Below are 121,896 nucleotides of genomic sequence, written 5' to 3'. Positions count from 1 at the left end.
CCTCGGTCCAATAAGACTGAATTCTGATTTCTAAACCTTATTCTTCTGTCAAAAGCAGATGCACGCTGACCACAGAGGCCAGTTTGAGTATGTTACTGCTGATAAGGTTTATTCCAGGAACAACTTTGTAGATCAAGAGGGGAGGCAAAAATGATGTAAACAACGATTTAATTTCTAACATGTCCTTCTTGATTAAGACTACTCATTCACTGTACATGACTGATAAGCTTTGGTATGTTACATGAAGGTTATTTAATTAATTAGAAGGATCATCAGCCCTTTATTACTCAGACTAGAAGTCATATTGAGATCGAAATCTCTTTTAGACCTAGCGAGCAGCTTCATACATTTGATTGGACAACCATGTTAAGGCTGCAGTGCGTAACCTATGGTGATTTTATGGATGATGACGTTATTCTGCCAATGTATGGTCTTCATAAACAGACACTACTTATAATAATTATTTGTATGCTGTGTTCTTGATCGGAAAACAGGCTCTGTCAAGCAATACTACCAGAAACAATTCACGGATGCTTCTTTGTGTTTTGGTTTTCGTTGCCTGATTGCAGCCTTATTGCTTTACTAGGGTAATGTTGCTGTTTCATCTGCCTTGACATAAAACCAACCACTTCCTTTGTGTAAGCTTCAAACTCCACTGTACTGAGAAACACAGTGCGTTTACATGCAAGTTAAGCGTCTGATTGTAAGACAATAAGACAATAATTTGCTTTTCTTACTGTCATGTAAACACGTTATTCCAACTAAAATCGAGCTAGTCTTAGTCGGACTAACATACCTGGATAATGTGATTCATATTCCGATTACTCTTACATGTATATGCTTAGTCAGACTGTAGTCGGACTTTGCGTTCTGCGGATGCACCAAAATTTCGTCCCTGGTCTTTGACCTGAAAGTAGAAGGCGATTAGATTTATACAGCACGGTCCATCTCACCGTCCATCTCGCCTTTCACTTTTTGTTATTCTGTGACGTAAAGGTCGACAGGAAACTGATTCAATACACAGTAGCTTATAGAGAGATACAGGACCACCTAAGAAGGTGGAGTCAGACGTACACAGCCAATAAATCCAAGTCCAAGTTGTACAAGTTGTCGAAGTTGTGCACGCGCCTGACTCAGTCAGACTACGGCCTTAGCTTAATTAAACTGTGCATGTGAACGTACTAACAGATAGAGTTGTGTGGAACAGAAAGGGTTAATTGTGTGAACTCATTTGACAAAGAATTGAACAGTCATTTGCTTATATTTAGAAGTTACAGACATTCAGTTTTAACATTGGAAAACAACAAATGCAAATATTACAGACAACAAACAAGCACAAGGCAGCAATAATTAGGCACTCATTTATAAGATCATGAAAGCAGCCACAGCTCTCAGTAATGACCTTCTCAATTTTTCATTTATAATAGATTAAAGGGATGAGAATTTAGAGTTTGGACTGAAGGCTTTCCCAGTATTACACAGCAGTGCAATCCTGGTCCACTCTCTGGTCGCCTCACGCATTGACAGCAACTCTGTCCTCTCCGCTCCACCACACAAGCTTCTCCATAAACTACAACTGGTCCAGAATGCAGCTGCTAGAATCATCACCAGAACCCCATCCATACAACACCCACCCCCGTCCTCCAACAACTGCTCTGGCTCCCTGTCAAACACCACATAAACCATAAGATCCTCCTCCTCCTCTTGACCTTCAAAGCTCTCCATAACCTGGCACCCCCATATGTCTCTGACCTCCTGCCCATTTACACACCTTCCAGTACTCTCAGACCATCATCAGCCATGCTTCTCAAAACTCCTCCACCCCATGGAGGATCAAGAGCCTTCAACCCTGCCCGACACTCCTCCCACAGACCTTTCATAACATTGACTCTTCCCACCTCAAAACTCTTGTTATTGTTTTTTTTTTTGAATTATTTTGTATCTGGAAGGTGTCCTTAAAAAGTCACACATAAATAATTAAATAAAATGCATTATAATTATTATTACTGGGGGCATTGTAAGAAAGGCTTGATTCGCTCAACTGGGGAAACATATTTACAACTTTAGAATAACATTTTGTGATGTGTTGTTTTTTGTTATGGTTTTTATTTATTTTTCGTTCAAGAGTTACTTTATTTGCAATTAAAATGTAAATGTTTCAAGAAATATCTGGTTATGAAAGAATAGGCTAGCAGACCTTCAGGAAACTTTGACAATAACGCAGCAAAACTTTCATGCACATACTTGCATTCAACTTTTCTTTGTAAATAATGTTCAAGCAGTAAAAACAAAGGTTGTTTTCACGCTCCATCTGTACTTTGAAAGAAAGCTTAACGAGTTTCGTCAAGTTAGCGCGAAACATTCGACCACCACCGTAACACGTAATTAGATTTTCAGAATAAAAACAATAAAGCGTGAACGTTAAAAATAACTCAACCAGTCTTATTGGTTAAAAATAATTTGCCCTGCTTTTTTTATTATTTATATTTATTATTATTATTATTATTTTTATTTTATATATTTTTCATGTAGGCAGCAGTGGTATTAGAGCCGTGATTCTCAAATGCATACAATTAAATTGTGATACATGCATTAATATATCGTTATATACATCTTGTCACAATTTCTAATGCAAATTGGTTGCAAAATGGTATGCTATCTTAAAAAATGGGAAACAGTCTCAATAACTGCTTGCTTTTATAGTGAAAGGATAGGCAGGAAGTGGAGTGTTTCCGTGCGTGAGCCTTGTGGGTCTGGATCAAAGGTTGCTTTGGCTCCAGTCTCTCACTGAGCGCAGTCTCCTCTCACGTCACCGACGCTCCTCTGTCTGGATACAACAGCTTGTTTCTTTTTCTTTTTTTTTCATTTTTAATTTCTTCTTTGGATTATAGTCATCTGATGGTTTTTAACTACAACTCGATGCACAGAAATGGGTAAACTGCACTCCAAACATGGTAAGTCTCTTCAACGCTTGCGAGAAAATCAACGCTGTATAGTTCCTGCGCTGCGATACTTTCGAGTAACAGTATTCATTGTCCTGTGTCTCTCTTTCTCTTTTTCTTTTGTCTCAAGCCGCTATTTGTAAACCGAGGGAGAGCCCAGAAGGTAAGAGCACTTATGTCTTTATCCTCCTCTGTTACAATGTAATGCACTTTTCTTATATTCTTTGGTCTTCGAGTTTGTGAGCAGTTTTCGCGGCGGCGCGCAGACTGACCAACTCTTTGAAGGTCTGGCGTTTGTGGAAAACGCACGGGGGCAGCGGGACAACACGTTTATTTGGCAATTATGTGTTTCTTTGTTTTTAGGCGACAGTTTTGTAGTGAACGCCTGTTTGGCGCGGAAGGGCATCGACGACTGGCTCGTGAAACAGAAATACTACTGCGCGAGCTCTCGCCTGGAGCAGCAGCGGGACTGTCACCACAAGAGGAACTGTGGCTTGGCGACACGGGTGAGTACGGCACCGTCAACGGGGGGTTCACGAGGAGCGTGAAAGGAATGCGTGTGAAAAGTGTTTTCTCGTCACACCAGTGATGCTTGCCGGCGCCTCAAGCACTCAGGCTCTAACAAAGAGTCATCTTTTTGTACAGTGGAGATGCAGAGAAGACATTTACTGAGTGTAGATGTGACTTTTGACTTCTCTATAGTTGGGCACATTAGTAAACTTGCACGAGGGCATTTGGAGAGTTGACTTCTCCATGTATTGGCTGCACATTAAAGACTCTAAGTAACTTTTTTGTTAGTTGCAAAAGTTTAATGTAACCCTGCTAAAATGAAAGCACATTTCTGTTGAAATCTTGAGTGTTTTTCAGTGATCTCAGTACATTGCAAAGTCTGGCAGTCTTTAGTTTCGTAGCTTAATGTCAGAGACAGCGATCAATCGTCATCAATCTCTAGTCATGTCCGCTTTCACCTCTCCAAAAATCAAAGCCAGAACCCCAATATTATGGATGCTGTCTCTGTGGATCTTTGTTTCTTACAGACACACATGGACATTAAGCTTTTTCTCTATAATGAGCACCTATGGAGAGGAAAAAGCTTAACGCAGAGAGCGTCCATAAGATTGGGGTTTTCATTAAGATTTTTTAGTTGAAAGTGGACGTGACTAGAGGAAATTTGGCGATGATCGATTTTCGGACATTAAGCTATGTTAACCTTTTTAGAATGTCCCTTGATATACACAACTGTGTTATTGCCCAGATATGTGCTTAACTCCATAGATTATCCAGAGGTGCTGTATGTGTCAGAAATCGTCTGGACATAACCCAGTGTTCAGATTAGAAAACGGTTTCATAAAGTACAGCAGAGGTTCATGTGCCGAGTGGGAATGAAAAAGGCTCCACTGTACCTCTTATAATTCAGTGAACAGACACTGTCCCAAGTGGTTCCAGGTGTATTATTTGGTCACTCTCTTGAAGCCACAGCAGTGGCAGGACGCTGGTGGGGACATTTTTCCTCAGAGTTGGTGGTGTGTCATTGCTGAATAAAAGAACATGATAGATACCAGGCCAGTCATTCTCTTTATTGTTTTTGATACAGCATAAAGCAGTTTATACGGGCCATAAATTAATCTACAAAAACTGCATTTGCCAAGAGAAAAACAAAGTATATTTTATTTTATCACCTTTGTACTGTGCAATCAGTTTAAACATCGTTATAATACGTTGTTGATTTCAGCATTGATGTGTTTTATCACTTCTTGAAAAAAACACAACCTTCTCCTCTTGAATCCATTTTTGTGTCTGTCCCGGTCTGTTTTTTCATGGCGACAAAGTGAAAAGATGGATTGTAACACTCCCTCAGGTTAAGCTCGCATCTGCTCTTGAAGGGAACAACTGTGCCAATATATGCACTTATCAGAGGGAATTTTGCAGGTAACAATAAATCAGGTCTGGGTTGAAAGCATTGCTGTGTGGCAGGCTGGTGACAAGTGTGGATTGTAAAGGCAGGGGAGAGATGTCGGAGGTCATGCTTGTTTTTTTATTTTGGCTTGGGTGTAAACACTGTGCATTTGTTGTCAAGTGGTGAAATCCTTTGGCACCGCTTCAGACGAGCCTTAAGCCTCTTTGGTTAGTGATGCCTTCCTCAAAGGCAAAATGTTTGAGGAATTAGTGCCCATCAAGGAAAAAAAGGAAAATCAGTCCCTCCACCCACAATCCAGTCACTGCGAACAGAAATGCATCTGTCTATTGAATGCAGCCTCACTAGGCTCCGTAAGCTCTTGCATTTTGAACACACCAGAGCACCTTCTTTCTTCATGGTTTTCCTTTTGAAATACAGCACATAACAGTACACATCTCTTTCAGCTGCTTGTCATTTTGAAAAACTACACTCTGCAACTAATGTTTATTTTCATTTATTTTCTCAATTAATTAATTGTTTGGTTCATAAAATATTGGAAAATGTTGATCAGCGTTTTCCAAACCTTGAAATGATGTTCTTATATGTCCACAAACCAAAAATTATTCAGTTTTAATGATTTCTTTGTTATATGGAGCAAAGAAACCAAACAGTATCCAGCTGAAAATTCAGAGAGCTCACATTAATTATATAAAAACCCACTCAGACCAAGTAATCGATCATCAAATTAGTTGGCGACTAATTTAGTAATTGATTAATAATAAATAAATTTATTTAGCAGTGCTGACCTACTTGTTTTAACGTTGTCACTTATTTGCTTAAATAAAGACAGGTTTAATTAAGTTGAAAAACATGCTGTTGAAGTTGAAGCAAACACCAAACATGAAGTCTTAGGCAACTGAAATATCTTGATTCCTGACTGGGTCTGGTATGAAGTCCACCATTGTTTTACCTTTTGCTAGAAGGTGCTCAAGGTTTCTTGATAGCCTTTCTTTACCTGAAGAGCAGCCATGGTGTCGTGTGGTGGGTGATGTGAGAGGCAGTGATGTTTTTTTTAAGAATTTTCTGGTCTGAGGTTGCCATCTTTGAATAGTGGATGCCTTACTAAAGCTTAACATATTGCGCCCAGATGATTTGAAAGTCGTTAATGCTGTTGTGCCCAAAGCTGCAGTAAATTTTATACAGTAACAGGATCCCACTTGCAGCAGATGTCGTCTGCAGGATGTTTTTGCGACTGGCTCAGTGAGGAATACTACAAAATATGTCACTTGCATGTTGTGGTTTCATTTGCTTTGGGCACTTTACATATTTGAAACCACATCATTATGCTGCAGTTACCATACCTTATTACCACAAAAACAAACATCTATTTTTCTATGTAGAACTATTCATGTGATTGTGGTGTGTGAAATTTTGGTCTGGGATGGAGCAGAAATGCTCTAAAATAGTTGGATCGTTTTGAATTAGTAGAGTTGAGTTCGTTGCAAATGGCTGTTACAGCTCCAATGGAAAATGAATAAAAAAACAAAAAGTGTTTCCACCATTAACATTTATTTGGGCAGTTTTTGCTTTTGTTCAATATTTATTTTAAAAGTTCACACCATAGATTTGCCTCTTGCTATATTTGCCATTAGGTGTCAGAGAACATTATTTGGTTTGTATCAGCAATGCTTAAAGGATTTAAAATGCCTTGCGCTCACATGGACATGTGTAATCGAGAGTCTGATTACAGATTGGGACAATTCCATGTTGAGCGTATTCCCACATGGTGTGAGCATTCTGGATACATTAGCCAAGTGCTTGAGTTGTAAAATAAGGATTGATGGTGTCACCTCTTGCTCTGGATTGTGAAACTTTAAGTATTTAAATGTATTTTCTGTTTGGACGTATTGGATATCTGTTCATTCGGGATGAGACTAAACTAACTTTTGCTGTTTTTGTTCAAATTTGAGCAGCTAAATCATCAAAAAGTTTAATTTTTAACTTCTCAATTATGTAATTATGATTAAAAATCACCAATTAAGTAGAGCTGCAACTAAAGATTATTTTGGTAGTTGAATAATTGATTGATCATTTTTTTGTTTAGTCGATTGGTCACAATTATGTCTGTTCATTATTTCTCGTACAATGTGCCAAAGTCTGGTGATTTTGCCAACGTGTAACTGCTGACCAGACATCTCTGCTACAATGGAATCTTTTTTTCCAATATTAAATTAAATATGTGGCGAGTGGGAGACATGTGGGTTGACGACAGGTTGACAGTAAATCCGCTTCACTTAATTTTAATAATCGTTGCTGATTCGTTGCAGCCCTACGTTTAAGAATTATTTTTCAAATTGTTTATCGTATCTCAAACTTAAACTTACAAGTCTTGCCGCTTGTTGAGGAGAAGCTCGACCCCACAGTGTTTTTCAGATAAAGACGGAATCCTCTTTGGTTGGAGAACGCAAGTTAATTCACTTAGCGTTGAAAGCTGTCAAGTTTATTGTATAGGATACCTGGTGAGACAGTTATTTATATCTGCTCTTTTTAAAGCCCCCCTTCTAGCTGAACCGGGCTTCAGGAGAATGTGGGTCGGGTGTCAACAGTAGGGAGCCCACGCCTGGAATTCTTTTGATCCAACCTTTTCCAAACCATATTCCCTGTGGAAACAATGCCAATTTTAACAAAAGTCAATATGTTTTGTAGAGCTGCTTTTTGTCTTCATTAATGGATATGTGTTAAAATTGTGGCTCAGCACACACATGCGCAGCCTTAAATGCCTAACGTCGTTTCCACGCAGACTCTGGTTTCATTCATGGTTTCAGTCGTCAGATGCAGTGTTAGTCCAGCGTGCTCGACAGTGAGTGAGTGAGTGAGTGGTGTGGGCAGGTGGAACTGTGGCGCTTAGCACATGAGCTCCAGGTCATGTGAGCATGGCCACACTTTCTCCCCTGTGTACTGTATCGTGTCTACACCTACCCATTAATTTGATATGTTATATGCACCCTGCAGAATTATGTTGCTGTCACAGATACCGATAGGGCCACAGCTTTTCACAACTTAAGACTTTGTGGTTCAAATTACTGCTAGCAAGTTTTCTCTTGGCACGGGATGGAAAAAGAGGACAAACTATGTTTGCTGCATGTCAAGAGTCTTTTCAGAAATAATCAGATTTGACGTTTTTTCCTCACAAAATTCTTTCTGTTTTTACAGCCCCCTCCCCCTCTAGTGATTCCCCTCTCTCCCCTCCTCTTTCTGTTTGTTGCATTTACTGGGGCAATGCTTAGAGTTGTTATTTGTGACACTGATGGCTCCTCCTCCGCTGTAAAGCGCTGTTTTCAGTAAAGCAAAAGCATCCTCTCCACCTGTACCAAACCACTGCTCTCACAATTCTAAAGCTCTTATTCTTTTTTCTTTTCACAACTTCCATCAACTTATATGGAATGTAGACAAAAAGCATAGGTACATCTGACGACAGAATTCAACTCAAAAGTGAATCACGGTGAAACTTCTGCCCTAACTCCATTGTCTCGCAGTTGGCTGCCAGCTCTTTGATTTTTCTTTTTTTTAAGTAGAAAGGTTTTTTTTTCTGGAAGTAGGCCTAAAGCTTTTAAACACATTCCCTCAGCCTCCAACTCCGATAAAAGACATGGAAGGTTTTGCACCACCTTAGCTTCTTTTTTTTTTTTGCTTCTGCTGTTGTGATTTTTCTCTCCTTGTTGCTTTCAAAAAGCAAGGGCCTTTGCCGAGAATCTGAAAGCATCTTTCAAATGCACACTCCTCTGCCTCTTTCTCTCTGTCTTTCTGCCCATGCGTTTTCTTTCCCACCGGCTGGCCTCTTGTGCGTGCTGTGTGACGTATGCCCCTCTCCCACCGGGCTCTACCCCCTCTGTGCTCCCATGGGACCGAGGGCCTGTTGTTGCTCTTTGAAGAGGCTGGGAGAAAAGTTTGGAGCCACACTCTAGAGAGAAGAAAAGCCTTTGCCTTTTGGGAGGAGGGGTAGCACCTGGCATAGAGGGGCTCTGTGATTTTTTTTTTCCCCCCCTGAGAAGATGTGGTGGAAGTCTGCTGATGTCAGTGTAGCTGGGGGACTGGGAGGTTTGAGGACATGCAGGTGGCTTTAATGTCACATTCGGCATTGTATGACACACAGATTACTAAAAGCAGGAGGTTCACGAGTGTGACGAAGCAGACGGGATAACTCTCAGTCATTGTGAATGGTGACTTATGCAAAGGTTTTCTTTGAAAGAATTGATTGACACAGGGATTTGGGGCTAATACCAAATCTAGGAATTAAAATCTCTCCTATTCATAAACAAGATATATGTTTTATTGTTTCTGTTCCATGGCTCTGGTACTACTAATGGAGATTAACTAATGGTAAATGTGGCTCAGAGCATCTTATCTCTTATGTTAAGATTTATCATTTATATATTTGCACCATTTCGTAATTAGCCCAAGCAAAAAAAATTTGAATTTCACATTTGATACACATTCATGATGTTACACAGTATCTGCGATAAGTGAACATTGCCTGATTTCATTCAGCTGATAAATATATTGGTTGGGTTTAAAGATTAGAGTAAAGGAAATGCCTAGGAGCATGTAGACACTTGATCAGGTTTATTCATCTTTATCTTTAACGTGCTAAAACTTAAGTATTTCCCTGTGGCCACGTTCAGATCTTGTCAATAAATATTGCTTCTGAAAGCACAATTTTTGTATTACATTTTTGTATGTAAGTATGAAAAAAACAAACAATTTTTTTGGAGTAACTTTAACTACAAATAATACTGTGTATTTGGCATTTTGTAGTATGGTGCTCATACATTTGCAAATCTGTTTGTGCAAGTGTGCAGTATGTCTGCAGTCAGCTGTTCCAATGCACTCCTGAGATGAAAGGCTTGTGCGGCAGTGTGCGCTGGATCTCAGGGGATTAGCAGCTGAGATTGTGCTTTGTTTCCCCCAAATATAGGCTCACTTTGGAGTAACGGATAGCTGTTGATCAAAGTGTCTCTCACCACCTTCTTCAATGTCACATGTAGGCTCTGCAGCCTCTTACTGACTACAGAGGTTAATATGTAGATACTGTCAGTTTGTCGTCACTTTGAAACTGGACACAGTTGCCACTAATGATTATCTCTCATAACTTGCAAGTGACCACTGAAATTTGCAAATTAAGATAGAGAAGGCGAAAATGAATTATCTACTATGGTTATTAGACTATTCATTTAAAACCATTAAAAGCTGTGCAGTTGTGGCATCCATACTAACACAGCTGTCATTATCGACTGATAAATCATAGTGTAATCTTCATTGCCGTATAAACAGTGTCTTAAACATAATGGAACTCAAGGTGAGAAACTCTAGGTGACTGGGACTCCTGCGGCTGCGCTGAGATCCTCTGAGATTTCTTGTGGGAGCTCAGTGCCCATTTTAATTATCCACTTAAAAGGAAATTGGTGTTTTAAGTGTTTAAACCTTGTATAATTCTCTCTTGTTTGTTTATCATGTTCCCTCATGGGTTGGCTCATCCCTGTTTGGTATAAGTGCTGAATAATTTGACTGAACACTTAAAGTGGCTCTCAAATATGATGAGACATCTGCATAAAACTGTGATTAAACTCTCGTGAGAATGTGCACATGTGCATGCTTGTCGTCCGTGAAGCACACAGGCTCTCTCAAATATACAGACACACATTACCCATTTGTTGACTCTAATATCTGAATCCATTTATCACTGCTGACAGACGCAAGGCCCCTGTGTGATTCCTTCCACTTGTTTTTCTTGCAAACTATAAGTAGGGACACACCAGTGATGGCCTCCACAGCTTCTATTATCACGGCTGTTGTATTTATCCTCCTTGTGTTTGAGGCCTCTGGTGCCCAGGGCTCGAAAGCTACCTGAGGCAGGGGGAGTAGGGGAAGTGGATTGAGGTAAACAGAGTTGGTAGAGCATTGTGTCTCCTGCAGACAGAGGTTCCAGGGCTCTTCAGCTCTTCCTGTGGCGCCAGGGCTGGAGGAGGTATGGATTGTGTGTTAGAGGATGTTTTTGCTGTAAGGAAAGCTAAGCAGAGGAGTGGTACTGCTGAAGGGAAAGCTGCCCTCCCCTGGTGTGTTTATTCTCCACAGGTGCCACAACTCAAAAAGGACCTCAACTCGTATAGACTTCAAGATGCAGCCCAAACTTGTGTTTCCGAAAGGCCCACTTGGCCTGTCTGTTAAACCCAGACCGTCCTGCCATGCTTGCTTCAATTTAGAAGGAAACAGTGATTACTTTCTTCTCCAGACCTCTGAAAATGATACAGTTTACAGTCATATTTGCTTCCGAACTGGTTATTATCAGTCGTAACTTGACTATTAGCTATGAATGAAAAGCTCTGTTCACACAAACTGTTAGATTCACCCTATCATTGGTCTCGTAAAAATTAATCTTTTCCCGGGTTTTTTAAGCATTGTTGTTTCTCTTAAATCTAAAACTTTATTAATCCCCTTGGGGAAATTATTTCTCTGCATTTGACCCATCCTAGAATTAGGAGCAGTGGGCTGCCACACTGAGTAGAATGACTTCTGTTCTCTACACTTTTAAGAAGTTGGTTACAAGCCATTTTTCGCTCCCTGTATGCTGATGATGTGTCTGCGTCTTTTATTTGTCTACAGTGTACGCTAATCTGTGAATGTTGTTCCAGTTTGCAACTGAATAATGTGAGCCATTGCAAGTTCATTATTGTGAACAGTGACACAAGCCACTAATTCCAGTCAGCTATGAATAGAAATGTGCCTCTGGCACCAGTGTGCTTGTATATAGTAGTTGAAGTGTCTATTTCTGCTGCTATGTTTACTTGCTAAGTTGAAACACTCTCTACAATTATAGAGATTTTAGTTCCACAGTTAAAAGGTCAGATGTGAGGGATGTTTAGAGGTAGTGGCTTGTGGCTGGCAGGATGTCTACTCCAAACATGCTGTGCTTCTGTGTGCAGGAGCGTGTATGAATGTATGTGTGCACATCCACAGAGGATGAATGGCCACCTTGGTGTTGAGGTCAGTCTCATCTGGCCGACGTGCATGCGTCAGAGGTTTCCTTAACTGCCACCTGTCACATGGAGCTGTGCTGTTAATCGCACAGACAAGATTTAGCTGGCTTGTCATTTAGAAGAGTTGTAGAAATGTGAATGTAATGAATAAATACAGTAAATACATTCTCAATCGTTTGTTTCTCGTTCAGTGTCAGCGGTCAGCATTCACGTTTGAGTCTGAATCAACAGATACAATTTGTGTAAACCATCATCTGTTGGTGCCTCAGAGCTTTTAAACTAATGTGTCTTGGCTGTATCAAATAATTAAAAAGCACATTAAAGAGAAGGCACTGATCCTAAACTGATGTAAACCTACTGCCTAAGAAAATTGAATTTAAAAGTGAGCAGCTTTTACATTTTTTGTAATGTACTTCATTGAATAAATTATTTTTTGAGCAACTGGAATTTTTTTTTCAATTACGTAAAAATAATAAATAAGTAACTAAGCATTAATATGTATACCCTTTTAAAACAAGATCCTTAAGCCCTAGCTAGTGACATGACAACTTCCAGGCTTGTTTCCTCTCATTTAGTTGTGGTAAAAGGTTGAAGTGCCTGTCACTTTTATGCTGCCCTCGAGGTAGACTCTACGACTAAAACCTTGTTCCTCTCACACTTTGCAGCACTTGAGATTGGCGTCTGAAGCCACCCAGACAAGTGAAGCGCCGTCTCTCCTCAAAGAGAGCTTTGACTAATTGCTAAGTCCCTCTAGACACAGTGTAGCGCACTCACTGTTAAAACACATCCCTCAGATCCTTGAGCAGGGAAGGAGACTTGCTGTCAACCATGTCTTTTAGATGTATTATCCATCCTGTTTTTGCAGTAGTGACTGATACAAATGCACAGCCTGTAAGCCCCTTCACCTCAGCTGGACTTCTGTGCTGTTTTTGCCAAGGAAGTTAAATATTGAGTGAATTAACTTCCTTTGCGAATGGTGAGGTATTCTGTTGTTGTACAAACCCCACAAGCTTTTGCAGATAATTTGTGTCATTCTGTATATGACTCTCTTTCTCCCATTCTCTGGAAATGAGCTTTGCTCTGAATTCAGAGAGCCATAATGTTGTGATTTGTTACTCTTGGCAGGCGGCGACTACCTGTAAATCAAGGCCAAGCGACAGGCTGTCTCCATTCCCTTCCAGACCATAGCCTTCTCTTGGGAATGTAAGGTCCCAAATTGGAGTGCATTGGCTGGTGGAGAATGTGCTTTGAGGATTCACCTCTGGCTCAGATTCCCCGTTAACCCTCTAAGTCACAAGGAAGCTTTAGGATAAAAGCATGAGTGGCTGTGCTAATGCTGTTACTATAATGCCTTTAAGTGACTGGCTGTTTATGAGGAGTGTCGGCTAAATGTTCAGAAAGTTGAGCTGTTGAGTTTCGCCTGGGATGTTGGTCATGAGTGTGAGGGTAGGATCTCTGATGCATCAGCCCACCTGGATTTGCATGGGCCACAAACAACCATTCACTCACACCTATGGGCAATTTAGAGTGCCCAATTAACCTCTGCATGTTTTTGGACACATGGGAGGAAAGTGTATTTTCTCCATGTGTGCGTGGTCACATAAAGTGTGACCGGGATGCAAACTCACTGTCTCTCACTGTGTCTTCAATTTCCTGTATTCGTCCTTTTAGATTATAAGCATTGTGCAGTGTGGTGTAATTGCATCTTGGTGACATTAGGCAGCCTGTGTATACAGTAGCAGAAACATGGGTATTCAACTCATTAACTTGCAGTAACAGTAGTCCCATTTGTTCTAAGGATTACAGTAGTGTCTGCAGCTACAGTGTCTGCAAACTACACTCGTATCCATTTGGTGAATCAGAGAGGAAGTTGTCTTTATGTTTTAAAACACATGCAAGAGAACGTTAAAAACATTCTTGAATGAGACACTTTCAGAAAATGAAAGCACTCCGAGCTATTGTTTTCTCTCAATTGCTGCAGGGGTTAACATGCAGCTCGACTTTTGATCTCGACACCTTGTATCCTTTCGCTCTCCTCCTTACTGGTGAGATAAGGCTTTGATAAACAGTGTGATAAAAGTTAATTGCTGTGGTTACATATTTTTCAAATGCTAATAAAGGGTATTACTTTGACTAACGGGGAGGGTTCAGTGCCAGAGGGGCTGGCAGAGTTGTAAAAGCCTATCTTTGCAGGTGTAAAACTTTTGTAAATGGGTCAATAAAATATTGGCCAACTTTACACTTAAAACACAGAAAAGGGGTGAGGGTGAGGGGGAGGGAGATTACTTTCAGATCAGCATGTTTCCGAAGCACAGACATGAAGGCTGGAAATCTTTGCTAATATTCCACTGAGCCTTTCAGCAGGCTGCCTTTGATGTGAGTGAGGTAATGTGACCAGCAGTGTTTGCAATGTTAATCTGACACGGAGAAATGATTGGTGTCTGCACTGCCACTCCGCAAATGGGAGGCGTCCAATCACAGCACATGTGGGTCCTGTAAAAACAAAACAAAACAAATCGTTTTTCTCACAAAAACACCAATGTCTTATTTTATGTCTTTCCATGGTCATATGCAGTAATGTCAGACAGTTCTTTACTCTGCGATACTGTGTCATTTTACACAATATGAGGTGCATGAAGGAAAAATGCTCTGCAGGCAGGTTTTCTATCAGCCTCATTAAAGCGTTTCTTGGCTGTTGGTGCATTTGTTTATGTGGAGAATCTCTGCATGACCTGTGTCATGAACTGAAGTTAACACAGTAAGCCCTCTGGCATGTACAGCTTTCTCTACCCCTCCAGTCTTGGTGTTGCTGATGATGCACTTTAATCACAGAGCAGCTAATTCCAACCTGCCTGGTGATGGATCCCAACTCTGTGGCTATAATTTCCTTCCGGGGGGTGCAGGAAGAGAAGTGGGTGTGTCATGAATGAGGGGTGTCAGACATGGGGCCGCAGAGTCTGCACAGAGGGTGTTTGTCTTTGACTCTTTCTCTGAGATGTCATCTTCCATATTAGCCCTGTTGTCCACTGAACTTTAATAGTAGTCTTTTTTTTTAAGGTGGATAAAGGTTGAGGAGCAGCAGAGAAGCTTGGGTGTCATCATTAGTGGTTTCAAAGTTGGATGTCATGTAGGGCTGCAACAATGAATCAATTAGTAAATAACCAATGAATTAGATGCAATATGGATATCCTTCATATTATCTTATATTTAAGTTGTTTAGTTGACCCTTTGCAGTACTGAGTGGTTAAGAAATCACTTTAGAGATGCATGTAGCTTATGGTGTAAATATTCAAAACGATTCTCTTTATAGTTTTTTTTTAGTCTATCTCCTCTTTTTGAGGCCTCTACAGACTATATGCCAAATTGTTGCGTGTATGTATTGCAGTTACCATGATTAACATCTTTGTAACAGAGTGCCATGGGATATTGGGGGTTGCCAGTTTTTGATGATCTCTCTTGATTAGTTTGTTTTTGAGGGTTGGTGCTCTTAGAATAGAATAGAATAGAATAGAATGCCTTTATTGTCATTGCATTAAAAATACAACAAAATTGGAGCGCTGCTCTTCTGAAGCTGATGGTTGGTAAAGCTAAATCTTATTACTATATGAACTATCACTGTGTCCCAATTCCTTCTGACTATTTGTCTTATTGTATTTGCTAAGAGCTGTGTTGTGTCACAAAGTACATCTGATCTGAACATTGTTGTTTTTGTTGTTGTTTTTTTAATAATTGGTCTCGAGTGAAACGTATTGTGTTATTATAAGCTTTTTGTATAGTTTTTGTGTCTATTCTCTTTTTTTCAGCCTCAGTTCTCACAGTGTTACATTTTGAAGTGAATGCAGTGCTGGTTTATTAGCTCCTCTGTAACAGTAAGGAATATTTTTGGTAAACTGTAACCTTTTTTTTTTCCTTTAGCTCTTACAATTGTATTGAGTCGTGCACTTAATGTACTGTAAAGTGCTTCAGATTAAAAGCATCCAACAGGTAGTGCATGCTATGTTAATGTTGCATGTCAGAGGTTCAACATCAAAGGATTTATAATGTGTAACCTCTGGAAAGGCCCTGAATGTCTTATCCAAGGCATTAAACTCACTGCAGATATGACTTCCTTGTGGCGGTGCAGACATCTCATGAGATCAGATTTTTTCATTTGTGGCCTTTGTTGTGAAGCTCTGACATTTTAAACAAGCAAACATCTGTTTTACTGGAGCAAAGTCAAATAAATATGATGCATTATGTGATAATGATGGAGAGCCTGATAGTTGCTGACATCCTACTGTTATGTTGAACAGATGTATGAAATGTAGAAATGCTCATTTGTAATGGCTGACAGTCTGTAGGTGTTGTCTCGAGATTGGCCACATCATCCCTCCCACGTAAATTGGAGCGTCTCGCTTTAGCGTCGCTATGCTATATGATTATCTGAGATCTTTATTTCATGTGTGAAAACCGATCTCCTTTGAAGCTTCACTCAGAAGCAGCGCAGCGCTTCACTACCTCACATCAACACCCTCTATCTTGGCTCCATCTCTGGGCGTCATGTTTTACTGCTTTGAATGAGGCTGTTAAATGTTGCTGGAAGGTGAAAGAACTGCAGAAGACTGGAGCCAGGTTTAAACTGACGTCTGACAATGACTGGTGGTCCACTTCAGCGGCACCACCACACTTAAACCACATATTGCAGAATAAAGGCTTTGCTTCAGATTCCAGGAGTAGTGTTGTTCGGTCCTTTGAAACTGCCTCCGGTGTATCTCAGTTTACCCTTTGGAATGATAGAGGGGGATGGGTATTTCCTCTCTTGAGGTCCTTGCGAGTAATTCTATGCCTTTAAGCTAATTTGCAGCTTAAAAACAAGGAATATTTTTTGTTTTCTTTTTATTTCTCACTTTTCAACATTGAACCTGTGTGTACACAAGAGCTTTAGAAATTCCCCATGCTGAGCAGCTGTTTTCGCCATCAGTCATTCATAAACTTCGAGTAATGGTTGTTTTCCATCGTAGAAAAATTATTTTATTTTATTAAATTTATAAAGTACAAATGCATGTTGACATTATATTTGTATCTTAACATCTTAACAGGCAGAATGCTTTAAACTGTCCCTTTTTGAATGTTATCATAAAGCCAATATCAATGTACATAATATGTACATAAAGTAAGAACAACCACTTAGGTTTCTATTTCACTTTCTCTACTACTGGGTAGCTTTTATATCAGTGTTGGTAACCTCTGTCTCCTTTTCAATTCCAGTTAAAGCAAGAATAATCTTGGTGAAGCCACATCGCCATCCCAGCCTCCTTTTTTTTTGTCTCTTCTGGTCTCACCTTGCTCGTGGCTAAAGGCCCTTTTTGTGTTTTCCTTGCGACTTCATGTCAGCACCACAGCTTTAAACGTTGCAGTCCTGAAGGTGTTTTCTCATGGCGGGTAGAGAGTGAAGCAGGAGGCACCCAGTTGCAGTCTTAATGAGATTTTTCCTGGGTTTTGATGGAGTGCCAGTGGTGCTGCCATTGCTCCAGAGGCCTGCCCCCACTGAGTCCTGGCGCTCGATCAGGGGAAGCTGTCGTCGGTCACATAAATTGTAAGCCTCTGTGGTGGGTCGTAGAGGCAGACAACACAGAGACCAAGAGGCCTTGTGGTACTTTCCCACAATCACATACAAGTACATATTACTTGAACTTAAATGTACTTTTGTGCTTTCAAACCGGCACACAGAATAAAAATGCCCCGGATGGGTCCATGTCTGCAATGCTAGAGTAAGGATTGTGCTGGAGGCAACTTTTCTGTCTTAACGCAAGTGACTTCTTTGCCAGCATGTGCTCACTGTTTTACTCCTTACAGTATGAACTTATATGTATGAAGAAGATTTTAGAATCTGCATCCAGAGTCGGCATTTCAGCTACATCCTGCAAACTGATAAAAATGATCTTAACCTTGGAGATTTCCATAATATGAGTTTATCTAACCTTTCATAACTGATGACTTTGTGGAGTCAAATTCACATTTTCACACATGAATGGAGATCAGTGGTGAAATGAAGTTTAAAATGATGAATGGATGTTGTGTGATCCCCAAGTTCTATTGTCATCATTTTGGTGGCAGTTTAACAACACATTGCACATAAACAGAGCTAGTTTAGCTGCAGTCCTCTGCCCTCTCTCTTTCTCTTCGTCTTTATCAGCAGCACCTGCAGCCTCACAGCGGGAGTCTGCTCCTCTGTCTGTTCTTCTTCTCTACTTCATTTCCTCATCTTTAGGAATTTTAGATGAAGTGTCTGCGCTTTTCTGTGTGTTTTTACATCCAGGTAAGACACATTTGCAGGACAAAGACATCCCTGCTAGCTCGCAAAACAAAGACAGTAGTGTCAGAGCAGGTGCAGTCACTCACAATTGAACAGAAGACCACAGTTAAAGACACGCTGGGAGTTTTTATAACAACACCATGTTTATGGCTGTACTGTGGCTTCTGTGCGTCATGAAGCCATATTTTTAAGACACACCTACAGGGTTTGTAAAGACTACTGGAGAGAAACTATTTTCAGTTTTAACTCCATAACCCTTTACACGTGTCATTTATTTCACACGGTCTCAGCCACTCTTTTCTCTTTGACTGCTTTATGCTCCACATGAGGGTCGCAGGGGGCATTGGTGCCAATCTCAGTTGACATAGGGCGAAAGGCAGGGTACACCCTGGACAGGTCGCAACTCCATCACAGAGACAGACAACCATCCACTCTCACAGTCACGCTTACGGTTAATTCAGAGTGTCCAATTTGTCTTATCCCCAAATCTGCATGTTTTTGGACTGTGGGAGGAAACTAGACAACCGTAAACTCCAGTTTCTATTTACCATACATAGTGTGTGAAGACAATAAAATGCATAATCTTTAAACGTGGCATAAACAAACAAAGCCAGAAAACAGTGTGACATAACGGAAACACAACAGTACATTACAATGTATACAATCACAGAATCAGAATGAATCAAGCCAGGGGAAAGAAAAGAAATAAAGGAACATAAAAGTTATCATATAGCGACCAAACCAAACAATCTCCAAACACAAGAGGAGAATGACGACTAAGATAGCGACAGTCGTCATTCCATGCAAAACAGTTTTAATATTTACATAAATATTTACTTAGATCGCTGTTTGAAGAGTGTTAATTATGATGTTATGTCTGTCTTTGTGTTCATTTCTATTGAAGACAAAAACCACACGTAAGTGGGTGTAGGTGGGTTTTTGACCATGTGTTAAAGGGGCTTTAATAAGCTGTCATTGTGCTTGCATGTTAAATGGATTAGAAACTAATGTTTTTCAATATGGATATCCTTCATATTAACTGATATTTAAGTTGTTTAGTTGACCCTTTGCAGTACTGAGTGGTTAATAAATCACTTTAGAGAAAGATGATCAACATCAAAAACTAATTTTAAGTGAGTTCAAGTCCTTTCTTGTTGCTGACATGTATAAAGCCACATTAACATGCAGCTAACTCTGTTCCTTCCACTGTCAGTAGAACTCTGATATGTGTTCTGTATGTAAAACATGCGTTACATGCATGTTAAGTCTGATTTTAGTCAGACTAAGAGAATCATTTGGTTTTCTTAAAGTCATGTAAACATGTTAGTCCAACTAAAATCTAGCTAATTAATTAAGGTGGTGTTTAGTGTTTATGAGGTTAATTATTAATTACCTCTACCAAGGAAATTTGTCAGAGAGCAGCATAACTCAAAAATTAAGGGTAAGATTTTAATGAAATTTTCGGACTATGTAAATTTTGGCCCAAGGAAGAAATCATCATCATCTATGATAAGTGTGCTGTTAATGTTCTGTCTCGACACAGTTTGTGCACTGACTAAAGACCATTCTTGCTGTAGATTTTGTGCAATCCTGTGTATATGTGTGCATGTACAAGTCTTTGAGACCATGACTGTAATGCAACATGGAAACCTTAGACTGTACCACAGATGCTATACAGATAGAACAGTCAGGGTCAAAAACAAGCCTATAAATGAATTGCTGCAATGATAGCCCTCTTAAATAATCCTACTCCCAGCCCTATTTCTAAGACTTCCCTGCAGGGGTGGCTGTAGTGATTTGCTATTATGTATTTGCACTATAAAAACCTATATGAAAGATATATAATCCTCTTTAGGTCGTAAAACAGTGATAAATATGTGTTCACTCTCTCTTTTTCCTCATTCCAGGACTCCATGGATGAAGCATGTGCAGAGGGAATTGGTGATGAACACTACGGCTTAGAAGGTAGGCACTTTGCTCTTCGTCATCATTATCACTAAAGTCAGAGGCATCCAACTCAATTACAGAGGGGGCTGGAGTTAAAAACTGGCCAAGTCGAGTGTCAGATCAAATAATATAAAATTAATCTACAAACCAAGTTTATGGATTAAATAAAGAAGCAACCCAGAGATCAGATTTGAAATCAAAGACATGACATGTTAAGATGTATTAGTGAAAGCAGAGGATACCTTTTCATTAAATAAAATCCAATCAACTTTGGACACTGTTTGTTACACATCAGCTGGAATACCTCCAAAAGAACATGAATGCATAAGAATGGTAAATATTGTTGAAATGTATAAATAATTTTACATTGAAATCAGCAGTACAATCACCTGATTTCCTCTGCAGTATCCCAATAGTACAGCACATACAAGCCTGTAGTCACATTTATCTCAGTCAGTATTTTGCTGTACACAATAATTATTACTTGTAACATGATGTGTGGTATTAATGTATGTCAGTGGAGGAGCAGGAAAGACATATAGGGTTCCATCTTATACCCGGTGCAAAGTGCCCATCTGGCACAGTTGTCATTTCTACGCCCAGCGCCTGTGATGTGTAGGTAACAAATGCCCTTGCACTCATCAGTGAGCCCGTCAGTGGGTTGACCATTGACCAAAAAAAAACTTGGTCCACACAGGGCGTGTGCTTCAGGTCCTCCTCTTCTTCATCAGTTAAATGCAGGTGGAAGGTCGGTGCAATTCCTTATCCTAATTCCTTATCCACTGGCCAAGGAACACTTACTTATCAGCGCGGGGGTGCTGGCTGCTGGGGCTTCACACAGACACACAGGCGCATCCTGCTATTGTCCTTCTGTCTCTTTCCTCCCCTCATGAGTAAACTGTTATACTGCTGATTCAGCTGAAAATCGAATGCAACCGAGCAAAGTGTCTCACACATTAGTGCTGACACTATGTGTTGTCTTAAATGTAAAACAACAATTATCTGTATTGCAGCAGTGCATCATGTGAGACCGTGCGTCCGTCCCACCACCATCGACTCAAACCTGCCTTTGACACTTTTCTTTAAAAATCCTCAAACCTTTCTTTATAAAGGCTGATTTTCATCTCGTTTTCTTCATTTTGCATTTATTCTGCTCGGGAATCCCAAGCTCTGATTGGTTGAACTGATTACACCCAAAACATACCATGAAAAATTCAGACACTGAATAAAACCCCTTTGCATCTTGAGACTCACTTTAATTACGTGTAGTATAAACAACACATTTGGGGAAATTTGATGAGGTACCCCCTTCACCTCCCCTCTTGCCTCCTCACCTCCTCCATCTCTCATTCACGCCTCCCTTTTACTCCTTCATGTTCTTTCCCTGATGTGATGTGATCCTGGATTAAGAGCCGCAGGAGGAGAAAGTCTCACCCTCCCATTTAAAGATAGGATTGGACGTGACGTGCAGGCTGAAATGAAAAGTCGAGTGAGGCCAGCTCAAGTGTGGCAGACATGTTAAGTTCTGCTTCAGCGGATAATGGACAAATTAGTGAGACAAGAGATAACATGACTGATAAATGGAGTTTTAAATGATGTTTAGTCACTGGGCTGAACTGAGCCAGTCCTCCCTTGAAGAGAGATGCTATAAATTAAATGCAGTTCATTCTCCACGATAAAAAGGGGCACATTTACTGATCCATTTTATAGATTTAATGTTTTTGTTATTCCATGGTTGTTGATCTCTCATTGTTTTGTTTCATACAGACAGACTTTTTTGGTATTCATTGTTGTTACTAGTGTTTGTTTGAGTGTTTGTGTGTTGGAGAAATTGTCAAACGCCAAAAACTCAAGATGGCGCTGCACGAGCAGCTGCTGCTTACAACGGCTCTCCCTTCTTTCTTACTTTTTCTCGTTTTTTCTCCTTTTTTCTGGCGTGTTTCACGCTTTTTCTTTAAAATGGTCAAATCCTGCTGCCACCACGCGCACAATGAGACCACTTTCATTACTTTTGCATTTTGTTTAATGCTCTTCTCGGCACTTTTGGGAACTCCGTCGGCAGACACGCTCAGCGGATCCGTGGTTTACACCAGGGATCAGCTGTTGGTGTTGCGCAACACCGCTCTCTCTCTCAGCGCGGAATGGACGATTCCAACGGTTTTAAAGAGGAAGAGACGGGGCTGCAGAGCGGGTCGGAGGAAACAGGAGAGGAAACGTAGGTTCCGTCCTTTTATCCCATCTATCATCATGGGAAATGTCCGCTCCCTCGTGAACAAAACGGACGAGCTCGCGGCGCTGACCCGGCACCAGAGGGACTTCAGGGAGAGCAGCCTGCTGTGCTTCACGGAGACCTGGCTGACGGAGATGACACCGGACTCGGTCGTTTCCCTGGAGGGGTTTAAGACGGTACGTGCGGACCGGAATGTGGCTGGGAAGAGGAGAGGCGGAGGAGTGGCGGTGTTCGTTAACGAGAGATGGTGCGACCCCGCGCACGTCTCCATCAAAGAACAAGTTTGCACAAAGGACATTGAGTTTGTTGCGGTGGGCATCCGCCCGTATTACATCCCGAGGGAGTTCTCACATGTGATTGTGTATACAGTCTACATCCCTCCCTCAGCCGATGCAGCCGCAGCATGTGAGAGGCTGCACAGCTCAGTGTCAGCACTGCAAACTGAACACCCAAACTCTCTCCTGCTCATAAATGGTGATTTCAACCATGCCTCGCTTTCCCCCTTTTTCCTCACGTTCACACAGTACGTGAAGTGCCACACCCGGGAGAACAAGACGCTGGACCTTTTATATGCAAATATAAAGGGTGCGTACACCTCCGCCCCCCTCCCCCCACTCGGCCGCTCTGATCACAACCTGATACGTCTGCGACCTGAATACACACCCGTGGTGAGGAGGCAGCCCGCACAGAAAAGAACTGTAATGATGTGGAATGAAGAAGCCAAGGAGAGGTTGAGAGACTGCTTCGAGACAACAATCTGGGAGACTTTCTCTGATGGAGATAACATCGACGGCTTCAATGACTGTTTCACACATTATATAAAATTCTGTGAGGAGAACGTCGCACCAACCCGCAGGGTGCGGTGCTTTGCCAACACCAAGCCATGGGTGACCCCTCAACTTCAAGTTCTGCTGAACAAGAAGAAGAGGGTGTTTGCTTCAGGGAGCAGAGAGGAGCTGAAAAAAGTCCAGCGGGAGCTCAAGCAGGCGATCAGGAAGGCCAAGGACGTCTACAAGAGGAAACTGGAGGAGCAGATGGGACAGAGCAAAGCGAGGGATGTGTGGAGAGGCCTGAAGAACATCACAGGTCATGGACAGAGTGGAGCCAGAGTCACAGCAGGGGGGGACCAGCGATGGGCCACTGAACTGAATCAATACTTCAACCGATTCGACCAGGGCCCCCCTCCCCTCTCCACCTCTACCCCCCACTCCTCACACGCCTGCTCTCCAGCGGCTACAGCCACCATCCTCCAACCGTCCTCACCTCCAAAACACCTCACTCCAACACCCCACCCCCCACAGCCCCAGCTGCCCACCCCCCCTCAATCCCCCCCCCCTCTCTGTGACAACTGAGCAGGTGAGGAGAGAACTGAGGCGACTGAAGATCAGGAAAGCTGTGGGACCAGATGGGATCAGCCCCAGACTGCTCAGGGACTGTGCTGACCAACTCTGTGAGGTGGTCGCGCACATCTTCAACCTGAGCCTCAGACTGGAGAAGGTCCCGGTCCTGTGGAAGACCTCCTGTGTGGTTCCAGTTCCTAAGACAGCGCACGCAAAGGAGCCGAGCCACTTCAGACCCGTCGCCCTGACCTCTCATCTGATGAAGACCATGGAGAGGCTGGTCCTCAGACATCTGCGCATGGTGGTGAGCCCCGTGATGGACCCGCTGCAGTTCGCCTACAGGCCGAAGATCGGGGTGGATGACGCCGTCATCTACCTGCAGCACCGGGCACTGACTCACCTGGAGGTCGCCGGGAGCGCTGTGAGAGTCATGTTCTTTGACTTCTCCAGCGCTTTCAACACCATCCAACCGGCGCTGCTGCGGAGGAAGATGGAGGACGTAGGAGTGGGGACACAGCTGGCTGCATGGACCACCGACTACCTCACCAACAGGCCGCAGTATGTGAGGCTGCAGGACTGCAGGTCTGAGGTGGCCATCTGCAGCATCGGGGCTCCCCAGGGGACGGTGCTCTCACCGTTCCTCTTCTCCCTCTACACCTCAGACTACACCTACAACTCCAGCAGCTGTCACCTCCAGAAGTTCTCCGATGACTCAGCCATTGTTGGCTGCGTGTCTGAGGGGGACGAGCTGGAGTACAGGTCGGTCATCAAAAACTTCGTGGACTGGTGTGAGAGCAACTTCTTGTGCTTGAACACCGGAAAGACGAGGGAGATGGTGATCGACTTCCGGAGAAAGACCCCACCACACCCACCGGTGAGCATCCAGGGCTCGGACATCGAGCTGGTGGATAACTTTAAGTACCTGGGTGTTCACCTCAATAACAAACTGAACTGGACCACTCACATCGACGCCCTCTACAAAAAGGGTCAAAGTCGCCTCCACCTCCTGAGGAGACTGAGGTCCTTTGGAGTGTGCAGACCTCTACTCCGCACTTTCTTTGACTCTGTGGTGGCCTCTGCCATCCACTATGCTGTGGTTTGCTGGGGAGCGGGCAGCACGGACCGGGACAGGAAGAAACTGAACAGGCTGGTCAGGAGGGCCGGCTCTGTCCTGGGCTGCTCGCTGGAATCGGTGGAGGAGGTGGGACAGAGGAGGACGTTATCCAGACTGTCCTCCATCATGGAGAACACACTCCACCCACTGCACCTGACTGTGGAGGGGCTTGGCAGCTCCTTCAGCGGCAGGCTCCGGCACCCTCAGTGTAGGACAGAGCGCTACCGAAAGTCCTTCATCCCCACTGCTGTTCGGATATTTAACTCCTCTTAAATGTCCACTCACTTTCCCTGATAATACTCTATATTAGAGTGTAATTTTATCTTTTTTACTTTTTATCTTTTGGTAATTTTTGTCTTACTATTGTATTGTATTGTATTGTATCATATTTTATCTTATTTTTATTTTTATTCTATATTTTTATTCTTATTTTTACCTTTATTCTATTCTCACCTTTCTTAACTGAGCTGTTGTGAATGTGTGTTTCCCCCCTGGGGGAGGAATAAAGTCATTCAATTCAAAAAAAACATGTTGGTAACAAGGTGACAATAATCTAAAAAGTTCTTTATTTTGGTTTTTGGTTTTCATCTTAGTCGTCATTCTCCTCTTGTGTTTGGAGATTGTTTGGTTTGGTCGCTATATGATAACTTTTATGTTCCTTTATTTCTTTTCTTTCCCCTGGCTTGATTCATTCTGATTCTGTGATTGTATACATTGTAATGTATACACATCCGGATACAACTTTAAAACAATGTTTGCACACATGCGCATGCTAAGCGTATTCGTCTCTGCTTTTGGTGTAACAGTGTTACACATACAGGTCTGGCATACGTACTACAGCGTTTATAGTCGTTTTGTGTGGATGTAGACATTTCCTGAAAAGATGTTGTGTTACACATTATTCACATGATAAACACCACAGCTGTCCCCCAAGAAGCTCAATCACTCAGTATGGAGTGTTTTGATTTTATGAATACTTCAGTTTCAGTTTGCTTCTGAAGGAGAGGAAAATCTTTATTTTAGCTCACCGGATCCTCACCATCCCAAAATGACCCTGGTGCCTAGTGCTGTACTGTCTGTGAGGGAGGACAGGCTTGGTTATATTTAATGCAGCTAAGCTGGATGTGATTACTCACAGTATGTTGCAGCTTTCCCAACCTGCCAGAACTTGTGTTTGTGTGCGTGTACGAGTGTGTGCACGCACAACTGTGTAGTAAGACTGCTGGAAAAGGTTTGGCGCGGAGGCTGCCAGCTTCAACTGCCCTTGTCCTGCCCCTCAGATGTTATGTGCAGCCAGTTCCCTTGTGGCAGCTTCTCTCATAAAGAGGGAGCTTATGTCTGTGGTGGTGGGTTGGGGGGTCATGGGGCGAGGGTGATAGCAGATTGCTGTTTCTCCTCCCGGCATTTTATTACCTCCGAGATAAGCATCTCACCACCATATTGAGCCTGCTACGGAACAGATTTGCCCCTGCACACAATGTTTCCTTTAAGCACCTCAGATGATCAAGCAGCGGGACCCAAAGTGTTGCTCCTCTCCAAAAACCTGGTGAAAGCTCCTCAGGATGACGCCTTTCATTTCTGGCATTTTCCAATATCCAGAGATGAGACGGGTCCGCTTTGATCTGCCTTGGATCGGGAGGAAAGAAATTGGGCTGTTGTGTCTGCTCTGTTGGCGAGCAAACAAACAGTGTTTCAGATTTGACTTGGCTTAATTAATTAGCGATTCTGTTTTACAGCTGGTGTGATCCTTTTCCAAAAGGTTTGAGAATGGGACTTCAAAGTGTGGTGGGAGGAGAGAGGAGGAGAGGGGGGTGGGGAGGGGGGTGTCTGTGGGGTTTTGGGTGTGTTCATGGACTTTAAAGGGCTTTGATTGAGGGGAATAGGATGCTTAAGCAAAGGAAATGATCAGAGGGGAAACGACGGCTGTGGTTGAGAACTGACACAAAAACAAACAAGTAAATATTTCTGGATAACTCGCACACTCCCTAATGACTGACATGTACACCGTCCATATCTGAGATAAATGTTCTCTGTGTCTGTAGTCCCATGTTCCAAATACTGGGTTTCGAAGCAAAGCGGTAACATGTAACACTGAAGTATAAGCACTCATCTTGACTGTGACACGTTTGTTATTTTTATCGACCTGGGTGGACCACTGCATCGAATAATGTAACTACCATGGTATGTCAATCGCTTTTAGTGATTCTAATCCAAACACCGCCAAAGTTGGCGCTGCACACACTGGTGCCCTTAATAAGTCACCTGCCAAGTTTGAAGCCCGTTGGACACTTGTGGGATTAACAGACAGACTTGCATGTATAGATAGAATAGTTGCCAGGTAGTTTTTTTGAAACCAGGAGTAACCATATTTGGAAAAGCAAGCCTGATGGAGACCTCATCCATTGCTTGTCTACTTCAGTAAATAAATAAATGAATAAATAATTCTTCTCTGTGGATTTTATGGATTGATATCAGATCATCAAAGTAAAAATCTATTTTTGAACTCAGTCTCAGAATATAGTATAGAGTATTATTACACAGTGAACACTTAGGTGAGCCTTGTTTTGATGAGATTTTGCAGTTTCAATAATTATCAGACAAAATCACAATTACATGTTTTCCCCAAATCTTTTATATCAGTGGTTGCATCCAACTGCAAAGCAGTATTTACTGTTGTTTTATTGACATTTTGGACTCAAGTCACAGTTTTGATGTTTTCATCTTACTGGCCTTATTTGAACTGCAGTTATCAGCAAAAATAAATGGCTCAAGCAAAAGTTCCATGGTGGATGCACTTTAGAATGTTTTATGATCATGTTGTTTTACTGAACCTTGTTCTTACATGACCACAACAAGGCCACAAATCAATCTGCTCTGATTTCTTGGCCATGTTGTTTTGACATGGGATAGTTCAAAAGAAGACTTTTTGACTGTGATCCAAATTGTGCTTTCACCTCAGGTTATGACTGCATGCAACATTTCTATCCTCAGGCTCACCCTTTTATCTTTGTGTGTGTGTGTATGTGTCATTGCAGTGGCTTTACCCCCAGAGAAGATAGACAGCTGCTGTGTGGAGGGGAAGATGCACGAGAGGGTCAGCCATTCTCCCACAAGGCCACAGAAACAACTCCAGTTTGAAGTGAGTGTCAACACTGAACAGGGCATTTATTACTTCCCCTGTGGCAATGGCGGGACATGTACAAATGATCGCTCACATGCACAGCGGATGGTATTGATGGTTTAACGTTGTGCCATTTCAGGAGTTGGAGTGTGCTGTGTCCATGGAGGAGGATAACAGACAGGAGTGGACTTTCACCCTCTACGACTTTGACAACAACGGCAAAGTAACCAGAGAGGTAATATCCACCTGCTGGGTTTTCATCCGGAAAAATCAATAAATAAATACATTTAATTGCATTACTACAAACTAAACACTATCTATGTGACATTTGTATTGCACACATTTCTAGAGACTGCTATAAGACTGGTCAGCAATTGGCTTGTAAAATCCCCATTTCATTTTACTTGTGAATCAGTGAATCAATAACTTCATTGTTAGCTTTCTTCTGGCTTTTGTGGTCCTCTAAAACAATGTGGGGATAGAAGTTATAAACCTTTAACCTAGTCTGAATCCTAAGAACCAAATCCAGCACAGTCTGTGTGTTCCCGCTTCTGTGAGGTACCTCGTGTCTAGTGTCTGCCTGGTACAGATCTGAGAGAACATCCAGAAAGGCCTGCGTTTTTTTGAGAGCAACTTGAAACAGAGAAGAGAGACTTGAGCTGTCCTCTGTGTAGTTGGGTGTGCAGCTTTTTTTGCATTGCCTGTGGCTCCACAGCTCATGAGAGTGCTTTCTTCTCTAACTCTTTTTTTGTATTACCCGATCACACAAATGAAAAAGAGAATGGAACCAAAATGATACAGAAAGATTGTGTTTTTAAAACCAGTATGTGGAACCGGTCCCTGAAGAATTCATAATAGTCCTTTTTTACTGTGAGTCAGAATGGCACAGGCTTGACTCTCAGCAGTTTTGTCAAATGAGCTCTGATGAAGAAGCTTCACAAAGAAAAACACTGACAAGATATTAGAGACTGTAAATCCGATTATTTTACAGGTGAAATGTCTTAAGTTTGCTCTAAAAAGATCTCGCACTATTGCTCACACCCAGGAGGGAGTCATTAGCCAAGAGTGGTGCATAAAAGTGCAAATAATTCTTCTTAACTACCACAAGAGACATTTTTATTTTATGTGCAATTTTAACACTCATGGTTCAAATATGGTTCAGTTACCCCATTCTGGTTTTTGTGTTCAAACACGACCCTACCCCGACTCAGCCGCATCCTCCGTTCAGCCTCCATCAAGTTTTAATTATCCTGAAATGTTACATTTAACTCTGGTATCCATGTTTCTTTGTGCGTGTATTTGAAAACTACACAGATGCTGCTCCATATGCAGATGTGATATCAGAACAGCTTTGCAGAATTGAACAGAGAGAGTGCGGAGCTTACACAGCTGTAACTTTACTGACATCTCAGTCAGCCTCCCCTGCCTCTGTAAAGACATTTCTTTTTATGAATTTATACCTTGCCTCTACACCCAGTCTGATCCCTTCACTTGGAAAGCAGAAGTAAAACAACTGACATCAATGTGTTTCTCTGTTCTCTGTCATCTGAGTCACTTCTTTAAATGCCAAGCAAGCAAGATACATGCTCAAAGCTACAGAATTTGGAACTCTTGATATAAAAGTGATACCTGTCTTCAACTGTATGTTCCTTTTTTTTGTTAAACTTTATGATTAATTGATAAAAGGAAGCTGCATATGAAAAAGTCCAGATGAAACACATTCCATTACGATCTGTCTCTCTCTCTCTTTACAGGATATCACCAGCCTGCTCCACACCATCTACGAGGTCGTGGACGCCTCCGTCAACCATTCTCCTGGCAGCAGCAAGACGCTGCGAGTCAAGCTCTCCGTGGCACCTGATTCTAGCCAGCGGTGGAGGAGTTGTACACAGGGTGCGGCAGGTAAAGCCTGCATTAACACAGTGGGTGGGGGTGGAGAGGAAGAGAAGGTGTTTTAGGGTCCCTCTTGTGTTGCCTGCTGTCAGCTCAGCCAGAGATGTGTTTGTTGTCATGCAGAAAGGCAGCTGCTTCAGGCCTGTCAGAGCTTTGTTCCATGTAGTCTCTGCATCGCTCCATCTCTCCCACTCAATGGGGTTCATTTTTAATGATGGGGGGAGTGACAGAGCCAAGAGTGGGCCCCCTCCCTCAGCGCCTTCAAATACTCTGAAAGAAACCTTAAGAGATGTGCTGAGCTCTTTTGATAACCACAGCCATTTTTCTTTTCTCCAAAGTTCCTTTTTTTTTTTCCTCTCGTCTCCCCCTCTCTCTTCCTGCCCCCCTTCTCGGAGCTGCTGGGAAAATATAGCTACGCTCAACTTAGCTTTTCTCACTGATGACTTGGTAAACAAGTATTCAGTGAAAAAAAATCTCTCAAAAAGTATATATTCCTGTTTGTTTGCATCCTATTGTTTCGGCTATAAATACCCATCAAATGATTTTTACATCGAACGAGTTTTGAAAATATCACCAGTTCCCTTCATGCTAATTTCAAAGGGTAATCAGATCTCACAGCCTTAAGAAACAATTTCTGAAGTCTGCATTCATGCATTTCATTCCATGCCTTATAAGTGGCTGGAAGTTGAAAGTAGAATAAATGAAGCATTGTTGTTTTTGATTTTCTATAGTCCTTCAAAGTACAAATCCAAAACAAAGGTTGCTTTCTTCTGAGGCTTGTGTGACTGTTGTCATGTGTGTTAGTGTGTGTGTGTGTGTGTCTGTGGCTTCTCTGTGTAGCTCTCTTTGATTATAGCCCTCTGTCTTTCACACATACGCAGACTTGTCCCACCACAGAGAGAAAAATGATAAGTCTATAGAAGACCCCAAGACTACAGACAAGAAGACTCGAGCTCTCCTAAGGTAAGCCACCTCCCCTGAATATTTTTGGTTTTTTATAATTAGAAGTTGTGGTGTCAACAAAAAGAATATTATGACGTTTATTATTACCATCCTATATAATTCTGTTTTAACTCTTTGAAAACTAGAAATCATCTCACAAAAAGTTTCAAGTAGCAGTTGCTTTTCACACACTTGGAGTCTGCACTGCTCGTCTAGTCTTAAATTAGTTTTGCCCAAAGTGACATCAACTGTGCTAAGGAGCAGTTGACAGCGGAGGGTAGCGTCAACCCTCTGTATAGACACTTAGAGCTGAGCTTCAAACCTATGATTTCCTAGTTACAGTCTCACTTCTGTAACAATTACACTGCTGCGGCCTGATCATAAGGAACACTTGTGTTACTTTCTCCAAACACTACCATACTGAGCCCAGCTGACCTAAACTGCAATCTAATGAAAGGTGCCGCTTGTGTCCACAGGCGCCACCACAGTGACCACCACACCCAGCCAGGCTGCCAGCGCCACTGTGTGGATGAGAACCTGGAACGCAGGAACCACTACTTGGACCTGGCAGGCATCGAAAACTACACATCCCGCTTTGGAGCTGGTGAGTGGACTGGGGCCAGGGGTAAGGAGGGGGGAAAGGGGAGGAAGAACCACAGACCATGGGCCCTTTGAAGCTGCATCCAGGGGCCCTCATTATTGCGGCACCTGCTTGGAGCCATTAGGTAGCATGACCAGCACGCTGAGCTCGTCGCCAATACAAACATCTGGGCTCAGGCAAGCACAATATGTCAAGTGTTTAAGACTGAAACCCATCAACAGAACAGACTGTTGTGAAGTGAAATATTAGGTAGAAGCCTTGATCTGATGGTAGGTGATGACATGTGATTAGTTTAATATCTGTTTTGTTAGGAGAGTGCTAACAGGAATGTGTCCTGAGTCACAGTGTGACAGAAAGAGGCAGCCTGAAATGAATCCAGGCCAGAATCTTGTCATGGAGCTTTTCAGCACATCTTTATTAGTGAGCAGTAAATTATCATTTTTTATTTTTTTTTATTTTAAGGGAATTGTTTATCTCAGCTTAAATATCACCTATGTGTGTCTCACAGCTCCTATTCCAGAGCTGGCAAAGGCAGAGCCACAGACCCGGTCATCCAACCAGACTCGCTCTCGCTCCCATGAACCGGAAAACGGCCACACCCATTCCCACCACCGCCGCCTGCAGACTATTGTGGACACTGTTGCTTTGGAAAGCCTCCATCCTCCACGGCAACGAGGCCAGGACTCAGGGAAACACGGCCTCCGTTCTCCTAAGGCCTACATCCGCACACCTCCTGCTCAGATCAGTGGGAAAGTGATGAGAAGTCGAGGCGTTCCTCCTCCCCCTGCCCTGCCCAGCCAGACCCCTCCTCACCAGTCCTCAGCCCCCTACCGCAAGCACAAGCAGCGGTCCAAGGAGAGCCACCGTGTTTTAGGCCCTCTGGCAGCTTCAGGACCGGTGATGGAGAAGGAGCAGGTGAGGGACCTGCCGAGTGTGCTACTTTATGAGGGTGCGCTGGCACAAGTCGTGCAGCGGCACGAGCATCACCACCACCATGAACACCATCACCACTACCACCACTTTTATCAGTCCTGAATGTCCACCCTGTCTGGACACTCCTCAGCACTCCTGCAGTCCCCACAAAACCCAGCCAGACCTGAAGACACTGGTGGCAGTGGGCTTCCTCCTCAGGAAGCCCTTGAGTGGCTTTGTTGGTGACACAAGACACGGGGAGGAGGGTGATGGGAGGGGCAGTCCAGTGCTGATGTGTTATAGAAAGGTTGGTCCAACATACATAAGCTAGGGTAAGCAGCAGGACTGAGGTTCACAGCTGGGACCTTGGAGGAGGAGGAGGGATGGAAGGACAGAATCAACAAACCAGCTCAGAAGCTCCTCTCCCCACGACCTTGTATCCCACTACCAGATGAACTCTACGGCTTCAAACCAGCACCACAACCGTTCCAGACCACTAAGCTCAAAGGTTTTCAAGGAAACGGAGGGATGAGCAGGAGGAAGACTGGTGTAAATATGAAAATATATGAAGGAAAATAGGTAATACAAGAGCAGGGCATAGAGCTTGTGTGTGTGTGTGTGTGTGAGTGTGTGAAACGTTGTTTGGATATGTGTGGGTGTAGCAAGAGTGAGTGCATGTGTGTGTGTGTATGTGTGAGTGAGTGTCACGACACTGGTGTCTGTTGAAAACCACTTAAAGTGCACTCACGGGTGCGTGATTATTTAAAGTTGGCTGTCAGGCAGGTTTTTCGAAGATGACGAAGATTCTGAACTAAGCACACAATATCCCCGTAAGCAAGTTCAATGGGAAGGAAAATGCTGAAGTGTTATAAAGTAGAAAAGAACATAGATCCCAAATCTGCTGCTACCTCTAATTTTATTCTAATTGTTGTTATAATGGTGACTTGGACTCGGCATTCAGAGGTAATTTTCTTTTCAAAAAATGTTTTGGAAGAAGAGGAATTGTGTCACAATCTTACTCCTTACTTTACTAACTTTTACTGTACATAAGGTATGTATTGTTATCAATTTTACAAGATTTATTGATAATGTGATATCTTTGTATTCACAATCTGAGGCTCTTGTTTGCTTCCCTACACAACTGCATATGGTAAGACCACTAGGAGGAGCCCCGTTTTGACTAGAAGATGTTATGACTTTATCGCTTAAGTCTCTTAGCTCCTCTCTCTTCATTTCAACATTCTAACCATTGATGAGATACGTGACTGTGACCAAGTAATTACGGCTGAATGACTAAAACCCCAACTCTCAACACAGTGCTGTGCGGTAGCTTATGTAGAACAAAAAGGATTTTCTTTCATTTACGTGGCGATACCTTTGAATACATATCAAAACACGTTACTTGAGTGTTCATGTAGACTGTTAATAGTGTGTAAAGATAAGTTAGCCACACCATCAGCCTTTTTACCCATTTAAAAACATTAACCACAATGCTTTTCAATTCCTGGACCTGGACAGTGTTTTTACCCAAAGGTTTAAATTGCAAGGCTCAGTCCCATGATGCACTTAAAAACAGAATAATAGAGAGCATTTGAGTCAGATAAAAGCTGACGCCTTGTTACACTCAGTCAGTCAGATAAAAGCTGCTTTCAGACGTGCACATAACTCTGGAGATTGTCCAGGCACGATGTGTAAACACAAATGTCTGCAGAAGTTGCTCCAGAGATTCTCCTGCGAGTTCCGGAGTATCTAGGCATGCAGAAGGCACCTTGTCCCACTGCATTTGTCATTTGAAAATAGCACATTTAGGAGTAAATGTCTCTGAACCAAATCTCTGCACATAGAGGGAGTTCATGTCTGAAAATAGCCAGAGTCTGACGTATTTATTTATCAGTATGGAATTTGGCCATTTTATTTATTAAGAGTTCTTTTGTTTATTTTTTTTTGTAAAGAAATGCTTTTGCTGACTATGCTTTTAAATTCACACCCGGGTGTTGTCATGTGCCTGTTTTCGTTCTGGTTTTCTGACATCAGGGCCAGACATTTTCTCCAGTGGCTCTCTTGTGCAGCCCCTGGCCCAGGGTCACATGGGTCCTCCCTGTGTTTCTGTGGCATCCTCCTTTCCTGCAGCTGTCAGCAGGTCTTTCTTTGTGGGCTCTTTCAGCTGTCTCATTCCTCTGGTGCTGGATAACACTCAGCCCGGCCCGCAGTCTCCACTAGACCCATAATTCATCACTGCTGCTTTCCTGCCAACAGGGACTGTCGGCTCATCCTGTCCCACAATGCTCCATGGGTGCTACTATAAACATACAGATGTTGATTCTACTGCAGCACTTTTGGAGCAGTGAGAGTTTAAAGTGCCTTGCTCCAAGGTAGATATTAAGTAGCAGACCTCATACCCGAATTGTTCAGTATTTATGACAGTAATCATTTTGTCCCAAGCACAGCAATGTCCCCTCACAGCTGCAATGCTTCCCTTTAGCACGAGGCACCAGTCAGGCGGGCCATCTCACGGGACCCAGTGGTTTTAACGATGTCATTCCCCAAGGGGATCACAGCTGTGATCCATACTTCAGCTTCCTCGCCCCCACGCTGCTTTTCTTAGGCAACAAGTCCATGCCACTGGACACCTTGTAACACTGTAACTCCTTTATTACACTTTATCCACAAACAGTGCTATGTGTTTGACGCTAAATATAAGCAGTGTGGAAACAGTTGTTTTGGACGGATGGAAAGTAGGTGACTGTCTGTCCAGCAGGGAGGCTTTATTTGACACTGCGAGTGACGGCTACTGCGTGAACAGCTCGGTCAGGTTGAAATAATAATAAAAAAATCATTCAAACAATCAGTTTTATTAAAGACACACCTCTTTTTTTTTTATTATTTGCTGCCTGGTATTTATAAAATGTACCTGACATGTAACTACAAATCACACCTCAACAGCATGTGTTAAGGGTTGGGAATAAGGTTTAATTCCTTAAATGAAATTAAGCCTTGTTTTAATAACGTGCTCTCAAAGCCGGGTTCCATCATGGTCTCTCTAATCCTTCATCCCTCTACTGTTATTGCAGTATTGCTATATTTTTAGAGGGAAACAAAGTTCTCGTGCAAATGTTTTTGTAATTTTTACATTTAAATTTTTTTTTATTTTATCAAATTATTGATTTGAGGACAGGTCTTCACTTTAATCTATCAGGTTGTGAATGCCTCTTCTTGGAAACGATAAAAAGTCATGCCGTACAAATTGGTCTAGATTCACTATCTTCTGTCCTGTTCTGTAGGATACTCAGTATCCAAAGCCATGTCTCTAGTTACTACAGTATCTGTCACACCACTAATATTGGCATATCAACATTATTTTAAAATCTGGTGTATATATTTGACAATAGAAAGGTTTAATCAGCATCATGTAGAAAGAAAGTAAGTCTTATTTACAATGAATTACTGTTAAGCTATCTCACTTGCCTGCTGTCAATTTATATAATCCTACTTTCGTATCCGCCATGCCAATCTGACCCAGCAGAGACGAAGAATTCTCTGACCATGTCATATGCTGCTTCTCTTTCTCTCTCTCTCTCTCTCTCTCTCTCCACGAACAGACTCACTCTTACTTGGTATTTGTTGGAAAAGGAAAATTGTTTAGCACTAGCTGTTCTTTCCCTCCCCCCTCCCTTTTTTATTTCCATGACTTTTAGTTTTTATAGATTGTATTTGATTAATTGCTTTATTTATTTGATAGCAGATCTGTGCCAAGGGAAATACCCTTTTATTAAAGTATGAACCTGTTCCTTATAAAAATGGCTTTTTGACTCATTTTACTTCACCAGTATAGTGCATATATCAGTGTGTTTGGGTCTTCGACAAAACACAAAGGCTACACATTTTTATTCCTGTTGAACATGGCTGCATTCATTTAATTTAATTTTCAAGTATGCCAAAAATGTGTCCGTCCATCCATCTCTGTCCTCACTTGTGCTGTGCAGAGTTGAGGGGCCCTGAATAGGTCCATGAGCTAATATGTTAAATCTGAAACCATAGTCACATTTTATGCCAATTTTTTGTGTCGGATTACAAAAACGAGTGTATCTACCAATACCTAAATAAAAACTGCAACAAATATTGTTCTCTTAAAAGGTGGAAAGAAACAGCCCAAACATGACTCGGCTAAATGCCTTTTGCTGATTTTTATATACATTTTTAACATGCGATATTTTTGGATTGTATCAGAATCTATATTTGTATCTGTCCAATGTCTAATCCAGTGATTTTGACCAATATCGGACCGTTATACCGTTTCCCATCCCTAGTTTTCAGCTAGAAAACTCTGTTTAACAGGTAAATACAATAAAATGTATAGAATTCTTTAGCAGGCATACGTTTGTTAAGCTGTCATTTGTTTTTCCTCATGCCTCCAGTGGCAGCCACGTCTTCCAGTGATGGCAGTTTGCTGACAGCACACATGCTGAAGTCAGCACCGACCGAGTGTCAACCACACATCAAAAAACCTCAACTATTCATTTCAGGTCTGCTATTGTACAAAATCTTCTTTGCATTGTTTTCAGTTGTCACTTAAATAGGATCGCCTGTTTCAAATGACTAAATATAACTGTAGTGTAAATAATCTTTAAGGTAATGAAGGCTATGGGGGAAATGTGTGTTTGCAGGGAAGTAAAGCTCCTCTCCGCTATCACCTTGGTGTCACTGAAGGCTCCCAAATCTGGCTGACCACAGCTGCTCACCACGCCACGCTCTCTACATGCACACACACTTTCATCTGTGGCTTAACGGCTTACCTCGGGTCGTGGCAGCCACAGAGAAGCCGCCTCTCGGCAATGTGATACACTTCCCTCTCACGAACATGTCTATTTGTGTAAGCGAGCCAGTGCAGGGCTTGTATCGTCATTACAATTTATTTCGATCGTAGCACAGCTTACCAGGTTGTTACTATACGGCTTCACACATTTTCAGCTATTAAAAGAGTTTGTTATCACTGGTGTCAAGTAAGTGGTTGCAATCGTAATCACATGGTATTTACACTTCTCCAAGATTATAGTGAAATAATTCATATACCTAATATGAGAACGGTTATTTTAGTTAGGATTTAAACTAATCCCAGGGGTCTGCAAAAATAAATGCATGGGCATTCCAACTATATGTTTTAATACATGTGGCCTTGTACTTACAAGCACTTACTAAAGTTCTAACCGGGAGATTTTCAAAAATATAAAAAGATGCATAGTCTGGAAAACGCTTAGATCCTGCCCACACTCATTTCTTTGTCTTTCAGCTTATTGCTTGTAAACTAAACGTTTTTTTCAGTATTGAATCCCTAGACAGAGTGCATAAGATAGAGTCACTCAAAAAAATATTGTTTCAAAAGAACTTGGCAAACCTTATAGAGCCCATACTCGCTCTGTATAAAACGGTGTTGCTATATTTGCTATAACCACTGAAAGTGGTGTCAGCTCAGTCCAAAAGTGAGAATAAAGTACCCTTCAGAACTGCGTCCGTGTTGCCTAAATATGTGAAAGCGCTAAAATCAACAAATCTCTCAACCATGCAAACAAATTTGACTTTAAACCATGAAAGCATAAACATGTTCTCTTTGTGTGCGTGGGTTTTCTCCGGGTTCTCAGGAGAATGGATAGTTGTTTGTCTCTATATGTGGCCCCGTGATGGACTGGCGATCTGTCCAGGGTGTTCCCCGCCTATCGCCCTAGGTCAGCTGAGATTGGCACAGCACCCCCCGCGACCCTCACGTGGAGGATAAAGTGGTAGAAAATGAATGAATGGATGGATTTTCTCTTTACATCACACTCATTTTGGGGTGAAATGCAGATTATGCACTCAATCCTTTGGGAAGCGAACGTCATCTTTGTTCTTTTGGGCGATCTTTGAACAGGTGATAAAAAGAAAAGCAACTATAAACTTAAACAGCACCTTCATTCCAACCGTCTTCTCCTGCATCATCTTTTCTCTGTAACTTGGCACTTTTTACTTTTACATGTTCTTAATTTTTTTCACTCTGACTTTGATCTGCGCTCCTTCAACTCTTCACATATGTCGGTAATAGCCTTGGTGTTCATGGAAATCTTCTCCTCGACTGCAGGGTAACGGTTTGATTTGCATGCATTCACACTTTTTGAAAGGACAGCACTGGAGACAGTGTCCTTCTTCTCATCTTTAAGCCTTCCTGCTGCTCAGTAGCTTTAGTTCAGGACTGTGAAAAGAACGTAACAGGTGTAGAATGTTTGTTCTAATGTTTTTCAAGCTAAAGTTTGCTGGACGTCTTGAAGTGAGGCAATCTACACTTGCTTCCTACATCCTTATTTGCATCAGTCCTGTACAGCAGAGCTTTATCGCCTTTTAGGTGAACTTTAGGTGAATGTGATTTGAGTGAAACTGTATTTCTTGGGGAAATGTTGCTGTGAAGCTATCAGAAGTGCAGCTGCAAAAAAATCTCTCTATAAAAAATAACTCTATAACCAGAATAAGGAGAGCACTCGTCCTTTAATGTGAAAACAGTTTATTTCATTGAATGAAGAAAAATAAACACATTGCACAAAACGTTTTTGAAACAATTGTCAACTTGTTTTTACATGTTAAATTATTTTATCCATGCGCTTGTGCAGTTTGTGTCATTTTGCAGAAATGACACCAGGGTGTCCAAGTCTAAAAAACTCAATAGCAAATTATGAGTTACAAAAAAAAAAAGTCCATTTATTATTTAACATGCACAAACTAAAACTGTGTCAAAGTTAGACACAAAGTGTAACAGTCGAATATCAATCATTGATATAGGTTTGACAAAAATTGGGAAACTATCTTGTGGGCTGCTCATGTCCCTTTAGGTGCTCCGCAGCAGGCAGTGAGTGAGGAAATTATATATTTTGTGTGTCAATTTTCATTTTATTAACACACTTTTACCAAGCACAAAAACCCAAAACTAAACTGAAGATTTTAACCTGTGAATACTTCTATAATTGTACAATACATTCAAAATGGTTGACTTCTTAAGTGTTGGATTTAGGCCATTTTTAAGATTCACGCTGATCTTATTATATGAACCAGTATCAAAAGTAACAAGAAGAAAGTCAGCCACTTTGAACTTTTTGAACTGTCATACTTATCCTCCAAAATCCTCCTGCTGTGTTGATTGGCATGCCTTTCATATATGTGGTCATATTTCACTATTTCACCCATTAGGGATGAGGTTAGTACTGGCGACCTGTCCAGGGTGTACCCCGCCTTCCATCCCACGTCAGCTGGGATTGGCACCAACGACCCCCAAGACACCTCATGTGGAGAATAAAGTGATAGGAGATGGATGGATGGATGGATGGATGGAGATGAGGTTAGTGTTCCTCTACCCCACACTTCACACATTTATTAATAGTGTGATGGTGCAGACTACTGGAAACAGGAAATGATCACATTTTTATTTTACTGAATGTCACTATTTGGTCTATGCCTGATATACAGTACATCAGACTGATGTTGGTCTGTTTAAAACATGGGATAAATCAAGAATAAATGGCCTTTTACGTTTAGATTTACGTACGCCCTTATTTGGAATTTTAGAGAATAATAACTCTGGCTTTTTCCATATTTAGAGCTATGAAAATTTCTGTGACTGTCATGGAAAAATCCAACATCAGGGAAAACTGTAATTGCGTTGTTTGGAGACACTGGTAACAGCAAATGTTCTTTCGGGTATAAATAATCTGTGTGTAACCACTGGCAAAAAAGCAATGATACTGACTTAAATATGGGGAAATGAGAGGCTGCCATAATGTGTTATGTGTGCTTTGTTTCCAGCAGATAGGCAGGGAGCTTTGAAGTGTGGGCTGGCACAGCAGGGAGCAAGCTTCTGCAAAGGCAGGATTCTAAATGCTAAGGGATGAGAAGGACATCAGGTAGTCTATTACCAATACAGGAGCAAAGGGGGGAGAAAAAAAGGCAAATCCAATGATAATGTACATCTGTTCCAGTGAATTTAGGGGCTTTGAACATTTTTTTCATGTGGGATAAGTAGATCCTTTTTCTTACAGAATCTAGGAACTTCAAAGCAGATTTACTTTGGATAATGCAAATGATCAGAATATGCCGACTCCTGCCTACTCAAGGCCGCGAGTTAAAGCCAATCGGCACGGCAGTCTTTTATGTGTGGAAGGAAGGGCAAACATAAAACTCTTCAATTGACAACCTAAAGTGTTAAAGTTCAGTATGTATGACACATTTTCATTTCAATGTGACTTTTTACTGTCAATATCTCCCTGTGTTATGTCTGACGAAATTATAATTAGGATTAAAAATTCACACACTGACGTGAGGGGGGTGGGGTGATCTCTTTGTTCAGCTCTGATGTCGTTGTAGCTGGGACAGGGAGGTGGAGTCTATATTTGTCTGATGGTCCAGCGAGTTTTAAAAAGCATGAATGAAGAAGTATCAGTAAGTGAGCGCCTCCAAACACCGGTGTCTTTACACTTCTCATGTGTCTTTACCGTACAATATTACTGATATCAACGAGGAAAGACAACTTACAATAACACCGTAGTCATCTGCAGAAAACATTGTTAATTTAAGCGAACAATATTTCAAATGTGACTGCTTTTTTCCACATTTTAGTTTACATGCATATTCAATTCAGTTCAATTCAGTTTTCAATATAGTGCCAAATACATATGAATGTCAGTGCCTGGAACTCCAAAAAAATAAAAAATAAAAAATAAAATAAAAATTTTTTTGTTACTGTTCTCTTTGCTCCTGTTTGTACCTTTTTACCATTTAAATTCCCCCATAAAATGACTTTCAATGAGTTGAAACGCCAGTTCTCAGAGATAGAGGAAATGCCATTTGCACTACCACATTTATAATATTTCAGCCAAGCACCTTTAAACTGGGAATATCAGTATCAATACAAAGTTTTTGTGTTAAAAACCTTTGTTTGATGGTCTTCTGCATATCTTGGATGTAATGTGTGGTTATTTGAGATGCTGTTTTTTTCTGGCCATTTCACTCTGACCTCTGACATTAGAAAGCATCCAGAGTCCAGAGAACTGCTGCTTACTGGATGTTTTCTCTTTTTCTGAACTACGGCTGTGCATGAACATTCCAGTAGTTTCTGAAACACTCACACAAGCCCGTCTCCTAAGTCACCTTTCTTTCCCGTTCTGATGCTCAAATTGCAAGTCTACGTGCAATTACTTTCATTAGTTTTGGCTGATTATTTGAATTAACTTGTAGTTGAACAAGGACAAATTGGTAAAAAGAAACCGAATCTCAATAATAAAGCTTAGCCACAGTTTTGTTTTACTTCATTAGTGCATGATTTAATATGATATCCTGTATGGAGGGCCCTGTTGCTCCATTTCCTTATGGATAGCCTAAAGTGTGATGCTTTAAACCTCAATAATAAAAACTTATTTTTTTTAATGTCACCTCCAACTCCTCTATGTTCAATACCAAAGTTAGTCATACTCTTTTTTTCGCCAGTTGTCCATTCACTCCATTTTTTTTCAAAGAGCACACTTCAATCTTTCCAAATTTCAAATCTCCTCTCTGAACTTCTAGAGACTGACTCCAGACTTTTAGTGATGGAATATGAATAAAACAAGGCTCTGGAAAGTTGCATTGGTTTTTAGTAGATCATTGGAGCTCTTTCTTTTTGGCAACATCAAAAGGAGCCGCAGCTCTTTGATGTGGCAGCATGCTGTTTAAGGTACAGAGTGAATGGAGAGATGTCAAGCTGCAAGGTGCCTCTGTAGTTTACGTTGAGTGCTGCACAGAGCTGCAGATGAAAGGAGCAAACAGAGTTTGATAATGAATGTCCAACAAGTAGGGCCCATCTCAGACAGCGCACACTCAGTGGGGTGCCCATGCTAACCTTGAGCGCAGCACCCCAAACCTCAGGCAGATATCGGAGAACAGACTCCGTCCAACTTTGCCTCTCCTGAAAAAAAAAAAAAAAAAAAAAAGATGGGGGCTCTCAGATGTGTGAGCTTTAATCCACCTGTCAATTAAACCCTGATTGACACACACACCCATGCACGCATGGTCACACCACACACGTCAGTTACCTTTAAAAGAGATCCTCTTCCTCTGCTGAGAGCCTCTTTATCTGACTGTCCAGAGGTTTTTTTTTTTCTTCTTCATCCTCCGATGTTAAGATTAATTTCCGGCGTGAATGGTTCATTGTTACAGGATTGCTGCACATACTGATCTTCCTCTAACGTCTCCATTAATCACATGAACGGATCAACCTTTATTCATCCTCCCGTCTCTTTCAGAGTTACGAGAACAGATTGTTAATGTTTAACAGGTTGTTGTTTTTTTTTGTTTTTTTTACATAACCCCGCTAATGAAGTGAAATTCTTCTTCATATTTTAGAACATCTTAATAAAAAGATCTCAGTGCTTGTGTATAAAGTAATAGGTGAGGCATTTTTTTAAAGTGTGGTTATATGAGGCACTGGCACATAGTCAGCGATGACCGTTGCTGTCAGGAAAAAAAAGGCTCACATGATAAAATCTACAATTGCTTAAGTCATGCTGAAGTATGCTTTACCTCTCCATTCAACAATGTTTACCACTCAGAAACTGAAGTTTATAAACCAATCTCACTCTCCCGCACCAAAGTCAGAATCAGCTTTTTTTGCTTGCTGGTACACATGAGCTGCCGGTCTACTGCTGCCTGGTTTGATAAGTTTGTGTCGCTTATTTAAACCCCAATGAAGGATTTTATATATATATGCCAAAGACAGAAAACAGTACATTTAACCTTACTAATGAACAGGGGATTTCGGTGCAGGAAGTGTGAGGTTTACGAAGTGACACAAACTTTCGTTTCCAGGCAGAAAAGGCAGTCGAGTGGTGTGAGAAGGCAGTGGACATATTCTTGAGACATTTAAGACTTCTGCAGTGACAGATTTTATTAGGTGAGTCTTTTGTTCAGTGGCTACAATCTTATTTTTCCTTCGTGTCCCACTGACAGCCAGGTTTCAGTGACGGCAGAGACTGTGTCTCCGACAGCAGCAGGATAATGGCTGCCATCAGGTCATATTTTAAGAATAACTAAGAAGAACATCATGCTTTTTGGTATGTGAAGGGTACCCCAGTTCACTAACACACTTGGGAAAGGGAGGGGATGAATGAAGACGTCCTGTATTCGTTATGTGTATCTTGCTTATTTCTCTTTGTTTCAGCTTATGAAGTTATCATTCAAGTATGGATCAAACAGTGTTCATGGCTTGTGTCATTTAGTGTAGCATATTGATTGCAGTATGGCATTCTTTTGTCTGCAGATGCAGTGCAGTTAGTCCTCCTTGCAAAGTTGTTATATAAGAATCCACAATATAATGATTATAATGTTTTCTGAATATGAACGATAGTTAAATCATACCTAATTAGGTGTGCTTTAAACTCACTTGCAGATTCACGTCAGAGCACACACAGAAGATGACGTGTGCTCATTTTCTTCTGGGTGTTCTGAGTCTCTGGCAAACCAATCAGTACGTATGTGCACAGAGCACCTGGACTAAAACTGAGCTCATTGCATGTGCTTTTGATTTGCAGAAAGAAGCCACAGTGATGAAATATCTACATATTTGTAATAGAGAAGAAACCAGAACTGACCTGCAATGACATGCAGTACAAACCAGGTTGTTTGGAGTGTTGCGCAGCACTTTAGGTGAGATACTGAACTGACTCCATATGAAAGCCCCATAAAACTGAGGCGTAGATTCCACAAGCTAAGTCTAAGTTAACTTGTGTGAGTGTGTCTCTTGTCACATTTTTCACTTCAAGTGAAGACTCACTACTACCATCAGAGTCCAAATATTTCAGTCAGAGTGAAGGAGGTTATATCGTCAAAATACATGACGTTTGAGCTGTGTTTCTTTCTTTTTTTTCCCCATGCTTTGACAAAGTGTTAGGAATTTAGTTGCAAAGGGAGCAGGAATACTTAGAAGTGTATTTTGGGACTATATCTGTATTTATTCTTAATCAACAATTTCTTGCCTTCTACTTTCTCATCCATCCAAATTTGTCTGGAGCCCCTACTGTGATTTTGGATGACAGATCCTAATGTTGGAGCTTTGTACAGGATGCCTCACAGAGAGTACTTTGTGTTACAGTCCCCTTGGTATGGAGATGTTTCTTAGGCATGGAATGAAGAAAGAAACAAAGAAACTTACTTAAAAGAAGATTTATTCCTATGTGTGTCTTTGATTATGCATGTCATATGTGTTTGAGGCTTTTTACCCCACAAGGCACCGTGAAGAAACTGTCATGGCTCTTACAGGTTAACAGATAAGTAGGACCATGTCTACAAAGGACCCAAACACAGACACACACAGCAAGTGATGATGGTCAGGCTTACAGACCAATAAGATATATATAACATCTAAGAATGCAGGAGTAAGAGATTTATATCTAATACAACGTGCTGCCTGAATCACTATAGAATTATTTTCCATATTAATATGTATACAAATTCTCATTACCTTCTACAAACCCTTTAAGAACCTTTCATGTAAACATGTAAAACAACACACTAATTTGTCATTGTGCATAAATAGAGGTCTTGGGGTTGCGGGCAAGACCATGGAATAAAGAAATCTCCCAAAAAGTTGAGTAATTCTCTCCTCGTTGAACAGACGAGGCTGGTTCATTTAAGTAACAGTTCCATCAAGTGGTTGCATGAGCAAATTACAACCGCTAAGGACCTACTACTGTACCAACATGCATCTTTCTCTCTCAGTGTATTTCTAGAGGTAAAAATGTCTTTGTTGATAGTCCAATAACTTCTGTTATTTAAATTGTATAATTGACGTCACTGTATGCCTAAATATGGTGTCCTTACCTCAAGCAAGAGGATGCACAAAATGGCAGGGAAATATAGTGAACAATAAGCACTGAGGCAAACTACTGTTGATATTTAGCTTTGTATAAGAAGAAGTGACTGGCACAATATTTATCGCTTTCAAAAAAAGAATTGCATGATGATGTCATACAGTGAATAGCAAAATAGTCCAGCTGATCTTGAAATTTGCTGGCAGGATTGTTTCTCCATTTTACAACTGGGGCTGAGTAGCAGAACAAGTTTTGTTTTGAGCTGTAGAATGAGGAAGAGGCGAGTCTGAAGTTACGCAGTGCTGTACCCAAATGACAAATGGAGCGAGGAAAGCTTTTTCCTGTGGCGACTCGAATGTAAGTGATAATTCTTAAATAGCCGTTCTGTAGTTTTTAGGTGTCTGCTGTTTAATTCCTTTCCTAAAACTGGTCAATGCATTGTAACAACAAAAAACCCTATGGGGTATTTTGTACATGCATTTGATGCAAAGGCACAACATGAGGGAAACTGACGCAGGAGGCTTGTATTGACATGATAATATGTGACAGGTGACAATGAAGCAGCAGATAATCACGTTGGATGTCTCTGGAAATGGAAGCAGGCAGTTAGACAGCATGTTTGCCCAGGAGCTTGTACTGAAACAACGGTCAGAGCTACTGCATGCATTATGCAGCAGTGGGTCAGCTGAACATCTGGAAAGAGTTCTGGATATACTGTTGGCCCATGGGGAGCTCATATGGGAGGAGTACCAGAGCATACAAGTCCCAGGTAGGGCACTGTATACCAATGCCCGACAGTTGCTTGACTTGGTTTATACAAAGGGTGTGGATGCCTGTGAGGTCTTTCTCTCTGCTCTCAAACAAGCCCTGCCAGAAGTGCAGGTTGCCGGCATTACGTTTTCAGGATGCTGTGAAAATCCAGAAAAAAGCGTTACTCAGAGCCCATCTACTCAGACTCTCCTGACTCATAGACCAAGCCTTATCAGGAAGCTACAAGGCTGCATCGATGGTGCTCTCGAGGCTCTAACTGTGTCAGGACACTTCACATCAGGGGACTGCGATGAAGTACGGATTCCTATATATACTCCCTCTCAGCAGGTACAGTGAATAGTTCTATAGTTTATGCATATTTTTACATTTTGGCTTGACAACATTTCAACTGTAATTGACCTAGTTATGATGGAAACAGCTTCTGGTTTCATGTCTATGGTGGTTTATCTCAATTTTCAATCTCACAGGGCAACATGCCATTATTCCTCTGGCATGAGTCATAACATAACTGAGATGTCAGCAAACCAAAATGAAGATCCTAAAGATAAACAGCCATCTGTATTTTTCATGTGTGGGTTTATATTGATTATTTCTTGAAAAATCACACTGACAGAGTTTGGACAAATGTCTATGAATCAAACAGAAAAACTTTTCTCTATTTGTTAAACGTAATTGCTTCAAATACATTTAATACTAACTGTATTAGAAATGCATTTGAATCCGAGGTATTTTTAAAGAAAAAGTTTCTGGAATTACATTTCTGGAATGTGCTTTTTACATAATTTTTCCCCCACAAGCTAAGGAAGAGAACATTTATACCACATCGATAGTTATGATGATGAATCATTGAATCATGAATCTTTTGTCATTCACATGTCGCTCAGGCGAGGCGTTTGCTGGATCACGTCAGACCAAAAGGCGAGTCAGCAGCAAACGTGATACTGCATTACGTTCAGCAAAATCAGGAAACTGAGTCGTCACTCACCCAAAAAAAACTGACTCTGTCAAAAGGTAATTTTCTTATCATAGGCTTAAAAATACTTTGTTATAAATAGCAGTGAAGGGGAACTTTGTGAAAGCTCAATGGCAGCTGCTCTTCACTGTGGACTTGCTGTCTAAAATGAAGATTTGTTAGGAAAATACTGGAAGTGAAGAATTGTGAACTGTATTCATTTCCATTCATTTTATTGACATTTATCAAGTGTGTGGGCTTTCTACTACAGAGTTCTTAAAGTATCAGAAGAAGCTGAGCAGCTCTCTCTCTGCTCAGTCCCACTTTCTCAGTACTTATGGAGGGACAAGCCACATGCCATTGGATGATATTTACACTGAAGTCCAGCTGGAACTAGGTCATGATTGTGCTGAGGCCCATGCACCTTTGGGCCTGGAGGACATAGTTGGCACAGCGGGTACTGTGAACGAGGAGGCTGACACAGTGCTTGTCTCTGGGGAGGCAGGTAGTGGGAAGAGCACCTTACTCCAGAGGCTGCACCTTCTTTGGGCTCGAGGGACAGCTCTCCAGGACTTTCTGTTTCTGTTCCCTTTCAGTTGTCGCAAGCTGAACTCAGAACACAGGGAACTGTCTGTTCAAGAGTTGCTCTTTCAACATTGCTGCTGGCCAGACAGGGAGCAGGAAGAGATTTTTCAGTTCATGCTGGACCACCCACATCTCATCCTTTTTACTTTTGATGGCCTGGATGAGCTCAAGCAGAGCTTTTCGGACGAGCACAGACTCTGCTGCCCAACCCAGCGTGCACCTGCTCACATACTATTATTTAACTTAATTCAAGGTTCCCTAATGAAGGGGGTGTGGAAAGTGGTAACTAGTCGTCCAGAGGCAGTGGGGCCTCTACTGAGGAAACACCTCCGCAAAGAGGTCCTCTTGAAAGGATTTTCCCCAAGTGAGATTGACTGTTTTGTGAAGAAGCATCACAGTGACCCCACCGTGGCCGCTAAGATTTTGGAGACCCTACAAACAAACACAGCTTTACTTGGACTGTGTCATAGTCCAGTCCTCTGCTGGATTGTCTCACAGTGCCATAAGGAGCTTCAGGGCTGTGAAGAGGGTAAACTACAAACAATCACAGACATTTACATGATGATCTTACAGCACTTTTTACAGCACCACTGCCCCCTGAAGAGTTCTGTGGAGATGGGTTGGTTTCAGAAGCACCTTAAAACCGTCTTGCATCTTGGACAGCTCGCCTTTGATGGAATAGGAACCACCTGTTATATCTTCTCATGTACACACCTGGAGACATGTGGTGTAACAGAAAATGATATCTGTATGGGCTTTCTTGTTCAAAGCAAAGACATGTCCTCCTCTCACCATAAACACTATGAATTCCTTCATGTGACTTTGCAGTGTTTTTTTGCTGCTCTGTACGTCGTTTTGTCGGTTGACACTGACCGCTTGACCATACTTAAGCTCTTTGAGCTGCAGGACAGGAGTGAGACAAGTCAGAGTAAAAAATGCTTCGGGGCCTGTTTGCCCAACACTAACCAACAAGCGCACCTTCCGGGGGGTGAAGCTACAGCAGCTGAAAAACCCAATCTGCAAATCACAGCCACCTTTGTGTCTGGACTGCTCTCCCAACACTATCGAAGCATGTGGCTTCAGTGCTGCCCCCGAACTATGATGGAGAAGAAGATCAAGCAGGTTTCAAAGTGCCTGTCCAAAGGCATGCAGAAACACTTTAAATCTATCCCCCAACCTGTAGCGGGAGAGAAGAAGAGCATGCATGCAATGCCAGGCTTTGTTTGGCTAATCAAATGCATCTATGAGATGCAGGACATCAGAATCGCTAAAGGTGCTGTCACTAACCTGGAGGTGGACCACCTGAAACTGACCTACTGTAACATTGGCCCAGTAGAGTGCACTGCACTAGCCTACGTGCTCCAGCATTTAAAGAGCCCTGTAGGCCTCCAGCTGGACAACAACACTGTAGGCGACGTTGGAGTGGAGCAGCTTCTTCCCTGCATGCACATTTGCAATTCCCTGTAGTGAGTATAAACTCTGAATTGTTATTATGTTAATGTTGCATTGTTAAACAGTTAGTTGTATGAAGTATAGTGAACAAGGTCTCTCTAACATCATTTATCACGGGTAATAAGGCAAAACAAAAATCTCTAAATATTATGCTTGTGTCATTTATCTTATTCTCCTATCAGCCTCAGAAATAACAACATTACAGACAGGGGAATCTGCAAATTGATTGTTAAAGTTATCCAGTGTGACAACTTCCAGAAGATTGCGTATGTACTGTTAAGATGATTCATAATAATACGTTACAGTATAATTGATTGTTACAGTACAAATGATTTTTTTTTTTTGTATAGGCTTTTCAACAACAAGCTGACTGATGCTTGCACGCAGCACTTTTGTCATCTTCTAAAGACCAAGCAGAATTTCCTCTCTCTAAGGTCGGCAGCACATTTCAACAGTCATCAGATGTGGTACTTGTATGAAATTACACTAATAACTAATTTTCTCTCAGGCTGGGTAACAATAATATAACTGCAGAAGGAGCAAAGCAGCTTGCAGAGGGGCTGAAATTCAATCATTCGCTGCAGTTTTTAGGGTAAAAAACGTCATACAAAACATCCATGCATCCTCTTGGTGTTGCACTTCAATTTACTAACCTTTGTTTGTATGCTCAGGCTTTGGGGAAATAAGATAGGCGATGCAGGAGCAGAGGCCCTGGCCAGTGCATTAGCAAACAGTAAAACTCTGTCATGGCTCAGGTAATACTTTCTGTAAATATTGTCACCTCAAGTAGATTTAAACAAACGATATATTGTACCACCGCCATTACATAATGACAACAAATGTAAAAATAATGTGTGTTTAAGTTTAAAAATATTTTTCTTCTATTATCAGCCTGGTAGGTAATGGTGTTGGGAGTGCAGGAGCATGTGCCGTTGCTAATATTATCAAGCACTGCACATCACTGGAAGATATTTGGTAAGTGTCTAATGAAACTGTTTCAATAGTTGATCTGTCATTTGAATACTTGCTATACAGTAAACTGCCCCACCTCTTTCATTTCCTGTAAAAGGCTGACAGAAAACTGCATAACAAGAACCGGAGTGGAATGTCTAATTCAAGCCCTAGAACACAATAAGCATGTGAAGTCAGTATGGTATGTGAGTTTTACACTAAAAAATAAAAGTTTGAAACCATTTCTTACGTAGTTAGTACACATTGGTGGTTTTGTAGCCTGTATTTTGGGTAAGTCATATGTAGCTGTGCTTCTAGTTTCAGTGCCAAGAAAAAGCTTGCTTTTTACTCTGTATCCTATGATGGACAAATGTACTTCCTAATTCCAAATTGGCTGTGCATTGTTATTGACTGATGTTCCTTTTACGCTACAGGTTGAGAAACAATGATCTCAGCTCTGAGGAAGTAGAGGAGATGACACAGCGTGAATCAAGACTGGTTTTCTGATTTTGTCCAGGGACCATGTATTGCTTTGTCATATTTTATATTAAATGTGAAATGTAGATGCTGCTTTTTACACTTTATTTGAATACACACATACATACAAGTGTATTTGCCTATGTCACATATCAACCTTTTCACTACTGTTATTACGAGCACTACTTTGACTACTATAATATACTATAATAATAATAATGATAATGACTTGGATTGTCCTTTATTTGTTTATTTGGGCTATATTTACACTACTTTTTAGTAGTTACATGGTAGCTATTGTTAAAAGTTTTACTCAAAGCACATGATCATCTTCAAACATACACTATATGACACATTATTATTATTAAATTTTACACATTGTCAATAAACTATATGCAAACTGATAAATTCTGATTCTGGATCTGGATTGCCACCAAAGTCACACACACAGACAAACAAACAAGCCCAAAACAGTGGCTGACCCTATCCACTATCACACAAAAAACTATTAATATGTTACATGTCAAAGACACAGATCAAAGAGGTCAGTGAAGAGAAAGATAAGTAAAGTAAAATAAATAAACATGAATAAATAAATAAATAAATAAAAAGATATTTGTTATGTCTTTCAAGTGTACTATCATACAACACCATTTTGTCAGTGAAAGTAACTTATTGTGCATGTTAAACCTTTTTATTGTTAATTTTCTGACAAGCTGCTGATAATTGTAATGTATTTTAGCTATGCAACATTTCAACTGTTGATCTGTTATAGAATATATGCCTAATTTATTCATTGTTTTAAAAATAAAAATTATACAGTAAACCCCCAACCAGACTGTTTTTTTCTGCCCTCATCTGCAACCTAACTACACGAGCTGCCATCCGTGGGAAAACCCCAAAGAGCGGGACCTTTGTACAGACACGACAAAAAGCCAATCAGCGCTTGAGAAGGGACCAATCCCTGTCAGCGCGTTCGATGACGTCACGCATTGAGTCTAGTGAGGTCGTCTCCTGTAAATAATACATCTTCCACATAGCTGTAGTGGCACACTGTGTTGTTTCACTGATTTTGCCATGGGGAACAGATGTATGTGACTGTAGTTAGTGTACTGCACAGGGCGGCACTCTACTGCCAACCTGCCCGCTCATAAGCATAAGACTTTAGCGTGATAACTTAGCTGGTTAGCATTAGCTAGCCATTTAGCTAATCAAAGATTAACTGGCATTGCGGGACGAACCCTGCTCGTTTTCTGAAGCCTGTGTCTAACCGAGGGTGACATTTGAAATGACACGCGTCTACAGCCTTTAACCGCGGTGTCAAAGGTAAGACCAATGTGTGGTTCGCTCTGGTGCTGTTTGTAGCATTTTAAGACCACGGTAAGTTAACTACTCCCCTCTCTCCGAAGGGCCTTTGACTGACAGCTCCTGTCCGGCGATGACACACCGCAGCTCTGGTTGTCAGAGTAAATGCTTATTAAAACGAGTCATGGTCGTGTTGTCAGTGACAGTGACAGGCAGATAACATAACAAAACCCTTAATCTGTCTGTGTGTATCATCTCTGACGCCGGGCTAAAATCTGTCCAGTCAGGCAAGCGTTAGCCAGTCAAGTTGACATGACTTACATTTTGATATTTAGCTCGGTTTGGCGTTAGCCACAACAACAGTGCCGGGTGTTTAAATGTCACATCTAAAAACTAAATATCTGACTCAAAACAGTGAACCCACTTCTGTTGTGTGCACATTGTGTGTATTCTTGACTGTCAGGTGGATGATCATCTCATCATCAGGGGAAATCCATTCGTCTGGTGCATGTTCTTTCGTGAGTGTGAGTGACTGAAACGCGTGTCTGGTCATCGTCAGCTTTTAGATCATTGATGTTTAGGCTTGTGATCAATATCCGAATTTCATAATGCGATAACACCTCAGTAACAAGTCCAGGGTGCGATATTTTTTGCGATATTAAAATAAAAAAGACACCACGAGTTAAAATAGAAACATCCCATGTTGTAGGTTCTCATGTCAAGTAAAAAGGAAAACAAATAAGATCAGACCTGCAGCTAACTTCATTATAGGTTGGGCATTAAATGTTAAGCGGGAAATAACATAATCTGTTTAACAGGAACACCCAATGTTTTACAAGTAGTAGTAATAATAATATAATGATAGTAATAATGATATAATAATAATAATAATAATAATAATAGTAATTATAAAGATAATGTAAGCAGTGGGGTTTCTCTGGGTTTCTCCCAAAACCCAAAAACATGCAGATGTTAGTTGGACACTCTAAATTGACTGTAGGTGTGAATGTGAGAGTAAATGGTTGTCTCCATGTGTTGGCCCTGCACCCCACCTTTTGCCCTCTGTCAGCTGGGATTGGCACCAGCAGCCCCTTGACCCTCATGTGTAGGATAAAGCAGTTGATGATGGATGGATAGATGGATAATGAAAGCAAACAGACTTGTAATAATCTACCTCGTAGATTACATATGTCAGATTTGTAAGGCCTTGGAGCATCCACGATCTTTGTCTCCCTCTCTCCTTCATGCTCCCACACCACGGACATCAGCGTCTGCCAGTTTTGCTGTTCTGATTTGTAGAGGCACCAAGAGGAGTGCAAATTATAATGGTTCTCACTTTTCCCTGTAGTTTTGTTCCACTATGGTGAAACAGTAGTACAGTTTTTGCCTGGAAACGTACTGTTTGATACTGTCACAGGTAAATGATCGAAACACTTTTGTTATTGTGACAAAGTGAAATACACAATACTGTTACATCCCTATTGCTATTGCATACAAATAGACTGTATGAACCATGTTTTTTGAAAACCACTGAATGTTATTGTGTTCATTGTACACATTGCATTTGAGTATTTTGTGTGTGGTTGAGCATATTTTATGTTTCTAATGTGAGAATGTGGGAAACCATTTTAATTGACTTTCCTATTTTTAGAGATATTGTAATGTAATTTAACGTTTGGTTTTAATTTTTCCAAACCTATTGAATTTAGCCTCAACTGGGTCAAATACATATTTTTATTTAGAAGTTATGTGTGTTCTTTACCACAGATCGCTGGTCAGACTTACCTTGATGTTGGACCTCTTGTCTAGCATGCAGCCATGAGCTCTGTCTTATGGAGCCAGGAGAAGCCCAGTGGGGGCTTCAGGGAGGACTGGCGCTTTTACATGGTGGTGAAGGAGTGTACAGTGGAGAAGCCTCCCCAGAAGACCCTGAGGATCCCCCGTGGCAGTCTTGGCCAAGCCTGCCAGGAGCGCAATAGCCTGGGACGAACACTGCCCCCCTGCAAAGGCAAGAAGAGTCTTCGCATTCTAGACCAGACCAATGTGGTGCTGAGTCTGGATGAACGGGATGTTCAGGAACTGGATGAGAAGCTGGCTGAGTTACTGTTCCCCATTACCAACTGTGAGGAGAGATATGCCTTGCTCTACAATGAGCCACGGCTAGCACGCTGCTATGAAATTGACTGTGGCTCCAAGGTTCATGTTCAGTTACGCTCTGGGGATGAACCTCTGCCTGGTGTGGTGCGTTTCAAGGGCTCGTTGCTCCCTGACAGGGCCCTCTCTGGAATATGGTTTGGAGTTGAGCTGCTGGTGAGTACTCTTGTTTGTTTTCGCTCTAAAATTTGTCTATGAAATTTCTATCATAGACACTAACTCAATGGTTAGAAAAGTGTTAAGTTTCATGGTAGAAATTATAACCAATTTCTTCTTTAAACATCAGAAAACCTATTTATGTTTTTATTGCACACAAAACAGATTAAACTTCCATTTGAGCCACTGCTTAAAAAGAGGAAACTAAAATAAATTTGCAACCAAACGTGGAAGTCATCAATGAGTTTACACAGATAACGATTGTGTTTATGGTTTGAAAGGCTCTAAGAGGTACTGAGGATACATTTTGCGAACTTATCACATTTCTAATGTCAGATGTGAAGTGGTATAATGGCAGCTGGCCTGTTGTGAATGGATCATTTGCATGTTAATAAGTCTAAAGAGGGTTTCACTTTCTCTCTCTCATTTGTAACAACAAAAGTAGCAGGGACTGTTTCATTAGAGCTTTCTAAAATCAGGTGATTTTGTGTGACCCAAGTAAAAACGTTGCCTTCATTCATGAAATTATCCATAGTAATTGCAATGTTAATTCTACTGTAAGAAATATAGAGAAGTACATGATTTTGCTCTGGTGTGAACAGTTCTATTTTAAGTTCAGTGGACTTTCCCACTTACCCATTGCAAATCTGAATCCTCTGGTTTGCCCATAAAGATCCTAATCACATTGTGCTTATTTGGGCTGAAAGTTTGTACCACAACAACAACTCTGTGCTAAAAAAAAATATTGTTTTGGTGACTATTATTCACAGAAGTTCAATTAAAAATGCAATTTTCTGTTTTTTTCCCCATAAACAAATACATCAAATAAAATTGACCTGTGAAAAAGCAGGATTGAATTCCACATCTGATTGTGTGATTTCATATTTTTGGGTTATAGTCCACAAATGTAACCCTTTGAAATAATTGTTGCCCCACTCAACACCAAATTTGATGTTACACCATTCATTCTGTACCCTACAGCGAGTGACACAGTACAAAGGATTGCTTATTGCAGCACAATGTTGTTTTTATTCTACTGCGTCTTGTAGTCTTCTTGAGTGGGCTGATGGAGCTCAGGCATTCAAACTGTAGCTCAGTATAAAGAGCTCAGAGTTTGCACATATGTGCCAGACACATTTCTAATTTTGTGCCCTGTACCAAATAGAGAGCACTGTGTTCTTTTTGCTAATGTATGCCGGCCCAGCAGGTATAGGGATTTTGGCACAGATCGGAGAAACGAAGCACAATATGTTACAGTAAGGATTATAAGAACATCTTGTGCCGTGCTAGACTGTTTGATGTGTTTATGATCACAGTAAGTCAAGCTGTATTTAGGCTGCAGTGATCGATCACATTCTCTCACAGGTCTACGATGTTGACTTCCCTTCACTCGGAAATGCTGAGCAAGCAGCCTTGCTTACTGCCCTCCTTCTTATGATAATCACTCCGCCATCTCTGTCTCACTCGCTCATCACCCTTCTTCACTTGCTTGCTTCTCCCAGGAGGAGGGCCGGGGCCAGGGCTTCACGGAGGGTTCCTACCAGGGCCGTCAACTTTTTCGCTGCGAGGAGGAATGTGGTGTGTTTGTGGCCCTGGACAAACTTGAACTCTGGGAGGATGATGATGATGACGTAACAGGCGAGCTTGAGGTGGACCATGTCAATCTAGTGGAAGAGGACTTCCCTCCACTAGAGATCAACTCTAGGGTTCTGGTGCAGACCAGGGACGGACCTGAGAGAGGCACTATCATTTTTTGTGACTTGCTGCCAGGAAATGAGAGCCTGGGATTTTATGTTGGCGTTGACATGGTAAGTGTACTTTTAGCACGTGTATGTCCACATAGATGCAGGAACAGGTTTCTGTCTGACCAGTTTGACCATCTGGAAAATTCAATTTTTAATTGTAGTTCTCTGACATGCAAGGTGTATTTAAAAGCAAAAATATAATCAATGTTATACCTTAAAAATTTAGTGCATAACTTTTGAAACAAACAATTGTCCATTAGATTATTACCATTGTCACAACTTCACTGATTAAGCCCCTTATCTCCTCATGACTCTCTGTGTTTCTCAATGTAGAAGATCTTATGTCTCTCGGTGACTATCCTGTACTGCACACAGTAAAGAATTTGTAAAAATAAAGACAGATGGAGGCAACAGCAATTTTGTGAAAGTCAAGTGAGAGGGCTGCAAACTCATTTGGAGTATGACTGAAAACACAACAAGCACCCATGAAAAGCTTCAGGTGAATTCTACTGCCTTTAAAACCCAGCTGTTCAGCAGTTTGACAGGTTAAACGCTTCTTTCCTTCACCAGTCCCTGTGCTGCCAGTTTATACGCACAAAGGCAGCCTCAGTCAGGCCTGATAGTTTTGCTTGATGGAGCCTGTATTCAGATGAAGGGCACAGCATACAAATAATGTTACATTGTTTTTGTTCACAAAGACCAAACAGAGGCAGAATAACAATAAAAATACACTCTACAGCTTTTAAGTTAAAATATCTGGCTTTTTAACATGTGGTAAACATGTGTCATATACATGACCATTTTCTGTGTTTGTAGAAATTGCACTATCCTCCCATGTTCCCTAATTTTTGTTTTAGTTTGAATATCATTCCGCATGTCCTTGTCAATTTGTAGAGCGGCAAAATGTAGAGTTACCGACTTTAATGGAATGAGCAAGTCTATTGGGAGTTGGTTCTGATGGCACTTTTTCTGTCAGGATTTTTGTTTTTGTTGTTATTCTTTGTATGTTGAGGGGACAAGACTTGTTGCCAGGATCACAATAGCTTGTATCTATGACTACCGTTGTCAGGCCAGTATGGTGTTGTAGTAGGAGAGAGTGAAACACATAACTGAGGCATTTGACTGCTGATTGTTAGCAGCAGCAGCAGCAGCAGCAGCAGCCCACTCAGTGCATCTGAGCCACCCACACAAAGGCAAGGCAGTCACGCGGGGAGTGAGGTAAAGACTTAGTGCTGTATGACCCAACAGCATGGCAAGAGGCCAGCAGGCAGCTGAGGAGAGCCCACTGCTCTGCTTCACTCTGCGTCCAGCCTCGCCCTATCTTCTTTAGCAGGTGGCACTGGCCTCATGCTTTTTTTTCAGATTATCCCGCTTGAGCAGAATCCTGGATTCCAAACTTAAGAGGAAAATTGTGTGACTACACTTGCAGAGACCAGCGAGTGTTCGGGTGGTAGGACTGTTGTTTTGGTGGAGGAGATGAGATGTGCAACTGGATCATCCCGGTACAGAGGCTCAAGCCAAAACATTGTGTTTTAGATAGAGCTATAAGCCAAAATACCTGATTAACCACCAAGAAGATACTCAGAGAAGAAGTGTGTGTGGCACCAGGTTCGATTAATTTTACAGAGTTTTTGTTTTTTTTATGACTTCAACTCTTTCAGGACAATCCTATCGGGGACTGGGATGGTGTAATTGACGGGAAGCTGCTGTGTAATTTTGCCAGTTTAGAACACACTCGACTTGTCCCCATCTGTGACGTAATGCCAGGTGAGTCATCAAGTATTTGTCTCAGTTTTTGTACCATGCCCTAGTGTGAACTGAAAATATTCAACTGCTCATCTCTCGGACCAGCGCTAAACTCCCACTGAGCATTCTGAGTTTGTGTTTTGCTCACAGTGGGAACAGAGAGCCTTTTGTGTTGTTGGCTCACTTGTTTTTGAAAATCAAGTGAGATACTCAGGCTCTTTGTTCTCCACATTGGTGTTTTGACATGTTTATGGATGCTACTGGTGCCTCTGCATTGATTATTAATTTTGCAACTTTTTTCATCTCAGAACATCTTTGACAAACCCGTCCTTTTGCACACTTTAGATGGATGACTCCACATGGAGCTGCATTCAAATCTATACTCCAAAATAACTTGCTATTCATTGGTTACCGATTTGTCATGCCGCTGCTGGTATACAGTTAATGTTGTCCTCTGTGAGCCTCAGCCTTTGTGCAAAGTGAGAGAAAAGGAAAATTAAAATTGGTACATGTTTACTGACAACATATTGTATGTCACATTATGACTGTAGTGGCTGTAGCATAGCACATACATGGCACGTTATTTTAGCCAGTGTCATAAAAATAAACACATTTCTTAACCAAGGAAACTAAACAAAAAGTCTTGACACTATTTTTAGTATATGTAGCATGATTATTGTTTTAGATTTTGTTTTTTGACATGGTTACATTCACAAACAAGTTTTGCATTGAGCTGTGGTTACTTCAATTACTTGTGCATCTGATGGGGATGTGTTTCTGGGCTTTACAGAATATTCCATGCAGGACCAAAGGCTTCCGAAGCACAGTTTTGCCCCCAGAGCCACCAACAGTGACAAATTGTCCTCTGGCCAAAGCAAACCAAAGAGCAAAGGTACTGCACTGCATGTATACTGCATACAAACCAAACTGACATACACACAGTATGATATAATTATAAATCTTGAAGTGGCATTCCAATTAATCGTCTGGTTGTAATTCTGAATAATATAAAAGCTGATCAAACTACTTCTCATCCTTGTAGCATAAACTAAAATATAATCCCTTTGTAAAATGAAACGTTTAGGCAAACAAAAAAAACAACACATGAGATACTTTTATAAGAAAGTTAATATTTTAAAGACAACATAACATAACAAAGGGAATGCTTTAATCAGTTTTACACAAAACAAAAGACGAAAAAAAAAGAAACATGTCACTAACCTGATTGTGTATGTGTTTTATTTTGTTTAAAAGATATGTAGGTTCATTTTCTGAACTGATTAATGACATTTTTCCTTTGATCTGCTGTTAAAACTGGAAACGCATGCACACACTTGCAGACATATTTTCCTATGTCTCTTTTTCGTGTACTTGTGTTATTTACAGGAATAGGTCATCAGTGTGGCAGTAGGAGCAAGTCTGAATTTTACTATACTTTAAATGGCAGCTCTGTTGATCCCCCAGCCCAGTCCAAATCCAAAAGCACATGGTACATTGATGAAGGTAAAACATGGGTACTTTTGGGATGCCAGCCATTGCACCAGCAAGCTCCTGTTCACAACAAGCAACCTACTAATTGGTTTTGCTCGGGCACATGTTTGAGTCGCATTACCTCGTATGAAAAAGGGCTATATAAATAAAGATTGATTGATTGGTGCTGTATAGGTTTAATACACTAACACTCTCTGGGGTTTCCTCCCCCATCCCCATTGTAAAAGGCACACACTGTACTTACTGTACGTAAATATGGTTTCTCTAAAAGTAGCATACAGTATAATGTAGTTTTAGTAATTGGTACAGTTGTGCATGGGAAAAACTTTCTCTCACCTTTCAAAAAGACACTGGCATATAATTATTTTTAATGATAAACAATATAGTATATATTGTATATAATATAATATATACAATATAAAATAGCATTTTCTCTCTTTAAAAAAAATAGCTTAAGTATTTTAAGTATTTTTTTGGCACAGAGCTGAAACAGTGGTAGTCTGTACCATACTGGCAAATAGAAGAAATACCACCAACATAAACCAGGTATCTTCTAAAGACTGTAAAAATATACTGTAAAATATAGACAGCAAAATAAATAGAACACATTTGTAGACATTAACTGTATATTTTGTGTTTGATAGATGACTGCAATGCTTCAGAAAACTATCAGTGTATTTTAGTGGGAGAATTGGAGTTCCCTAAAATAAATATACAGTAATTTGGTTACACAAGTACTTGCATGTTTTATCAGATGATTTAAGGTTCTGGTAGGAGTAAGATGTTACATTTCATAAAGTTTTATCTCAAACATAATTTGCAGAGAAAAACCAAATCAGTAGTTTGTTGCAGTAGCTTGCTATAAAACTCTCTCCACTAGTCTTGTCTTTCATCACCTTGTCATATCCAACCTGCATGAAGTAATTGGTGTTGCATAAGGCTTTAAATGATGCTCACTGCTGCAAATCACTCCTTAACTGGCTATTTTTTTTTCTGGCTGAAGATGCATTTAAAAAATATCATAAAAATCTATGTGATACTATTTGTGGGTCAAAGCATTAGTAAAAGCCTTTATGTCTGGTGTTTGGGGACTGACCGGTTCAGTCATCATGCCATTGATGTCGTATTCCCATTGGTGTCAGGGCACAAGTTTCTTATTTTGATTTATATTTTACTGCTCATGTCATTGTACAATATGTTTTCCATGTATGTGTAATGCTAAATGTTCAAGTCTCTTTATTCAGGTCACATTGAGGATGAGCATTGTCATGTATAATTGCACAAATATAATGAATTATCAGCAAAAATCTTATTAGGTTTGGTTTGTGGTTTCTCTCCTACAGTTGGGGAAGACCCAGCCAAGTCACTTACTGACACGCCTCCCGACTTCAATCAATCCTCCCCGCCCTCCAGAGCCCCGCCCTCTGTGTCGCTGTCCAGTGACAACAAGTTCCACTCTCTGCCCTTTAGTCTGAACCGTAAAACCGGGCCCATTGACAATATGAGCCATGGGCCCCTCTCCCTCTCCGTCCAGTCCGTGATGGGAGACCAACATGAGCCCCCATCGCCTGCTGCGCCTCCATCACCACGACCTCCAACGCCTCCTCGTGGGCAGCCAGGCCTGGAGGTGGGCTCTCTGGTGGAGGTGAAGGAGAACCCTCCTCTGTGTGGTGTCATCCGTTGGGTGGGTCTGCCTCCTGGCCTGTCGGAGCCTTTAGCTGGACTGGAGCTGGTGAGATATCATAGCTATATAAAATTACAAGTTTGATTTTAGTGTCACTTAGTGGAGAACAAAAATTACGTGTTTATAATGCTGTTTGTAGTACCGGTGAGACAATGTTACAGACATGCCTCAGGAGACAGTCTGTTACTGAACATTAATAGTACACTAAATGTACTATATTCTTTAAAGCTGGAGTGCTTCTGTTCATATATCAGTTATTTAAGTTTCTAATCCTAAATGCTGACTTAACACACCAGATGTTTTGCAACACAGAACCATCTGGGAATGCTGTGTAGGACATCAAAAAGGGATGATGCCGTGGTTGGCATTTTCAAAAACTGCTCGGCAGGTGATTGAATAAACCATCTGTCCATCACCGTCGCAGTTGCCCAAGCCATTTCAGAAAAGTGCTATACTTTGCTTTTCTATCAATAAAGAAATACTCTGCAGTTCTCACGTAGCTGATACTATTAGAACATCTGTGCAAACCCTTTTAGTTGGCGCCTCAGTTGTTAACAAGATCTGCCTACCAGACCTTCAAAATGCACTAAATAATTGATTCTCCTTATTTTAATCTGTACAAAATTCAAATTCTATTTCGTGGAACAATTACTTTATGGATTCTATGCTGCTGGCCAACTTTGTAGTATCATCATGACTCAGACAAAATTAGTAAACGAAGTTGGTTCCAAAATATCAAGACACCTGATTAGGCAGACCTATTTACAGCTGAATAAATGAAAGCCTATACAAATATTGTTTGTATATATCTGTAGTATGTAGTAATGACCAAAATTTGACCTTCTCTTCCAGGAAGAAGAGTGTCCTGGTTGCACTGATGGCACCTTCAAAGGCACGCGGTACTTCACCTGTCCACCCAAAAAAGCCTTGTTTGTGAAGCTCAAGTGCTGCCGACCTGACTCCCGCTTCCCGTCCTTGCACCACTCCTCCAATCCCATAGAGAGGTGCAACTCCATCGGTGAGTCACTATGAGGGCTACGGACTACTAAAAGAATTAGACTAATACTTTGTGTTTATATTGGTACTGTTTTTGTTTATGCAGCATTTGGGGGTTACCTGAGTGAAGTAGTACATGAGAACACGCCTCCACGCACGGAACATGATGGTTTGGATGTCATGGTGGGAAAAAAGAAAGGCATCCAGGGCCACTACAACTCTTGCTACCTGGATTCTACCCTCTTCTGGTCAGTGCTCTTTTACAGTCAATACTTAATGAGCTACAGTGTTTGTGTAGCTGATAAATATGACACCTTCAGTCACAGTGATTGACTATATGGTGCTTCCTCAGCCAGCCATGTTGCTGTGTTTGCCCAAAGGCAGAAGGTTATCAGTAAATCGTTTTAATGCTGGCTGGTGGGTGTTTTACAGCTGTGAGCTGGCTGAATGATTGTGTCACAATCATCCATTGATATTTTCACTAACGCTCTGGGGGTACTTTTAAATTTGCTATGATTGGAGCTTTTGATTTCTAATTTGAAATTAGGGCTGGGTGATATATAGATATCGATATTATATCTATATTGTGACATGAGAGCCTAAATCTAACCCTCGTCTCTTTTCCTGGCTTTAACAGAACATAAAGAGTACATATTTTATTTTAGTGTATTTACAGTGTATTGTCACTCTCCTTTGAGAAGTGCAAACATCTCAAAGGAAAACTTTTCATGGGCCCAGAGAAAAAAACCTGTGTGCAGCTTTATATCCTAGTATCCTAGTATGCATATATATATATATATATATATATATATATATATATGTATATATGTGTATATATATATATATATATATGTTTATATATATATATATATATATATATATATATATATATGATATTGATTTATTTAAAAAAAATATCGTGATAAGATTTTTTCCAATATTGCCCAGCCCTACTTTAGATCAAGTTTTTAAAGTTATCATTTTTGAATATTTTATTTTAAATGAAATGACAATTAGACAAGTAGTGGCCTTAGTTTCCCATGTGTAAATCCGGAAGTTAGTAATAAAGATGTTATTTTAATCTTTGTACTTGTTTTCTGCTCTGCAGTCTTTTCTCCTTCAGCTCTGTCCTGGACACCGTTCTGCTCAGACCTAGATCAAAGACGGATGTAGAGTATTACAGAGAGACTCAAGAGCTGTTACGCACAGAGATAGTGAACCCCCTTCGCATGTAAGTCACAGAAAACGAAATGTATACGCACTTTATTGCAGGTTTTTTTTTTTCCATGCATACAGTTTCGGTACAGATTTTGACTCCATGTTGCCATCACCTGTTTTAACTATCTGTTATTAGTCGTATTCAGCTATTTAACCTCACTGTCAGCTCATTTAAATCAGGTCTGGGTTAGGGTTAGGGTTTCTTCTCTTTCTTAATCATCTTAGTTATCAATTGATTCTTGTCTTTAAAAGGCAAATCACACTTTCATCTCTTGTGACTATTTTAATGTTGATTTTAATGTAATTGTAATGTTTTGTTGTGATTCATGTAATTTCAATGTCTAGCTTTTATTTTTGATTAATGTCATTTTAATGTCTTGCATTTATTCTGTGATTTTCTTTATGTATTTCTATGCCCTTGTAAAGCACTTTGAGTTGCCCTGTGCATGAGTAGTGCTATACAAATAAACTTGCCTTGCCTTGTTTGCACATATAATGATGGAATGCAAACTGTACCAGCAACTTTTAAATCACTATAGTATATGTGGCTATTTGTCTAGCTTCTAAATTGCTCTGTCTTTGCCCTCCAGACATGGGTACGTGTGTGCCACCAAAGTGATGAAGCTTAGGAGGATACTGGAGAAGGTAGAAGCTGCCTCTGGGTTTACATCTGAAGAAAAAGGTAGGAGAATGATAAGGCCTTTCAGTAGTGTTTCATGGTTTCACACTATCATGAGTTTGGGCATTGATGTTGATGATTATTTCAATTTGTTCAATTTGTTTCTTGAAATGACTTTTTTTTCCTTTCAGAAAGTGAAATTGTGATGTGATTATTATTGAATACCTTGCTATTCTTGTTAAATAAAATAATTCAACTTGATAGAAGGCTAAAGAATATAGTGATGTAAGTTACCAAAAAAAAAGGGGAAATAAAGAATTTTAACTTAATCAGCTTCACAGTATGTGTCATGTATGGCAGCATGTATACAGGAGTGTTATTTAAATAAGCTCATCTTGTACCACAGATCCAGAGGAGTTCCTTAATATTCTTTTCCATCATATACTGAGGGTTGATCCACTACTCAAGCTGAGGTAAGGACCAGTACCTTAAAACAATTAAAAATCAGTTTGGCTACATCTAATCCCTGAGAGCATGAAACAAATTAAACCCAAGCTTGAATTCATGCAGTTATTGAAACAGTTAAATACCTCTACTTCCCAGACTCTGCAAATGCAGCTTTAAACACGTCACTGAAAATTACCGAAATATAACAGGCTGAGTCTAAATCTGTAATAGTTATATTTACACAGTCGCATACAGTTTCACTTCTGCTGCAGTGCTTACTTTGGAGACGGAGTGGTTGAATGTGTGTGCAGGAAGGTGTGTAGGGGATCTTTTGGTCAAACAATGAAAACTCCCTAATTTCTGTCCAATGAGCTACATTTATGTCTCACAAAACTGGTTTTTATCATTCTTATCTACTGCATAATAGGACCAGGGAGCACTATATTCTCAGTAAAACTGTTGTGGGCATACATTTGACTAAACCCTAGTTCACCCTTTCATACTAAAGCCAAGCAGTGACAGACAGGGTATTTTTGCTGTAAGGCAACAGTGCTAGCCACCCCACCACCATGTGACTCTGTGGCTCAACCTTCAAATGGTCTCCAAAGTGGTAGTTCACCCATCGCGTTCATAAATCAAGTGATTTAAATAATGTGCATATAATGAGCAACAGGTTGTTGAAAACTTTGTTGAAAGTTTTTGTTTCTAAAATCTTGAAAAATAAAACATTATTTGTATAAAGTGCTATACCATAGGCTGCTGTACCTGGTCTGAAAACATAGTACATTAGGAATCCTGCTTCAGAATTCACTGGTGTCGTTGACTTGTCAACAAATGTTACCATAACATACAAGCTTCCAGCTGTTCGTCTTCCAAAGAAACCATAAGCTTTATTGATTTTAAAAAGCAACCTGTACGACCTGTAACTGTTGTGATTGTGCTGTGAATGAAACTGTGTAGGTCAGCAGGACAGAAGGTCCAGGACTGTTACTTTTACCAAATTTTCATGGACAAAAAGGACAAGGTTGGAGTTCCTACGATTCAGCAGCTCCTGGAATGGTCCTTCATCAACAGTGACCTAAAGTTTGCTGAGGTAATTTATTCTTCAAAAGTAGATGTTACGATGTTCTGGTTTATTGCTGTAGTTTACTGCTCATAGATTCTCACGGCATCTGATATCTAATCCTTCTTTTTCCTGCTGATGTTACAGTTACATGTTACTTTTGAACTTGGAATATTAATTGCCAATTCAGTCATTTAGTGTGGGCTTTGGGATTCTTAATTTGTGTAATAATACATATTATAGTAATGCTGTTTTAGTGTCTCCTGTCTGTGGTATGGTATTGGCTCCACCTTGTGTCAGTTTTATGTTATTGAAAGAATGGATGTTAAACCAGAAACTACATGTGGTTTTTACTGCATTCTGTTTTCCTTTTTGTTGACTTTCTTATTTTTTTTGTAATGTTTTTTTTGTCTTGTCTTGTTTTTTTTAATGTTTCTCTGAAGCGTTGATTTAACTGTAAGTTTAAAAGGAAATGAAGAAAGAGTGATAAAAAGGGTGATAGGATTAGGTAATTCCTTTCTTCATCCTACTTCCTTTTGCAAAATTGACTGTTATTATTTTGACATTTTACTTTTTTGCATTTACTTGTGTTTTTTTATCATGTTCATATGCAGTAGAAGATTCTAGGGTACAGAAGCATTCATTATTTTTCATTGTTGTAGCTGTTTGAATGCTGTGATTCATAGCTTCAAAGATAAATCATAGAATTTAAGTTGCTAGTTATAAATGGATTGTTAGATTGTTTAGAGTTGTAATGTGATGGATATTAAGTCAATTGTGTAACATTTGCTGAGTTGTTGATGATGTTTTCTCTCTTTTCAACCGACCTCACAGGCTCCCTCCTGCCTTATCATCCAGATGCCCCGTTTTGGCAAGGAATTTAAAATGTTTAACAAGATTTTCCCTTCACTGGAGTTAGACATCACAGACCTTCTTGAAGACAGTGAGTTCTTGCCAGTATTTTTTTTGTTTCCAGTGTACATGTGTGGTGTGTTTTAACCGATCAATGGTGATACAGAGCTGTGTGAAATTTCACTGACGTGTCACTGCAACTTTTCTTTCTCGTTTTCAAACCTCTTAACTGAAGAACCACACTGCACAGTATGTCAGCAGCAATAAAGGTTTGTGTCTTTATCACCCAGCTCCAAGGGAGTGCCGAATCTGTGGAGGCTTGGCTCTCTATGAGTGTCGAGACTGCTACGAGGACGGGGACATCACTGCTGGCAAGATTAAACAGTTCTGTGAAAAGTGCAATACGCAGGTAAGCAACAGAGGGCGCTGTGGCAACACCACATGAACAAAAATGAGATGTTAAATCACTGTCATGATTGTCCATGTGGGGGCGCCAAATCCAAAGGAATCATACTATGTGAATGCAGAAGTTATGTTGCAGAACACTGGCTTCAACAGCAGATTGCAACAAATGGTCCATTTATTTCTTTATTTGCAAATCAGTACGTTTATTGAAATAAAATTTGATTTAAATGTGCATTGCCCACTGGCAGTAAGAATCCTTAAATGTTCTTTCATTTTCTCCCCAGTTCAGTTTTTTCTGTGTTTAATATAAAACACATGTTATGAAACCCTTAAACAGACCATAGTGACAAAGAGCGTGTGTGTGTCCACTTCTACCTATTTAGGTTCACCTCCATCCGAAGAGGAAAACCCATCGGCATGGCAAACTGTCTGTTCCCAAGGAGCTACAGGAAGGTATGGGTCGTCAGGGCAGTTTTCCCCGTCAGAGGATGGAGCTGTTTGCCGTGCTCTGCATTGAAACCAGTCACTACGTGGCCTTCGTCAAGTATGGCAGCGCAGATTCTGCCTGGCTCTTCTTTGACAGCATGGCAGACCGCGATGGTGGGTGTCACGTTTTGGTTTAGGAACTTGTGATTACAAAAAAAGTCATTAATCACTACATATTTATTTGTGTACTCCTGCTTAGGAACCGAGCAGGATATGTGATGTTGTAAAACCCTGCGACACAGTCTATTACTTATTCTTTGACCGCTATCATATCCTTCTTCTTTTTTTTTTTTAAACAGTTATTCATTGTTTGATTAGTGAAATAACGGAACACTCTGAATACAATACAATAAAATAAAATAAATAATTATAAGCTATAGGAACAGAAAGCTGGAACTAGAACTAAATTTAAAAAAATAAATTCAGTCAGGATTTTAGTTTTATTTTAATTACACATAGCAAAAACATTTTAGGTGCAACAGTGTAATGAGTGGTGGAAAGAAAAATGGTTTAAATTAACTTGATGTACACATTTGTTTTACTGTGGTCCAAACACAAAGAATTACTGTAGTTATGTCTATGACATATGACACAACTGAGACTTGCTGCTGCTACAATAAGTCATTTGTACCGACTATTTCTATGACTGCAGGTGGGCAGAATGGATTCAACATCCCCCAGGTGTCCCCCTGTCCGGAGGTTGAGGCCTACCTGAAAATGACCCCGGAGGAGTTACACGCACTAGATCCCAAGAGCATCCAAGGCCAGGCCCGACGGCTGCTGTGTGATGCCTACATGTGCATGTACCAGAGCCCGACCATGAGCCTGTACAAGTAAAAAACCCTCTCCACAAACTCCTGTCTCTTCATTCATGGCCTCCTTCCCCCTGGGAGGAAAGACCAGAACTCTAAAAATGATCTAAGGGAAAAACAAGCTGTCTGCCAGCAGGGGCGCTGTTTGCAGTTAACCTATCTGCACCCCACCTCTGCTCAGTGTTTGCTCATCTCTGGAAGATTGAGAGATGGAAGAAAGGGGAATAAGCCTATTTGCACTGTGCATTAGTTCAAGTGTTGTGTACTTCATGTCGTCCCATGTAGCTTCCCTGTGTCTCACAGCTGAGCATTGGTGGTGGATGATGATGATGAATCGGGCCTCATGTAAATTCCCTCTCTTCTCCGGGAGGAAGGGAAAGAAGATGACGGGCGAGAGAAGGCATGTCGGTGACATTGTGGCTGACTGAGCGCGCAGCACGAACAAGATGAGTTTGTGAGAGAACCTCGGCCACCTCATATACCTTAATAGGAAAATAGGAGTCCTACTATTCTTAATCACTGTAAAAGACTGCAGACGCCATGTTCAGGAAGCACTTCAGCGCACAAACCCTTGTCCAGAGTGTGTACTGTCCTGCAAAACGTGTGTGGATTCTGTTAGTAGCATATGTTTCTCCAGGTAGTAAATTCACCGGTTTCGAACTGTACTCAGACCATTCTGCTCTTTGTGAACCGCTTTGCATATTCCCCCATCACACTGTGTTAATGTCTTTACAGTATCAGTATACACTTTGCAGAACCAGATGTAGCCATTGTAAAAGTCTCACTTTTTTTACTGCATACCAACTCAACCAATGCTGCACTGTTGTTCTACCCCCAAGTGGACTTATTGGAAACATTTAGGCTTTGCTCTTATTTTTCTCTCCCATTGAAAGTCGCAGTGAGTGCGCATTTGTTGGTGTGGAGACATCAGAGTTTTGTGTTGCAGAATACAAATTTGCTTCTCCTCTGTAGCTGTAAAGAATGAGCTGCATTGCTAATGCAGGGTAGTTGCCAGATAAATGCATAAAGGGAGACTTGTACAATGGCTCCTGTTGTAAAGCCGGTAGCCGAAGCACTCCATGCATTCAAAGGGTCAATGAGGTGAAATACAAGAAGTAAGAGTGTGGGTGACATGAAGAAATTCACATGCAGTGTTTTTTTTAGTCTCTGACACACTGTGTTTATGACTAAATCTAAATTATATTTTATGTTTATGAAGCCTTTTTGTAATGGTGTGTGTGTGTGCGTGTGTGTGTGTTTTTTTTTTTCCTGTGGGTAAAGTGGAGAAAATGATGACTCTGGCTGCATTTCATGAAGATGCGACATGCCATGTATCCAGCTTTGCATCAGATAACTTAAGAACTGTGTTCAACTAATATTATTTATTATAATCTTATCATATTACAAACTCGTGTTGTCCTCTTTTTTTTAAGAAAAAAAGACACAGGGTTTGAAGACACTGTATGTTTTGGGTACTCCTCGTCCTCTTTTCACTGTAAATTGAAGTGAGTTTGTGTAGTTTACGCTGTCTCATAGCAACTACTGAATGTTAATAGTGAACAATGGCACAGTGTAGCGTTAATAGAGGATGGGAAATGAAGTGGCACAAGGCTGGTAACCTTGGGGCAAAATGTTTATGTATGTAAAGACAAAATATTGATTAAAAATGAAAAGCTTGATCTTTGAATTCTATTGTATCCCAGTGTTACAGAATACTTTAAGTACGCCAATCATACAGTGGATTGAGATATGAAGTTGTTGGGTGTTTTTTCATGATATCCCACAAAATTGGATACAATCTATCAAATGCAGATGTTGGTAATAATAGCACACAACAATATATTTTTCCTAAATCTCATCTTAATCTTGGATTTAGATGAGTGCTTAAAATAAGTGGGAGAGATTCAATAAAAGACGGTCCAGGTGACAACTTCCATTAAATTCTGTTTGGTTTCCACTCTTCCAGGGATTCTGACAGAGAACCTTCGTTTTGTGCACTGCTGAAGCTCGTCACTGACTGTGAGAGAAGTCTCAGAACAGGAGAACATTGTTTTTTTTTCTTTTTCTGTTGCATCTGTACAGTAAAGACATACAGTATGTAACGGGTGGAACTGTAATGTCAGTGATGTTCCTGTAAATGTTAACAAAATAAAGCCCATTTTAAAGGCTATGTGCGGCGTGTTGCGACTAAATCCATTTCTTTCCTCCTTGCAAAGCCATAGATACTGACAAACACTTAAAATAAAAATCTTATGATGCAAAGATTCATATTTTGTGTGTGGTGTCCTCAGCTCTACACAAATAAAATACATCTACAACTTATTAGTAGTAGTGAGTGATTACAAAATGGAAACTCGTATTACTTCCTATGATGTATTGAACTAAGTACATATTGCTAGTATTACAGGCAGAACTTTCTTGGGATTATGAAGGGAGATTTGGAAAGTTTTCAGTTTTACTTTTTCATACCCTCCCATTAAAAAGTTGCCATACAGTAGCTGCAGCAAGTGTTTTGTTTTTAAAACTACACTCTGTTAGTGAATACAAAGGGATTTACACACTTTATGAATATGGCTAACAACATACTTATAATATTAACACTAATATTAAGAATTATAAATAACAATTGAGTATTTTTCAGTGTGTATGTTGTCCACCTCTGGTTCTGTACTGATAGGGTTACCATGATTAATCTCAATCTAAGCCTCTCAAAGACTGATCATCTGCTGACATTTATATGTATTTACAGAAGGCTGAGAAACATTAATCCTACTGTTTTGACCACTTGGTTGGTTTCAGTGCTCTCTCTGCCTTATATGTTCAGATTAAGTGTCCGTCCAGTGACCTAATTCTGCCGACAGCCTCTGACAAACAGATACCCTGGGATAAATCAGCATGTATTAACATGTATCTCCCCCACAGAAACCCCACTCCACACCTTACCCCTTTTTAGTTTTTAGTCAAACTTGAAACCAGCTTAGCAAGCTGACTTCAGAAGTGCCAGATAAGTATTTGTCAACAGAACAGCTGGCACACAATGCCCTCTTGTAGCTTTATGCCACAGCATATGCCAGCCGCTCGTAGTGCGTGGTAATTTAGCTGGGGCTGGTTCTACAGGAACAGATGGGCTCAAGTATTGTTATTCTCTCTCCAGCTCTGGGCCCCTGGGGGGAATCACTAAATAAAATCAAAGCAGATGGACCTCTCTGGGCTAGGCTGTGTTTATGATAAACAGCCAGTGCAACCATTGTCCATCTAACACCTTAACCCCACCCTCCACGCAAACTAAGTGGTAACAGGATTACAGTAGTTTAACCTCACTTGCTCTGGGCTTCGACTTTCTATTCACCACAACGGCAGCCAAACCCAAACAGACAGACGACAGGAAGTACATTATGACTTACACTATATACGATGTCCCCTTTTTATGCCAGTGACCTTAAACTGGGAAATTCTCTCAAAACAAACTTTTATTTTGGTGCCGATTTAGAAACACCTGACTTCCCTGTTCTTTCTCACTCACGAAAGGGCTATGTTGTTCTTTTTTTTGTAACCTTGTCAAGATTTCATTGCCGTGGTTCTCACATTTATGTCACGGACACAGACCTTGGTGGCAGTATGGTCATAGTAAACACCATCTCACAAAGTAATATGGTGTCTCCTTCCTGTTGTTAATGCTGCATGGGAATGCAGGTCAGCTCTCACTTAGCATTGGACTCCAAATCTACTCTCATTCCCATGGGAAAAGATGGCAATAAACAAAGGATATTGTAGCAGGAAAAGCAGTGATTTCCAGAACTAAAGATGAAAAAGAGTTGAAAAAGAACATTTTTAAGCCAATCACTCTTAACCAAATATACTACTTTAGAGTTGTTTAAACTCCATCACGATAAACCCAGTTTTATTCCGACAAAAGTAGTGAATAAGCCATTACTCAGTCACTACAAACCACATTATTCTTTTATTTGCTTCAGTTTTTTTTCCAGGAGCATCAGGAGATCTGAAATTACTCCATTTATTAAATTACATTAATTTAGCCAATCTACTGTTGTCAGAGTTTTATCCGTTCTCAAACAGCCTTTGAAATTCCAAACTTTTTATCCATTAAATCTCACAAAAAAAAATTCAAAATTGAAAAACACTTTTGTACGCTGCATATAATTAACGTTGAGGCAACCACGAGCGCCTCGGCCCCACTCTGTATTGTTTTGATGACACTGAACTGAACTGCAGTGCTAACATTTGTACTCATCTAAGTAACACCTCAGTCCCTCTCCCACATTTTCAGAAAGGACCCTGACTGCTAGGATGAAGAATTAATTGCCACTAAAGCAACAGCAACCAGATGTTGTTGCTCCTAAGAGCCAGGTGTGGATAAATTGCATATGCAGAATGTGTGTAAAATATTTAAAGTCGTATCTTTCACTTAAGGTGTGAAGTGTTTTTATTGCCCATCACTGCTTTGAGTATGTCAAGAGGAAAGGCCGGCGGCCCCCCTGGGCCTGCCATGCTGGAGCTCAGCACCTGTGGTGTTCAGACGACACACGGCGATGCTGAGAGTGAGACTTTGCGTAGAAGTGTGTGAGTGGGAATAGTGCATGGGTGGGTGAGTCAGTGGGGGAGAGGAGGGTAAGGGGAGGTTCATCCACCTGGTCGCCGCCTAATTCCCTCCTGGCTGTCACCTTTAACACTGCATTATTTACAGGTGCTCTCTGGATGGAGGCACAAGCTGCTGTCTGCTTTAAATATGGATGTGTAGGTGTGTGTGTCTCTTTGTTTAAGAGTGCGAGAGACACGCGTATATGTCTCTAGTGACGACTGTCCCAGTTTTCTCGGGTCACTCTTCTTTCTGAATTGGAAACTGCTGAACTTGTGGCTCCAGGAAAAGGCTGCGTTATTGAAATGATAGGCATTTTGTCTTCCTTTCACAAACATGACCTTTGAGCCTCCAACAGCAAAGCCACCAAGTGTCTTATTATGTTAACTCTTGCAGTGATCACTTATTTGTGTGTGTCTGTAGGTCCTGGAGTTGTTGCTCTTAAGGAAGATTGCACACATACAGTAGCTATAGCGGGCCACAGACATATGATACTCGTCACAAGGTTGAAAACCAAAAGGGGCCAGCTTGAAAGCTTGTTATCTTCTTTTCAAATCCCTTTTAATTATATGTTTGTCATAATGGAATGTTATATTCACATCATTGTTGTCTTAACATTCTGATCTATCTTAAATATACGAAGCCCCTAAGGGGACATGGAAGATAAGCAGGGGGACATGTATTGAAGCTGAGTTCGGATGAGCTCAGGTCTAGCCAACAAGAGCTTGCGGTACTTAGATCGACATTTACCGACATTTAGATCTCACAAAAAGTTTTCTTCCATGACCACTAAGAGCAGGGGTATCAAACATATGACCCGTGGGCCAGAAGCGGCACACCAGAGGGTCCAATCTGGCCCACAGGAGGAATTTGTGAAAATTTCAAGTTAGGATTACAATCTAATGTGAAACACTATATTTTTCAGTTCCAGACACCTGTGACTAAATGTAGATCCACTGTGATCTGTAAATTGTAATGCATGCTGTATGTGTAAATGGTAAATTAAGCATCATATTCTTGAAATTGCACTTATTTTTCTCAGGAAATGTCCGGTTGCTCATAATATGTTTTGTTAAACAAAGGGAAAAATTAGGAGTTCATTATTATTAATTTCCAAGTGATTCTAATATAGAATATCAATATCAAATATAGAATATAGAATATCAATATCAAAATATCAAATATCAATTTAATATCAAATGAATACATGAACACAGGAGAGGTTGTTTCCTAACTACGAACCAGACCTCAACAGTCAAATACAACAGGTTGGTCGTCCTTAACCTCGGATATGTCATGTAGGAGTCCACTGGCAGTGAGAGTACCTGACCTTTATCGTTATTGCAACAATAATAAACACATGGTTAAGGTCATCGTCGTGAGGTTACAGTCAGAGATAATAAATGTTGATTATTGAAAGAACAGGACTCGGTGCAGATGTGCTGTGTTTTGTGGGACTAGTATCCCTATTACATAACCTGACGTCTGCCTTTGCTCTTGTCATAATAACTTCAGTCGCCTGAAATCACCTAACTATAAATCATAACTAATAATCGTAGCCAGCTGTCTACACATGCCGCGAGGCCGTTGCAGTAGGAAGTGTATCTTTGACCTTTCTACTTCTACTTCACCCCCCCCCCCCCCCCCCCCCTCCTCTGATGTCTCTAATCCGATTCACTGCATTACCCATGAAGTAACATCCCATACTTAAACATCTTTCATTTTCACAATAATAAAGCCCAATCATTACAGGATACACTATCTAACGTTATGTAGACAACACATGCAGGGCGTGGCCTTAGATGGACACTAAATATGTGTCATTTTGTGAATGATATACATCATCTAGTGTGACGAGCACAGTCCCTGTGGGGGTTAAATAAGTCTGATCATCCAAGACCTTTTCCCAATCTAAACAACGCTCAGATTTGTTTGAAGAATTACAATTAGTTTTATTCACACACCCACTCGTCAGTGCCCCCATGCTTTTTTTACACAACAGTAGTGAATACACTACTTATCTGCACCCTGGGAGTAATGGGGGATTGGGTGCCTTGCTCAGGGGCACCCAGGCCCTTGACCCGTCCCAGGGAGGGGAGTTGAAGTGATTTAAAGCAAATAATCGCGTGTTGATCAAAGAGCAACAGAAAGACCATAAGTCACAGGGGCCTTCAGTGTTCTCACGATCAACGGGGAACATGTTACAGCTCATGAACGCATTCATTAGTATGTGGGCTTTTAGTTTGTCGGGCACGCTCTCTTAAATTAGATCATATAAAATGAGAAACCCATGTACTTTGTTGTAAAATAAAGGTGACTTTTATTCTAACTGTGCTGCCAGGTCTGCCCTGTTAAAGAGATCCTTGATTATTTCAAAGGCAAAATAAAAAAATAAAAAAACATAGTTAGAGACACATAATATAAAATCTTCAGAAATGCAATAATTGCTCAAATTAAGGGGGGCAGTTTTCTCTTTCCCATATAATAGGTTTATCACTTCTAATCATTTTTTTTTTTTTTTTTTTTTTTACCAGAAGCAGCGTTGATACAGAATGTGAGAAAAGCCTCTCTGCTGCCTGCTGGTTGTACAAGGTGCACCCTGTACAGATAAATGCATAAACACTCCTTGTACCCAAACAAAGGCATCAAGCAGGCATTTCATTAGACCATTGTGTGATATGGCAGGCCGCTGCTGTGAATGTATTTATTAGTTTGCGATACATGCCTTTTGCTGTTGTTCCTGGGGCAGTGGATAATGCCGGTTTTGTTCGCGGCCCAGTGTGAACGGCGCCTCGGCTGCCAGCTGTCAGGGCTGATACTGTCTCATTTGGATTCCCAGCCTGCTTGCTGAATGGCTAATTAGATTTGCCATTTTCAATTCACTGATTGCTATACATAGCAGGGACAAAGGGGCTGACAGCGTGTAGCATTCAAGTCCAACTGTAACAATTAATAACTATGGTAATTAACACGTGCGCTGGACACCATTGATTATGACATTACCTGCAGAACGGATGGCCTGGCCCCTGCCATTTCATTAAGGCGCACAGATATAAATTGTTATTAATAAACTGCTCTCTGCAGCTGAGGGGAGGTTATTAATTACACAAATTAACGGGTGCAAGGGTAATCAAGTTAAAGCGGTTTTGTTCACAATAATTGATCTAATTTTTACTGACCATTCCTGTTGGATTGTGTCACACGCCCCCCACGTGAAGAGAAATCACCTCATTAACAAAAGTTTAATCCTAATCATAGTTCCCGGTCTGTCTGGCTTTAAGGTCATATCTGAATGTCAGAATCATTTGAAATTGATTGGTGTTAAATTGAATCAATGTCATGGTTAGAGAAAACAATGGACAACTAATGGATGGAGCAAGCGAGCTCAAAACAAACAGGTTTATTGGTAGGTGTGTGTGTGTGTGTGTGTGTGCGTGTGCGTGCGTGTGTTTCCAGAGGGAGGTCGTGCCTGATCTGGCACTTTCATAATTCATTATGTCCATAGTAGGAGAAACGTCAGGAACTGGGTAATTAGCAGCAGCTGCAGGGACCTGTCGCTGTTAGTGGGGATGGTGTGTGCGTCTGTGTGTGTGTGTGTGTGTATGGAGCAGGAGCAGAGGCAGCTACAGTGACACTAAACGCTGGTAATAATAAAGTTTGTAAAGCTTATTTCCTCACAACTTTTTCTTTTAATTAGAACACGCATTTCATCCCATGTGCCGTATTTCTTACGTTTATGTTATGTCATTTACGTATTTGTTTCCGGCTCTATTCAAGCGGCAGACATTTGTGCACATTGGTGCAGTAGCTGTACTTCACAAGGCCACTTCACTATCCAGAAGTCCTTCTTTTCCCTTAAAATTGGCTTTTGTGTTTCAGGTGATAAGCAAAGACAAAAATTTAACATAGCATGAAGTGAAATGGCCACTCAGAAATATGCAGTTTTTTGTGCAATAGCAAACCTATGGTAAAAAAAAAAAAAAATAACAATAAAGTATAGTTCATAACAAAACCTGCATCTCCTAACTGGAGAACACGGCGACTAAACCTCTTTGCATGTTAACAAACACATCAGATTTCTATTTCACCTCCCCTTGGCAAACATTCATCATTCAGAGCATGTGAAGTTTCACACTCATTTTTTCACAGCACATCTTTTAATATGTTTCTTTTCGGTTTTTCTTTTTCCCTTCCCCCCCCTTCCCCCCTTCCTGCATATGAAATCCTTCCAATCTTGGCTGCCAACACGAAAAGATGCAGCCAATCATCTCTAAGCAATGGCAGTTACAATTTTCTGAGAACAATTTGCTCCCTTAAGAGGAAAATTGCTTTCGATGTGAGCTGCCGTTGAAAGACAACAACAATAAAAAAGATACAACTGTAATACCGTTTGCTTCTGTCAGCACTTGGCCAGGACAGCTTCGGCGGGATCGTATGACTGGGGGATGAGGTGCTTACAAGTCAGCCTTGTATTATCAGCATCTGTGTGAGACAGTTCTGGCAAATGAATTCCATTTTGAACATAACAGCGTGAAACATCACATGAAAATAACTGCCATGAGCAGTAGTTGTCACATATGCTCTGGCCATTGTGATGGCGAATTGTCATTTATTATATGTTGTGCCTGGCCCTGTCAGCTCCTGTTGACTGTGCGTATTGATTTGCAAGAGCAGAAGGGGTGCAGAGGTCACTTTGATCAACACTCTGCAACACACAGGAATCAGACTGAGCTGGCATTCCATTACCTGCCACAGAGAGCACCCCGAACAAAGAATATGTTAAGGAACACTGGCCTTCAAAACAGCAATATGACTATAATTAGAATGGAGCCGTGAAATGGATGGCCTGTGTGCAAACTGCTCGAGGTTGTCTGCTCTCGGAGGCTGTTGTGCGCTGGAGTCAAGTGTGCGGTCTCCTTGATCTGACTCTCCAGCTGCATTTTGAGAGGTTATTAAAATGTCGTCCGTACAGATGCTCAAATGAAAGTTCTTGTGTTTAACTTTTATACCAAAAAAGGACAGAAATGAGCAATAATATCATACTGAATTTTATCTTGCAACAGAACATTAACTTGTACACGTCTCTCACTTGCTTGAGTTCCTCTTCCCCGTTCTTAATGCCAATGTGTCCAAAATCCTCTGCACGTGGTACAGTTACAGGTTTTATGAAAGAGCCCAAATACAAACGGACAGGTTTTGTTGCCATGTCTTTGCTTACTGAAAAATGAGTTTTGTCATGTGAGACATGAGGAACTCCTCGTATCATCAAGAGAAAGTGGTTCCTCATGTCAATACTTGTGTATAAAATTACCTGAAAAGGAAGAAAAACTCAACAATCGTTTTCTTTTATCGCCAGTGCTGACAGGGAAGTGAGGGATAAATAGTTTGCTGCAAAAAAAGAAGAAGAGAAAATGTCATTTCAAAGTGTTCCAAAAATATGGGAAATGTATGTATTTTTCCATTCAAGAAAAAGACAAAATGTCAGCACTACAGCACTGATGTGAGTTGTGAGTTTGTAAATAAATAGGACAGATTTAAAAGATGACAGTATTGCATTTATTTTAGTTCACATATAGTAAAACAGTAACCTACCTGAACTTGACAAGGTTTTCACAGAGAAAATGAATGCCATTACTAAACCCATTTCAATAACATGGTGTGGTTTATTAGAAAAAAAAGAAAAAAGAGAAAAAAAAGGACCATGTGCTACTGATCTGACAGTGGCATTGTGCTTTTATTAGCCGGGATGCTGATGGCAATAATTACAGACATGATTGTGAGCAGAGGTGTTCTGTTTGACCGCATTGTTTAAGTTGAAATGCATCTCAATGCGGCGCTTTGAGTGAGAGCCTGGTTGACTGGCGTTATTGCGTGGGCCGGCCCTGCTGCTGTCTGTCGTGCCTGTCAAAGTCACGAGAGGATCACTTTATCATCGTTTGTCTGCCATGTCTGATGCTATTGAGTAGGAGGGAGCCCTTAGGGAAATGGGGGCAGGCTGCTGTATTTGCTGTATGTGCTTTTTTTCACCGGCTTGTGTTTATCAGAATTGTTGTTGCAGCGTGTCAAACTGCTTGCTAAGGTTTGTGACACTGCTCACAAAAACCAACAGACCTGGCCTGTGGAATTACTCAGTATGATGGCTTATCAAGGAATCAGTGGCTTGAAGGCTTGACGGGTTATTGTGGCCGCATTTGCGCACAATCACTAAATATTACCATGCGGAACTGGTGTGTATGGTTTTCACTGGATAGCTGTTTATCGTTTACTGCACTGTAAAAAAAAAAAAAAAACAAGATTTTTTTCTTCCTCCTGGGACCTTATTCTAACCACACCATTTACACACACACAGATACACAAAGTGCATTAGAGTGATATGTACTAGCACACAGCTGCTACTTGAAGTAAATACCTTAAATGACAATAATAATACATGTATAAAAATGACATTACTTGGCATCAACAAAATATTTATTCAGCAAATAACAGGGTGAATAAATAATTTAAAAAAAACGTCCATGTCCAGGACTGTGAAGACAACAGTTTGGAAGAAACACTTTCAATGACAAGTAAAAGAAAAGAATACAAAAATAAAACCCATGTAGAAAAAAAACAATGACATAGATGAATAAGAAATGGAGATACTGTGACGTTAAGACTCAATGATTTCTTCTGTGTCACAAATATTATGGAAACACGAAACACTGCTTCAAATGAATGCGACGTGCTCTTAACTGATAATCGTTTAACAATGTTTGACATCATTGTTTGGCATAGTAGGATGCCGACATGGATTTGCAGTTTTGCATAACTGATGATTCTCTGTTGACAAATGAAGGGACTGCAGTGTTTGTGGTTCCATCTTGTATCAAAAACAGACCTTTTTGAACCTTTGACAATGGAAATCATACAGAGCACAACAGAACTGGACCGCTTGATGGAAACAAGGCTTTAGACGCTCAGGTTTTATTGCAGCATGTTTTTTTTGGAAGTACTGTACTTTGCTACGTTTTCACATCCGTTACTGAGTAAAAAAAACGTTGGCTTATATTTAAATGAAAATAAATTGGCAGTAAATGATGAGGACAGGTGAACTGGCAAAAATTAAGGTCACTGAGTGAGGGAATTTGTGACCTTTGACCCATTTTGATATTATGTGTCTACATATTTTATTTTGTCAGCACTGTAATTAAAAAACAGTTCATGTGAGATTTTGAACCCCAACAAGCTACTTTTATTTTACTTTAACTTGAGTACATTTTTAGATGAGTACTTTTACTTTTACTTCAGTAAAATCATATCAAAATAGCGGTACTTTTACTTGAGTAGAATATTTCAGTACTCTTTCCACCTCTGTCCAGTCCAAGAAATGACCTGTATAGAGAATTGGTGGAGAAGAACAGTCAATAAGAGCACCTACTTTCTTTGGTCAGTCAGTAATGCCAAAAACATTACACCTACTGTACCTTGAATGTCCACAAAATCAATGTGTGCCAATGAGTGCAGTGGAAGTAGAGTTATTTTAGTATGGGCTATAATGGAAGACTGACTCATGAGTGGTTCTGTCCTCTGTAGACCTTTCAAATACTCTTCAAATAATTTGCATTTTTAACAAGACATCCCAAATCTGCCTTTGTTGTTGCTTGATTATAGAAGACATGAAAAAGGGGTTCATTTTTATAACGCTCTAGCAATTAAGGCCAAATATATAGCCTCATCATCACGAACAGAAAGCCCTGTTAGCGGTTACTACCAGATGAGAACATGACATAATGCTGGGAGCTTGTTCGTGCAACATTTTTATACCAAGAAGCAAATTACTCGGGCTATGGCTCTGAGCACAGGAAATCGCAGTATTATTATTCCAACGCATTAGACTCGACAAAAAAACTTCCTGTGAAACTGAGTGGTTATGCTTTGGCCCAGCAGAATGAGGTTTATGAGTTATGACTGGTATTAACTGACCAAGGCAACTGATAGAGACCCGTTTGCACGACAGTCTCAGTCAATCACTCTTCCTCGGACAATATGGAAGATTTTTTGGTTTACAGTTGCCACTGCCAGTAAGCCAACAAACCAGCTGGCTCTTCAAATCCTCTGTAATTATCACATGGAAATGTCATGTCAACAGCTTAAAATAGAACAGTATGTCTTGGTGAATTTCCAAAGCATGCAGGTAAAATAATGTTCCGCTCTCATGTCAGTTTATAGAAGCAGTCAGCCTAAAATTGGTCATTGCAGGGGCGTGCGTGCGCCTAAGATGATAAAGCTCGGCGGTAGTGAATAAGCCTCTTCACAGTTATCATTAGAAGTTTGAGTGCAGAGGCGCGGAGATGTACATCCATCCTGGCAAAGACACTGCATGTATTACCAACTGCTCTGGGGCAATCCACAATGCAAAATTGATTAATATTTGCTTTCAAAATGACACGGCTTGATGTATGGGGCCTCTCCACATGTAAATGAACACTTTAAAGGAGATGAATAGCCTCAACGGAGGATTGTAAAGTTCAAGCAGCAGATTTGCATATTTATATATTACACGTTAGTGATAATAAGCGGGGCAGGAAGAGGTAAATGCAATCAGTTTGTCAATGTACAATTCCTGCATCACAAAACTAGGTCTTCGGTGAACAGATATGTTCAATTACTTGCCACAATAGCTGGTCTGAAAATGTATTGCCCTGCGTTTTGACTTCATAATACAATTTAGATGAAGACATAGACAAGTGATGATTCATTTAGGATGGTACATCAAGCAGAAAGGAAAAGAGAGGGACATCTCATTACAGCAACATTGTATAAGACAAGAATTACCCGAATCTGCCCATGATAACAATAATAAAAGCATCATATATGAAAGTGTTTTAACTTATTTCTGACAGCGTGGATTTTGCGCTGTTGCCACATCACAACAGCCGTTCAAACTTTGACAAATATGGGCTTTCTTCAGGAGGGATTCAAAGACTGGTCACAACTGGAGAGAAAAACTCTCATCATATTTTGAGAGGGGGAACAAAGAGGAAGCTTGTGGTGTCCAGGCTTGTTCTGGATGATGTCACTTCTCTCCCTGCAGCTAAGTATTACACCAGTGTTTCCTGTGGCTACAGTGTTTGCTTTGCTGTGTTTTTAAATGCGAGTCGGTTTGGTTAGATGAACAGGAATCAAAATAGTCTTGATAAAAACCACCACAATGAATGATAATGCAACCCACGACATACTAATGAATGTTTATTATACCATGACAGTGACATTAGAAAAAAATAAATAATGACATGCAGTTTGGAAATATGTAATTATACTGTTCTATTGTAAGAAAAACTTTACCGTCATTCGTTAAATGACTCTTCGTCTGCCATTTTCATGACATCAAAATTTTGTTTTGTCCCACACTGGAAACACCTACACCAGTCCCGTGCTAGTACTGCCACGTTATTTACCGCCAAGGTTATTTACTCTATATTTAATCAATTAACTTGCCGAAATGTGTGACCCAAAGTGCAAAACACCACTTGATAAATAGTTGATAATATTAGGATCTAATTATTATAAGAGCTGAAAGCCATTTTTCTGTCCATGTTGTTTCAATGACTCACATTTTCCCAGGAAGGAAAGAAATTTGCAATAGAAGATTCATCTTCATTTGCATTCAACCTACCACTGAAGGGAAGATACAAATTGACAGTAAACGCTTAACAAAATAATAATATCCTGCGATACACAGCTGACTATTGTAACACATGAATATAAAACTGTATACAATGTTGCCCCTCTCTGTCTCAATGAGTTTGACTGTATGTTTTCTAGATGTTTACAACAGCTGTCAGGAAGTTTTTCTTCCTCTGCAACTTCGGCTTAGTACTATTTCGCAAACCACTGGTTCCAGTAATGATAACTTCTAAACTCTAAATGATGTAGGTAAAAGTACCGCCACTACAGTCAAGTTCATTACAAGTGCTCTGGTTTCCTAAAGAACCTCTAAAAACCAGTTAGTTTCCTACAGCGGTCTTTCATGCAGATATGAAGTACTTTAAGCTGCTATCAGAAACCAAATAGGCTTGAATGGCCTCTGATATGAGGGATGGAAGAGAGAACATATGTTGCATGAAGCCACTGCATGAGAAAGATGATACTGCCAAAACAAAACACAATATATGAGTAATCTAATATGTGCCATATGTTGACCATACATATAAGCGCCTTCTGCCTTAGCTGATGTGAAAAATGAAATCAAATATCACAAATTAGAGGAGGCCATTAAATTAAGATGGTGGAAGCAAACTGGAGTGTAACGCACACCATCCTTTGAATGAGTCATTTTTTTGTCTTTGGCTGACACTCAATATCTCACGTTGGTTTTTGCCCCCTCTCTTTTTCATCAGGTGAATTGCTCCCATTGAGCTCCTGAACAACTCATTAGAGTGCGGTGGCTGGAGAGGGAGTAGCCAGGACTGCAGGTGTTAAAACGCACATGGCTAAGACAAAGGGCCAGACCAGCAGCAGAGTTTAGTCTGCCACACTGCTCCTCCTTACTAATTCTTTCCACTTTTTCCACATTGTCCGTCGGGGAGAGAGATCTCTGTGAGTGGCTGTTTAGCTCCAGCCAGAAAACAAGATGACAGGAGACACAGAAGTGAAAAAGAAAGGCAACGACCTGCAAACAAAATGGCACGCTCCTCAGCCTAAGAGGGAACTCTGGGTCTGTTAGCTGCCTTATAGTCACACTTATTAACTTCCACCATAGTTACACTCATTTAATGTATTACTCAATTAATTTATTAATATGTGGCCCTGTGATGGACTGGCGATCTGTCCAGGGTGCGCCACACCTTTCACCCTATGTCAGCTGAGATTGGCACAGCACCTCCCACGACACCTCATGTAGAGGATAAAGCGGTAGAAGATGTATGGATGGATACTGTCTTCCGTCTTGCTCCACAGTGTTTCTACAGTAGCCTTGGATATTCAGTACAAAAGTCACACTGGCTGTAGAAAGGGCCTCTTATGGGTTTACATGACCTCCAGGCCACTGTAGTTTTTCTCAATTGTGTAGAAGCTCATCTAAATAAACCCAAGCAACACATGAAAATATTAAAAATACATGCTTACAATGGGTGTTTTAAAGAAGTCCTGGTAAAGTATTAAACTATAGAATCCAAACTGTATATTCCCATAATAAGGGGAAAAGCTTACAGTATTGCAGATGCTTCATACTAAAACACTCAGCAGCCATTTAGCCAGTGCGCCACTGTGCAAATCATCCTCTCTCAGTATCTAATAAGAATGTTGGTTTTGCTAATGAATTGGACATAAAAATCCAGCGGGAGACAGGCGCAGATTTAATTTAATTTTGCAACAATTGCTTTGACGATTTGTGAATGAAACATTTTTTTGTTGGTGCAGTTATGAAACCGATGTTGGCAGGGACAGGGAAACGGTTGAAACCTTGCACTACGGCTGAGCCATAAATCTCCATCATTTTAACAAGAAGAGACAAGAACCAATTTGTGAAATTTATGCTTTTTCTCTCAAATATGAACCGAGAACAGGCATATCTGTCAAACGATGATAATAGCGCTAAATCTAATCAGAGTGGAAAATGAATTTTAACGGGCTTGTCGTTACAGTTTAAGTCTAATAAGGAGCTACTCCTTCTGTCACGTTAATTCAATTCCCAATCACAATGATCCCCACAGAACGCAGAAACATCTGAACCATAAAGAGTGGCTTTAAGGGCAAGCATTGCATGTTTGAGAGGGACAGATATATTGTGTAATTGAATAATAAACTATGTCTTAATTGCATTATAGTCATTTGGAGTAACTGGATTAGATGGACGATGCAAGCAAACCACACAATAATAACATACCGTATAAAGAAATGGATTGAGAGCAGTCGGCTGGTCATTGGTGGCACAGAGAGTTCCTCTGTAGCTCTCTGAATGTGCCACTTTGAGCCGGTCTCATCTACGATAGAGGGTTCATAGCAAATGAGCGTCAACAAGCTTGCACACATGCACTCAAACATAAAACACGTTCTAACTGAAAATGAAAACATGAAACCTTAAGCATCAACTTTAGAGTCTGTGTTCCTTTTTTGTCGCTGAGCCAAGTTGAAGCTAATATTATTACAGCAGTATCACTAATGTATTTATGCCCACAGAGAGGAGATATCAAAATCAGATGAAAGAATTAGATGACCTCTAAAGGAGGCTGACCTTTTTATTTGACTACATCTTGCAATACAGATAGAAAGGGAAAAACCACAAAACGATAACACACACTTCATTTATTGAAGTGTTCAGTCAGAATAAATGTGGTAAAAATAAGTCACTGAGGGAATCATCCACCCCTAAATTTGTTTGAGTCAAGCAACGTCAACAACCAGAATATTTTCACAGCTTGGGAAGGGGAGTCAGAAGTATAGCGACGTAGCCTTCACACCAGATGGAAACTCAGTAGTACAACAGTAGTGATACTGACATTTTGTATTAGCCTCATGGATAAGAGGCTACTGGACAGGACGCCCGTCCTGAGGTTTTAAAGCCATGAGGCTACAGATTCCAGAGCTTTATCTCATTTACTGGGATATCTTGTATAACGTATCACTTGACCACACACATTAAACACACACACACAGCTCCATGCACCTTCACCCACCCAAGGCAGGATTTTTCCCACTGGAGGAATTAAGCGAGACATCCTGAAAGAGTGAATAACTCAGTTCAGCTCACCCAGCATGCCTTGTCGTGCATGGTGTAATCTGATAATATCAATCATAATTGTGTTAGATGTAATCCATCTGACTTTCAGTTTGTCAGGGTCAGGGTAGAAAGCAAGGCCCCATTTGCCATCAATTATCAGACATGAGAGAGTAGTAGATGGAGCTCTCCTCTATGAATAATATGGTGGGGACCCGGCATGGCCGATCGATCGCTGTACAGTTCCACGTTCCACTGTCTTGGCTTTAATGGCAGCTGGCTTTCTTGGCTGTGCATGTGGATCAATAGTGTGTCTCCTCAGAGCTCAGTCTGGGTCCAGGTCATGGTGACGGGGATGTAAATGACACCTTTGTTGTGATTGGAGAAAAATGCAAACCCCTTTTGGGTTATTTAGTCGCACTGCCTGGGTGCTTGGCTATTTTTACTCTGCAGCACCTGGACGCAACACCTGTTGAGACAAGTAGGATCTTTTGATACTTTCTTCTACAAAGTCATAAGATTGTTTCAAAATGTAATTCCCAAGCCGTACGTATTGGCTTTTCAGAACCACAGTAGATTCTTTACTCACGTTTGGGCTAACAGTAATTCGGCTTGTAATTATTTTATTGTTTATGTGTGTATACATATATATATATATATATATATATATATATATATATATATATACATATACGTATAAACTGTATTTTTTTTCAAAAAACCACACCCCTGTGTCTCAGGATTGCAGAGGGTATTTTTTCCAAACAGGGTTTTCTATGTCAAAGGCAAGAGTGCTAACCACTATACCAACATTGTTGTCCTAAAGCTCAACAATTCATCATCCTCTAGTATGTCGTCCAAAATCGGTTAAAAAAGTCATAGTATAGTATGTCGTCCAAAATCGGTTAAAAAAGTCATAGTATAGTATGTTGTCCAAAATCACCCAAAAAAGTCATAGTATAGTACGTTTTCCAAAAAACGGTCTAAAAAGTCATAGTATAGTATGTCGTCCAAAATCGGTCAAAAATGTCATAGTGTAGTATGTCGTCCAAAAAACAGTAAAAAAAGTCATAGTATAGTATGTTGTCCAAACTCGGTCAAAAATGTCATAGTATACTATGTCGTCCAAAATCACCCAAAATGGTCATAGTATAGTATGTCGTCCAAAATCGGTCAAAAATGTCATAGTATACTATGTCGTCCAAAATCACCCAAAAAGGTCATAGTATAGTATGTCGTCGAAAATCGGTCAAAAATGTCATAGTATAGTATGTCGTCCAAAATTGGTGAAAAATGTCATAGTATAGTATGTCGTCCAAAATTAGTCACAAATGTCATAGTATAGTACGTTGTCCAAAATCGGTCAAAAATGTCATAGTATAGTATGTCGTCCAAAATTAGTAAAAAATGTCATAGTATAGTATGTCGTCCAAAATCGGTGAAAAAAGTCATAGTATAGTATGTCGTCGAAAATCGGTCAAAGAAGTCATAGTATAGTATGTCGTCCAAGATTAGTCAAAAATGTCATAGTATAGTACGTTGTCCAAAATCGGTCAAAAATGTCATAGTATAGTATGTCGTCCAAAATCGGTCAAAAATGTCATAGTATAGTATGTCGTCCAAAATCGGTCAAAAATGTCATTGTATAGTATGTCGTCCAAAATCGGTGAAAAATGTCATAGTATAGTATGTCGTCCAAAATCGGTCAAAAATGTCATAGTATAGTATGTCGTCCAAAATCGGTCAAAAATGTCATAGTATAGTATGTCGTCCAAAATCTGTGAAAAATGTCATAGTAAAGTATGTCGTCCAAAATAACCCAAAAAAGTCATAGTATAGTATGTCGTCCAAAATCGGTCAAAAAAGTCATAGTATAGTATGTCGTCCAAAATCGGTGAAAAATGTCATAGTATAGTATGTCGTCCAAAATCGGTGAAAAATGTCATAGTATAGTATGTCGTCCAAAATCGGTGAAAAATGTCATAGTATAGTATGTCGTCCAAAATCGGTGAAAAATGTCATAGTATAGTAAGTCGTCCAAAATCGGTGAAAAATGTCATAGTATAGTATGTCGTCCAAAATCGGTGAAAAATGTCATAGTATAGTATGTCGTCCAAAATTAGTCACAAATGTCATAGTATAGTACGTTGTCCAAAATCGGTCAAAAATGTCATAGTATAGTATGTCGTCCAAAATCGGTCAAAAATGTCATAGTATACTATGTCGTCCAAAATCACCCAAAAAGGTCATAGTATAGTATGTCGTCCAAAATCGGTCAAAAATGTCATAGTATAGTATGTCGTCCAAAATTGGTGAAAATTGTCATAGTAAAGTATGTCGTCCAAAATCACCCAAAAAAGTCATAGTATAGTATGTCGTCCAAAATCGGTCAAAAAAGTCATAGTATAGTATGTCGTCCAAAATCGGTGAAAAATGTCATAGTATAGTATGTCGTCCAAAATTTGTCAAAAATGTCATAGTATAGTATGTCGTCCAAAATTAGTCACAAATGTCATAGTATAGTACGTTGTCCAAAATCGGTCAAAAATGTCATAGTATAGTATGTCGTCCAAAATTAGTAAAAGATGTCATTGTATAGTATGTCGTCGAAAATCGGTGAAAAAAGTCATAGTATAGTATGTCGTCGAAAATCGGTCAAAGAAGTCATAGTATAGTATGACGTCCAAAATCGGTGAAAAAAGTCATAGTATAGTATGTCGTCCAAAATCGGTCAAAGAAGTCATAGTATACTATGTCGTCCAAAATCACCCAAAAAGGTCATAGTATAGTATGTCGTCCAAAATCGGTGAAAAATGTCATAGTATAGTATGTCGTCCAAAATCGGTCAAAAATGTCATAGTATAGTATGTCGTCCAAAATCGGTCAAAAATGTCATAGTATAGTATGTCGTCCAAAATCTGTGAAAAATGTCATAGTATAGTATGTCGTCCAAAATCGGTGAAAAATGTCATAGTATAGTATGTCGTCCAAAATTAGTCACAAATGTCATAGTATAGTACGTTGTCCAAAATCGGTCAAAAATGTCATAGTATAGTATGTCGTCCAAAATCGGTCAAAAATGTCATAGTATACTATGTCGTCCAAAATCACCCAAAAAGGTCATAGTATAGTATGTCGTCCAAAATCACCCAAAAAGGTCATAGTATAGTATGTCGTCCAAAATTGGTGAAAATTGTCATAGTAAAGTATGTCGTTCAAAATCACCCAAAAAAGTCATAGTATAGTATGTCGTCCAAAATCGGTCAAAAAAGTCATAGTATAGTATGTCGTCCAAAATCGGTGAAAAATGTCATAGTATAGTATGTCGTCCAAAATCGGTGAAAAATGTCATAGTATAGTATGTCGTCCAAAATCGGTGAAAAATGTCATAGTATAGTATGTCGTCCAAAATCGGTGAAAAATGTCATAGTATAGTAAGTCGTCCAAAATCGGTGAAAAATGTCATAGTATAGTATGTCGTCCAAAATCGGTGAAAAATGTCATAGTATAGTATGTCGTCCAAAATTAGTCACAAATGTCATAGTATAGTACGTTGTCCAAAATCGGTCAAAAATGTCATAGTATAGTATGTCGTCCAAAATCGGTCAAAAATGTCATTGTATAGTATGTCGTCCAAAATTGGTGAAAAAAGTCATAGTATAGTATGTCGTCGAAAATCGGTCAAAGAAGTCATAGTATAGTATGTCGTCCAAAATCGGTGAAAAAAGTCATAGTATAGTATGTCGTCCAAAATCGGTCAAAGAAGTCATAGTATACTATGTCGTCCAAAATCACCCAAAAAGGTCATAGTATAGTATGTCGTCCAAAATCGGTCAAAAATGTCATAGTATAGTATGTCGTCCAAAATTGGTGAAAATTGTCATAGTATAGTATGTCGTCCAAAATTAGTCACAAATGTCATAGTATAGTACGTTGTCCAAAATCTGTCAAAAATGTCATATGCCGTCCAAAATCGGTCAAAAATGTCATAGTATACTATGTCGTCCAAAATCACCCAAAAAGGTCATAGTATAGTATGTCGTCCAAAATCGGTCAAAAATGTCATAGTATAGTATGTCATCCAAAATCGGTCAAAAATGTCATTGTATAGTATGTCGTCCAAAATTGGTGAAAAAAGTCATAGTATAGTATGTCGTCGAAAATCGGTCAAAGAAGTCATAGTATAGTATGTCGTCCAAAATCGGTGAAAAAAGTCATAGTATAGTATGTCGTCCAAAATCGGTCAAAGAAGTCATAGTATACTATGTCGTCCAAAATCACCCAAAAAGGTCATAGTATAGTATGTCGTCCAAAATCGGTCAAAAATGTCATAGTATAGTATGTCGTCCAAAATTGGTGAAAATTGTCATAGTATAGTATGTCGTCCAAAATTAGTCACAAATGTCATAGTATAGTACGTTGTCCAAAATCGGTCAAAAATGTCATATGTCGTCCAAAATCGGTCAAAAATGTCATAGTATACTATGTCGTCCAAAATCACCCAAAAAGGTCATAGTATAGTATGTCGTCCAAAATCGGTCAAAAATGTCATAGTATAGTATGTCGTCCAAAATTGGTGAAAATTGTCATAGTAAAGTATGTCGTCCAAAATCACCGAAAAAAGTCATAGTATAGTATGTCGTCCAAAATCGGTCAAAAAAGTCATAGTATAGTATGTCGTCCAAAATCGGTCAAAAATGTCATAGTATAGTATGTCGTCCAAAATCGGTCAAAAATGTCATAGTATAGTATGTCGTCCAAAGTCGGTGAAAAATGTCATAGTATAGTATGTCGTCCAAAATCGGTGAAAAATGTCATAGTATAGTATGTCGTCCAAAATCGGTCAAAAAAGTCATAGTATAGTATGCCGTCCAAAATCGGTGAAAAATGTCATAGTATAGTATGTCGTCCAAAAATTGTCAAAAATGTCATAGTATAGTATGTCGTCCAAAATCGGTGAAAAATGTCATAGTATAGTATGTCGTCCAAAATTTGTCACAAATGTCATAGTATAATACATTGTCCAAAATCGGTCAAAAACGTCATAGTATAGTATGTCGTCCAAAATTAGTAAAAAATGTCATTGTATAGTATGTCGTCCAAAATCAGTGAAAAAAGTCATAGTATAGTACGTCGTCGAAAATCGGTCAAAGAAGTCATAGTATAGTATGTCGTCCAAAATCGGTCAAAAAAGTCATAGTATAGTATGTCGTCCAAAATCGGTCAAAAATGTCATAGTATAGTATGTCGTCCAAAATTTGTCAAAAATGTCATAGTATAGTATGTCGTCCAAAATCGGTGAAAAATGTCATAGTATAGTATGTCGTCCAAAATTAGTCACAAATGTCATAGTATAGTATGTCGTCCAAAATCAGTCAAAAATGTCATAGTATAATATGTCGTCCAAAATTAGTAAAAAATGTCATAGTATAGTATGTCGTCCAAAATCGGTGAAAAAAGTCATAGTATAGTATGTCATCGAAAATCGGTCAAAGAAGTCATAGTATAGTATGTCGTCCAAAATCGGTCAAAAAAGTCATAGTATAGTATGTCGTCCAAAATCGGTCAAAAATGTCATAGTATAGTATGTCGTCCAAAATTTGTCAAAAATGTCATAGTATAGTATGTCGTCCAAAATTAGTAAAAAATGTCATAGTATAGTATGTCGTCCAAAATTAGTCACAAATGTCATAGTATAGTACGTTGTCCAAAATCGGTCAAAAATGTCATAGGATAGTATGTCGTCCAAAATTAGTAAAAAATGTCATAGTATAGTATGTCGTCCAAAATCAGTGAAAAAAGTCATAGTATAGTATGTCGTCGAGAATCGGTCAAAAATGTCATAGTATAGTATGTCGTCCAAAATTGGTGAAAATTGTCATAGTAAAGTTTGTCGTCCAAAATCACCCAAAAAAGTCATAGTATAGTATGTCGTCCAAAATCGGTCAAAAAAGTCATAGTATAGTATGTCGTCTAAAATCGGTCAAAAATGTCATAGTATAGTAAGTCGTCCAAAATCGGTGAAAAATGTCATAGTATAGTATGTCGTCCAAAATCGGTGAAAAATGTCATAGTATAGTATGTCGTCCAAAATTAGTCACAAATGTCATAGTATAGTACGTTGTCCAAAATCGGTCAAAAATGTCATAGTATACTATGTCGTCCAAAATCACCCAAAAAGGTCATAGTATAGTATGTCGTCCAAAATCAGTTAAAAAAGTCATAGTATAGTATGTCGTCCAAAATCGGTTAAAAAAGTCATAGTATACTATGTCGTCCAAAATCACCCAAAAAAGTCATAGTATAGTATGTCGTCCAAAATCGGTGAAAAATGTCATAGTATAGTATGTCGTCCAAAATCGGTGAAAAATGTCATAGTATAGTACGTTGTCCAAAATCGGTCAAAAATGTCATAGTATACTATGTCGTCCAAAATCACCCAAAAAAGTCATAGTATAGTATGTCGTCCAAAATCGGTGAAAAATGTCATAGTATAGTATGTCGTCCAAAATCGGTGAAAAATGTCATAGTATAGTATGTTGTCCAAAATCGGTCAAAAAAGTCATAGTATAGTATGTCGTCCAAAATCGGTCAAAAATGTCATAGTATAGTATGTCGTCCAAAATCGGTCAAAAATGTCATAGTATAGTATGTCGTCTAAAATCACCCAAAAAGTCATAGTATAGTAGTCGTCCAAAAACCACACCCCTATGTCTCAGGATTGCAAAGGGTATTTGTTCTAACCAGGGATTGAACCCTGGTTTTCTATGTCAAAGGTAAGCGTGCTAACCACTATACCAACGCTGTAGTCCTAAATGTCAACAATTCATCATCCTCTAGTATGTCGTCCAAAATCGGTCAAAAAAGTCATAGTAAAGTATGTCGTCCAAAATCGGTCAAAAATGTCATAGTATAGTATGTCGTCCAAAATCGGTCAAAAATGTCATAGTATAGTATGTCGTCCAAAATCGGTCAAAAATGTCATAGTATAGTATGTTGTCCAAAATCGGTCAAAAATGTCATAGTATAGTATGTCGTCTAAAATCACCCAAAAGTCATAGTATAGTAGTCGTCCAAAAACCACACCCCTATGTCTCAGGATTGCAAAGGGTATTTGCTCTAACCAGGGATTGAACCCTGGTTTTCTATGTCAAAGGTAAGCATGCTAACCACTATACCAACGCTGTAGTCCTAAATGTCAACAATTCATCATCCTCTAGTATGTCGTCCAAAATCGGTCAAAAAAGTCATAGTAAAGTATGTCGTCCAAAATCGGTCAAAAATGTCATAGTATAGTATGTCGTCCAAAATCGGTCAAAAATGTCATAGTATAGTATGTCGTCCAAAATCGGTCAAAAATGTCATAGTATAGTATGTCGTCTAAAATCACCCAAAAAGTCATAGTATAGTAGTCGTCCAAAAACCACACCCCTATGTCTCAGGATTGCAAAGGGTATTTGTTCTAACCAGGGATTGAACCCTGGTTTTCTATGTCAAATGTAAGCGTGCTAACCTCTATACCAACGCTGTAGTCCTGAATGTCAACAATTCATCATCCTCTAGTATGTCGTCCAAAATCGGTCAAAAAAGTCATAGTAAAGTATGTCGTCCAAAATCGGTCAAAAATGTCATAGTATAGTATGTCGTCCAAAATCGGTCAAAAATGTCATTGTATAGTATGTCGTCCAAAATCGGTCAAAAATGTCATAGTATAGTATGTCGTCCAAAATCCGTTAAAAAAGTCATAGTATAGTATGTCGTCCAAAATCGGTCAAAAATGTCATAGTATAGTCTGTCGTCCAAAATCGGTCAAAAAAGTCATAGTATAGTAGGTCGTCTAAAATAGTTCAAAAAAGTCATAGTATAGTATGTCGTCCGAAATCGGTGAAAAATGTCATAGTATAGTATGTCATCCAAAATCGGTCAAAAAAGTCATAGTATAGTACGTCGTCCCAAATTGGTCAAAAATGTCATAGTATAGTATGTCGTCCAAAATCGGTCAAAATGTCATAGTATAGTATGTCGTCCAAAATCGGTCAAAAAAGTCATAGTATAGTATGTCGTCCAAAATCGGTCAAAAAAGTCATAGTATAGTATGTCGTCCAAAATCGGTCAAAAATGTCATAGTATAGTATGTCGTCCAAAATCGGTCAAAAATGTCATAGTATAGTATGTCGTCTAAAATCACCCAAAAAGTCATAGTATAGTAGTCGTCCAAAAACCACACCCCTATGTCTCAGGATTGCAAAGGGTATTTGTTCTAACCAGGGATTGAACCCTGGTTTTCTATGTCAAAGGTAAGCGTGCTAACCACTATACCAACGCTGTAGTCCTGAATGTCAACAATTCATCATCCTCTAGTATGTCGTCCAAAATCGGTCAAAAAAGTCATAGTAAAGTATGTCGTCCAAAATCGGTCAAAAATGTCATAGTATAGTATGTCGTCCAAAATCGGTCAAAAAAGTCATAGTATAGCGGGTCGTCTAAAATAGTTCAAAAAAGTCATAGTATAGTATGTCGTCCGAAATCGGTGAAAAATGTCATAGTATAGTATGTCATCCAATATCGGTCAAAAAGTCATAGTATAGTACGTCGTCCAAAATCGGTCAAAAATGTCATAGTATAGTATGTCGTCCAAAATCGGTCAAAAATGTCATAGTATAGTATGTCGTCTAAAATCACCCAAAAAGTCATAGTATAGTAGTCGTCCAAAAACCACACCCCTATGTCTCAGGATTGCAAAGGGTATTTGTTCTAACCAGGGATTGAACCCTGGTTTTCTATGTCAAAGGTAAGCGTGCTAACCACTATACCAACGCTGTAGTCCTAAATGTCAACAATTCATCATCCTCTAGTATGTCGTCCAAAATCGGTCAAAAAAGTCATAGTAAAGTATGTCGTCCAAAATCGGTCAAAAATGTCATAGTATAGTATGTCGTCCAAAATCGGTCAAAAATGTCATAGTATAGTATGTCGTCCAAAATCGGTCTAAAATGTCATAGTATAGTATGTTGTCCAAAATCTGTTGAAAAAGTCATAGTATAGTATGTTGTCCAAAATCGGTCAAAAAAGTCATAGTATAGTATGTCGTCCAAAATCGGTCAAAAAAGTCATAGTATAGTATGTCGTCCAAAATCGGTCAAAAATGTCATAGTATAGTATGCCGTCCAAAATCCGTTAAAAAAGTCATAGTATAGTATGTCGTCCAAAATCGGTCAAAAATGTCATAGTATAGTATGTCGTCCAAAATCGGTCAAAAATGTCATAGTATAGTATGCCGTCCAAAATCCGTTAAAAAAGTCATAGTATAGTATGTCGTCCAAAATCGGTCAAAAATGTCATAGTATAGTATGTCGTCCAAAATCCGTTAAAAAAGTCATAGTATAGTATGTCGTCCAAAATCGGTCAAAAATGTCATAGTATAGTATGTCGTCCAAAATCGGTCAAAAATGTCATAGTATAGTATGTTGTCCAAAATCGGTCAAAAATGTCATAGTATAGTATGTCGTCTAAAATCACCCAAAAGTCATAGTATAGTAGTCGTCCAAAAACCACACCCCTATGTCTCAGGATTGCAAAGGGTATTTGCTCTAACCAGGGATTGAACCCTGGTTTTCTATGTCAAAGGTAAGCATGCTAACCACTATACCAACGCTGTAGTCCTAAATGTCAACAATTCATCATCCTCTAGTATGTCGTCCAAAATCGGTCAAAAAAGTCATAGTAAAGTATGTCGTCCAAAATCGGTCAAAAATGTCATAGTATAGTATGTCGTCCAAAATCGGTCAAAAATGTCATAGTATAGTATGTCGTCCAAAATCGGTCAAAAATGTCATAGTATAGTATGTCGTCTAAAATCACCCAAAAAGTCATAGTATAGTAGTCGTCCAAAAACCACACCCCTATGTCTCAGGATTGCAAAGGGTATTTGTTCTAACCAGGGATTGAACCCTGGTTTTCTATGTCAAATGTAAGCGTGCTAACCTCTATACCAACGCTGTAGTCCTGAATGTCAACAATTCATCATCCTCTAGTATGTCGTCCAAAATCGGTCAAAAAAGTCATAGTAAAGTATGTCGTCCAAAATCGGTCAAAAATGTCATAGTATAGTATGTCGTCCAAAATCGGTCAAAAATGTCATTGTATAGTATGTCGTCCAAAATCGGTCAAAAATGTCATAGTATAGTATGTCGTCCAAAATCCGTTAAAAAAGTCATAGTATAGTATGTCGTCCAAAATCGGTCAAAAATGTCATAGTATAGTCTGTCGTCCAAAATCGGTCAAAAAAGTCATAGTATAGTAGGTCGTCTAAAATAGTTCAAAAAAGTCATAGTATAGTATGTCGTCCGAAATCGGTGAAAAATGTCATAGTATAGTATGTCATCCAAAATCGGTCAAAAAAGTCATAGTATAGTACGTCGTCCCAAATTGGTCAAAAATGTCATAGTATAGTATGTCGTCCAAAATCGGTCAAAATGTCATAGTATAGTATGTCGTCCAAAATCGGTCAAAAAAGTCATAGTATAGTATGTCGTCCAAAATCGGTCAAAAAAGTCATAGTATAGTATGTCGTCCAAAATCGGTCAAAAATGTCATAGTATAGTATGTCGTCCAAAATCGGTCAAAAATGTCATAGTATAGTATGTCGTCTAAAATCACCCAAAAAGTCATAGTATAGTAGTCGTCCAAAAACCACACCCCTATGTCTCAGGATTGCAAAGGGTATTTGTTCTAACCAGGGATTGAACCCTGGTTTTCTATGTCAAAGGTAAGCGTGCTAACCACTATACCAACGCTGTAGTCCTGAATGTCAACAATTCATCATCCTCTAGTATGTCGTCCAAAATCGGTCAAAAAAGTCATAGTAAAGTATGTCGTCCAAAATCGGTCAAAAATGTCATAGTATAGTATGTCGTCCAAAATCGGTCAAAAAAGTCATAGTATAGCGGGTCGTCTAAAATAGTTCAAAAAAGTCATAGTATAGTATGTCGTCCGAAATCGGTGAAAAATGTCATAGTATAGTATGTCATCCAATATCGGTCAAAAAGTCATAGTATAGTACGTCGTCCAAAATCGGTCAAAAATGTCATAGTATAGTATGTCGTCCAAAATCGGTCAAAAATGTCATAGTATAGTATGTCGTCTAAAATCACCCAAAAAGTCATAGTATAGTAGTCGTCCAAAAACCACACCCCTATGTCTCAGGATTGCAAAGGGTATTTGTTCTAACCAGGGATTGAACCCTGGTTTTCTATGTCAAAGGTAAGCGTGCTAACCACTATACCAACGCTGTAGTCCTAAATGTCAACAATTCATCATCCTCTAGTATGTCGTCCAAAATCGGTCAAAAAAGTCATAGTAAAGTATGTCGTCCAAAATCGGTCAAAAATGTCATAGTATAGTATGTCGTCCAAAATCGGTCAAAAATGTCATAGTATAGTATGTCGTCCAAAATCGGTCTAAAATGTCATAGTATAGTATGTTGTCCAAAATCTGTTGAAAAAGTCATAGTATAGTATGTTGTCCAAAATCGGTCAAAAAAGTCATAGTATAGTATGTCGTCCAAAATCGGTCAAAAAAGTCATAGTATAGTATGTCGTCCAAAATCGGTCAAAAATGTCATAGTATAGTATGCCGTCCAAAATCCGTTAAAAAAGTCATAGTATAGTATGTCGTCCAAAATCGGTCAAAAATGTCATAGTATAGTATGTCGTCCAAAATCGGTCAAAAATGTCATAGTATAGTATGCCGTCCAAAATCCGTTAAAAAAGTCATAGTATAGTATGTCGTCCAAAATCGGTCAAAAATGTCATAGTATAGTATGTCGTCCAAAATCCGTTAAAAAAGTCATAGTATAGTATGTCGTCCAAAATCGGTCAAAAATTTCATAGTATAGTATGTCGTCCAAAATCTGTCAAAAAAGTCATAGTAAAGTATGTCGTCCAAAATCGGTCAAAAATGTCATAGTATAGTATGTCGTCCAAAATCCGTTAAAAAAGTCATAGTATAGTATGTTGTCCAAAATCGGGCAAAAAAGTCATAGTATAGTATGTCGTCCAAAATCGGTCAAAAAAGTCATAGTATAGTATGTCGTCCAAAATCGGTCAAAAAAGTCATAGTATAGTATGTCGTCCAAAATCGGTCAAAAAAGTCATAGTATAGTATGTCGTCCAAAATCGGTCAAAAATGTCATAGTGTAGTATGTTGTCCAAAATCTGTTGAAAAAGTCATAGTATAGTATGTTGTCCAAAATCGGTCAAAAAAGTCATAGTATAGTATGTCGTCCAAAATCGGTCAAAAAAGTCATAGTATAGTATGTCGTCCAAAATCGGTCAAAAATGTCATAGTATAGTATGTCGTCCAAAATCGGTCAAAAATGTCATAGTATAGTATGTCGTCTAAAATCACCCAAAAAGTCATAGTATAGTAGTCGTCCAAAAACCACACCCCTATGTCTCAGGATTGCAAAGGGTATTTGTTCTAACCAGGGATTGAACCCTGGTTTTCTATGTCAAAGGTAAGCGTGCTAACCAGTATACCAACGCTGTAGTCCTGAATGTCAACAATTCATCATCCTCTAGTATGTCGTCCAAAATCGGTCAAAAAAGTCATAGTATAGTATGTCGTCCAAAATCGGTCAAAAAAGTCATAGTATAGTATGTCGTCCAAAATCGGTCAAAAATGTCATAGTATAGTATGCCGTCCAAAATCCGTTAAAAAAGTCATAGTATAGTATGTCATCCAAAATCGGTCAAAAAAGTCATAGTATAGTATGTCGTCCAAAATCGGTCAAAAAAGTCATAGTATAGTATGTCGTCCAAAATCGGTCAAAAATGTCATAGTATAGTATGTCGTCCAAAATCTGTTGAAAAAGTCATAGTATAGTAGGTCGTCTAAAATAGTTCAAAAAAGTCATAGTATAGTATGTTGTCCAAAATCGGTCAAAAAAGTCATAGTATAGTATGTCGTCCAAAATCGGTCAAAAAAGTCATAGTATAGTATGTCGTCCAAAATCGGTCAAAAATTTCATAGTATAGTATGTCGTCCAAAATCCGTTAAAAAAGTCATAGTATAGTATGTCGTCCAAAATCGGTCAAAAATTTCATAGTATAGTATGTCGTCCAAAATCGGTCAAAAAAGTCATAGTAAAGTATGTCGTCCAAAATCGGTCAAAAATGTCATAGTATAGTATGTCGTCCAAAATCCGTTAAAAAAGTCATAGTATAGTATGTCGTCCAAAATCGGTCAAAAAAGTCATAGTATAGTATGTCGTCCAAAATCGGTCAAAAAAGTCATAGTATAGTATGTCGTCCAAAATCGGTCAAAAAAGTCATACTATAGTATGTCGTCCAAAATCGGTTAAAAAAAGTCATAGTAAAGTATGTCGTCCAAAATCGGTCAAAAAAGTCATAGTATAGTATGTCGTCCAAAATCGGTCAATAAAGTCATAGTATAGTATGTCGTCCAAAATCGGTCAAAAATGTCATAGTATAGTATGTCGTCCAAAATCGGTCAAAAATGTCATAGTATAGTATGTCGTCTAAAATCACCCAAAAAGTCATAGTATAGTAGTCGTCCACAAACAACACCCCTATGTCTCAGGATTGCAAAGGGTATTTGTTCTAACCAGGGATTGAACCCTGGTTTTCTATGTCAAAGGTAAGCGTGCTAACCACTATACCAACGCTGTAGTCCTAAATGTCAACAATTCATCATCCTCTAGTATGTCGTCCAAAATCGGTCAAAAAAGTCATAGTAAAGTATGTCGTCCAAAATCGGTCAAAATTGTCATAGTATAGTATGTCGTCCAAAATCGGTCAAAAATGTCATAGTATAGTATGTCGTCCAAAATCGGTCAAAAAAGTCATAGTATAGTATGTCGTCCAAAATCGGTCAAAAATGTCATAGTATAGTATGCCGTCCAAAATCCGTTAAAAAAGTCATAGTATAGTATGTCGTCCAAAATCGGTCAAAAATGTCACAGTATAGTATGTCGTCCAAAATCGGTCAAAAATGTCATAGTATAGTATGTTGTCCAAAATCTGTTGAAAAAGTCATAGTATAGTATGTTGTCCAAAATCGGTCAAAAAAGTCATAGTATAGTATGTCGTCCAAAATCGGTCAAAAAAGTCATAGTATAGTATGTCGTCCAAAATCGGTCAAAAATGTCATAGTATAGTATGTCGTCTAAAATCACCCAAAAAGTCATAGTATAGTAGTCGTCCAAAAACCACACCCCTATGTCTCAGGATTGCAAAGGGTATTTGTTCTAACCAGGGATTGAACCCTGGTTTTCTATGTCAAAGGTAAGCGTGCTAACCACTATACCAACGCTGTAGTCCTGAATGTCAACAATTCATCATCCTCTAGTATGTCGTCCAAAATCGGTCAAAAAAGTCATAGTAAAGTATGTCGTCCAAAATCGGTCAAAAATGTCATAGTATAGTATGTCGTCCAAAATCGGTCAAAAAAGTCATAGTATAGCGGGTCGTCTAAAATAGTTCAAAAAAGTCATAGTATAGTATGTCGTCCGAAATCGGTGAAAAATGTCATAGTATAGTATGTCATCCAATATCGGTCAAAAAGTCATAGTATAGTACGTCGTCCAAAATCGGTCAAAAATGTCATAGTATAGTATGTCGTCCAAAATCGGTCAAAAATGTCATAGTATAGTATGTCGTCTAAAATCACCCAAAAAGTCATAGTATAGTAGTCGTCCAAAAACCACACCCCTATGTCTCAGGATTGCAAAGGGTATTTGTTCTAACCAGGGATTGAACCCTGGTTTTCTATGTCAAAGGTAAGCGTGCTAACCACTATACCAACGCTGTAGTCCTAAATGTCAACAATTCATCATCCTCTAGTATGTCGTCCAAAATCGGTCAAAAAAGTCATAGTAAAGTATGTCGTCCAAAATCGGTCAAAAATGTCATAGTATAGTATGTCGTCCAAAATCGGTCAAAAATGTCATAGTATAGTATGTCGTCCAAAATCGGTCTAAAATGTCATAGTATAGTATGTTGTCCAAAATCTGTTGAAAAAGTCATAGTATAGTATGTTGTCCAAAATCGGTCAAAAAAGTCATAGTATAGTATGTCGTCCAAAATCGGTCAAAAAAGTCATAGTATAGTATGTCGTCCAAAATCGGTCAAAAATGTCATAGTATAGTATGCCGTCCAAAATCCGTTAAAAAAGTCATAGTATAGTATGTCGTCCAAAATCGGTCAAAAATGTCATAGTATAGTATGTCGTCCAAAATCGGTCAAAAATGTCATAGTATAGTATGCCGTCCAAAATCCGTTAAAAAAGTCATAGTATAGTATGTCGTCCAAAATCGGTCAAAAATGTCATAGTATAGTATGTCGTCCAAAATCCGTTAAAAAAGTCATAGTATAGTATGTCGTCCAAAATCGGTCAAAAATGTCATAGTATAGTATGTCGTCCAAAATCGGTCAAAAATGTCATAGTATAGTATGTTGTCCAAAATCGGTCAAAAATGTCATAGTATAGTATGTCGTCTAAAATCACCCAAAAGTCATAGTATAGTAGTCGTCCAAAAACCACACCCCTATGTCTCAGGATTGCAAAGGGTATTTGCTCTAACCAGGGATTGAACCCTGGTTTTCTATGTCAAAGGTAAGCATGCTAACCACTATACCAACGCTGTAGTCCTAAATGTCAACAATTCATCATCCTCTAGTATGTCGTCCAAAATCGGTCAAAAAAGTCATAGTAAAGTATGTCGTCCAAAATCGGTCAAAAATGTCATAGTATAGTATGTCGTCCAAAATCGGTCAAAAATGTCATAGTATAGTATGTCGTCCAAAATCGGTCAAAAATGTCATAGTATAGTATGTCGTCTAAAATCACCCAAAAAGTCATAGTATAGTAGTCGTCCAAAAACCACACCCCTATGTCTCAGGATTGCAAAGGGTATTTGTTCTAACCAGGGATTGAACCCTGGTTTTCTATGTCAAATGTAAGCGTGCTAACCTCTATACCAACGCTGTAGTCCTGAATGTCAACAATTCATCATCCTCTAGTATGTCGTCCAAAATCGGTCAAAAAAGTCATAGTAAAGTATGTCGTCCAAAATCGGTCAAAAATGTCATAGTATAGTATGTCGTCCAAAATCGGTCAAAAATGTCATTGTATAGTATGTCGTCCAAAATCGGTCAAAAATGTCATAGTATAGTATGTCGTCCAAAATCCGTTAAAAAAGTCATAGTATAGTATGTCGTCCAAAATCGGTCAAAAATGTCATAGTATAGTCTGTCGTCCAAAATCGGTCAAAAAAGTCATAGTATAGTAGGTCGTCTAAAATAGTTCAAAAAAGTCATAGTATAGTATGTCGTCCGAAATCGGTGAAAAATGTCATAGTATAGTATGTCATCCAAAATCGGTCAAAAAAGTCATAGTATAGTACGTCGTCCCAAATTGGTCAAAAATGTCATAGTATAGTATGTCGTCCAAAATCGGTCAAAATGTCATAGTATAGTATGTCGTCCAAAATCGGTCAAAAAAGTCATAGTATAGTATGTCGTCCAAAATCGGTCAAAAAAGTCATAGTATAGTATGTCGTCCAAAATCGGTCAAAAATGTCATAGTATAGTATGTCGTCCAAAATCGGTCAAAAAGGTCATAGTATAGTATGTCGTCTAAAATCACCCAAAAAGTCATAGTATAGTAGTCGTCCAAAAACCACACCCCTATGTCTCAGGATTGCAAAGGGTATTTGTTCTAACCAGGGATTGAACCCTGGTTTTCTATGTCAAAGGTAAGCGTGCTAACCACTATACCAACGCTGTAGTCCTGAATGTCAACAATTCATCATCCTCTAGTATGTCGTCCAAAATCGGTCAAAAAAGTCATAGTAAAGTATGTCGTCCAAAATCGGTCAAAAATGTCATAGTATAGTATGTCGTCCAAAATCGGTCAAAAAAGTCATAGTATAGCGGGTCGTCTAAAATAGTTCAAAAAAGTCATAGTATAGTATGTCGTCCGAAATCGGTGAAAAATGTCATAGTATAGTATGTCATCCAATATCGGTCAAAAAGTCATAGTATAGTACGTCGTCCAAAATCGGTCAAAAATGTCATAGTATAGTATGTCGTCCAAAATCGGTCAAAAATGTCATAGTATAGTATGTCGTCTAAAATCACCCAAAAAGTCATAGTATAGTAGTCGTCCAAAAACCACACCCCTATGTCTCAGGATTGCAAAGGGTATTTGTTCTAACCAGGGATTGAACCCTGGTTTTCTATGTCAAAGGTAAGCGTGCTAACCACTATACCAACGCTGTAGTCCTAAATGTCAACAATTCATCATCCTCTAGTATGTCGTCCAAAATCGGTCAAAAAAGTCATAGTAAAGTATGTCGTCCAAAATCGGTCAAAAATGTCATAGTATAGTATGTCGTCCAAAATCGGTCAAAAATGTCATAGTATAGTATGTCGTCCAAAATCGGTCTAAAATGTCATAGTATAGTATGTTGTCCAAAATCTGTTGAAAAAGTCATAGTATAGTATGTTGTCCAAAATCGGTCAAAAAAGTCATAGTATAGTATGTCGTCCAAAATCGGTCAAAAAAGTCATAGTATAGTATGTCGTCCAAAATCGGTCAAAAATGTCATAGTATAGTATGCCGTCCAAAATCCGTTAAAAAAGTCATAGTATAGTATGTCGTCCAAAATCGGTCAAAAATGTCATAGTATAGTATGTCGTCCAAAATCGGTCAAAAATGTCATAGTATAGTATGCCGTCCAAAATCCGTTAAAAAAGTCATAGTATAGTATGTCGTCCAAAATCGGTCAAAAATGTCATAGTATAGTATGTCGTCCAAAATCCGTTAAAAAAGTCATAGTATAGTATGTCGTCCAAAATCGGTCAAAAATTTCATAGTATAGTATGTCGTCCAAAATCTGTCAAAAAAGTCATAGTAAAGTATGTCGTCCAAAATCGGTCAAAAATGTCATAGTATAGTATGTCGTCCAAAATCCGTTAAAAAAGTCATAGTATAGTATGTTGTCCAAAATCGGGCAAAAAAGTCATAGTATAGTATGTCGTCCAAAATCGGTCAAAAAAGTCATAGTATAGTATGTCGTCCAAAATCGGTCAAAAAAGTCATAGTATAGTATGTCGTCCAAAATCGGTCAAAAATGTCATAGTGTAGTATGTTGTCCAAAATCTGTTGAAAAAGTCATAGTATAGTATGTTGTCCAAAATCGGTCAAAAAAGTCATAGTATAGTATGTCGTCCAAAATCGGTCAAAAAAGTCATAGTATAGTATGTCGTCCAAAATCGGTCAAAAATGTCATAGTATAGTATGTCGTCCAAAATCGGTCAAAAATGTCATAGTATAGTATGTCGTCTAAAATCACCCAAAAAGTCATAGTATAGTAGTCGTCCAAAAACCACACCCCTATGTCTCAGGATTGCAAAGGGTATTTGTTCTAACCAGGGATTGAACCCTGGTTTTCTATGTCAAAGGTAAGCGTGCTAACCAGTATACCAACGCTGTAGTCCTGAATGTCAACAATTCATCATCCTCTAGTATGTCGTCCAAAATCGGTCAAAAAAGTCATAGTATAGTATGTCGTCCAAAATCGGTCAAAAAAGTCATAGTATAGTATGTCGTCCAAAATCGGTCAAAAATGTCATAGTATAGTATGCCGTCCAAAATCCGTTAAAAAAGTCATAGTATAGTATGTCATCCAAAATCGGTCAAAAAAGTCATAGTATAGTATGTCGTCCAAAATCGGTCAAAAAAGTCATAGTATAGTATGTCGTCCAAAATCGGTCAAAAATGTCATAGTATAGTATGTCGTCCAAAATCTGTTGAAAAAGTCATAGTATAGTAGGTCGTCTAAAATAGTTCAAAAAAGTCATAGTATAGTATGTTGTCCAAAATCGGTCAAAAAAGTCATAGTATAGTATGTCGTCCAAAATCGGTCAAAAAAGTCATAGTATAGTATGTCGTCCAAAATCGGTCAAAAATTTCATAGTATAGTATGTCGTCCAAAATCCGTTAAAAAAGTCATAGTATAGTATGTCGTCCAAAATCGGTCAAAAATTTCATAGTATAGTATGTCGTCCAAAATCGGTCAAAAAAGTCATAGTAAAGTATGTCGTCCAAAATCGGTCAAAAATGTCATAGTATAGTATGTCGTCCAAAATCCGTTAAAAAAGTCATAGTATAGTATGTCGTCCAAAATCGGTCAAAAAAGTCATAGTATAGTATGTCGTCCAAAATCGGTCAAAAAAGTCATAGTATAGTATGTCGTCCAAAATCGGTCAAAAAAGTCATACTATAGTATGTCGTCCAAAATCGGTTAAAAAAAGTCATAGTAAAGTATGTCGTCCAAAATCGGTCAAAAAAGTCATAGTATAGTATGTCGTCCAAAATCGGTCAATAAAGTCATAGTATAGTATGTCGTCCAAAATCGGTCAAAAATGTCATAGTATAGTATGTCGTCCAAAATCGGTCAAAAATGTCATAGTATAGTATGTCGTCTAAAATCACCCAAAAAGTCATAGTATAGTAGTCGTCCACAAACAACACCCCTATGTCTCAGGATTGCAAAGGGTATTTGTTCTAACCAGGGATTGAACCCTGGTTTTCTATGTCAAAGGTAAGCGTGCTAACCACTATACCAACGCTGTAGTCCTAAATGTCAACAATTCATCATCCTCTAGTATGTCGTCCAAAATCGGTCAAAAAAGTCATAGTAAAGTATGTCGTCCAAAATCGGTCAAAATTGTCATAGTATAGTATGTCGTCCAAAATCGGTCAAAAATGTCATAGTATAGTATGTCGTCCAAAATCGGTCAAAAAAGTCATAGTATAGTATGTCGTCCAAAATCGGTCAAAAATGTCATAGTATAGTATGCCGTCCAAAATCCGTTAAAAAAGTCATAGTATAGTATGTCGTCCAAAATCGGTCAAAAATGTCACAGTATAGTATGTCGTCCAAAATCGGTCAAAAATGTCATAGTATAGTATGTTGTCCAAAATCTGTTGAAAAAGTCATAGTATAGTATGTTGTCCAAAATCGGTCAAAAAAGTCATAGTATAGTATGTCGTCCAAAATCGGTCAAAAAAGTCATAGTATAGTATGTCGTCCAAAATCGGTCAAAAATGTCATAGTATAGTATGTCGTCCAAAATCCGTTAAAAAAGTCATAGTATAGTATGTCGTCCAAAATCGGTCAAAAATTTCATAGTATAGTATGTCGTCCAAAATCTGTCAAAAAAGTCATAGTAAAGTATGTCGTCCAAAATCGGTCAAAAATGTCATAGTATAGTATGTCGTCCAAAATCCGTTAAAAAAGTCATAGTATAGTATGTTGTCCAAAATCGGGCAAAAAAGTCATAGTATAGTATGTCGTCCAAAATCGGTCAAAAAAGTCATAGTATAGTATGTCGTCCAAAATCGGTCAAAAAAGTCATAGTATAGTATGTCGTCCAAAATCGGTCAAAAATGTCATAGTATAGTATGTTGTCCAAAATCTGTTGAAAAAGTCATAGTATAGTATGTTGTCCAAAATCGGTCAAAAAAGTCATAGTATAGTATGTCGTCCAAAATCGGTCAAAAAAGTCATAGTATAGTATGTCGTCCAAAATCGGTCAAAAATGTCATAGTATAGTATGTCGTCCAAAATCGGTCAAAAATGTCATAGTATAGTATGTCGTCTAAAATCACCCAAAAAGTCATAGTATAGTAGTCGTCCAAAAACCACACCCCTATGTCTCAGGATTGCAAAGGGTATTTGTTCTAACCAGGGATTGAACCCTGGTTTTCTATGTCAAAGGTAAGCGTGCTAACCACTATACCAACGCTGTAGTCCTGAATGTCAACAATTCATCATCCTCTAGTATGTCGTCCAAAATCGGTCAAAAAAGTCATAGTATAGTATGTCGTCCAAAATCGGTCAAAAAAGTCATAGTATAGTATGTCGTCCAAAATCGGTCAAAAATGTCATAGTATAGTATGCCGTCCAAAATCCGTTAAAAAAGTCATAGTATAGTATGTCGTCCAAAATCGGTCAAAAATGTCATAGTATAGTATGTCGTCCAAAATCGGTCAAAAATGTCATAGTATAGTATGTTGTCCAAAATCTGTTGAAAAAGTCATAGTATAGTATGTTGTCCAAAATCGGTCAAAAAAGTCATAGTATAGTATGTCGTCCAAAATCGGTCAAAAAAGTCATAGTATAGTATGTCGTCCAAAATCGGTCAAAAATTTCATAGTATAGTATGTCGTCCAAAATCCGTTAAAAAAGTCATAGTATAGTATGTCGTCCAAAATCGGTCAAAAATTTCATAGTATAGTATGTCGTCCAAAATCGGTCAAAAAAGTCATAGTAAAGTATGTCGTCCAAAATCGGTCAAAAATGTCATAGTATAGTATGTCGTCCAAAATCCGTTAAAAAAGTCATAGTATAGTATGTTGTCCAAAATCGGGAAAAAAAGTCATAGTATAGTATGTCGTCCAAAATCGGTCAAAAAAGTCATAGTATAGTATGTCGTCCAAAATCGGTCAAAAAAGTCATAGTATAGTATGTCGTCCAAAATCGGTCAAAAAAGTCATACTATAGTATGTCGTCCAAAATCGGTCAAAAATGTCATAGTATAGTATGTTGTCCAAAATCTGTTGAAAAAGTCATAGTATAGTATGTTGTCCAAAATCGGTCAAAAAAGTCATAGTATAGTATGTCGTCCAAAATCGGTCAAAAATGTCATAGTATAGTATGTTGTCCAAAATCTGTTGAAAAAGTCATAGTATAGTATGTTGTCCAAAATCGGTCAAAAAAGTCATAGTATAGTATGTCGTCCAAAATCGGTCAAAAAAGTCATAGTATAGTATGTCGTCCAAAATCGGTCAAAAATGTCATAGTATAGTATGCCGTCCAAAATCCGTTAAAAAAGTCATAGTATAGTATGTCGTCCAAAATCGGTCAAAAATTTCATAGTATAGTATGTCGTCCAAAATAGTTCAAAAAAGTCATAGTATAGTATGTCGTCCAAAATCGGTCAAAAAAGTCATAGTATAGTATGTCGTCCAAAATCGGTCAAAAAAGTCATAGTATAGTATGTCGTCCAAAATCGGTCAAAAATGTCATAGTATAGTATGCCGTCCAAAATCCGTTAAAAAAGTCATAGTATAGTATGTCGTCCAAAATCGGTCAAAAATGTCATAGTATAGTATGTCGTCCAAAATCGGTCAAAAATGTCATAGTATAGTCAGTCAGTCAGTCATCATCTACCGCTTTATCCTCTGCCAGAGGGTCGCGGGGGGTGCTGTGCCAATCTCAGCTACATCGGGCGATAGGCGGGGTACACCCTGGACAGTTCGCCAGTCCATCGCAGGGCCACACACAGATAGAGACAAACAACCATTCATTCTCACACTCACTCCTATGGTCAATTTGGAGTGTCCAATTTACCTATCCCCACATTGCATGTTTTTGGACTGTGGGAGGAAGCCGGAGTACCCGGAGAGAACCCACGCACACACGGGGAGAACATGCAAACTCCATGCAGAAAGGCCCTTGTTCCAACCGGGGCTCGAACCAGGGTCTTCTCGCTGCAAGGCGAGAGTGCTAACCACTACACACCGTGTGGCCCGTCATAGTATAGTATGTTGTCCAAAATCTGTTGAAAAAGTCATAGTATAGTATGTTGTCCAAAATCGGTCAAAAAAGTCATAGTATAGTATGTCGTCCAAAATCGGTCAAAAAAGTCATAGTATAGTATGTCGTCCAAAATCGGTCAAAAATGTCATAGTATAGTATGTCGTCCAAAATCCGTTAAAAAAGTCATAGTATAGTATGTCGTCCAAAATCGGTCAAAAATTTCATAGTATAGTATGTCGTCCAAAATAGTTCAAAAAAGTCATAGTATAGTATGTCGTCCGAAATCGGTGAAAAATGTCATAGTATAGTATGTCATCCAAAATCGGTCAAAAAAGTCATAGTATAGTATGTCGTCCAAAATCGGTCAAAAATGTCATAGTATAGTATGTCGTCCAAAATCGGTCAAAAATGTCATAGTATAGTATGTCGTCCAAAATCGGTCAAAAAAGTCATAGTATAGTATGTCGTCCAAAATCGGTCAAAAATGTCATAGTATAGTATGTTGTCCAAAATCTGTTGAAAAAGTCATAGTATAGTATGTTGTCCAAAATCGGGCAAAAAAGTCATAGTAAAGTATGTCGTCCAAAATCGGTCAAAAAAGTCATAGTATAGTATGTCGTCCAAAATCGGTCAAAAAAGTCATAGTATAGTATGTCGTCCAAAATCGGTCAAAAATGTCATAGTATAGTATGCCGTCCAAAATCCGTTAAAAAAGTCATAGTATAGTATGTCGTCCAAAATCGGTCAAAAATGTCATAGTATAGTATGTCGTCCAAAATCGGTCAAAAATGTCATAGTATAGTATGTTGTCCAAAATCTGTTGAAAAAGTCATAGTATAGTATGTTGTCCAAAATCGGTCAAAAAAGTCATAGTATAGTATGTCGTCCAAAATCGGTCAAAAAAGTCATAGTATAGTATGTCGTCCAAAATCGGTCAAAAATGTCATAGTATAGTATGTCGTCCAAAATCCGTTAAAAAAGTCATAGTATAGTATGTCGTCCAAAATCGGTCAAAAATTTCATAGTATAGTATGTCGTCCAAAATCGGTCAAAAAAGTCATAGTAAAGTATGTCGTCCAAAATCGGTCAAAAATGTCATAGTATGGTATGTCGTCCAAAATCTGTTAAAAAAGTCATAGTATAGTATGTTGTCCAAAATCGGGAAAAAAAGTCATAGTATAGTATGTCGTCCAAAATCGGTCAAAAAAGTCATAGTATAGTATGTCGTCCAAAATCGGTCAAAAAAGTCATAGTATAGTATGTCGTCCAAAATCGGTCAAAAAAGTCATACTATAGTATGTCGTCCAAAATCGGTCAAAAATGTCATAGTATAGTATGTTGTCCAAAATCTGTTGAAAAAGTCATAGTATAGTATGTTGTCCAAAATCGGTCAAAAAAGTCATAGTATAGTATGTCGTCCAAAATCGGTCAAAAATGTCATAGTATAGTATGTTGTCCAAAATCTGTTGAAAAAGTCATAGTATAGTATGTTGTCCAAAATCGGTCAAAAAAGTCATAGTATAGTATGTCGTCCAAAATCGGTCAAAAAAGTCATAGTATAGTATGTCGTCCAAAATCGGTCAAAAATGTCATAGTATAGTATGCCGTCCAAAATCCGTTAAAAAAGTCATAGTATAGTATGTCGTCCAAAATCGGTCAAAAATTTCATAGTATAGTATGTCGTCCAAAATAGTTCAAAAAAGTCATAGTATAGTATGTCGTCCAAAATCGGTCAAAAAAGTCATAGTATAGTATGTCGTCCAAAATCGGTCAAAAAAGTCATAGTATAGTATGTCGTCCAAAATCGGTCAAAAATGTCATAGTATAGTATGCCGTCCAAAATCCGTTAAAAAAGTCATAGTATAGTATGTCGTCCAAAATCGGTCAAAAATGTCATAGTATAGTATGTCGTCCAAAATCGGTCAAAAATGTCATAGTATAGTCAGTCAGTCAGTCATCATCTACCGCTTTATCCTCTGCCAGATGGTCGCGGGGGGTGCTGTGCCAATCTCAGCTACATCGGGCGATAGGCGGGGTACACCCTGGACAGTTCGCCAGTCCATCGCAGGGCCACACACAGATAGAGACAAACAACCATTCACTCTCACACTCACTCCTATGGTCAATTTGGAGTGTCCAATTTACCTATCCCCACATTGCATGTTTTTGGACTGTGGGAGGAAGCCGGAGTACCCGGAGAGAACCCATGCACACACGGGGAGAACATGCAAACTCCATGCAGAAAGGCCCTTGTTCCAACCGGGGCTCGAACCAGGGTCTTCTCGCTGCAAGGCGAGAGTGCTAACCACTACACACCGTGTGGCCCGTCATAGTATAGTATCAGTCAGTCATCATCTACCGCTTTATCCTCAACCAGAGGGTCGCGGGGGGTGCTGTGCCAATCTCAGCTACATCGGGCGATAGGCGGGGTACACCCTGGACAGTTCGCCAGTCCATCGCAGGGCCACACACAGATAGAGACAAACAACCATTCACTCTCACACTCACTCCTATGGTCAATTTGGAGTGTCCAATTTACCTATCCCCACATTGCATGTTTTTGGACTGTGGGAGGAAGCCGGAGTACCCGGAGAGAACCCACGCACACACGGGGAGAACATGCAAACTCCATGCAGAAAGGCCCTTGTTCCAACCGGGGCTCGAACCAGGGTCTTCTCGCTGCAAGGCGAGAGTGCTAACCACTACACACCGTGTGGCCCGTCATAGTATAGTATGTTGTCCAAAATCGGTCAAAAAAGTCATAGTATAGTATGTCGTCCAAAATCGGTCAAAAAAGTCATAGTATAGTATGTCGTCCAAAATAGTTCAAAAAAGTCATAGTATAGTATGTCGTCCGAAATCGGTGAAAAATGTCATAGTATAGTATGTCATCCAAAATCGGTCAAAAAAGTCATAGTATAGTATGTTGTCCAAAATCGGGCAAAAAAGTCATAGTAAAGTATGTTGTCCAAAATCGGTCAAAAAAGTCATAGTATAGTATGTCGTCCAAAATCGGTCAAAAAAGTCATAGTATAGTATGTCGTCCAAAATCGGTCAAAAAAGTCATAGTATAGTATGTCGTCCAAAATCGGTCAAAAATGTCATAGTATAGTATGTTGTCCAAAATCTGTTGAAAAAGTCATAGTATAGTATGTCGTCCAAAATCGGTCAAAAATGTCATAGTATAGTATGTCGTCCAAAATCGGTCAAAAAAGTCATAGTAAAGTATGTCGTCCAAAATCGGTCAAAAATGTCATAGTATAGCGGGTCGTCTAAAATAGTTCAAAAAAGTCATAGTATAGTATGTCGTCCGAAATCGGTGAAAAATGTCATAGTATAGTATGTCATCCAATATCGGTCAAAAAGTCATAGTATAGTACGTCGTCCAAAATCGGTCAAAAATGTCATAGTATAGTATGTCGTCCAAAATCGGTCAAAAATGTCATAGTATAGTATGTCGTCTAAAATCACCCAAAAAGTCATAGTATAGTAGTCGTCCAAAAACCACACCCCTATGTCTCAGGATTGCAAAGGGTATTTGTTCTAACCAGGGATTGAACCCTGGTTTTCTATGTCAAAGGTAAGCGTGCTAACCACTATACCAACGCTGTAGTCCTAAATGTCAACAATTCATCATCCTCTAGTATGTCGTCCAAAATCGGTCAAAAAAGTCATAGTAAAGTATGTCGTCCAAAATCGGTCAAAAATGTCATAGTATAGTATGTCGTCCAAAATCGGTCAAAAATGTCATAGTATAGTATGTCGTCCAAAATCGGTCTAAAATGTCATAGTATAGTATGTTGTCCAAAATCTGTTGAAAAAGTCATAGTATAGTATGTTGTCCAAAATCGGTCAAAAAAGTCATAGTATAGTATGTCGTCCAAAATCGGTCAAAAAAGTCATAGTATAGTATGTCGTCCAAAATCGGTCAAAAATGTCATAGTATAGTATGCCGTCCAAAATCCGTTAAAAAAGTCATAGTATAGTATGTCGTCCAAAATCGGTCAAAAATGTCATAGTATAGTATGTCGTCCAAAATCGGTCAAAAATGTCATAGTATAGTATGCCGTCCAAAATCCGTTAAAAAAGTCATAGTATAGTATGTCGTCCAAAATCGGTCAAAAATGTCATAGTATAGTATGTCGTCCAAAATCCGTTAAAAAAGTCATAGTATAGTATGTCGTCCAAAATCGGTCAAAAATGTCATAGTATAGTATGTCGTCCAAAATCGGTCAAAAATGTCATAGTATAGTATGTTGTCCAAAATCGGTCAAAAATGTCATAGTATAGTATGTCGTCTAAAATCACCCAAAAGTCATAGTATAGTAGTCGTCCAAAAACCACACCCCTATGTCTCAGGATTGCAAAGGGTATTTGCTCTAACCAGGGATTGAACCCTGGTTTTCTATGTCAAAGGTAAGCATGCTAACCACTATACCAACGCTGTAGTCCTAAATGTCAACAATTCATCATCCTCTAGTATGTCGTCCAAAATCGGTCAAAAAAGTCATAGTAAAGTATGTCGTCCAAAATCGGTCAAAAATGTCATAGTATAGTATGTCGTCCAAAATCGGTCAAAAATGTCATAGTATAGTATGTCGTCCAAAATCGGTCAAAAATGTCATAGTATAGTATGTCGTCTAAAATCACCCAAAAAGTCATAGTATAGTAGTCGTCCAAAAACCACACCCCTATGTCTCAGGATTGCAAAGGGTATTTGTTCTAACCAGGGATTGAACCCTGGTTTTCTATGTCAAATGTAAGCGTGCTAACCTCTATACCAACGCTGTAGTCCTGAATGTCAACAATTCATCATCCTCTAGTATGTCGTCCAAAATCGGTCAAAAAAGTCATAGTAAAGTATGTCGTCCAAAATCGGTCAAAAATGTCATAGTATAGTATGTCGTCCAAAATCGGTCAAAAATGTCATTGTATAGTATGTCGTCCAAAATCGGTCAAAAATGTCATAGTATAGTATGTCGTCCAAAATCCGTTAAAAAAGTCATAGTATAGTATGTCGTCCAAAATCGGTCAAAAATGTCATAGTATAGTCTGTCGTCCAAAATCGGTCAAAAAAGTCATAGTATAGTAGGTCGTCTAAAATAGTTCAAAAAAGTCATAGTATAGTATGTCGTCCGAAATCGGTGAAAAATGTCATAGTATAGTATGTCATCCAAAATCGGTCAAAAAAGTCATAGTATAGTACGTCGTCCCAAATTGGTCAAAAATGTCATAGTATAGTATGTCGTCCAAAATCGGTCAAAATGTCATAGTATAGTATGTCGTCCAAAATCGGTCAAAAAAGTCATAGTATAGTATGTCGTCCAAAATCGGTCAAAAAAGTCATAGTATAGTATGTCGTCCAAAATCGGTCAAAAATGTCATAGTATAGTATGTCGTCCAAAATCGGTCAAAAATGTCATAGTATAGTATGTCGTCTAAAATCACCCAAAAAGTCATAGTATAGTAGTCGTCCAAAAACCACACCCCTATGTCTCAGGATTGCAAAGGGTATTTGTTCTAACCAGGGATTGAACCCTGGTTTTCTATGTCAAAGGTAAGCGTGCTAACCACTATACCAACGCTGTAGTCCTGAATGTCAACAATTCATCATCCTCTAGTATGTCGTCCAAAATCGGTCAAAAAAGTCATAGTAAAGTATGTCGTCCAAAATCGGTCAAAAATGTCATAGTATAGTATGTCGTCCAAAATCGGTCAAAAAAGTCATAGTATAGCGGGTCGTCTAAAATAGTTCAAAAAAGTCATAGTATAGTATGTCGTCCGAAATCGGTGAAAAATGTCATAGTATAGTATGTCATCCAATATCGGTCAAAAAGTCATAGTATAGTACGTCGTCCAAAATCGGTCAAAAATGTCATAGTATAGTATGTCGTCCAAAATCGGTCAAAAATGTCATAGTATAGTATGTCGTCTAAAATCACCCAAAAAGTCATAGTATAGTAGTCGTCCAAAAACCACACCCCTATGTCTCAGGATTGCAAAGGGTATTTGTTCTAACCAGGGATTGAACCCTGGTTTTCTATGTCAAAGGTAAGCGTGCTAACCACTATACCAACGCTGTAGTCCTAAATGTCAACAATTCATCATCCTCTAGTATGTCGTCCAAAATCGGTCAAAAAAGTCATAGTAAAGTATGTCGTCCAAAATCGGTCAAAAATGTCATAGTATAGTATGTCGTCCAAAATCGGTCAAAAATGTCATAGTATAGTATGTCGTCCAAAATCGGTCTAAAATGTCATAGTATAGTATGTTGTCCAAAATCTGTTGAAAAAGTCATAGTATAGTATGTTGTCCAAAATCGGTCAAAAAAGTCATAGTATAGTATGTCGTCCAAAATCGGTCAAAAAAGTCATAGTATAGTATGTCGTCCAAAATCGGTCAAAAATGTCATAGTATAGTATGCCGTCCAAAATCCGTTAAAAAAGTCATAGTATAGTATGTCGTCCAAAATCGGTCAAAAATGTCATAGTATAGTATGTCGTCCAAAATCGGTCAAAAATGTCATAGTATAGTATGCCGTCCAAAATCCGTTAAAAAAGTCATAGTATAGTATGTCGTCCAAAATCGGTCAAAAATGTCATAGTATAGTATGTCGTCCAAAATCCGTTAAAAAAGTCATAGTATAGTATGTCGTCCAAAATCGGTCAAAAATTTCATAGTATAGTATGTCGTCCAAAATCTGTCAAAAAAGTCATAGTAAAGTATGTCGTCCAAAATCGGTCAAAAATGTCATAGTATAGTATGTCGTCCAAAATCCGTTAAAAAAGTCATAGTATAGTATGTTGTCCAAAATCGGGCAAAAAAGTCATAGTATAGTATGTCGTCCAAAATCGGTCAAAAAAGTCATAGTATAGTATGTCGTCCAAAATCGGTCAAAAAAGTCATAGTATAGTATGTCGTCCAAAATCGGTCAAAAAAGTCATAGTATAGTATGTCGTCCAAAATCGGTCAAAAATGTCATAGTGTAGTATGTTGTCCAAAATCTGTTGAAAAAGTCATAGTATAGTATGTTGTCCAAAATCGGTCAAAAAAGTCATAGTATAGTATGTCGTCCAAAATCGGTCAAAAAAGTCATAGTATAGTATGTCGTCCAAAATCGGTCAAAAATGTCATAGTATAGTATGTCGTCCAAAATCGGTCAAAAATGTCATAGTATAGTATGTCGTCTAAAATCACCCAAAAAGTCATAGTATAGTAGTCGTCCAAAAACCACACCCCTATGTCTCAGGATTGCAAAGGGTATTTGTTCTAACCAGGGATTGAACCCTGGTTTTCTATGTCAAAGGTAAGCGTGCTAACCAGTATACCAACGCTGTAGTCCTGAATGTCAACAATTCATCATCCTCTAGTATGTCGTCCAAAATCGGTCAAAAAAGTCATAGTATAGTATGTCGTCCAAAATCGGTCAAAAAAGTCATAGTATAGTATGTCGTCCAAAATCGGTCAAAAATGTCATAGTATAGTATGCCGTCCAAAATCCGTTAAAAAAGTCATAGTATAGTATGTCATCCAAAATCGGTCAAAAAAGTCATAGTATAGTATGTCGTCCAAAATCGGTCAAAAAAGTCATAGTATAGTATGTCGTCCAAAATCGGTCAAAAATGTCATAGTATAGTATGTCGTCCAAAATCTGTTGAAAAAGTCATAGTATAGTAGGTCGTCTAAAATAGTTCAAAAAAGTCATAGTATAGTATGTTGTCCAAAATCGGTCAAAAAAGTCATAGTATAGTATGTCGTCCAAAATCGGTCAAAAAAGTCATAGTATAGTATGTCGTCCAAAATCGGTCAAAAATTTCATAGTATAGTATGTCGTCCAAAATCCGTTAAAAAAGTCATAGTATAGTATGTCGTCCAAAATCGGTCAAAAATTTCATAGTATAGTATGTCGTCCAAAATCGGTCAAAAAAGTCATAGTAAAGTATGTCGTCCAAAATCGGTCAAAAATGTCATAGTATAGTATGTCGTCCAAAATCCGTTAAAAAAGTCATAGTATAGTATGTCGTCCAAAATCGGTCAAAAAAGTCATAGTATAGTATGTCGTCCAAAATCGGTCAAAAAAGTCATAGTATAGTATGTCGTCCAAAATCGGTCAAAAAAGTCATACTATAGTATGTCGTCCAAAATCGGTTAAAAAAAGTCATAGTAAAGTATGTCGTCCAAAATCGGTCAAAAAAGTCATAGTATAGTATGTCGTCCAAAATCGGTCAATAAAGTCATAGTATAGTATGTCGTCCAAAATCGGTCAAAAATGTCATAGTATAGTATGTCGTCCAAAATCGGTCAAAAATGTCATAGTATAGTATGTCGTCTAAAATCACCCAAAAAGTCATAGTATAGTAGTCGTCCACAAACAACACCCCTATGTCTCAGGATTGCAAAGGGTATTTGTTCTAACCAGGGATTGAACCCTGGTTTTCTATGTCAAAGGTAAGCGTGCTAACCACTATACCAACGCTGTAGTCCTAAATGTCAACAATTCATCATCCTCTAGTATGTCGTCCAAAATCGGTCAAAAAAGTCATAGTAAAGTATGTCGTCCAAAATCGGTCAAAATTGTCATAGTATAGTATGTCGTCCAAAATCGGTCAAAAATGTCATAGTATAGTATGTCGTCCAAAATCGGTCAAAAAAGTCATAGTATAGTATGTCGTCCAAAATCGGTCAAAAATGTCATAGTATAGTATGCCGTCCAAAATCCGTTAAAAAAGTCATAGTATAGTATGTCGTCCAAAATCGGTCAAAAATGTCACAGTATAGTATGTCGTCCAAAATCGGTCAAAAATGTCATAGTATAGTATGTTGTCCAAAATCTGTTGAAAAAGTCATAGTATAGTATGTTGTCCAAAATCGGTCAAAAAAGTCATAGTATAGTATGTCGTCCAAAATCGGTCAAAAAAGTCATAGTATAGTATGTCGTCCAAAATCGGTCAAAAATGTCATAGTATAGTATGTCGTCCAAAATCCGTTAAAAAAGTCATAGTATAGTATGTCGTCCAAAATCGGTCAAAAATTTCATAGTATAGTATGTCGTCCAAAATCTGTCAAAAAAGTCATAGTAAAGTATGTCGTCCAAAATCGGTCAAAAATGTCATAGTATAGTATGTCGTCCAAAATCCGTTAAAAAAGTCATAGTATAGTATGTTGTCCAAAATCGGGCAAAAAAGTCATAGTATAGTATGTCGTCCAAAATCGGTCAAAAAAGTCATAGTATAGTATGTCGTCCAAAATCGGTCAAAAAAGTCATAGTATAGTATGTCGTCCAAAATCGGTCAAAAATGTCATAGTATAGTATGTTGTCCAAAATCTGTTGAAAAAGTCATAGTATAGTATGTTGTCCAAAATCGGTCAAAAAAGTCATAGTATAGTATGTCGTCCAAAATCGGTCAAAAAAGTCATAGTATAGTATGTCGTCCAAAATCGGTCAAAAATGTCATAGTATAGTATGTCGTCCAAAATCGGTCAAAAATGTCATAGTATAGTATGTCGTCTAAAATCACCCAAAAAGTCATAGTATAGTAGTCGTCCAAAAACCACACCCCTATGTCTCAGGATTGCAAAGGGTATTTGTTCTAACCAGGGATTGAACCCTGGTTTTCTATGTCAAAGGTAAGCGTGCTAACCACTATACCAACGCTGTAGTCCTGAATGTCAACAATTCATCATCCTCTAGTATGTCGTCCAAAATCGGTCAAAAAAGTCATAGTATAGTATGTCGTCCAAAATCGGTCAAAAAAGTCATAGTATAGTATGTCGTCCAAAATCGGTCAAAAATGTCATAGTATAGTATGCCGTCCAAAATCCGTTAAAAAAGTCATAGTATAGTATGTCGTCCAAAATCGGTCAAAAATGTCATAGTATAGTATGTCGTCCAAAATCGGTCAAAAATGTCATAGTATAGTATGTTGTCCAAAATCTGTTGAAAAAGTCATAGTATAGTATGTTGTCCAAAATCGGTCAAAAAAGTCATAGTATAGTATGTCGTCCAAAATCGGTCAAAAAAGTCATAGTATAGTATGTCGTCCAAAATCGGTCAAAAATTTCATAGTATAGTATGTCGTCCAAAATCCGTTAAAAAAGTCATAGTATAGTATGTCGTCCAAAATCGGTCAAAAATTTCATAGTATAGTATGTCGTCCAAAATCGGTCAAAAAAGTCATAGTAAAGTATGTCGTCCAAAATCGGTCAAAAATGTCATAGTATAGTATGTCGTCCAAAATCCGTTAAAAAAGTCATAGTATAGTATGTTGTCCAAAATCGGGAAAAAAAGTCATAGTATAGTATGTCGTCCAAAATCGGTCAAAAAAGTCATAGTATAGTATGTCGTCCAAAATCGGTCAAAAAAGTCATAGTATAGTATGTCGTCCAAAATCGGTCAAAAAAGTCATACTATAGTATGTCGTCCAAAATCGGTCAAAAATGTCATAGTATAGTATGTTGTCCAAAATCTGTTGAAAAAGTCATAGTATAGTATGTTGTCCAAAATCGGTCAAAAAAGTCATAGTATAGTATGTCGTCCAAAATCGGTCAAAAATGTCATAGTATAGTATGTTGTCCAAAATCTGTTGAAAAAGTCATAGTATAGTATGTTGTCCAAAATCGGTCAAAAAAGTCATAGTATAGTATGTCGTCCAAAATCGGTCAAAAAAGTCATAGTATAGTATGTCGTCCAAAATCGGTCAAAAATGTCATAGTATAGTATGCCGTCCAAAATCCGTTAAAAAAGTCATAGTATAGTATGTCGTCCAAAATCGGTCAAAAATTTCATAGTATAGTATGTCGTCCAAAATAGTTCAAAAAAGTCATAGTATAGTATGTCGTCCAAAATCGGTCAAAAAAGTCATAGTATAGTATGTCGTCCAAAATCGGTCAAAAAAGTCATAGTATAGTATGTCGTCCAAAATCGGTCAAAAATGTCATAGTATAGTATGCCGTCCAAAATCCGTTAAAAAAGTCATAGTATAGTATGTCGTCCAAAATCGGTCAAAAATGTCATAGTATAGTATGTCGTCCAAAATCGGTCAAAAATGTCATAGTATAGTCAGTCAGTCAGTCATCATCTACCGCTTTATCCTCTGCCAGAGGGTCGCGGGGGGTGCTGTGCCAATCTCAGCTACATCGGGCGATAGGCGGGGTACACCCTGGACAGTTCGCCAGTCCATCGCAGGGCCACACACAGATAGAGACAAACAACCATTCATTCTCACACTCACTCCTATGGTCAATTTGGAGTGTCCAATTTACCTATCCCCACATTGCATGTTTTTGGACTGTGGGAGGAAGCCGGAGTACCCGGAGAGAACCCACGCACACACGGGGAGAACATGCAAACTCCATGCAGAAAGGCCCTTGTTCCAACCGGGGCTCGAACCAGGGTCTTCTCGCTGCAAGGCGAGAGTGCTAACCACTACACACCGTGTGGCCCGTCATAGTATAGTATGTTGTCCAAAATCTGTTGAAAAAGTCATAGTATAGTATGTTGTCCAAAATCGGTCAAAAAAGTCATAGTATAGTATGTCGTCCAAAATCGGTCAAAAAAGTCATAGTATAGTATGTCGTCCAAAATCGGTCAAAAATGTCATAGTATAGTATGTCGTCCAAAATCCGTTAAAAAAGTCATAGTATAGTATGTCGTCCAAAATCGGTCAAAAATTTCATAGTATAGTATGTCGTCCAAAATAGTTCAAAAAAGTCATAGTATAGTATGTCGTCCGAAATCGGTGAAAAATGTCATAGTATAGTATGTCATCCAAAATCGGTCAAAAAAGTCATAGTATAGTATGTCGTCCAAAATCGGTCAAAAATGTCATAGTATAGTATGTCGTCCAAAATCGGTCAAAAATGTCATAGTATAGTATGTCGTCCAAAATCGGTCAAAAAAGTCATAGTATAGTATGTCGTCCAAAATCGGTCAAAAATGTCATAGTATAGTATGTTGTCCAAAATCTGTTGAAAAAGTCATAGTATAGTATGTTGTCCAAAATCGGGCAAAAAAGTCATAGTAAAGTATGTCGTCCAAAATCGGTCAAAAAAGTCATAGTATAGTATGTCGTCCAAAATCGGTCAAAAAAGTCATAGTATAGTATGTCGTCCAAAATCGGTCAAAAATGTCATAGTATAGTATGCCGTCCAAAATCCGTTAAAAAAGTCATAGTATAGTATGTCGTCCAAAATCGGTCAAAAATGTCATAGTATAGTATGTCGTCCAAAATCGGTCAAAAATGTCATAGTATAGTATGTTGTCCAAAATCTGTTGAAAAAGTCATAGTATAGTATGTTGTCCAAAATCGGTCAAAAAAGTCATAGTATAGTATGTCGTCCAAAATCGGTCAAAAAAGTCATAGTATAGTATGTCGTCCAAAATCGGTCAAAAATGTCATAGTATAGTATGTCGTCCAAAATCCGTTAAAAAAGTCATAGTATAGTATGTCGTCCAAAATCGGTCAAAAATTTCATAGTATAGTATGTCGTCCAAAATCGGTCAAAAAAGTCATAGTAAAGTATGTCGTCCAAAATCGGTCAAAAATGTCATAGTATGGTATGTCGTCCAAAATCTGTTAAAAAAGTCATAGTATAGTATGTTGTCCAAAATCGGGAAAAAAAGTCATAGTATAGTATGTCGTCCAAAATCGGTCAAAAAAGTCATAGTATAGTATGTCGTCCAAAATCGGTCAAAAAAGTCATAGTATAGTATGTCGTCCAAAATCGGTCAAAAAAGTCATACTATAGTATGTCGTCCAAAATCGGTCAAAAATGTCATAGTATAGTATGTTGTCCAAAATCTGTTGAAAAAGTCATAGTATAGTATGTTGTCCAAAATCGGTCAAAAAAGTCATAGTATAGTATGTCGTCCAAAATCGGTCAAAAATGTCATAGTATAGTATGTTGTCCAAAATCTGTTGAAAAAGTCATAGTATAGTATGTTGTCCAAAATCGGTCAAAAAAGTCATAGTATAGTATGTCGTCCAAAATCGGTCAAAAAAGTCATAGTATAGTATGTCGTCCAAAATCGGTCAAAAATGTCATAGTATAGTATGCCGTCCAAAATCCGTTAAAAAAGTCATAGTATAGTATGTCGTCCAAAATCGGTCAAAAATTTCATAGTATAGTATGTCGTCCAAAATAGTTCAAAAAAGTCATAGTATAGTATGTCGTCCAAAATCGGTCAAAAAAGTCATAGTATAGTATGTCGTCCAAAATCGGTCAAAAAAGTCATAGTATAGTATGTCGTCCAAAATCGGTCAAAAATGTCATAGTATAGTATGCCGTCCAAAATCCGTTAAAAAAGTCATAGTATAGTATGTCGTCCAAAATCGGTCAAAAATGTCATAGTATAGTATGTCGTCCAAAATCGGTCAAAAATGTCATAGTATAGTCAGTCAGTCAGTCATCATCTACCGCTTTATCCTCTGCCAGATGGTCGCGGGGGGTGCTGTGCCAATCTCAGCTACATCGGGCGATAGGCGGGGTACACCCTGGACAGTTCGCCAGTCCATCGCAGGGCCACACACAGATAGAGACAAACAACCATTCACTCTCACACTCACTCCTATGGTCAATTTGGAGTGTCCAATTTACCTATCCCCACATTGCATGTTTTTGGACTGTGGGAGGAAGCCGGAGTACCCGGAGAGAACCCATGCACACACGGGGAGAACATGCAAACTCCATGCAGAAAGGCCCTTGTTCCAACCGGGGCTCGAACCAGGGTCTTCTCGCTGCAAGGCGAGAGTGCTAACCACTACACACCGTGTGGCCCGTCATAGTATAGTATCAGTCAGTCATCATCTACCGCTTTATCCTCAACCAGAGGGTCGCGGGGGGTGCTGTGCCAATCTCAGCTACATCGGGCGATAGGCGGGGTACACCCTGGACAGTTCGCCAGTCCATCGCAGGGCCACACACAGATAGAGACAAACAACCATTCACTCTCACACTCACTCCTATGGTCAATTTGGAGTGTCCAATTTACCTATCCCCACATTGCATGTTTTTGGACTGTGGGAGGAAGCCGGAGTACCCGGAGAGAACCCACGCACACACGGGGAGAACATGCAAACTCCATGCAGAAAGGCCCTTGTTCCAACCGGGGCTCGAACCAGGGTCTTCTCGCTGCAAGGCGAGAGTGCTAACCACTACACACCGTGTGGCCCGTCATAGTATAGTATGTTGTCCAAAATCGGTCAAAAAAGTCATAGTATAGTATGTCGTCCAAAATCGGTCAAAAAAGTCATAGTATAGTATGTCGTCCAAAATAGTTCAAAAAAGTCATAGTATAGTATGTCGTCCGAAATCGGTGAAAAATGTCATAGTATAGTATGTCATCCAAAATCGGTCAAAAAAGTCATAGTATAGTATGTTGTCCAAAATCGGGCAAAAAAGTCATAGTAAAGTATGTTGTCCAAAATCGGTCAAAAAAGTCATAGTATAGTATGTCGTCCAAAATCGGTCAAAAAAGTCATAGT

At 39.3% G+C, this 121,896-nt stretch overlaps 3 protein-coding genes across 5 annotated transcripts; all 3 read left to right on the top strand.

The window, feature by feature from the left end:
- The first annotated feature begins 2,764 nt into the window (after positions 1–2,764).
- On the top strand, positions 2,765–36,089 carry nkd1 (NKD inhibitor of WNT signaling pathway 1). Of its 2 annotated transcripts, none has more exons than XM_058629183.1 (10): positions 2,765–2,954; positions 3,073–3,105; positions 3,306–3,448; positions 20,076–20,133; positions 27,835–27,938; positions 28,060–28,155; positions 29,675–29,813; positions 30,695–30,776; positions 31,232–31,359; positions 31,865–36,089. In XM_058629183.1, exons 1-10 carry the CDS (start codon positions 2,930–2,932, stop codon positions 32,389–32,391), a joined length of 1,335 nt encoding a protein of 444 aa, XP_058485166.1. In that variant the 5' UTR covers positions 2,765–2,929; the 3' UTR covers positions 32,392–36,089. The 2 variants fall into 2 exon arrangements, with proteins under 2 accessions (XP_058485166.1, XP_058485165.1); XM_058629182.1 differs by having other exon boundaries at positions 2,766–2,954; positions 29,675–29,822; positions 31,865–36,085.
- A 9,243-nt stretch (positions 36,090–45,332) lies between these two features.
- On the top strand, positions 45,333–51,119 carry nod2 (nucleotide-binding oligomerization domain containing 2). Its single transcript, XM_058628583.1, has 11 exons — positions 45,333–45,476; positions 45,669–46,217; positions 46,775–46,901; positions 47,114–48,893; positions 49,062–49,145; positions 49,230–49,313; positions 49,388–49,471; positions 49,551–49,634; positions 49,771–49,854; positions 49,949–50,032; positions 50,265–51,119. Exons 1-11 carry the CDS (start codon positions 45,432–45,434, stop codon positions 50,335–50,337), a joined length of 3,078 nt encoding a protein of 1,025 aa, XP_058484566.1. The 5' UTR covers positions 45,333–45,431; the 3' UTR covers positions 50,338–51,119.
- A 180-nt stretch (positions 51,120–51,299) lies between these two features.
- On the top strand, positions 51,300–69,656 carry cylda (cylindromatosis (turban tumor syndrome), a). 2 transcript variants are annotated; one of them, XM_058629678.1, is made up of 17 exons: positions 51,300–51,633; positions 53,380–53,922; positions 55,425–55,730; positions 57,329–57,434; positions 58,204–58,305; positions 58,800–58,916; positions 60,248–60,636; positions 61,441–61,606; positions 61,691–61,832; positions 62,693–62,815; positions 63,393–63,484; positions 63,828–63,894; positions 64,829–64,961; positions 65,766–65,874; positions 66,074–66,192; positions 66,572–66,788; positions 67,327–69,656. In XM_058629678.1, exons 2-17 carry the CDS (start codon positions 53,431–53,433, stop codon positions 67,509–67,511), a joined length of 2,865 nt encoding a protein of 954 aa, XP_058485661.1. In that variant the 5' UTR covers positions 51,300–51,633; positions 53,380–53,430; the 3' UTR covers positions 67,512–69,656. The 2 variants fall into 2 exon arrangements, with proteins under 2 accessions (XP_058485661.1, XP_058485662.1); XM_058629679.1 differs by lacking the exon at positions 58,800–58,916 and having other exon boundaries at positions 51,301–51,633.
- The last annotated feature ends 52,240 nt before the right edge of the window (positions 69,657–121,896 follow it).

Source organism: Solea solea, chromosome 5 (assembly GCF_958295425.1).
Source record: "Solea solea chromosome 5, fSolSol10.1, whole genome shotgun sequence".
NCBI lineage: Eukaryota > Metazoa > Chordata > Actinopteri > Pleuronectiformes > Soleidae > Solea > Solea solea.
The sequence above is the reverse complement of the archived record's forward strand: the minus strand, read 5'-3'. Positions and strand labels throughout refer to the sequence as shown.

What these genes read in the sequence shown, in the direction of transcription:
- nkd1 (XM_058629182.1), top strand. Translation starts at nt 2,930, where the DNA reads ATGGGTAAACTGCACTCCAAACATG. An exon ending in TAAACTGCACTCCAAACATG is followed by an intron (nt 2,955 to 3,072) that starts GTAAGTCTCTTC and finishes TTTTGTCTCAAG; the next exon opens with CCGCTATTTGTAAACCGAGG. An exon ending in ACTGTGGCTTGGCGACACGG is followed by an intron (nt 3,449 to 20,075) that starts GTGAGTACGGCA and finishes TCCTCATTCCAG; the next exon opens with GACTCCATGGATGAAGCATG.
- nod2 (XM_058628583.1), top strand. Translation starts at nt 45,432, where the DNA reads ATGACAAATGGAGCGAGGAAAGCTTTTTCCTGTGGCGACTCGAAT. An exon ending in TTTCCTGTGGCGACTCGAAT is followed by an intron (nt 45,477 to 45,668) that starts GTAAGTGATAAT and finishes AATATGTGACAG; the next exon opens with GTGACAATGAAGCAGCAGAT. An exon ending in AAAACTGACTCTGTCAAAAG is followed by an intron (nt 46,902 to 47,113) that starts GTAATTTTCTTA and finishes TTTCTACTACAG; the next exon opens with AGTTCTTAAAGTATCAGAAG.
- cylda (XM_058629678.1), top strand. Translation starts at nt 53,431, where the DNA reads ATGAGCTCTGTCTTATGGAGCCAGGAGAAGCCCAGTGGGGGCTTCAGG. An exon ending in CACATGGTACATTGATGAAG is followed by an intron (nt 58,917 to 60,247) that starts GTAAAACATGGG and finishes TCTCTCCTACAG; the next exon opens with TTGGGGAAGACCCAGCCAAG. An exon ending in AGAGAGGTGCAACTCCATCG is followed by an intron (nt 61,607 to 61,690) that starts GTGAGTCACTAT and finishes TTGTTTATGCAG; the next exon opens with CATTTGGGGGTTACCTGAGT.